Genomic DNA, 144,179 nt, shown 5'->3' with positions numbered 1-144,179 from the left:
TATGAAGGACCTTAATCACAAACATGAACCTCGGCAGCTGAAGGAAAGATCCTCCACGGCAATGATTTGTTATGTGCTTTCTATACAATTCAGCCAAGGGCTGACCGACATCACGCCTTAATTGAAGGTACCCCTCAATGGGGGGGAGAATGTCTGTACCCAAGGGTACTCAACATGACCAGCACCCAACAAATCAAGCAGTAGCCAAGTTGGGAACAGTACTAGGTGCTCAGTAGCACCCACTGCAGATGAGAATTGCTGAACAGCATATTATATGTCTCACTAACTCACCGTCTCACCGACTCAACGGTACACTGACCCGCCAATGCAGTCAGCACATTTTGCAGTGTCAGCCGAGCGAATTACGCAATCTGCTGCCATAATCAAAACTCCCTGAGCCACCTACCTACCTACCTACTTTAGAATATATCTTATTTCACTAACCATTACACTAAACTTTCGTGTTCCGCGTAACTCCGCGGTCCTACTTTCCAAATCCGGGAATAGGGCTCGTACGAGACTATCTTAACTAGCAGCCAACCTACGCTAGCTCAACCTCAGCGCAGTTCTCGCATCGCCTATGGTCCGGCATCGCAGTTATTATAGTTACCATGGCCGCGACGCGAACGTCTTGCGAGTGTCTACTGCGATTAGGCACAAAACACTGGTGACCCCAACGTGATCCTTTACCAACAAAGGATCACACTCCAGCAACCCCCTTCCCACCAACAGCTGAACCTCTGACTGGTGAGAGGACCCGTTAAGTTCACTACATCCATCCGCCATGGAAACCATAGCTCATCCAGCTTCACAGGATACTCAGCTTAATACAGCTTCACAGGACTCACAGCTTCACAGGATACTCAGCTTCATCCAGCTTCATAGGATACTCAGCTTCATCCAGCTTCACGCGATACTCAGCCTCATCCAGCTTCACAGGATACTCAGCTTCATCCAGCTTAACAGGATACGCTTCGTGATCCAGCGTCACAGGATGGTCAGCTTAATCCAGCTTCAAGGGATTCACAGCTTTATCCAGCTTCACACGACACACAGCTTTATCCGGTTTCACAGGATTCTTCCTTTCCATAGAGGAAACAAGTCATACAAGAATCGATTTACGCAACCAAAATGAGCTGCAAGTACAGTTCCAACAGCTCATAATGAATTATGGCAAGGATTCGGTCGAACGACGCCACCGAGACGTATTATTCCGGTAAGCTAAATCAGTTAAACGATCTCTGGCAGCAGTTTTGCGACCTAGATGAAGAAGTCCAACAAGCGGCATTACCCAGTGGAAGTGAATACGCTTCACGACTAGTAGCACTTAATGAGCTGGTCGGAAAATATCAAAGAACATTTCTGGACAACATGCCGACTGGAAGCGGGCTTCCGAAACCCTCAGGCGAACTTCGGCCAACATCAAGGATAGCACACCTGGGGCCGCAGCTCTGGCAAAAGCAGAGCTAGCCCAATTCCATACATTTGACAAGGAATACAAAATGAACCTGCTTCGACAAAACGACGCGCCATTGAGCCTACACTTGGCTTTTTCGCCAATTAGCATTCCGGAGTTCAATGGCGAGTATCTAGACTGGCCGCGGTTCCATGAACTCTTTGTAGATTTAGTACATATACCCGTATTCGGCCAGTCAAAAACTACATATTCTACAGAGCACGCTTCGTGGTGAAGCGAGGAACGTCTTGACAGACACAGCCTTCTCAGAGGGTGGCTAGAAAACTAGACCAGTAGTCTCGATCTGCACTGGAAAATTCAGCGGACGCACTAACGGAAACTCAAACGTTAAGGAGTATGCTGACGTATATTGAGCGGCGCGCTTGCATGCTGGAGACGATAGCCCTCAACCTAAAGCAACACTCAGCCCCCATTCAGTTTACAACGAAGAGAGCTATATGATTTGTCACCTAGGACCACACCATCTTTGAGCATGAAGCCGTTTCCAGGAAATGAACCCCAAATCCATGGAGCATGAACAAATTGTTTGTCTACAGCTCATAAGGTTGAAAACTGTGGAACACCGGCCACTTGTCGAGTCTGCCTGCATCATTCACTGTTACACCACGGACCGACTAGCAATCCAGTGGCCGGCTCAGCAACCATTCCAGGCTACGACAACTCTAAAGGATATGCACTACAAACATGTCGCGCTGTAACAGATGCTGGATCACAGGTGAATCTTATCTAAAGGAGGATGGCGGATCTGCTGTCTCTTAAGGATATGTCGTCACCGATCGAAATATCTGGAATCGGAGGAAAACCGCAACAGCAATTAGATCAATACTGAAGCTCTCATTATGTACATCAGGGCTTGAAACATCCTGACTTTCAGCAACCTGGACCCATTGACCTAACTTTAGGGGTTGATGAATATTCTCGTGTAATAACCGGTGAACTTCTTAGACTACGACCTAATAAACACACAAGGGACAGGGCTTAGTTATATAGTCACAGGTTTTCTCAATAAAGAAACCGCATCTGATACGGAAATCAACCCTATTTTTGTAGAAGACGCAGATGATCTTGCAGGACCGAACGCTGCTTATGAGCCAACGAAAGATAATAATTCGGTGAATGATAATCAATTTGATATAGAAGATAGCAAACGGCAGAATGAGATTTCTCTCGATGGGCATATTAGTGCCCGAGTCCTGACAGGGACTTGGGCCGAGGGAGAGGCGTCCGATGTTCAGGTTCGTATTCGGGTCGTGGGATCTTGGAAAGCGTCTCTGCTCTCCAACATAACGAGAATAAATATTTAATGTGCCTGGAAAGCAATATTAGTCCATAAAGTTCATCAGTCGTCAGTTCACACTGCCCCACAAGCTTAGCTGTCGCTTGATCGCAATACGATCGGTCTGTGTTTTGGCCATATTGCCTCCCCTTCACACATTCGTGTTCCAATGGATCGTCGCGGGCCGCGCAACACGATCACCTATTGTCAAGATTGTCCGTCGAATGTTATGTCATTGATCTTGACCTACTTCACTTCTCGCGTCAGCACACCCCCTTAGTAAAGCTCTACCACTTCATGTTTTTGATATTCTTTTACATTATAAATTTATTGGGTAATATTTATATCGGCGTGCGCCGTGGAGTAACAAAATGTTGGCTAATTCCTATGGAAATTAAATTAATTGACAATTATTTTTTTTAGCGGAGAGTATCGAATTTACCATCTGTGAAGGTGCAAATTAATTATTTCTCTTGTGAATATTTAAAAAAAATTTGTTTATATTTTTTATTCACTAAGTTACAACTTTATAACTTTTCCTTAATACCGACTTATATTTTACTGTTCACAATTATTATACCCGTTACTCGTAGAGTAAAAGGGTATACTAGATTCGTCGGAAAGTATGTAACAGGCAGAAGGAAGCGTTTCCGACCCCACAAAGTATATATATTCTTGATCAGGATCACTAGCCGAGTCGATCTAGCCATGTCCGTCTGTCCGTCTGTCCGGATGAACGCTGAAATCTCGGAAACTATGGGAGCTAGGCTATTGAGATTTGGCGTGCAGATTCCTGAGCTTCCTACGCAGCGCAAGTTTGTTTCAGTAGACTGCCACGCCCACTCTAACGCCCACAAACCGCCCAAAACTGTGGCTCCTACAGTTTTGATGCTAGATAAAAAATTTTAACTGAAATGTAATGTTCTCATCAATACCTATCGATTGACCCAAAAAAAAGTTTGCCACGCCCACTTTAACGCCCACAAACCGCAAAACCCTGTGACGCCCACAATTTTCATGCTATATAAAAAATTTTAACTGAAATGTATTGGTCTCGTCGATACCTATCGATTGATTAAAAAAAAAATTTGCCACGCCCACTCTAACGCCCATAACGCTTAAATCTGTATACCGCCGGTAGGTGGCGCATTTTAATCTCGCTTTGCTGCTTGCATATCTCCATTTAGCTGAGTAACGGGTATCTGATAGTCGAGGTACTCGACTATAGCGTTCTTCCTTGTTTTTCTATTGAACCGATCTTCTCGGATGCAAAAACGGACTGCCTGGTCAAGGGCCGATTATCTGATAAACAAACCTCGGTTTAAGAGAATTGGGGAACTCATTAAGAGTTGGACAAGGGTTGGACTCAAGAGAGTCGGGAAATCGGATGATCAAATTCTCTGCTCGATTGCTAAACGAATTACGCTGCAGTTTTGGGGCTCGCCGGGTGTTGACCGGATGCTTGTACTTACATTAGCTGGACCCAGCTTAGTTTATGTTAGGAGGACTGCGGCGCAGTTGAATCTTAATAATGAACTTCGATTGAAGAGGGGTAGCTAATTGGGATTCTGTGGGAAAGCTGAGTAAGGGGATCCCAGCTAAGAATTGTTTATAAGAAATTGTTTACACTTGAGTAAGGCGGCTGTGCGCTCGAGCTGGAAAGCTGGATAACTTGCACAAATCAGCAAAATGCTGACTATTCACGTCTACAAACGTAGCTCTAAGGGATCTTGCAATTTTACATACAACAACAAGGCTGATACTCGCCACTGAAAAGATGAACCTTTAATTATTATATATAAAAATGTAAAAAGTGTATAAAAAATTAATGTATATCTATATGATTACATTTATGAAATAGTTATTTCTAAAAGATTAGTTCCTGATCTTAAATAGGAAGTTATTAACATTGCCCAGAAATACATTTTTATCTAAACGAGAGAGAACAATGACCGTTGGAACGGTAGAGATAATAATTGCCTTTTCGGTCTTGTTACAGTGTACAAGAGGTGAGAAATCTAGACGGAAGGGTCAATATATAAGTTCTCTAATTAATCTATAGTTATTGGTTGGATTGCTTTTAATAACAAATTTAAAAATTATTACGTTAAATTGTGGATCATTGTCTATCGACTTTGCTAATGCGTGTGTAGTGATGGTGCACGGATATATATAGTGACAAATCCATAGTACCACATATTCCTATATACATGTCCACACACCTACACATACATGCTCACATAAAGCTGTCACCCTCGAGACGCCCTCTAAGAAATAAGAACCCAAATTTAATTGTCAACAAGCCAATGGAAAATTACCGAACTATAAGAAAGCCAGAGGAAAATTACCATGAAACAAAAAACCACAGTTTATAGACTAAGCAATTAGAACGAGCCGCTGTTCAGAATATCGGCACTTTCCCACAATTCAGGATACTCAGATTTCGGGACTCAGATTTCTGGAGTCCAAAGTCCAAATTCAGAAAGTCACTCAATAGCAATAATAGCACTCACAAAAAGCTCTAAAGCTCAAAACCGAGGTATGATCGTAAATGAAGTAGGAGTTAAACAGAGAGTTCAGTTTGAGATTTGTCAACAGCAAGTCGGTGTTCTTCCAACCCAAAATATTGTAACCAGTGTAAGAGTAAATTAAATAAAGTTTTTTTTTTATAATACACGTATGGTACAGACATTTAATTATATATATGTATTCAAAAAATATTTGGGAGACGTTACAATTGGTTTACATATATATATATACGTGCAATATTGGATGGCGGTTCACAAAAACATAACACAAAAATTACGTTACACAAAAAAAAAACACTGTTGCTGTAAAGATATGTATGTGTGTATGTATCGTATTCCACTGCGGCACACGTCATTTCCAATGCTCGGGCTGGGGCTGGTCGGTGCAGCTCTAATTTCTTGTTCAACATTTGTAGTTGTGGCTTCTGTTACACTTCCATTCAGAAATGCATGCACTCGCAAATTGTTTGTAATTGTTTTAGTCGATTCACTTTTGTCTGTAATTTTAAATGCAATTTATTCGCTTTCTATTGTTTTTATGGTCTTTTCTTGTTTCACTTTTTTGGAACTGCTTTGCTTATGCTCCGATGTGGGTCACGACTTTGTGCAGGGTCGCGGCGTCTTTGAACGGAGGGCTTGTAGATTTTAACAACTTAAATGATCTCCAGAACCAGGAGTAGTCCAACGATGAGCTTCATGGTCTTGTTAAGATCTTGAATATCATCCTTGAGGTCAACGATCTCCACGGTGTTAATAACAGTGGCGGTGCTGCCGGCCACTTTGGACGTTTTGCTGCCCATCTTGGGGTTCCGACCCCATAAAGTATATATATTCTTGATCAGGATCACTAGCCTAGTCGATCTAGGCAGAATCCCATCCGTTTATATACATAGCCTTCCGAAGGTCTGGACCTTCACCTAATTTTTGGTCCTAACTTTTGATCGGTTTGGAAAAAAACTCCCCCCACTCCAGTGGTGGAGGCATCACATTGGATGGCAAATGGTTTTTTTAAATCTGGGTGACGAGCACAGATGCTGTTGCCATGCTGGTTTTTATAAGTTCAAGCGCCTTGATTGCCTCTTCTGACAATTCAAATTTCTTTATGCGGTCTTTCCTTAAACAATCGTGAAGCGGTGCCGTTGTCTGGGCGTAGTTTTGGATGAATCTCCTGTACCAGCCAGCCATCCCCAGAAACCTCTGGATCTGTTTGGCGGAACTAGGCTGGGGAAAATCCTGGATCGATTGTATTTTTGCATCGTCCGTTCGGATGCATCCTCCCCCAACTACGTATCCTAAATATCTTGCCTGGCTGTAGCAAAACTTGCTTTGTCTACATTTATTGTTAGCTCTGACCGCTGTAAGCAGGCACTGACCTGGCTCAATATATCAATGTGAGCTTCAAATATAGGTAAACAGACCAGTAATTCATCCAGATACACAAATACATTTTCGCGTAGCGCCGCTGGTATAGCTTTATCCATTAGTCGGCACATTCTTTGCGCGGCATTGCACAAGCCGAACGGCATGACTGTAAGCTGATACAGCGGCCTGCCAGGCACTGTAAACGTGGTTTTCTCTCTGCTTTTGGACTCGTGAGGTATTTGCCAGAAGGCGTCTTTTAAGTCAATTGCGGAAATGTAATACGTTTCCTGTAGTCGACTCAACAGACCCTCGATATGTGGTAGTGGATACGCATCTTTGATCGTCCGGGAATTGACTTTACGTGTATCGAGGCGAAGACGATTTTTCGGCCCTTTTTGCTCCAGAGTTACCGGTGAACTCCAGCTACTATTGCTCTCTTCGATCACGCCTAGGTCTAACATGCAATCTAGCTCAGCATACACCAGTTTCTGTTTAACTGGGGATATCAGGTAATGTCGCTGTTTGATTGGTAGGTCCTCGTTGGTCACTTCAATTATATGTTGCTCTAAGCTGGTCTTTCCTAATCCTTTTCACTTGCGGCAGCCTAGAATATTGTTCTAGAGTAAGCTGATGTGGGGTTTATGCGGTCTCAGCCTTGAGCGTATTGTTCATGTCTAGGTCTCCGGTCATAAGGTCGACCTCCGGTGTTGTTTCAACGGGGGCAACCTCGCGTCCACCTTTGCCGAAAAAAGTGAGGCCGAACGTATCCCAGAAATGAATTCCAAAATAAAATCGTTGTGTCAGACCTGGCACTATCAAAAACTCTAGGTCCTTGGTTTCTTCTTCCCTTTTTTTCAGGTAACGATATGGCTCCAGTTACTTGGGTCTCACTGCCGTTGACTGTGCGTACACATTCTTCACTTAGCTACCTTATCGGCCGCGTCCGGCTTTTAAGGAAAGCATTCGCTCTTCTGCCAATAAAGTTCGCACTAGAGCCTGTAAGAGCCTGTAATGCGAGTATTTCTTCTCCATCGACCTTCGTTTTGGCAAACAAACGGTTGTCGGTTTGCACGCTCACCCCCGTGTCCACCACCTTTTGCGTGAGCCGGGGATAGTCTGCTCGGGCATCATATAATTTTAGTATCTTCCGTGTTGTTCGTGTCTCGCTATCTGCATCTTTCGAGCCGGCGAAGATACGTTCGCGAGCGAGTTCGTACTCCCTTTTCGTTGTTCTAGGCGCTTATAAGGGGAGATTTGTTTGGGCTTTGGTGTTTTTACCGAAAAGGGTTGGTCCTGGTCAGCCCAGCTATCCCGGTCTTGCCTAACGGACTTCGCGCAAAAGCCGCCGGGTTAGCATCTGCATCCGTCCCGACTTTCTCGCAGAACCTGCAAGTGGTATCGTGGAATTTGATCGGGCAGGATTCTTCCTTCGAAGGATGCTTCCTGTAGAATTCTGCTCCTTTGCCACACTTATAACACACCAGCGCGTGTAGTAGGCCTCGGCATTCTTGTCCATCCTCATAACGCCCTCCTGTATCTTTCCGCTGCCGGTTTAATTCTTCCACCGTGACCGCGTCCGGCAAATCCTACAGGGTCTGGAATTCCTCTATTTCGTTGACTGCCGCTCGGCTGCGCATGTTTCTTCCAGTGTTTCTCAACCAGCTATCAACTCGGAGACCCTCTCTTTTGAGCTCCGCTAGTGAGGTTATTGGGGATGTTAATAGCAATCTCCCCATCTGGGAGTTCATATTGTCCTTCAAGAGCTCGACGAATTGATCTTCAACGATTTTGTGCTTGAGCTTGAAATGCAAGTTTTGCATATCCGAGACATAATTGCTAAAGGTTTCGTGCGGCCCTTGCTTGCGTTCCATTAATTCCTTGACTTTCATAAGATCACTCCCGGTAGTGGAAAATGCTCGTCTCATTTCTTGGGTTAATGAGTATTAGTCAAAATCGTAGTCTTCTGCCTTGTCCTCCATTAACTGCCAATACCATTTAGTGGCCGCACCTGCTAACAAAAGATGGAATTCACGAAAGACTTGTTCGCAGCTGAAGTCATACAATTCTTGCAAACGGTCCACGTGCAACAGGAAACTTTAAACTGTCATGCCGCGACCGCTTCCATCGATCTTTAGGTTCCATCTGTCTAATCTGACGTCTTTTGATCTCGGTCCCTGAAACGATGAGTTCCGATCGATCTCTGGATGCAGTTGGTGACTCGTCTCCCTTTCGTTTGTTCTGTATTGCCTGTGGGACGGAGTACCCATCCGCCTACATGTTCTTAGCCGATACATCTGGCTATTGAGCATGTCCTGCGTTACCTGTTTTCTTGGTATCTCTAGAAGCTGTCAGTTGGACTCGGAACAGTTCGGGGCGGCGAAGGCAGTCCCTTCTGTTCGGGTCTCCTGGATGTCGGAGACTGCAACTCTGCCACTTGTGCCTTCAGAGATGCTATCTGGGCGCTCATACCACGCTGCATTTCGTTGCTCTGCCTCAAGAGCTCCATCAATCTTTGTTCACGCCTCTGGCCAGCCTCTAAGTTATCCTCCTCGTGCCTTTGAAATCGGGGAAGCATGCTTGATTTTCCTTTCGGCGGTTCTAGAGTAGATTCTCCCCAACGACGGCTCCTTCCATTTCAGCGGATTGGTCCAGATTGTTTTCTTCGGACAAGATATCTACCTGTCCTGGCTGATTCTGTGCGAGCTCCCACGGCTCTCTTTCAGATTAATCTCCTAGCCTTGGCGCGCTTGCACTGCGGGGTTGGTGATTTTCATCGCGCGTTATTGCTCGGGTCACTCTTTCGGTGATGGGTTGGAAAAAGACCGTCTTCTTGGCCCCCCTCGTTTATATGATTGGGCCTTGTTTTAAGGCCTCCGTTTCTTTAATAAGTTGTCACTTTGTGCTGATTAATACATGCACTAAAATTTTCGTTTAATGTAAAAGGTTCACGTTAAGGTTCAAAACACCAGGTCAGCGACGTAATCGCTGAATAAGTCTACAATAAAAATGTTTATAAACTGAGGGTGCTTTTCTCTGCTTCTCAAGTTTCTCTTCGGTCAAGAACCGTCCGATATTTAAGCCCCAAAAACAAAACAAAACAAATATCTCTAACTAGGGGTGTTAGCGGCTTCTACACAACGGGGTTCCGCTAAGCTTACATGCCCTTACTTCCCCTTTTTCTAGTCAGCTCAAATGTTCCAAACGGAAACTGGCTGTGTTTAGATAAGGGATCTGTCTAAAAACCCCCTCCCGCCAGTCGTCGGAAAATAAGTTGTTTGACCGATCATTCTCGGGCTCCACAACCGTCTCCAATTTCTCTGGACTCGAACCAAGCAAACGACCTGACCAACTAGCCTAATACGTTGTGGGGCGTCGGCCAGAGAAACTAAAAATCGTCCACCGCCCAAATATGTCAAGGGAAACCGCAAAGACTCGAACCAAGCAAACGACCGGACCAACTAGCCTAATACGTTGTGGGGCGTCGGCTTTGCGTTTCCTGTCAGTTCCCCCACCCCCATTCTGTCCTGGATCGACAAACGAACAGTAGATCCGCACCGCAACTGCTAAATGCGTTACCGTAATGCTTGCGCTCCTGCTCTTTCTGGACTCGAACCAATCAAACGACCGGTCAAATGCCTAGTACGTCGTGGGGCGTCGTCCAGAAAGCACCTATAAATTGTATTTACGTTAATTTCAACAAATAGTCGTTCAGCACGTAGTTTCATAATATTATAAAAAGGAAAACTCATAGTTCTTGATTTAAGGGAATTCTGGTAAATTTACCCATGAACAAAACAGGGAATTTCTATGAAATTTTAAAGTCAAGCCACTATTCTGAAACAAAGTTCTGATTGAGCGGACGCTTAACACCGACAGTCACAGAAAATGGGGACTTTAAAGTTACTAGCTCGACAAATAAGTAAGTACGCGTACATTGAAAACTTAAGCTCCCTGTTCCAAAAACCGGCCAAATTACCTATGGCCATCCCTAGGTATATCCACTCCGATACCGCAGGTACCGAGATTTTAAACCCTGGTAAAATTCCTTAAGGGGCATGAAAAGTCCTATCGTTGGCCGCCAATTCTGTTACGTGGACATATTTGTGCCCGAGTCCTGACAGGGACTTGGGCCGAGGGACAGACGCCCGATGTTCAGGCACCATTTGCCGGCATAAGCTACGTCGTATTCGGGTCGTGGGATCTTGGTAAGCCTCTCTCCTCTCCAACATACCGAGAATAAATACTTAAAGTGCCTGGGAAACAATATTAGTCCATAAAGTTCGTCAGTCGTCAGTCCACAGTGCCCCACAAGCTTAGCTGTCGCTTGATCGCAATACGATCGGGCTGTGTTTTAGCCATATTCCCTCCCCTTTACACATTCGTATGCCAATGGATCGTCGCGGGCCGCGCAATACGATCCCCTATTGTCAAGGTTGTCCGTCAAAAGGTCTGTCATTGCTCTTGACCTTAGTAAAGCTCTACCACTTCATGTTTTTGATATTCTTTTACATTATAAATTTATCGGGTAATATTTAAATCGGCGTGCACCGTGGATGAGTAAAATAATGTTGGCTAATTCATATGGAAATTAAATTATTTGACAATTATTTTTGTCAGCGGAGAGTATCGAATTTACCACCTCTGAAGGTGCAAGTTATCCAGCTCATGATCCCAGCCTCCTTACCCAATTTATAAACAAACTCTTCATATACAATTCTTAGCTGAGAACGCTTTCCAGCTCGAGCGCCCAGCTGCCTTACCCAATTCGTAAACAATTTCTTATAAACAATTCTTAGCTGGGATCCCCTTACTCAACGTTCATTATTAAGATTTAATTGCGCCGCAGTCCTCCTAACATAAACTAAGCTGGGTCCAGCTAAGGTAAACACAAGCAGCCGGTCAACACCCGGCGAGCCCCAAAACTGCAGCGTACTCCGTTTAGCAATCGAGCAGAGAATTTGATCATCCGATTTCCCGACTCTCTTGAGTCCAACCCTTGTCCAACTCTTAATGAGTTCCCCAATTCTCTTAAACCGAGGTTTGTTTATCAGATAATCGGCCCTTGGCCAGGCAGTCCGTTTTTGCATCCGAGAAGATCGGTTGAACAGAAAAATATTCTGAACAGTAGAATAAAAGACGGTATTAAGGAAAGGTTGTAAAGTTGTAACAGTGAATAAAAAATAAAAATACATTTTTTTTAAATTATTCGCAAATGAGCCCCAACGTGGGGCCCCGCTTAAATTGTTCTAATTAAAAGCTTTAAAATAAATAACTAACGGTCTTAAAGTAAAAAGGAACCTGCGTGGTCAAATAAAAACCTAACCAACCGACGAAAAGTTCGTGTTAAAAACAAAGGAGGAAATTAATAAATGAAATAATCCCCTTTGCTTACAACAATCCGCTAATTAATAATCGGCATAATAAACCTGCTGTCCAACAAAAAAAACTAAACGGTCTCAAAAAAAATAATTCACAAAACTGAACAAAAATTGTAAAACTGTGAAAGTGAAAGGTGATGCAAAAAATATCAAAAAATTAACAACCACAAAAATAAATTGAAGGAAGAGCTGAGGGCCATCCCTCGCTAAGATTAACCAAGAAGGACGACCCCAGCAGGATCATCAAGGAAAACAGAAGACCTCATATTAAACCCAGGAAGAAAAGAAGACAATTAGTGAGCGTATATTGTTTATTTTTTTAAAAAATTTTATTTAAGTACTATAAGAAAAAATGTTAAATAAAAACCAAACAAGGTGGAAGACCTAATTAACGATTTTGAAAGAATTCTCACCATGCCTCTACCCCAACCTGCAATGGCTTCTAGCAGCCAAGCTAATAACCCAGTGAGCCAATTAATTAAAAGTTAAAATTAAAAAATAATTAAAAGCACAACTAAATCAAAATATAAAAAAGGTTGAAGATTTTCAAGTAGAAGTCATTGACCCAAATATAAAATGTGAAACTTCATTCGAAATTAACAAATCAGTCAGGGAATTTAAGGGTGAAGAAGACAAATATGTTAGTTAAGGGAATCAGCAGAAATAGCCATGGGGCAATATGCTAGAGGTAGCGAAAGATTCTTTTCTGCATTGTCAATCTTGAGAAACAAAATATCTGGCACAGCAAACGATGCCCTAACACACAATGGAACGGTATTAAATTTTGACATAATGGCAAGGTTGGACTTTGATTTTAGCGACAAACGTCCAATCCACATAATTGAGCAAGACTTAGGAGTACTAAGTCAAGGGAAACTGTCCATAATGGAATATTATGGGTTATTTATAAAAAACTAACGCTTCTAATAAATAAAACCATTATGACTTACGGCAGAAATAAGCCTTTAACTGCTGAAATGAACGAAAAACACAAAAAGACAGCTCTAAGAGTATTCATAACTGGCCTCAACGGCCATATCTCAGACGTCATATTTTCTATGAATCCGCCAGACTTACCGAACGCCCATTGAGGGCCCAATACGCTAACAATTTCACATCATCACAGCGCAGGAGTTATGAGTCAAATTTATTCGGGTACCAAAACTCAAATAATAGACCCAAGCAAAGTAACCATAATAACCATAATACTAATCAAAGGAATACTAACAACTTGAGGTTTAATCAACCCGATAGCCAGAAAAGAAACAATAATAATCAGAATAAAAATCATAATTGGAATCGGGGCAGACAGTATAATCCTCAATATAAAACCAATAGGCACACCAACCAACAAAACTATGCGATTAAATAATATCGAAGAGGACCATTTTTTAGGCCAGAATCCGGAGTAGGATTACCCTACTTAATACGATACGACAGCAAGATAAATAAAAATCTTAAAATTTTAATTGACACAGCAGCAACCTGCTGCTATATCAGAACAGGGATATATGAAAACAAAAACGAGCTTCCTATATATAAAAGAGTATCTACGGTCAATGGTTATTTTATAATTAAATGTTATCACATGGTAACGATCTTTGAATCGCGTTACACATTGTATGAAATAGATTATTTAAAATCAGACTTTCTAATAGGTAACAACCTATTGAAAAAATAGGAAATAGGAGTCTGAAGAAAAAACCATTCTTCCATTAAAGGAATTTATTATACGAAAATACTCTGATGAAAAGGCCAAAATCAGAACGGAGTCTGAAGAGGCAAATCAAAGCAAAACAAGGGAGAACGCTATAGTCGAGTACCTCGACTATCAGATACCCGTTACTCAGCTAAATGGAGATATGCAAGCAGCAAAGCGAGATTAAAATGCGCCACCTACCGGCGGTATACAGATTTAAGCGTTATGGGCGTTAGAGTGGGCGTGGCAAATTTTTGTTTGGATCAATCGATAGGTATTGACGAGACCAATACATTTCAGTTAAAATTTTTTATCTAGCATGAAAATTGTGGGCGTCACAGGGTTTTGCGGTTTGTGGGCGTTAAAGTGGGCGTGGCAAACTTTTTTTTGGGTCAATCGATAGGTATTGATGAGAACATTACATTTCAGTTAAAATTTTCTATCTAGCATCAAAACTGTAGGAGCCACAGTTTTGGGCGGTTTGTGGGCGTTAGAGTGGGCGTGGCAGTCTACTGAAACAAACTTGCGCTGCGTAGGAAGCTCAGGAATCTGCACGCCAAATCTCAATAGCCTAGCTCCCATAGTTTCCGAGATCTCAGCGTTCATCCGGACAGACGGACAGACGGACATGGCTAGATCGACTCGGCTAGTGATCCTGATCAAGAATATATATACTTTATGGGGTCGGAAACGCTTCCTTCTGCCTGTTACATACTTTCCGACGAATCTAGTATACCCTTTTACTCTACGAGTAACGGGTATAACTAGTTTTGGATTAAAATATGCTGAGCACGCCGTCGTTGAAGTATCCGACAAAACTAAAAAATGGGGATTCAAAAATCCTGAGCGCGCCGTCGTTAAAGTATCCGACAAAATTTTAAGTTTTTGATTAAAAAATCCTGAACAACCCGTCGTTGAATTATCCAACACCAATCAAATAAACAATATGAGTGAATCAATTCCAAACCAAAGAACGGATTTGGAAAATGAGATAATAAATAGTATCCATAAAGAGCACTCGAAGATAAATATGCAAGTCCCTTTCAGGACTGATATTCGCGGTGAAATAAACACCGAAAACGACAGAGCTATTTATTGCAAACAGTATCCCTATGCTCTATCGGCTTCAGATTTCGTAAACTCTGAAGTTAATCGCATGTTGAAAGAAGGAATTATAAGACCAAGCAAAAGCCCTTATAATTCTCCAGTTTTAGTGGTACCAAAAAAGGGTTTTAATGAAGATGGTACTGCAAAGCTCGGATTAGTTATAGACTATAAAAAACTAAATGAAAACACCATTCCGGACAGATATCCAATGCAAGATCCTTCGGTGATTTTGTCAAACCTTGGAAAAGCAAAATACTTTTTCACGATCGACTTGGAGTCTGGGTTTCACCAGATTCTCATGAAAGAGACAGACATTAAAAAAACTTCGTTTTCTATAAATAACAGAAAATATGAGAATGTCTTGAATTCTTGAGAATGTCATTTGGTTTAACGAACGCTCCCAGAATATTCCAAAGTGCAATGGATGACATTTTAAGAGAACAAAACATGTCATGTTTATATGGATGACATTATTATATTTTCTAAAACAATAGAACAACACTACAAGGACTTAATCGTCATAATTAATATATTGCTGAACGCAAATATGAAAATTTCAATTGAAAAATCAAAGTTCTTCAAATTAGAAACCACATTTCTGGGTTACATTGTTTCTCACAATGTAATCAAAACAGACCCCAAAAAAATATCTACATTTTTAAAATATCCAATTCCAAAAAACATTCGAAAGCTTAGAAGCTTCCTAGGCCTTACCGGCTATTACAGAAAATTTGTGCAAAACTACGCAAAAATTCCAAAACCTCTGACAAAGTATTTGGAAGGTCAAAATGGTAAAGTATCAAAAAAATGTCCAGTAAAACTTCCATACAGTTAGATGATTCAGCTGTAAGAGCTTTTAACGAGCTTAAAGATAATTTAATTGCACAAATCGAACTGGTACAACCTGATTATAATATAAAATTCACTTTAACGACCGACGCGTCCGATCTAGCTATTGGTGCTGTTCGTTCTCAAGAAGGAAAACCAATAACCTTTATTTCAAGAACTCTAACTAAAGCCGAACAAATATATGCAACCAATAAGAAAGAACTTTTAGCAATAGTTTGGGCATTTAAAAATTTTGCGAAACTATTTATACGGCGTAAACAACATAGAAATCTATACAGATCATCAACCACTGTCTTTCTCGATCTCTCAAAAAAAATCCTAACATCGAGATAAAAAGATGGTACTCATTCATTGAAAGTTACTCTCCCAAAATAATGTATAAGCCAGGATCTACCAATGTATTCGCTGACGCCTTATCAAGAATTCAAATTAACAACCTAACGGACAGTAACGAGTCGGTCTCAGATCAAAACACTCAGCATTCTGCAGAGAGTAATTTTGAGAATGTTATACAAGAAACCCGCAAACCCTTAAACCAGTTTAAGCAACAATTGCTAATAGCAACGGGGAGGTATACAATACATGAGATGGTCAATATATTCGGAAATACCAGACATATAATAGAATTTGATACCCCTGAAAATTTGGTATCAATCTTAAGGGAATATATCCCTCCTAACATAACAATAGGTATTCACTGTACTTTAGAAGACTTATACAAAATTCAAAATGCACTTAAAGAAAATTTCACGAATAAATTCCTATATACAAAAATATTCGTCCAAGATGTAGAAAACCCTGAAGACAGAGCATTAATAATAGAAGAAACTCATTGTAGAGCACACAGGGGACTGGACGAAAATTACAAGCAAATTAACAGACTATACTGTTGGCCAAATTTGAACAAAAAACTCCAGGAGTACATAAAGAACTGTACAATTTGTAATAGCAACAAATATAATAGACACCCTGTACTTATTCCTATTGGACAAGCACCCATCCCAAATAAAGAAGGAGAAAATTTGCATATCGACATTTTTTACGCTCAGAATTTAATGTTCATTGCTTGTATTGATTCATATTCAAAATACTTAGTTGTAAAGGAGATCCAAAATAAACTCAACATAGAAACCAAAATTGCAGAAATATTGCAACATTTTCCACTTGCCAAAACTTTAATGATGGATAACGAGCCTAGTTTTTCTTCAACACAATTTAAATCCTTCGCACAAAGATGCATTAATAATTTATATTTCGCGGATCCTCGCCATAGTACGTCCAATGGACAAATTGATAGGGCTCATTCTACTCTTACAGAAATTGCTCGTTGCATCAAAGATGAACTTAATTTAGTTGTTTAGTTTAGTAGTTTAGTTATAATTAAAGCAGCTCAGGAATACAACATGACTATACATTCCATTACCAACCAACGACCATACGATATATTGTACAATAAAATCGAACATGATACTATTCCACAGTAATTAAAACAGGCACAAGAGAAAATGTTAAATTCTCACAACAAAGGCAGAAAGGAAAAAACACGGAGAAAGAAATAAGCTTAACTCTAGATATAAAAAACAAGCCGTTAAGGAGAATTTACATAATAAGGTTATCATAAACAAAAGAAATCGTACGATTCATAAAGATAACATCAAATCTTAAACACAGTTTGTCTTAAATTACAGAACATGAATTCAATAATATTTGTATTATTGATAGTAGCAGCCACCAATTCCGAAATAATGGTGTTTGTGCCGCGGGACAAGGGGGTAATGAGCACTTGTCGCTGGCACGGGGACGCTTTAATAGCAGGACGATTGCGTCGCGGCAATGGTAACGATGTTTACTGCGATGCCGGACCACAGGCGATGCTAGAGCTGCGCTGAGGGTGAGCTAACGTGGTTAGCTGCTAGTTGAGATAGTGTATTACGAGCCCAATTCCCAGATGTAGGAAGTAGAACCGCGGAGTTAAGAGGTGTGGATAACTGATTTATTCCTCATTTGATACCTGCTTATATACTACTTGGAACACGGAAGCTTAGTGCAATGATTAGTGAAATAAGCTATATTCTAAAGTAGGTCAGGTAATTATGATTATGGTGCAGTTGGCTCAGCTAAATCTGCAACATGTGCTGACTGCATTGGCGGGTCAGAGGGCCGTTGAGTCGGTGAGTTAGTGAGACATATAATATGCTGATCAGCAATTCTCATTTGCAGTTGGTGCTACTGAACGCCTGGTACTGACACTGCACCATGTGCTGACTGCATTGGCGGGTCAGTGAGCCGTTGAGTCGGTGAGACGGTGAATTAGTCTGCAGTGAGTGCTACTGAGCGTCTGATACTGTTCCCAACTTGGCTACTGATGATTTGTTGGGTGTGGTCATGTTGAGTATCTTTGGGTACGAACAAATGGATTACACGAACCATGATTTTTTCCTCTACAAGGATACAAAAGACATTCTTATTTATGATTCATACGCTGACCTATTTCATATAACTAATTTAAGTTTATATAAAGACATAATGCAAGCCGAATCAGCACACATAAACAAAAGTAATCATTTACAGTGGGAAAATTCCTATGATTTAAATATTATTAAAATGCTTCTCTCACAAATTTTACCAAATAGGGCAAAAAGAGGAATCAATGAAATAGGCACCCTTTGGAAATGGATAGCAGGGACTCCCGATCACGATGATTTAATAACGGCCCAAAATAAAATTGATGATTCAATCCAAAATAATAACAATCAATTTGTTCATCTTCAAACAGTTCTTTCAAACCAAGAATTTCCATTCAGAAAACACCGTCTTCGCTTACTCACTTACGATCTGATGAATTTAATGGATACAATTACATTAGCAAAAATAGATGTTTTCAACACTAAAATTAGATGTATCAAAATTTAAAATCGCCATACACCAAGAATTAATTGTAATATATATAAAATACTCCATCATAACAAACCGTTGCGAAGTGTATAACGCAAGATCCATCTCACACAATGATGGAAAACTGTTAGTTGATAATCATGTCGCTGAATGTAACAATAGATATTATGTAATTTCTAATTTTAAGACAGAAATATTAAATAATTATGGCACTTTAAGCCCAGAAAAAAATGGAGAAAAGTCCCTTTGTAATAAAATCAGGGAATATAATAAAAAAAGTTGATGTAATCCAAGAAGGAGCCATTTTTATAAATGGTTATAATACTGTTAATGATACTCATTTAAATGGGTCATTTTTAATTACTTTTAATAGTACTACTACAATAAATAATATACCCTACTCTAGTCTTGACCATAAGATAATAGATTATATCACTGCTAAACAGTATAACGATTTTTTAGTATCCGAATATCTTATGTCAAATGATTTGGAACTTTCATTCGATAACATTAACATATTAAAACCATTTATTCAAATTAAACAAACACAATTTCCAATAACGTTAATACTGATCATATTAACTATAATATTTGTAATTATCACGCTTGTATTTTAATTCAAAAAACATCTAATATTCAAACCACGGCAAATTCATATTGAAATAACCCCCGAAAATAATATGTCCGAAAATGAAAATACCACTGAGGATGAAATTATAGTCAAATTGACAAATCATCTAACTTCAGTTTATCCGACACTTCCAATTAATCGGGACGATTCTATTTAAAAGGGGGAGAGTTATACAGCTCATAATCCCAGCCTCCTTACCCAATTTATAAACAAACTCTTCATATACAATTCTTAGCTGAGAACGCTTTCCAGCTCGAGCGCCCCAGCCGCCTTACCCAAGTCGTAAACAATTTCTTTTAAACAATTCATAGCTGGGATCCCCTTACTCAGCGTTCTCACAGAATCCTAATTAGCTCCCCCACTTCCATCGAAGTTCATTATTAAGATTCAATTGCGCCGCAGTCCTCCTAACATAAACTAAGCTGGGTCCAGCTAATGTAAACACAAGCATCCGGTCAACACCCGGCGAGCCCCAAAACTGCAGCGTACTCCGTTTAGCAATCGAGCATCCGATATCCCGACTCTCTTGAGTCCAACCCTTGTCCAACACTTAATGAGTTCCCCAATTCTCTTAAACCGAGGTTTGTTTATCAGATAATCGGCCCTTGGCCAGGCAGTCCATTTTTGCATCCGAGAAGATCGGTTGAACAGAAAAATATTGTGAACAGTAGAATAAAAGTCGGTATTAAGGAAAAGTTGTAAAGTTGTAAATTAGTTAATAAAAAATAAAAATAAATTTTTTTAAATTATTCGCAAGTGAAATAATTCATTTGCACACATCAGCAAAATGCTGACTATTCACGGCTACAAACGTCGTTCAGAGGGCTCTTGCAATTGTACATACGACAACAAAGCTGATACTCGCCGCTGAAAAGATGAACATTTAATTATTATGATGATGATAAATGATTATATATATGAAATAGTTATTTTTAAAAGATTATTTCCTGATCTTAACTCGGAAAATATTAACATTGCCCAAAAATACATTTTAATATAAACGAGAGAGAAAAATGACCCTTGGAACGGTAGAGATAATAATTGCCTTTTCGGACTTGTTACAGTGTACAAGGGGTGAGATATCAAGACGGAGGGTGTGTAGTGATCATGGTGCACGGATGTATATATATGTATTCATAAAAGAAAACTGGGAACCTCGTTCCAACAAACTTACCCTCATTTTAATCCTGGGCGATCAGATCTCGACGCTCCGGATCCTGGGCTTTGGAAGATGTTACAATCGGTTTATATATATATATATATACGTGCAATATTGGATGGCGGTGCCCAAAAACATAACACAAAAATTACGTTGAACAAAAAAATATCACTATTGCTGTATAGATATGTATGTATGTATGCATCGTATGGGAGTTCCACTGCGACACACGTCAGTTCCTATGCTCGGGCCTCGGGTGGTTGGTGCAGCTCCAATTTCTTGTTCAACGTATGTATTTACGGGTTCTGTTACACATGCATTCAGAATTGTTTGTAGCTGTGTTTGGCGATTCACTTTTATGTTTGTAATTTTGAAGGCAATTTGTTCGCCTGCTATTGTTTTTATTGTCTTTTCTTGATTCCCTTTGATGCAACTGCTCTGCTTATGCTCCGATGTGGGTCACGACTTTCTCCAGGGCGTGATGTTGGTCGCGGCGTCTCTGAACAGAGCAACAACCTTAAGGATCACCAGAACCAGGAGTAGTCCAACGATGAGCTTCATGGTCTTGTTGGTCAGTGGCGGTGCTGCCGGTCACTTTGGACGTTTTGCTGCCCATCTTGGGGTCCTGAGGCCATATACTTGCTTCACCAATACTCTTCGTCCTGCAGGATGTGTAGGTAGACTTCCTTCAGGATGTGTAAAAAGTATTTTCTCCCAGATAAGGTTGGCTTCCAAAGAAGGATGGGGACGTCCTTCGGGACACTAGTCTTCTTCCAGTCGTGATCCTTACTTCAGAGGAGTTGCACTCCTAAACCAGTGCCAGGGAGATCAGAACAAATTCTGTCTGTCTTCTCTAGTTGGCTGCGGTCTTTTATACCGGACTAGAGCTTTCGCTAGCCCCCCATATTGGATGAATTGACTAGGTGTTCCCACCTAGGGTTTCTGTTTCTCCATTTCCCCTATCTTAAAAGTCAACGGCCGGCTGGTGCACTTTGCCACCTACTGGAGTACGGTTACGATCGTGGTCGTTGTCCTGGCCACGCGACACCCGTGAGTCGTCAAATTGTATTGTTGGTTTGCCCTTATCAATCTGAGAGTGGTTATTCATTAGCGGCCCCTACCCTCAACTTAAGACAGTTGTTTCGCCGGGTTCAATCTTTGTATGGGGAGGGCGTACGTAACAAAGGGATTCATTTAACGAACTTAGTATTGATGGATCATAAAATAAAAGATCCTAAAGATATATGTAGGCAATCAAGAACTAGCGATCGAGAATTAACCGCTATACACAATGGTTCATTGCAGTTGACGTAACTTTATACTCAAGAGAAAAACCAATTATTACATAACCGACTTCTCATCAACTTAAAACCTACAAGAATCCTGACTTTTTTCCACATTTTTAAATTTAACAAAGAAATATGTAAGTTTTGTTGCAGAACGTCCACATACCACAGACGTGCCAAATTAACAAGTTCTACGGGGGTAAAATATCAGTCCCCACGGTAATGTCAATTCTATCGCAAAGGGGAGTGTTAAGCAGCATCAAGAAGATATGAAGGACTTTAATCACAAACATGAACCTCCGCAGCTGAAGGAAAGACCCCCACGGTCAATGATTTGTTAAGTGCTTTCTATACAATTCGGCCAAGGGCTGACCGACATCACGCCTTAATTAAGGGTACCCCTCAATGGGGGGGACCCAACAAATCAAGCAGTATCCAAGTTGGGAACAGCACTATGCGCTCAGTAGCACACACTGCAGAAGAGAATTGCTGATCAGCATATTATATGTCTCACTAACTCACCGTCTCACCGACTCAAAGGCACACTGACCCGCCAATGCATTCAGCACATTTTGCATTTATTCATTACACTAAACTTCCGTGTTCCAGTAGTATATAAACATGTATCAATTTAAGAATAAATCAGTTATCAACGCAACTTATAACTCCGCGATTCTACTATCCTACACTATCTCAACTAGCACGTTAGCTCAACCTCAGCGCAGTTCCCGCATCGCCTGTGGTCCGGCATCGCACTAACCATCGTTACCATTGCCGTGACGCGATCGTGTACGGCCAAATGCAATTAAAGTTTGTTGTACATTAATATGCACATAAAAGGAAGTCGGAAAAATGGGCAATATGGTAGCATGTAGTTAAGGAAAAACGAAGAAAAAATGGCTAAGTATTTTATTTATTGCCGTTGTCGGATTTAATCGGACTTGGATTTTGGACAAATCGTGCAGAAGGTCAAAGGAATTAAACTTTCGAGTGGCTGACTGCAGACAGGCAATTAATAAGGTGAAAAGCTTTACTTCTCTTGGTGCAAAGATCCGGCTAGAAGGACCAAAATGTATGCAGGGGGGCTGCGGGTGGTTGCTGGCGATCGGTGGTGACGCTGGAGTACGGAGGCGTTAAGTTGCGCAGCGGCGGGGCGCTGCGGCTGGCTTCTTGGCGGGTGCGGCGGACTGCTGCTGGGCTGTGCGGGAGAAATCACTCAGAATGTAAAGTTCCCCGGGAAATGAAAGAAACTACACACACGCAAACTGGGTTTAGTAAAAATGAGTCTTGGGAGCGACCTCGATTTATTCCTTAGTGAAAATTTCGTACTGACCTAAGTAAGTTATGCGCTCCGGTACGCAGTGGAGACTTCCTGGTGGGGAGATGGGAACAGCGCGGGAGAGCGAGAAAGTGGGAGAGCTGGAGAGCGGTGTGATGGGATAGCAGTGTCAGGCACCGCTCTCCAGATTCGCCAGACAATAGGCCTGAACACAGTCTTTACAAAGCCAGGACGCCGTCTGTATTACTTTGCCTTTTCGTCTCACCAATGCCGCTAAGCGCCTTTGTAAGCTGACAAGGTTATAACACAAAAGCTCAGAGAGAAGGTGTACCTATATTTGGATTCGAACTTTTGAGGAGCTCTTGTACACTCTGAGGGAAGTCTCTCAATGCCTGTAGGAAGCTGGTTTGACCATCGGACTCAAGGAGCTACGGTATTCGGGGTTTGTTATTGGCGGAAGAGTTCTAAAAACTGATCCTGGCAAGGTGGAGGCCATCAAAAGTATTCCAAAAAGAGCCAAGGAAGTGAGGCGATTCATAGGAACAGCCGGATGGTATCGGAGGTTTGTACAAAACTTTGCAGAAATGACAGCCCCACTGACAGACACGCGTAGGTTAGGTTAGTTGGTTGGAGATTAGACAGCTAATTCCCCCACTTAGGCCACACTGGGCCCCTTATGATACCATGTAATCTCTGTGCAGATCCTTTTCACTAGCTCATGGATTATTGGGTTTCTCGAACCAGTTAATTCTTTTTAGGAAACATACAACATGCTTGCGACCTGTATGGCCGCAAGGTTCGGAAGTGTGTAGCTCCCTAGGGTTTGAAGACGTTTGAGGTTATTCGCTGGGCAGAAGCATAGAAGGTGTTCTTCGTCTATCTGCTTACAGCTGCGGCAGTTGTCGTGATTGCTAAATCCCAGCCTACGCGCGTGAGTCCCTAAAAAACGAGCCTGGAATTGTGGCATGTTGAGGTTGTGTACCATCGGTTGTTGGAGAGGTTGTCTGCCTGGGGTGGAGCTCACAGGTAGCCATGGGCATACCCACCGTGTCCTTATCGCGAAGGAGATCGGCGGTTGTCCCTTGTCTTGCTAGCTCGTCTGCTATGCAGATTCCCTCAATATTACGGCGTCCAGGCACCCAAATGAGGTAGATTCTCAGACGAGTGGCCATTTCGTTCAGAGACTTGCGGCATTCAGAGATAGTTGCTGAGTTAGTTGTATAGAAGTCGAGGGCGCCGAGGGCTGCTTGACTGTCCGAAAAGATGTAAATGTCTGTGTCGTGGTGTTCTGATGTATCCAGGTGGGTCATGGCTTCCTGGATTGCCATGACTTCCGTATGGAAACCACTACAGTGATCTGGTAGGCGAAATGAGACTTTTATGTCTAGTTCGGGGGAGAAGACTCCCCCACCTGTTTGGGAGTTAGGCTTGGAGCCGTCTGTGTATATGTTGACAGCGTTTTCGTATTGGTGTGGGAGGCTGTCCAAGTTTTTTTCAAAGTTGACTATTTGCGGAACGCAGACTGATATGTGTGGTATGGATTTCTGATTTGTTAGTATACTAGAGCCTGTAGCGTAGCGCCCCACTGCTGCACAGCTCTGCGTTTCCTTGAATCTTGTGAAGGATTTTAAGGTTGCAATTCTTTTCTAGGGAAAGCCACCAGACGATGTTTCCGTAGAGAAGAATGGCAGTTTATAACCAGTGAACTATTACGGGGGAGAAGCCCCACTTCCTCCCTATTGCTTTTTTACAAGCGAAAAGTGCTATGGCCGATTTATGAGTGCGGTCTATGATGTTATCCGTCCAGTAGAGTTTTTTATCAAGGATGACACCTAAGTTTTTTGGCTGGTTGCTAAGGGTTAGGCGCGTTTGGTGTAGTTTTGGGAGAGTTAGACTTGGTATCTTATACTTCCTTGTGATTAGAACTAGTTCGGTCTTTTCTGGGTTAACTCTCAGTCCACATTCCGCTGTCCACCTAGAGAGGGTGGATTGGGCTGTCTCCATCAGATTGCAGAGAGCTTGAGGAAATTCAATTTGTTCAACATTTCTCAATTTAACCAAGATATATCTAAGTTGTATTGCTGAAGGTCCACATACCACAGACGTGCCAAATGATCAAGTTCTACGAGGCCACGATTTCATTCCCCACGGTAACGTCAATTTTATCGCAAAGGGAGTGTTACGCAGCATCAAAAAGATATGAAGGACCTTAAAAGCAAACATGAACCTCCGCAGCTGAAGGAAAGATCCTCTACGGCTAATCATTTGTTAGGTGCTTTCGATGCAATTCGGCCAAGGGCTGACCGACATCACGCCTTAATTGAGGGTATCCCTCAATGGGGGGGAAAATGTTTGTACCCAAGGGTGCTCAACATGACCAGCACCCAACAATTCAAGCAGAAGCCAAGTTGGAAACAGTACCAGGCGCTCAGTAGCACTCACTGCAGATGAAAATTGCTGATCAGCATATTATATGTCTCACTAACTCACCGTCTTACCGACTACACGGTACACTGACCCACCAATGCAGTCAGCACACTTTGCAGTGTCAGCCGAGCCAACTCCGCAACTGCTACCATAATCAAAACTCCCTGACCTACTTTAGAATATAGCTTACTTCACTAATCATTACACTAAACTTCGTGTTCCAAGTAGTATATAATCATGTATCAAATGAAGAATAAATCAGTTATCAACGCACCGCATAACTCCGAGATTCTACTTCCTACCTCTGGGAATAGAGCTCGTACGACACTATCTCAACTAGCAGCCAACGTACGCTAGCTCAACCTCAGCGCAGTTCCCGCATCGCCTGTGGTCCGGCATCGCAGTAACCATAGTTACCATTCCCGCGATGCAAACGTCTTGCTAGCGTCTACATCGGTTAGGCACAAACACTGGTGACCCCGACGTGATCCTTTACCAACAAAGGATCACACTCCAGCAAGCCCCTTCCCACCAATAGCTGAACCTCTGACTGGTGCCGTTAAGTTCACTACATCCACCCGCTCTGGAAACCATAGCTCATTTAGCTTCAAAGGATACTCAGCTTAATACAGCTTCACAGGACTCACAGCTTCACAGGATACTCAGCTTCATCCAGGATACTCAGCTTCATCCAGCTTCACACGGAACTCAGCTTCATCCAGCTTCACAGGATACTCAGCTTCATCCAGCTTGATAGGATACTCAGCTTCATCCAGCTTCACAGGATACGCTTCTTGATCCAGCGTCACAGGATCGTCAGCTTAATCCAGCTTCATAGGATTCACAACTTCACCCAGCTTCACAGGACACACAGCTTTATCCGGCTTCACAGGATTCTTCGTTTCCAAGACACACAATATGTATACTTCATACATAGAGGAAACAAGTCACACAAGAATCGATTTACGCAACCAAAATGAGCTTCAAGTACAGATCCAACAGCTCATAAAGAATTATGGCAAGGATTCGGTCGAACTACGCCACCGAGACGTATTATTCCGGTAAGCTAAATCAGTTAAATGATCTCTGGCAGCAGTTTTGCGACCTAGATGAAGAAGTCCAACAAGCGGCATTACCCACTGGAAGTGAATACGCTTCACGACTAGTAGCACTTAAGGAGCTGGTCGAAAAATATCAAAGAATATTTCTGAACAACACGCCGACTGGAAGCGGGCTTCCGAAGCCCCAGGCGACCTTCGGCCAACATCAAGATTACAAGAGGAGACAAAATCAAGAGAGACTCCGCGATTGACACGGTTACCCGACAGTTGCAGAGAAGATGCAACGAATTGGAATCATCATTAACATTAGGCTCGAACGCCCCAACCGTCACATCAGCCCTACAAAGGCAACTGGATCTCAATCCAGGCAAGCCCACGACGAATTGGATAGCACACCTGGGGCCGCAGCTGTGGCAAAAGCAGAGTTAGCCCAATTCCACACATTATACGAGGAATACGAAATGAACCTGCTTCGACAAAACGACGCGCCATTGAGCCTACACTTGGCTTTTTCGCCAATTAACATTCCGGAGTTCAATGGCGAGTATCTAGACCGGCCGCGGTTCCATGATCTCCTAATACCCATATTCGGCCAGTCAAACAATACATATTCTACATAGCTCGCTTCGTGGTGAAGCGAGGGACGTCTTGACAGACACAGCCTTCTCACAGGCAATAATGTTTGACTATAAGCCTATAGACGGCTCCTCGCGCCAACTAAGAACCTTAAATGACCCTATCAAAAGCTCAACGAGTACTCTTAAATACCTCGATGGCACCACAAAATCCTGGGATCCAATCCTGTGTTTTTTTATCAGAAGAAAACTTAACCAGCAGTCTCTAGCTGCTCTGGAAAATTCAGCGGAAGCACCAACGGAAATTCCAACGTTAAGGAGTGTTCTGACGTTTATTGAGCGGCGCGCTTGCATGCTGGAGACGATAAGTGCTCAACATACAGCAACACTCCGCCAACAGTCAGTTCACAACGAAGAGAGCTGTAAGATTTGTCACCTAGGAACACATCACTTTAGAGCATGTAGCCGTTTCCAGGAAATGGACCCCAGAACGCGGCGTTAAGCCATTATTTAAGTAGGAGCATGCAAAAATTGTTTATCTACAGCTCATAAGGTTGTCGAGTCTGCCAGCGACGGCATCATTCACTGATACACCAAGGACCGACTAGCAATCCAGTGGCCGGCGCAGCAACCATTGCAGGCTACGACGATGTAGGAGGATATACTCTGCTCGCGACCGCCGAGCTATCATTACAAGGGCCAACCGGTTAACTACAAACATGTCGAGTTGTAATAGATGGTGGATCACAGGTGAATCTTATCTCAAGGGTGATGGCAGATCTGCTAACTCTTAGGGAAATGTCGTCGCCGATTAAAATATCTCGAATCGGAGGAAAAAAAAGAACAGCAATCGGATCAAGACTAAGGCTCTCATCATGTACATCAGGATTTGAAACACTACTAAAAGTATTTATTATTCCCGTTATCATTACAGACCAACCGTCAGTACCGATTGCAACCAATCTTAATATTCCCGAGGGACTGCCGTTAGCAGATCCTGACTTTCGGCAACCTGGACCCATTGACATAACCTTAGGGGTTGAGGTATATTCTCGTGTAATACCCAGTGAGCTTCTTGAACTAGGACCTAATAAACCTTTGGCCCAAGGCACAAGGCTTGGTTCTGTAATCACAGGTTTTCTTAATAAAGAAACCTCATCTGATACGGAAATCAACCGTATTTTGGTAGATAACGCAGATGATCTTGCAGGACCGAACGCTGCTTATGAGCCAACGAAAGATAAAAATCTGGTGAATGATAATAAATTTTGATATAGAAGAAAGCAAACGGCAAAACTAGATTTTACTCGATGAAGAAAGGGTTCATTTTTCGAACTTAGCATTGATGGATTGTAAAATAAAGGAGCATGAAGATATATGTAGCCAATCAAGAACTAGCGACACTGACTCGTCCAATCGAGAATCAACCGCTATACATAATAGTTCATTGCAGCTAACTGAACTTTATACAAAGGAAGACCCAATTAATACAGAACCGACTTCCCATCAACTTAAAGCCTATAAGAAGCCTGACTTTTTTTCAACATTTCTAAATTTATCCAAGAAGTACCAAAGTCTTGTTCGTACGCAAGGGTGCTCAACATGACCAGCACCCAACAAATCAAGCAGTAGCCGCGTCGGGGTCACCAATGTTTGTGCCTAGCCGAACTAGACACTCGCAAGCCGATCGCGTCGCGGCAATGATACCGATGGTTACTGCGATGTCGGAACACAGGCGATGCTGAGCTGCGCTGAGGTTGAGCTAACATGTTGAGCTGCTAGTTGAGATAGTGTATTACGAGCCCTATTCCCAGAGGTAGGAAGTAGAACCACGGAGTTTATAACTGATGCGTTTATAACTGATTTATTCTTTATTTGATACATGTTTATATACTACTTGGAACACGGAAGTTTAGTGTAATGATTAGTAAAGTAAGCTTTGTTCTAAAGTAGGTCAGGGAATTTTGATTATGGTAGCAGTTGCGTAGTTGGCTCGGCTGACACTGCAAAATATGCTGACTGCATTGGTGGGTCAGTATACCGTTGAGACGGTAAGACGGTGAGTTAGTGAGACAGTTCTCATCTGATCAGCAGTTCTCATCTGCAGTGGGTGCTATTAAGCGCCTGGTACTGTTTCCAACTTAACTTCTGCTTGATTTGTTGGGTGCTGGTCATGTTGAACACGCTTGGGTACGAACAGTAGGTTTGGGTTGGTAATTATCGGACGGAAGTCCCTTGGGGTGATGTGGGAGGGTTTGCCGGCCTCGGTATAAATATTACTTTAACGTCCAGCCACCTGGATGGAATGTGGTTCAGTGCTAGGCAGCCGTGGAAGATGGCAGTCACCCAGTGGAAAGATGTGTTTAGTGTCCGTTGTAATTGGACCGGGAAGAACCCGTCAGGGCCGGGGGATTTGAAGGGTTGAAAAGAGTTAATAGCCCACTTTATGCTGTCAGGGCTTGAGATATTGGCTATGCTCTGATCGTCGAGGTTCTCCTCTATGTTGGGAAATGGGTGGCTAGCAGGAGTTCAAGGGTTTCTTGACTATTTCCTTCCAGGTGTCAGCATTGATTTTTAGGTAGCCAATGGCTGCTGGAGATTTTGCTAAGATTCTCTTAGTCTGCATGCTTCCGCAGTAGATTCGCTCTATTGAATTCAGTTCTGCACTCGCTTTTAAGATTCGCCGGGGTTGTGTTCCACCAGGGCTGTTTGTGTTTTGTTTTAACTGTTTTGCTCGGGCAAGCCTCTTCACTGCAGATGTCAGTGAAAGAATTGACTAGGTTATCTAGTCCTTGACCGATGAGTACGTGCGTGGTTGGAGCATATAAGATTCTATTGAGGAGTTTTTTGTAGTGACCCCAGTTGGTTAGTCTTAGATTTGTAATGTTCTTGGCGGGAGGACAGTTTAGAGTTACTGAAAATTCCATGTATCGGTGGTCTGAGAATGAGTGTTCGACCCCACCTTCTAAGCTTTAAGCTGGTTAAGCAGGGGATCAGATATTAGTAAAATGCAAGACTTCCCTCCTATTTCTAGTGATCAAAGTTGGGTCATTACATTTGTTGCAAATAAATAGGTTTGATTGAAGGAGATAGTCATAGAGTAACTCACCCCTTTCTTTTGTGTTTCTACTTCCCCATTGTGTGTGGTGTGAGTTAGCGTCCTTACCAGGATGAGTTCCTTAGATGAGTGCGTATGAGTTGTTGTGTTATGGTGTTTGGTACCGACCCGTCATGGTCGTGAACCAGATAGAATGATGCTATGGTGTGATGTGTGTGTGCTTTTAGCTCCAGTCTGACTGTGGTAAATAAGATAAACTGTAAAATAAGATAAACTTTAATGTGTGTCCATTTTATCTGTTGCCAGGTGGATGAGGAGGGCAGCAGATACTGCCTTGCTGCAGAAACTGCACCATCTGTAGGACTGAACTCGGGCTGGGTACACTCCGCTTCCTGCACTATGTACTGGAGTACAGTGCGATCAATCGGGCCGTGCCCTGTGTGCACAGCTGCTTCAGGCTTTCTCGTACCCTGTATGGTTGGTTCGTATGACACGCGGGCAGCCAGGTTGTCTGTTGAACCCTGTCAGGAGGCTTAGAATAGGCCCTGGCCCAGACGGTTCAGACGGCAGCCACACCCTCGCTCTCGGTCGAGACGGGATGTCAGCGGCCTCGCAAACTGTCAACTTGGACCCGGGGTAGACCTCGCCGACCTTGTTAATGGCAGCCTTATAAAGTGCTGCCGATCTCTTGTCTTCACAGGCGATCAACTTAACATTGCCCTGGTACCACCCCGCATCTATGCAATCGGGTGGCGGACCTGGGTTTTCGTCCAGCACTTTCAAGGCCACTGACGCAAGGGCCCGTCTAACCAGACACCATTGGTTACTTGGGATTCTTCCGCCTTCATTGCTCTGGTCGATGAGTCCCATGATCTTCCGATCCTTTACTACTTCAGCAAAGGATCTCGGCCATGTGCCGCGGTTGGTTACTCTGGCCTTCTTGCTCGCTGGTTGAGCTGTCTCCATCGACCTCTCTCGTTTGTTGCTGTTGCTGGTGGTCATAGTTATGTCGAAGTCTGGGATTACCGCCTTTGCCCAGGTCATGTCCTCTTGGATTTGTAGGTAATCCAATTTTGACGTTTGATCCTCACGTATCGGGTTGGTGGCCAGCCGCTTGAGGATCCGGAAAGCTTTCTTACGTGGTATCCTCTTGAACTCCTTTGCCCTGATACTCACCACGAGACTGGCTTTGTTGATCCCCTCAGGTTGGAGTAGCTGGTTAGCCACACCTACGCTGGTGGAAGGCTTGGGCTTGTCGTTGTGGTGAGTTGGGCTTAGCCGGCTGCGTTGTTCGCTGTCCTTGGCAGGGGTAGACGTCACAGGAACTAGGGTAATCGGAGCCGTGATCTTGTTCTTCTTGTCGTCGTTGGTTACGACTTTCGACTTTTTGAGAGTGTCGGGCTCTTTTTTGGTATTGTTATCTTTTTTGTTGTTTTTATTAATTGAGTTCTCCATGTTAATTCCCACGAGCTGCGGAGGAGGGACAGGTTCACCCGGGCAGAGATCCGCTGCACCCGGGTAAGGCTGACTTAGAACAGGCGGTCGCCACTTGCCTGAGCTCACCGTTTGAGACTGAGTTTTTTCATAGCTCGGGCTCCCAGCCAGATTGACTCTCTTCACGGTACGAGTGACACCTTAGTCCAGCCCGGGGTGAGATGAGTTGTGTGGGAAGGGAAGAGGTAGGTGGTGGGAAGGGGGTATGTGTGAGCTATTTGTCGGAGGCGGCAGCACAAGCGACGTCGGTACTGCTACGGTGCAGATACCCGCTGACTGTCAGGGGCTACTTATTTACGCTTTGTGTTGGGGGCTTAGCGGTTGCCGGGCCGTACCAACTTCCCCGTTTATTCATAGCTACCCTGGAGAACCAGGGCGCTCGCTAACCGCAACCTGCGAACCGTTCGGGAGCCTTCAGCTCGGCGCCCTCCAAGCCATCTCACTAGTTTTTTGACCCAACACAGGCACACTTAAAAAGAGAAAAACGTTTGAGTTGACCAAGGAGGTCAAGGAAGCAATGAGTCAGCTGCAGGAAGCGCTCATGACTTCGCCTGTTTTGCTAAGTCCGGACTTTAAGAAGAGATTTTTCGTCCAATGCGGTGCTTCGGATTATGGATTATGATAAAGGTGGACGCCCGATAGCTTTATTTTCCCAGAAGCTAAATTCTTGCCAGCGGAACTACAGCGTGACGGAGAAGGAGTGCTACGCAGCTTTGTTAGCAATAAATCGTCTTATACCGGTCACGGTGATTACCGACCACTCAAGTCTGAAATGGCTGATGTCACTTAAGGACCTTAGTTGCAGACTGTCAACATGGTCACTGAAGTTGCAAGCTTTCGATTTTAAAATTGTACATCGGAAAGGCTCGAACAATATGGTAGCGGATACGCTATCGCGAATGGTTGAAGAGATAGGCAGGAATACGATTGGCCACTGGGTTTTGAGACTACTAAGTTCGAGCCGGATGACTACGTGGATTTGCGAAAAATCATTGAGGCCAACAAGGAGGATTTAAAAGTACTGGACTATTTCATGTTTAAACGGGATCAGGCTTATGCCAAGCTCATTGGCTCCTTGTTGATCGAGCAAGCACATTCGTCCCGTACAATGGATGGCGAAAACTTGAGGCAGCGATTTTATTGTCCCGGAATGGTAATTCAAGTCCGTAGGTTTGTGAGGGATTGCAAGGTGTGCGCGGAGACAAAACCCACTAATAAGGACCACGAACCGGTATTGGGGAAGAAACGGTTATGTACCACCCGATCCAACTTTCGTTTTTAAAGGTTTTCTGGAAAAATACCCCAGGTCAACGGGTGGGCCCGCCTATACCTTTGCAGTGGTGGATATTTCTCAAAATGTTTGTTTTTGAAGGTATTGAAGGACACGACTGCTGCCGTAATCAAATTCCTGACTAAGGATGTATTTTAACGCCTTTGGAGTCTCCGACATAATCCATTCGGACAATGGCAAGCATTTCGCGGCGAAGATGTTTGTGGAAATGACCCAGAGCTATCAACTTAGACACATGAGAACGGCAATCTTTTCGCCTTCGTCGAATGCAGCGGAAAGAGTGAATCAGTCCGTCCTCAACGCGATTAGAGAATACTTGTAGGAGGATCAACGCGACTGGTATTTGTTTTTGAGCGATTGTAGCAAGAACTTTAACGCTAAATTTGCTCGGAAGTTTTTAAAGTGTAGGATCCGAAGACCGATCGGAAACAATATGTATGAAGTCGAGGACATGAACGGGATGTGTGGAAATGCGAAGGACCTAAAGCAGTGACAAGGAACCCGAGGATAAGGACAAAATTCAATAGGCAAGAAAGATAAGATTAGCCATCGACGTAAATCTGGAAGAGAAAAGCATTGCATTGCATTGTGCTACAGCTCACGAAGAATTCTTGAGGGACGCAAGCAAGTACACATCTTCCTTCCAAGTCAGGTTTGTGGGCGGTTTCCCTCGTTGGGAGCTTGCTAAGGCATCTGGTAAGGCCCTGTGTGCATATCCATCAGCATCTGATTGGTCTCTAAGTTGGTCTCCAGTTTTTCCCTGCCAATACAATGTTTACGGGCTTACTTCTTGTCAGTGTGGTTGTTGTGGCCACTTTTAGGTATTCAATAGTGTTATCAACAGTCGGCCAGGTCCTACCCACTTTATTTTGTTAACAGACCTGCAAGCAGCGCCGGAAGACCTTCCAACTCTGGGGTAAGGTAAGGTCACCCTGGAGTCTTCCTGGTTAACGACTCGGAATTTGTTGAATCTGGAACAACGGAGTTCTGACTTTATGGCTTTAAGAAGAGATAGTGGCAGAAGAGGAGTGACCCTAACTAGGCAGCCACAGTTTTTGCGAGACGGTTGCATAATCCTGCCTTGATTTTTGTCGTAAAGGACCAACACGCCTACCAAGTGGCCACATCGGGAGTCAGTAAGTTTTTTGTTTTAATGTTAATGCTTTTTATAATTTTGTTTCAATTTCTTTATTTGTTCATTTATTTATTAATTCTATATTTTTGTGTCTCTTATTTATTTATCTGTTAATAAAAACATTTTATGACAATATTTATATTTTTCTTAAATATCTTCTGAAAACTAATTTGCAATGGTATGGCTTGTATGGTTAGTTTCATACTTACATTTTAGTTAAAATCTGCGGAATGCTAGAGTCTCCCGCACCCCCTTTTTAGAGCTCTTACGGGTAGGTGAGGTTGCAAACAAAGAAAAAATAAAAGGTTATAAGCAAGAAGGGAACGATAGTTAATTACGCTGTGAAGTTAAATTCCAGTTTTAACATGCAAAATTGTGTTACATATACACAGGAACTAATGCGCAATAGAGCAATAGACATGAATATGGAGTATAAGTTTGTTATATGGGGGAGAGGAGAACTGGGTAATCTTTAAGTGAAAGTGTGTGCGTGAATCAATTGGGGGCGGCTGCTAAGCAAAAAAATGAAGGTAATGCCAGCAGGCTGCAAGGTCGGGAGGGAAATATGTAGTCTCCAGTACACAAGGGAGACCCAAAACAATGGAAGTCAAATAGTGAGTTGCGATCGGTTTTGTTTTTAAATTTTAATTTGAAAGGGCAATAATGTGTTTTACATAAAACCGGGAGCTTTGAAATTCAATTACAAAAGAAATGTGTTGTTCTCATCAATACCTATCGATTGACCCAAAAAAAGTTTGCCACGCCCACTTTAACGCCCACAAACTTCAAAAAACCGTAAATATGAACGCGGATATCTCGGAAACTATCAAAGAGAGAAATGGGATTCCGTAGCCTTGTACGCCCACTCTAACGCCCACAAACCGCCCAAACCTGTGGCGCCCACAATTTATATGCTAGATAAAACATTTTAAATGAAATTTATTAGTCTTGTCAATATGTATCGATTGATCCAAAAAAAAGTTTGCAACGGCCACTCGAACGCCCACAAACCGCCCAAACCTGTGGCGCCTAAAATTTTCACTCTAACGCCCATAACGCTTAAATCTGTCTACCGCCCACATAACCATATATTGAGATCAGGGGTAGGTGGCGCATTTCAGTCTCGCTTTACTGCTTGCATGTCTCCATTTCCCTTTGGTCGCATTAGCTAAGTCACGGGTATCTGATAGTCGAGGTACTCGACTATAGCGTTCTTCCTTGTTATACCCGTTACTCGTAGAGTGAAAGGGTATACTAGATTCGTCGGAAAGAATGTAACAGGCAGAAGGAAACGTTTCCGACCCCATAAAGTATATATAGTATTGATCAGGATCACTAGCCGAGTCGATCTAGACATGTCCGTCTGTCCGGATGAACGCTGAGAACTCGGAAACTATTCCTGAGCTTCTTACGCAGCGCAAGTTTGTTTCAGCAATGAGCCACGCCCACAAACCGCCCAAAACTGTGGCTCCTACAGTTTTGATGCTAGAATTAAAATTTTAACTGAAATGTGTTGTTCTCATCAATACCTATCGATTGACCTAAAAAATGTTTGCCACGCCCACACTAACGCCCATAACGCTTAAATCTGTCTACCGCCGGTAGGCGGCGTATTTTAACCTCGCTTTGCTGCTAGCATATCTCCATTTCCCTTTGGTCCCTTTAGCTGAGTAACGGGTATCTGATAGTCGAGGTACTCGACTATAGCGTTCTTACTTGTTTTTTACTATGTTCCAGCTGCGGGTTTATTTTTACATAAATATTCTAAGACAGTCTACTTTAACTACTATTTCTTATACAGTCCACTCCAACAACTTTTCTCTACCTACAATTACTGCTAAATTATTTCTTAAATAAAAAACAAAGTTCATATGTCCACAAATGTACTTCAGCAAGACATCTGCAATTAAATTGATCAGGTGACAAACAAACGCACCAACAAACAAACATAAGCGAATTTTTCAAAATTCCCGCAACGCTATTGCGCTATTCGCAACCCATACATGTACACTGTAAACAGTGGGTCAAGGGCTCTCAATAAATGTTCCTTTCAAGCAAATAAAATTGAAGTCCGTAATTCTTTACAAAAATCCGAACATCCGATATAATAAATTTGACTATCCGACAATGACCGTATATTTATACGTACTTCGATTGATTCCTAAATTCCAATTAGTTTCTAGCTCGATTCCGTTTCCTTACTTCTGAATTAAAATTCAAACATCAGCAGACTCCGCTTTAGCCCAATTTTTTGCCACAGCTGACTGGCTGATCCAATTTGAGGCCACTTTGAACGCTCCAGGTGCTACCCCAACGTTGTCCGCCTGTAAAATCCGACGCGATCACTTCAATTCCTTGTGGCAAACGGTAAAGGCAGCATACGACATATGCTCCGACAGCATTATAGCTGCAGGCGAGAGCGTCGCAGACACGAAACCCATACTAAATCCAAACGTACTCCACTTATGAAATGTTTGCCGCGCAGCTGATGGAACAAATCCAAAAAGGTTCCTCCCAAATAGCACAAGCTCCAGTAACTCCGTCCCAAAATTCCACGTCTTATGGCAGTCGGCTCCCTCCTATCGACCGACTTTCCGGGACCTTTTCACGGCAATATACATAGACAATACGAGTCTAACGCCCGTTGAAAAATTATTACACTTAAATTCAAAAAGAAGTGCCGAAGCCCATTCCATAGTTTCAAGATCCCCACTCACCAATGATGGCTTTCGCTCAGCCTGGAAAAACCTAACTGAGCGTGTAGAAAATAAGCGATGCAGTCACCTGAAAACACTTTTCAATGTGCAATCCATAACACAGGAGTCGGGAGCAGCCTTATAGGAACTTCAACGCACCTTTTAAGGATGCTTAACTTTCTTAAAATTTTTCGGTGTTAATATTGAGAATTGGGACCCTGTCCTAGTTTATATGTGCTCGACAAAACTACCAAAGCCACGGTCTTATTATGGGAGCAATCCATCCAAAATAAAGTCGAAATTCCTACGTGGCTTGAGCTTGATTCCTTTTTGGCGGATCGCCATCGAACTCTTGAGACCGACGATAGCTTCCCATCTCCCAATTTCCTCCACGTCGAGTCCAAAGACACAAATCGAGGCGACCGTGTTCAAAGAAGAACCACCCCGTGCGTATATGTCCACGCTTCCTACAAATGACTGTAGACGGTCACCTAGCCTATATCCAAAGGAAAAAGTTGTGCTCCAATTGCAATGCAAGAAACCATCAATTCCGTGATTGCACAAGCGCTCACAACTGCTTCTGTTGCCAGGATCGGCATCACACGTTGTTTCAGCGGTCCTACTATTACGACGATTCTATCCGAGGCTCACACAATTTCATTATATTCAGCGTACATTTTTTTTTTTTTCACCAAAATTAAATAAATTAAGTGACCGAGAACAACAATTTGCAATTTTCTTATCGTTTTTTAAAATTTTGTTTTTGTTTTTTACTTTTGGTAACTCGTTTTATTCTTGTCCTGTTCTATTTTTAAAACAAATTTCTTTTTTAATACTCGCTTAGGCCTTCGGAGCCTCCGTAAAAGGCGCTGCAGAAGGCGATGCGGTGCGTAACCTGAGCTGCTCAAAAATGAACAAAACGCAGACTCCAGATGCTGGCGAGGAGGTGCCAACGACACCGATAGCACCGAAAACCCCCCAGCCTAAAATAAAACTAAAATTACATTTGCTGTGATGTTTCTGCTGCTCAAAATGCGCTCAAAAGGGTGCTCGTTGTTGAGCACTAATGAGCGCTCATTAAGCGCTCAGTGATGAACTTTTTGTTTGTCAGTGATTGAGTGCTTAATAAGCGCTGAATGGTACTGCAGGGTCCTTACATTTCCCCTGCAGTTCCACAATTGAGTTAAGCGCCCAATCATCACGAAGCCGACTGCGACGTCGGCAGAGAAGCCAGCGACGCCGGCAGAGCTGAGCGCAACGGCGGCAAAGCGACGCACTCTAAGTCAGGTCCGCAAAGAGAACGCACAAAAAGTAATTTTGGGCTCTTCCTCTCTCGCCATGTCTCAGACGGAAAAGTGCGTGTGAAGGGAAGGAGGCCCAGCAACTAAAATATATAGACTTTTGTGCACCCTTGCCTTTTGAATAATGCGACATTTGTTCGTAAATGATAAAACAACCATTTAAAATAATAGGTTTCTGTTTTAAAATATTTGTATTTCTTAAAAAAAATGTATAGGCTTATTAATATTATTTAATAATATGTGAAGTTTTAAGAATATATTTTTATAAACCAATTTGCATAGTCGGATATGTCTATAAATACCCTGCTTTTATGTGCAAGATGCATAGACCAAACGGGACATGCCAAAAAAACAGAACAAGAACGGATTAGCGGAACCGTTGTTGTTGTTGCTTGTTGTTTTTCTGGAAGGCACGCGTCTTTTTTCGTCTTTTTCACTTGCGTTTACTTACGAGGAATGTATGTGAAGGAGTTAGAATTGCACGCAATTACGTAGTTAAATAAAATAAACCAGTGGTTTAAAAGTAATACCTATACGATTCCCAGGTAAGTCTGTCGCAGACCATTATTTATTTAATCAGTGAGAGTAAAAACAAGTTAATGTATATTAAAAAAATGGAAAATACAAGATTCCCAAAAAAACACGTGGCGGAAAAAAAATAGCTGTGAAAAATTTTTATTTTTGACGTGAAAAACAACAAATGATGCATATAAATAAACAAATGAATGAATCTGTGAAAAAATTGGAAAATCTTATTGAGTGCTAAGTTCCTTGGGACCAAAAATAAGATATGTTTGTTTTTATAACTTATGATTTTTTGTATTAATAACATTAAAGCACAATTTTTATTTTTGTGTAAGTAAACAAACATGGCTAATTAAATAAAAATTTCAACCATCTCTAATTTTCCGTTCCTGGAAAAGTGGTATTTTTTCCGCATCTGCAAAATAAATAAATGATTTAATAAATAATAAAAAAAATACATAAATAATTTTTTACAACAAAATAAAATAAATCAAGTGACCGAAAACAAAAGTTTGCAAATTTCTTCTCGATATTTTTTTCATTTTCTTATATTTTTAGACAAGGCTAAAGGTAAATCTATAAAAAAAATGGAAGGCTAAATCGTTCCATCTTAAGCATATTATCCGAGGAACTTGTTCTGTCCCACAACTTACTTATTAAGTAAGTTTTTATTGAGGCTGAAAGTAACTATTGTTTGTAAGTTTAATTTTTAAAAGACTTCTGGGATTTTTACATTGAATGCCAAAGATAACATTTCTTTTATTATAAATAAATCTTACAAATAACGATTACTTTCGGTCACTCGTTTTTATTCTCGTCTTGTTTTATTTTTAAAACTAATTTTTTTCTAATACTAGATGCAATCGCCCTGGTGGATCCCTCGGAGCCTCCCGAAAAGGCGCTGCAGAAGGCAATGCGGTGCGTTAAAGACTTGAGTTGTACCAAAAAAAAGGCAACGCCGGCACCAGATACTGAGGAGGTGCCAGCGACCCCGATAACACCGGAAACCCCCGAGCTCAAATTTTAAAATAAACAAATAAAAATAAAAATTACAACTGAAATTTTTTTTGCTGCTAAGCGCTCAACGTGCGTTGAAAGTGCGCTTTTTCGCTGCTTGAATGAGCGCTCAACGTGTGCTGAATGTGTGCTTTTACCGGTGCTTAATCGAGCGCTCAACATGTGCTGAATGTGTGCTTTTTCCGCTGCTCAATCGAGCGCTCAACATGTGCTGAACGTGTGCTTTTTCTGCTGCTCAAAAAAGCGCTCAAAACGGTGCTCAAAAAAGCGCTCAATGCGTGCTATTTTGTGAGCACTGATGAACCCTAGGACATGCCTATGTTAATTTAAGCACTTAGTTCCATACAAATTGTGGGCTCATTGAGCACTTAGTGATGAGCTTTTTGCAGTGATTGAGTGCTCAATAAGCGCTGAATGGTACTGCAGGGTACCCACATTTCGTCCGCGCCTTATTAAGTAAGTTTTTATTGAGGCTGAAAGTAACAATTGTTTGTAAGTTTAATTTTTAAAAGACTTCTGGGATTTTTACATTGAATGCCAAAGATAACATTTCTTTTATTATAAATAAATCTTACAAATTACTTTCGGTCACTCGTTTTTATTCTCGTCTCGTTTTATTTTTAAAACTAATTTTTTTCTAATACTAGATGCAATCGCTCTGGTGGAGCCCTCGGAGCCTCCCGAAAAGGCGCTGCAGAAGGCAATGCGGTGCGTTAAAAACTTGAGTTGTACCAAAAAAAAAGGCAACGCCGGCACCAGATGCTGAGGAGGTGGTGCCAACGACCCCGATAGCACCGGAATCCCCCGAGCTCAAATTTTAAAATAAACAAAAAAAAAGAAAAAATTACAACTGAAATTTTATTTGCTGCTACGCACTCAACGTGTGCTGAATGTGCGCTTTTTCGGTGCTTGAATGAGCGCTCAACGTGTGCTGAATGTGTGCTTTTTTCCGCTGCTTAATCGAGAGCTCAACGTGTGCTGAATGTGTGCTTTTTCCGCTGCTTAATCGAGCGCTCAACATGTGCTGAACGTGTGCTTTTTTTGCTGCTCAAAAAAGAGCTCAAAAAAGCGCTCAATGCGTGCTAGTTTTTGTGCACTGATGAACCCTAGGACATGCCTATGTTAATTTAAGCACTCAATTCCATACAAATTGTGCGCTCATTGAGCGCTCAGTGATGAACATTTTGCAGTAATTGAGTGCTCAATAAGCGCTGAATGATACTGCAGGGTCATTACTCCACAAAACCAAATACAAAATTCAAGGTCGCAACTGCTGTGCAAAAGCAAATCGTAAAACGGCCTCCTTGATTTTTATATTAAAACACTTAAAATCGTTTAAAAGCTTATTCGTTTTTATAGAAAAACAGGAAACATTGCAATTTAATTACAAGAGAGCTAACCATTTCAGCGGACCTGAGTTCTTAAGGGGGGCACTCTATGAAATGGGTTCAAAAATTCGATTTTTTTTTATTGCTTTAATCGATAGATATATTATCTGAGAACATAATTGCAAAGTTTCAAAGTCGAATTCCTATTACTTTCGGAGATATAATTTCTAGAATTTGCTCGTGCATAGTCATGCCAGGTGTCCTTGAACTATCTTTTTTTCTGAACCTAAACTTTGAAGCGCGTTTTCTCAAAACCACGTTTTTAGAGTCCGTCTTCACGATAAAAAAAAAACCATTGAACCGATTTTCAAAAATGAACACTCATTTTGTAGGATATTGAACAGAGAAGTGCATGAACCACATAAATGCATGAAAAAAAAATTTTTTTCAATGTTTTTTCAATAAAAACAACAGAGCAAAAATTCACTTTTTTGTTTTTATATGGTTTTGTTGCTAATTTTAAAAAATTTCAATAGTTTTTGAGGTTCATGCACTTGAGACAAGCCTGCTGATTAATTTAATATATAATTTGTATGTTTCAGACTTCAACTTGAGACGATATCGTGAGGACGGGGAGACAACTTTTTTAAAACCAGCCGTGGGCGATGTTCAATATGTCCGCCATTTTTAATTTTTTTTACAAACGAAACCTTGTTTTCTTAACTTCAGACTTATGTCTAAAGATATTGTAAACGGGAATATCCTGTGTTTTTTTGGTTGATTTACAATAAAAAGAAGAAAACCGACAATCTTTTCTGCCGTTTCATAGAGTGCCCCCCTTAAGAAATCGCGGTCAATAGAGGGTAACTTTGTTTCGCGATTTAGATATGTACATATACATATATGTATTACTTTAAATAAATTACATATTTACTTTAAATTTTAATCCCAATTGGTGGCGGATTTTAAAAACTTTTTATAGCCTTGCAGAGGGTATATTGATTTCAGTCAGAAGTTTGCAACGCAGTGAAGGAGACGTTTCCGACCCCATAAAGTATATATATTCTTGATCAGCATGACAAGACGAGTCGATCTAGACATGTCCGTCTGTCCGTCCGTTTCTACGCAAACTAGTCTCTCAGTTTTAAAGCAATCGGGCTGAATCTTTCCCAAAAGTCTTATATCTGTTGCAGGTAGTATATAAGTCGGAACCAGCCGGATCGGACAACTATATCTTATAGCTTCCATAGGAATAATCGGAAAACAATTTTTAAAAAATTATATCTTTGGTGTTTTGAACATATAACCTCCTAAGCTTGGAAATAACATTTAACAATTAGTTTTGAATTTCGAATTAAATTTTATCAAAATCGGACGACTATATCATATAGGAACGATCGGAAAATTGGTGGGAAAATAATATGAAACAAATTATAGCTTCGGTGTTTTTTAACATAACATTCTACGCTTGGAAATAACATTTTTAACTAGTTCTGAAATTCGAATTTAATTTTATCAAAATCGGACGACTATATCATATAGCTGCTATAGGAATGATCGGAAAATTGGTGGGAAGATAATATGAAACAAATTATAGCTTCGGTGTTTTCTGACATATATACTATTGGGAATACCATTTTTTGTACTTTTAAATTTAATAGATATGACTGCAAGGGTATACAAGCTTCGGCTTGCCGAAGTAAACATCCTTTCTTGTTAAATTTAATAAATATATTTGCAAGGGTATACAAGCTTCGGCTTGCCGAAGTCAACTTCCTTTCTTGTTAAATTTAATAAATATAACTGCAAGGGTATACAAGCTTCGGCTTGCCGAAGTCAACTTCCATTCTTGTTTAACATATAACCTCCTACTCTTGGAAATAACATTTTTTAATTGGTTCTGAATTTCGAATTTAATTTTATCATAATCGGACGACTATATCATGTAGCTGCCACAGGAACGATCCGAAAATTGGTGGGAAAATAATATGAAACAATTCAAAGCTTCGGTGTTTTTTGACATATTATCCTATACTATTGGGAATATCATTGCTTATATTTTTAAGAATTTCGATTTAAATATAATAATTATAACTGCAAGGGTATACAAACTTCGGCTTGCCGAAGTTAACTTAATTTCTTGTTTCGGTTTATAAATCGTCTTTTTCATTAACCAAGTTTTTATTTTAAAAAACCTTGTGGTTTGAGCCATGTAAAAGTTATTTTGTGCCCCACTGGGGGACATATCGTATCTTCATGCGCACCAACTTATGTACATATGTATGTATGTCGGTGTCTATGGCCTGTAGCGCTGTGCGCTGATACTCTTAAATTATAATGTTGTATTTTGTAGATTTTGGCATTGTATGCACCAACATTACTTATCACCAAAGGCTTTGAACCTTTGCAAGAATAGAAAACAAGCAGGATACATTTTCCGCAATAAAAATAACAATCGAAAATTGCAGCGTTGAATAGAAAATCATTTAATTTACTGCTGAACAAACAAATTCCAAGGCCACAAACAAAATTCGATTAGGCAATGAATTCGTATGGAATTGGAGCCAGAGCGATAGGTTCCTCCAACTTCTTAACGAAGTGCGCCTTCTTTGGATGTTCGGGCTGGCGCTTCAGGCTGACCCATTGTCCCTTTCCCTTGGCCTCTTTTAGTAAGCGCTCGTTTTCCTTAACGCGACGCAGGAAATCCTCCCGGCACTTGGAGTGGTGGATGTGTTCGATGCGTACATTAACACGCTTGGCAAGTATCTTACCGCGTACACGCTTATTTACAATAACACCAACAGCGTGCTGAGTTACATTAAAAATGCGCCCAGTTTTGCCGTGGTATGCCTTGTAGGGCAAACCCTTCTGTACGGCGCCATGTCCCTTAATGTCCACGATGTCTCCAATCTTAAATACTCGCATGTAAGTAGACAGTGGTATGACACCATGCTTTCGGAAGGGACGAGAGAACATATCACGTGTGCCACGGCGGTAGCCCTTTGAGTTCGTCATTTTGTTTGATGTTCCCTACAAAAATAATTACTTAAGTAGATATAAGACTTAATCCCATGCAAGTTTTCCAGCATCAGATATAATAAACCCACTAACCTTTATGAATCGACGTCCACGCTGCGTGAAGTTGGTAAAAGAAAGAAAGATGGCTACATCTGTAGAGTTGCCACAGAGCTCAGTATTTTTCACATTTATTTAAAGATGCAGGTTATAAGGTCTTCTCACTAGCCACAATCTGAACTTTGGATTGTCCATACATTTTTGCCGCTTCGAAAATGTAACGTAGACAGTAAGACAATGGTACATGCATTGCGCGTGAACTTTGAAGGCATCGATCACATTACAATGATTAATATTTTTCGACTAGTGAAACTCTTAGCCTATCTGAGTACTAGGCTTAACGCTTTTTGTTGGGTCTGTTTGTCAGTGCGGTACTCAAATTAGCAAAATCATATTCTTTGTTGTGTGACCGAAGTTTTGAAAGTTCAGCCGCAAAGCTTGTAAAATGGTCTTTCTGTCAAGCAGCTGGGTTTGTTGCCAATCTTCGCCATCTTTCCCGCGCCACCGCAGTCCAGCTCCGAGTCACATTGGGCATATTGGGCCTTGAGGAAGTGGAAGCCGGATTTGGAACGGGGTTGATCCGCTGATGCTGCAGAAAGTCGCCCAGCATCCTGGCAATGTCTGGTTATGTCTTCTCCAACTGTTCCTTAGCGGGCGCCCTATTTTCCTCATCCCTATAGAAGCCAGCGCGTCCTCCATCTCCGCTTTAGCTGTCAAGTAGCTGGTGGAGGTGGAGTCCTCAATGCAGAGCTCTTCGGAGATCGAGCAATGTCCCATGTTCCTTCCCACTGGGATTCTCTAGTGGATCTCCTCCAGCTCTTCAACTATTCTGCGAATTTGCCCCGTTGTGGTATTGCTTCGTGTCGGTCAAGTCCCACAATAATGGGCAACAGCTTGAATTAGGCGTCCTTTTTCATCTGCACTGACCTCCTTTAGCCGTTTTTAGTGTTTTTCTTCCCTTTTTAATTTTTAAATTCCTCACCGCCTCTGCACGAACGCCGCCAAAGATTTTATTTCTTATTCTTTGGGCCGCGGCTAACGGCGTTCATAGAAAATTTACTCGCGAAATGTGGTATTTTTTCTGTTATTTCCTTAGCTCATCTGAGTACCGCGGTGAAGAACGGACCCGACGAAAAGCTTTAGCCGCCTGTTTGCTTCTCGATCACTCCTATGGTTAGCTCGCGGCTTTCGTCGATGTGAGTACTAGGCTTTATGCTTAGATAATAGTTGCAAGCTGGCTTGGAAGTCCCTGCGGGACACCCTAAGGAACCACAACAAGGAGATCCACTGGAGAAGCCGAGTGGGCATGCCAAGTGGGCATGCCGAGTGCGAATTTGATCCGTGCATGGACTTCTTGCCGGACGTGTCCTCGCAAAGAAGGTAGGTTCTGGCCAAAAAAATTTGGTTACGTTGCACTAATAATTTCAATTATTGCAAAACCACCAGTAGTGGATTGAAGAGTCACTAGACTCCAACACCATCAGCTTCTTTGCAGATGGACGACTTCCTGCAGCATCAGCGTGACAGCCCCGTTTCCACTCTATCAGGGCCCATATTGGCTATTTGGGAAGGGCAGCTAAACACCATGCATCCGGAATATGTTACCAAGTTGGAGGAGAAGATAACGAAGCTTCTGCGGGACGAGAAAGAATCCCTAAACTACTTATATAGATAAATAAAAACTTCCGTTGAACATTCAAATTATTTTTATTTTTATTTCTTAATACACAAGCAAAGACGTCTTGCCACCGTACTTCAGAATATCCAGCACTACTTTTCAGATATTCCAAAAAATTACGCAGAGTACAAAAGGCTGCAACAACTTTTAGAGACTTGTTCTTATTGCTCAGCAAAGTACTTTGTACAGCCATCAACCTTGCACTGACAATTCCAAATGCGTCCTCAATGCAACGAAGAGCACGACTCAGCGTATAATTAAGGGAACGTTCTCTTTGTTTTGGTCGAAATGAAGGCAAAGTTCGTCAATTTTTTGTGGGATAATGAAAAGGCGTACGAACTTCGGGTTTTGCTTTTTGAATTCGTTTATTATTCAAGATTTTTTTAAAATTTATTTGATGGTGAAATTCAAAATGGCGGCTGCAAAATGGCGGCTTTCGTCTGCCTCCGCGCGGCAAACATCGTCCAAAAATTCCGAGCCTGCAGCCTCTTGTAGTCAACTCAAATAGAAAATTGTTATCATTAGTTAAAGTTAATATACTTTTGTAAGGCACTAACCTAATGGCATCAAATTGCGGCCATAAATTGACCGCGTAATGAATGTTCGAATTTTAAAGTTCGATTTTCGTACATTTTTTTTCAGTTAAACCACGTTGAAAAATTATAAATAAATTATTGTTTATTTCCGGAGTAGCTTAGTGCCCAATAAAAAAGCATATACTTTCATAAAAATTTTACATGAAGCAAATCGGTTCACAGGATGAAGCTGTGGACGCGGAATTTTTTTGGAAAACATGGTTTCGAGAAAAACGCGTTTAAAGTTTTTTAAAAGTACGCAGCGCGCGTGACGCAGGTGTATTCGAGACGCTCTCATTCACAAACTATTCATCGTATCGAAAAATCCTTTCACACACATACTCTACGGATATGTGGCTTTTTTTGATCCAAAACAAAGAGAACGTTCCCTTAAAGATGCGCTCATTCCGATGCAAGTCCTTGCTTTATAGCACGATTATGATCGAGAATTGCATCATCGCCGATAATATATGTAGAAGAGATTTCGATTATGACATTGTAATCCGTTTTCCAAGCGTATTGTGGGACAAATCGAATTAAGTCCCTACATTACAACAGGTTTACTTATTTAATTATCTTCGAAATTTAAAAGTACATAAGGGATAAGATACTGCTCTGATTATGATCGAGAATTGCATCATCGCCGATAATATATGTAGAAGAGATTTCGATTATGACATTGTAATCCGTTTTCCAAGCGTATTGTGGGACAAATCGAATTAAGTCCCTACATTACAACAGGTTTACTTATTTAATTATCTTCGAAATTTAAAAGTACATACCTAACAGTTGTAAAAAAGGATTCCGCTACTAGCAGCAATAAATCTAACAAGGAATATTAAATCACATTATTTAAATACTATTATGGTATTTGAGAATTGACATATGTGTATATATATTTTAATTATTGAGCGGTATGGCATCTGGCCGAGTGTCCGTTTCGGGATAAGATACTGCTCTACCAATCCAAAGAGCGCGTTGAAACCGCTCTCCGGCATAACAAGTTTTCAAAGAACATTGATGGCGTGTTGACCAAGACCTAAAACTTTAAGATAGAAGAAAATGCTCATAAGTGCAGGGGTACTAATATATTTTTCAACAATATAACTTACGTCTTATCTAGCGGCCTTTAAGACACCGTTCCTTGAAATAGGAACCTACCCAATATTTCCGCCTTTGTTTCATTTTTTCGGCCTCCTTTTGCTCTTTTGCGGCAATGTACATCGCCATGCCAACTGCAATATAAAGCGTCCTTGGTGTTCAACATTTTGTGCCTTTTAAATTTGACATTTTCCCATTTGTGTTTTTTTTGGTTAGGCCTAGTACTCAGATCGGCTAAGAGTTTCACAAGTCGAAAAATCGTATTCTTTGTAGTGTGACCGAAGTTTTCAAAGTCAAGCAGCTGGGGTTGTTGCCAAACGGAAAGCAAATCAAATGGAGAAATTAAAAAAGGAGGAGTCTGCTGGTACACAAAGAAATTTAATTAAAAACAAGGAAGAACGCTATAGTCGAGTACCTCGACTATCAGATACCCGTTACTCAGCTAAAGGGACCAAAGGGAAATGGAGATATGCAAGCAGCAAACCGAGATTTAAATACGCCACCTACCGGCGGTAGACAGATTTAAGCGTTATGGGCGTTAGAGTGGGCGTGGCAAAATTTTTTTTGGATTAATCGATAGGTATTGACGAGACCAATACATTTCAGTTAAAATTTTTTATCTAGCATGAAAACTGTGGCCGTCACAGGTTTGGGCGGTTTGTGGGCGTTAGAGTGGGCGTAGAATTTTTTTTTCGGGTCACTCGATAGGTATTGATGAGAAGAATACACTTATGTTAAAATTTTTATTCTAGCATCAAAACTGTAGGAGCCACAGTTTTGGGCGGTTTGTGGGCGTAAGAGTGGGCGTGGCACATTGCTGAAACAAACTTGCGCTGCGTAAGAAGCTCAGGAATCTGCACGCCAAATCTCAACAGCCTAGCTCCCATAGTTTCCGAGATCTCAGCGTTCATCCGGACGGACAGACAGACGGACAGACGGACATGGCTAGATCGACTCGGCTAGTGATCCTGATCAAGAATATATATACTTTATGGGGTCGGAAACGCTTCCTTCTGCCTGTTACATACTTTCCGACGAATCTAGTATACCCTTTTACTCTACGAGTAACGGGTATAATAAATGGAATGCTCAACGAATGTTTTCATTTGTGTAAATTAGTAGATTAAAGCTTCCTTCTCGTCCCACGGATGCTTTGCCATCTTTCCCGCTCCACCGCAGTACAGTTCCGAGTCCCAATAGGCATATTGGACCTTGAGGAAGTGGGAGAACGGGGTTGATCCGCTGATTCTGCAAGAAGCCGCCCAGCATACTGGCAGAGGCTGGCTATGGCTTCTCCAACTGTTCCTTAGCGGGCGCCCTATTTTCCTCTTCCCTATAGAAGCCAGCGGGTCCTCCAGCTGCGCCTTAGCTGCCAAGTAGCTGGTGGTCTTGGTGTCCGGAGTCCTAATGAAGAGGTCGTCGGAGATCGTATTACTGGTGGTTCTGCTAAATAGATACTTCTATTAGTACAACGCAATTCTTTTGGCCAGATCTTACTTTCTTTGCGAGGGCGCGACCGGCAGGATGTCCATGTAGAGATCGAAGTCCCACTCGGCATGTTCCTTCCCACTGGGATTCTCTAGTGGATCTCCTCCAGCCCTTCAAGTATTCTGCGAATTTGCCCCTTCTGTGGAATTGCTTCCTGTCGGAGAAATCCCACAATAAAGGGCATAAGCTTGGATTTGGTGTCCTATTTCATCTACTCTAACACCCTGTATCCGACTTTAGGGTTTTCCTTCCATTTTTTATTTGTAGTTTCCACATCGCCTTTGCACAAACACCACCAAAGATTAAATTTCTTATTCTTTGGGCCGCGACTAACGGCGTTCATCGAAAATTCACTCGCGAAATCTGGTATTTTTTCTGGTATTTCCTTAGCTCATCTGAGTACCGCGCTGAAAAACAGACCCGACAAAAAACGTTAGCCGGGTATTTGCCTCTCTCTCACTCCTATGGTTAGCTCGCGGTTTTCGTCGATCTGAGTACTAGGCTTTATCAACAAAAACGTTATTGACAGTAAGACCATGCTCACCTCTGTCACACTCCAAATAATACGATTTTTCGACTTCTGAAACTCTTAGCCGATCTGAGTGCTAGGCTTAAGATAAGCACGTGTACGAAATAGACGCAAAAAAGTGGTTATCACTCGCTGCAGAAAATGGGACCGCACAAGCACATCGATTCAGTAATCCAGTGTTTTATTCAGTACTTTTTTACGAGTTTAAGTAATTTTTGTACATGGCGTTTTGGGTTTTTAGTGATGGAAATGCTTTTAAACTGCAGTGGCGGAGAATGGAAATTGTTGTTGGTGCATACCCAAGGATCTCTCAAACGCCTTTGAGCTCAGCAATTGGTCTCATGAAAATAAATATTGTGTTGCAATTGGAGTCCATAATGGGAGGGACTCTATTGATAGGTTAGGTCGATAGAGCGATAGTTGCAGCAGCGGGATGAATCTGCCGGGCGATTTGGCCATTTGAGGATTAATCCCGATTCGATCTGAGATTACCTTAAATGGCGTTCATGTACCCAATGACCTTATTTTTGGGAGAGGCTATGTAATATGGCGGAGAGGAACGATGATGATCAGCAGATATCAGTATAGTCGCATCCATATTGTCTAACAGGGCAGATGCAGCTGGAAGTTCTAAGATAAAATTTTCGTGCTTAAGCCTAGTACTCACATCGACGAAAACCGCGAGCTAGCCATAGGAGTGAGCGAGAGGCAAACAGGCTGCTAAAGGTTTTCGTCGGGTCTGTTTTTCAGCGTGGTACTCAGATGAGCTAAGGAAATACCAGACAAAATACCAGATTTCGCGAGTGAATTTTCGATGAACGCCGTTAGCCGCGGCCCAAAGAATAAGAAATTTAATTTTTGGCGGTGTTCGTGCAAAGGCGATGTGTAAACTAAATATTAAAAATGAAAGGAAAACCCCAAATTAGGATGCAGGAGGTCAGTGCTGATGAAATAGAACGCCTAATCCAAGCTGTTGCACTTTATTGCGGGATTTCACCGACAGGAAGCAAAACAACAGTGGCAAATCCGCAGAATAGTTTAAGTGCTGGAGGAGATCCACTAGAGAATCCCATTGGGAAGGAATATGCCGAGTGGGACTTGGCTCTCTACATGGACATCCTGCCGGGCGTCTCCTCGCAAAGAAAGTGATCTCCGACGACCTCTCCATTAGTACTCCGTACACCACCACCACTAGCTACTTGGCAGCTTAAGCGAAGCTGAAAGACCCGCTGGCTTCTATAGGGAGGAGGAAAGTGGAGCGCCCGCTAAGGAACAGTTCGAGAAGCCTTAGCCAGCCACTGCCAGGATGCTGGGCGACTTCCTGCAGCATCAGCGGATCAACCCCGTTCCCAATCCGGCTCCCACTTCCTCGAGGTCCAATATGCCTATTGGGACTCGGAGCTGGACTGCGGTGGAGCGGGAAAGATGGCGCAGCATCCGTGGGACGAGAAGGAACCTTTAAACTACTAATTTAGATAAATAAAAAATTCGTTGAACATTCCATTTATTTTTATTTTAATTTAATTGTGTACCAGCAGACTCCTTTTTAAATTTCAATTTTAAACCCAACTGCTTGACAGTAAGACCATGCTACATGCATTGCGGGTGAACTTTGAAAACTTCGGTCACACTACAAAGAATAAGATATTTCGACTAGTGAAACTCTTAGCCGATCTGAGTACTAGGCTTTAATACTAAACAAAAGTGAGTGATGGGAAAGTTAACATGTTAGTATGTTATTTATTAATAATCAAATTTAGGGCAATCATAACATAACATAACATAAAGGGTCCTTGGGTATTTACTTGGGATTTTGTGAATTTATCCGGATTAAGACCCGAGAGCCTTATTTGTCCTCGTCGTTTACCTAGAATCAAAAAGGTCGCGAGCATTAGTTCAATGGTATTGTTTACAGTGCAGCTACGTACCTTTTGGCCTGTCCCTTCTTTTCCCCAGGAGCTCCTCAGGATTAGGTGAGCATATCTTTTCGCGGCGCCTGTACCTTTTTCCAGCAAAACAAATCATCTGCTTTGACCGCGTAAATATTTAAGACGGCGGCCAAGTATTCGGTCTTAAAGGCTGTGAAAGGATAGATCGGTTAGGAGGAGCAAGAATATAAATGATTGTACTTACCATATTCACTTAACATTTTTAAAACCCACAATGTGCCCAGTGGAGGAGATGGAACCGTCGTAGTCGCGAGGAGGGAGCTCCTGCCGACCGAGAATGGGCGGTGCCCTGCAGCATCTTAAGGGCATCCATGGTGGGTGGCAGCGCGTGGCTAGGTCATCGATAGCCACTAAATTTAATCCATTTATTTACCTTTGCTTACGTTTTTTTGTTCTTGGTAAGCTAAGCACATTTTTGATTAATTAAGTAAAATAAACTAAAATATACTTTCAAACTGGTATAGATTTCGACAAATATTTGTGTTGGCGGCGCTTCGATATGGAGAAGACTTTGAAAGAGCAGAACTGCAATGGTAATTAGAGTAATTAGAACATGAATGTATATGATTTGTAATGTTTTTTTGTCCAATATAGTTGCCTGTCAAGAGGAAGAAGGTACGGTCCCAAATAAGCGGAAGAAATATGGGCAATCTGCTGTATGAAACTATTTTGACAAAAATGTGGTAAAACCTACCAAACAAGTGGCAATATGACAAACTTGTCTTTTCTTTTAGTTCTGTTATTTTTTTCTTATCTTATTGAGTGGAACTTTATACTGTTTTTTATTGTATTTTAAATTGAATTGTGATTAAATTTTAATTTTTGTGTGGAACGAGTAGCTTAAGTTTCACTTTGAACGTGCAGGAATCAAAAACAGAAAACAATGGATATCAAATAAAGCATAATTATTTATAATGAACGTACAGATCTTACACATTGGGTTTATTTGTGGTATTGTTTATAATATTATATGGAGTAAAAGTGTTTTTCAAAATTACACACAAAAAAAAATTCGATGTATCGATGTTATTCAGAAAAGACATCGAAAAATCGATGTAGGTATACATCAATGATTTTCCAGCTCTACCTCCCAAAACGGTTTTCTTTAAAGCCTAGTACTCAGATAGACGAAAACCGCGAGCTAAGTGAGCTAGCGGCAAATACGCGGCTAACGCTTTTCGTCGGGTCTGTTTTTCGGCGCGGTACTCAGATAAGCTAAGGAAATACCAGAAAAAAAAACACATTTCGCGAGTGAATTTTCGATGAACGCCGTTAGCTGCGGTCCAAAGAATAAGAAATTTAATTTTTAACGGTGTTCGTGCAAAGCCGATGTAGAAACTAAAAATTGAAAATGGAAGGAAAACCGGAAAATCGGACGCAGAAGGTCAGTGCAGATGAAATAGGACGCCAAACCCAAGCTTGTGCCCTTTATTGTGGGATTTCACCGACAGGAAGCCATTCCACAAAAGGGGCAAATTCCTAGAATAGTTGAAGTGCTGGAGGAGATCCACTAGAGAATCCCAGTGGGAAGGAACATGCCGAGAATAGAAATATCTTTTTAGCAGAACCAGTAGGATCTCCGACGACCTCTCCTTTAGGACTACGGACACCACCACCACCAGCTACTTGGCAGCTTAAGCGGAGCTGGAGGACCCGCTGGCTTTTATTTGGAGGAGGAAAATAGAGCGCCCGCTAAGGAACAGTTGGAGAAGAAACAGCCAGCCACTGCCAGGATGCTGGGCGACTTCCTGCAGCATCAGCGGATCAACCCCGTTCTCCCACTTCCTCAAGGTCCAATATGCCTATTGGGACTCGGAGCGGGAAAGATGGCGAAGCATCCGTGGGACGAGAAGGAAGCTTTAAGCTACTAATTTAAATAAATGAAAACATTCGTTGAACATTTCATTTATTTTTATTAAAATTTATTTGTGTACCAGCAGATTCCATTTTAAGCGGTTGTGTGCAGAGGGTATTATACATAATTCTAAATTCTATATATATTCGGGGCGCAAAACTAAAACACGACCGTTTACTGTAAGAGCGAAGAACACATTTTATACTGCCGTATTTCTTGTTTGCTTTAGACCTTTTTTATTTTGAATGTGTAAATACATATTTAAAACAAGGAAGAACGCTATAGTCGAGTGCCTCGACTATAAGATACCCGTTACTCAGCTAATGTGATCAAAGGGAAATGGAGATATGCAAGCTGCAAAGCGAGATTAAAATACGCCACCTACCGGCGGTAGACAGATTTAAGCGTTATGGGCGTTAGAGTGGGCGTGGCAAATTTTTTATTGGATCAATCGATAGGCGTTGACGAGACCAATACATTTCAGTTAAAATTTTTTATCTAGCATGAAAACTGTGGCCGTCACAGGTTTGGGCGGTTTGTGGGCGTTAGAGTGGGCGTGGCAATTTTTTTTTCGGGTCACTCGATAGGTATTGATGAGAAGAATACACTTATGTTAAAATTTTTATTCTAGCATCAAAACTGTAGGAGCCACAGTTTTGGGCGGTTTGTGGGCGTTAGAGTGGGCGTGACACATTGCTGAAACAAACTTGCGCTGTGTAAGAAGCTCAGGAATCTTCACGCCAAATCTCAATAGCCTAACTCTTACAGTTTCCGAGATCTCAGCGTTCATCCGGACAGACGGACAGACGGACATGGCTAGAACGACTCGGCTAGTGATCCTGATCAAGAATATATATACTTTATGGGGTCGGAAATGCTTCCTTCTGCCTGCTAAATACTTTCCGACGAATCTAGTATACCCTTTTACTCTACGAGTAACGGGTATAAAAACAATATTGGGCGGTCGATATTCTTTCAAATGGTTTCTTATTTTAATAAATAATGTACGTTGTAGTGCAAAAGGTGTCAGGTCTTGACAAGAAGAACATAAACCTGAAGCTGGTCATTCCCTTAAAAAAAGCATAGAAAATTTATTTACAAGATGAGATCCATTGCTGATTTCCGAGCAGCTGGAAGGCTCATTGGGCCTACAGCAACAACAATTCCCTTATAACGGCGTCACTACAGTTCAAATGCATTTCCTTCTCAAAAAAATCACGAAACGCAAGGTACAAAAATCACCCAAACTCGTAAAACATACAGTATAAATCACTGGAATACTGAATCGACTACATGTGTGGTCCCATTTTCTGCTGCAGCGAGATGTTATTAGTCTGCCATCCAAAAATGGCCGACTTATCTATATTCTGTTTATACAGAGGCTTGTCTGCATCAGAAACAAATTCCGCTTTAGCGAATTTTCCTTCCATTAAATTTACTAGCGGTAGAAAGAGTCGGGTAGGAGTTGACACCACTTCGCTTCAGCGGAAAGTAACATTAACATTATACAGTATTTTTTAAGGTAATTGCTGACTTTTGTTTATCGCGTTGTGGGATTTTTTTGGGAAAGAGATGTATTTTAGCTTCATATTGTTAAAGGAATTTTAAGTACAAATGCCAATTCTCTTAAGAAAAAAATTATTTATGATGGACGAGAATCCCGAAGCTATATCAGACCGTAAACGACGAAAACCTAATGGCTATCTTATTTTTTAAGAAATTGTGAAATCCTTTTGGGCTTCGGTTCGTTGAGACCCATTAGCTCTATGCAATAGCAGTTTTCTGTAGGAACAGCTTTACGCTTAGAATAAATTACTATGTTTATGCTAAGGGTTTCATGATTTCTTGAAAGCGTGAAATAAAATTTGCTCTTGCTTATGCGACGCGGCCGAATTCATGCATTTTATCAATCTCAGCTGACAGAGATGCCGGACCGGTGGAAAAAGGTCTGAGCGATATTTAAACCGAAAATATTTTTCGATTCGTATGAAATAATGTTGCTAATATTAAAGATAAAGTGTGTGCAAGTCAGTATAACATTATTTCTACCATCAAAATAAAAGATAAAAACTCGTTTCCATAGGCACTGAATTAAAAAATAATTTGTCAAAAGTAAGGTGTATTTATGTATTTATATCGATCTGGCAGCTTCGATAATTATATAGAGTTACCGGAGTTTATTTGTGACCATTTCACGCTTTCAGGTTGAATTCATAGTCAACTTTTGTGTGTTCCCGAATTCACGAAATGGCGTTTATGCACACACGAATCGGCTGAAATCGCGAAATGAAAGCGTGAATTCGGCATCGCATAAACACAGTAACTGTTGCAATGTGTATAATACAATGGTAAGGAGATGGTTTTTTGGGGAAACCGCCTCTGCACATAACCGCTTAAAATTGCAACAGCTATTCTTTTTCAAAATGGCTGAAGCAAACAGCTTATCAGCATAAGCATCCGCAGCTTTTAAAAATATGCAAAACAACATAGAACACAATACTATTTCAACGATACCTTGTGGAATGTTTTTGGCTCCAAATACATATTTCATTGTTATTAGCACATTGATCAAGGACAAGAGTTCCATTCAGGCTAGTCAATTGTTGGGTTTCCACAAGTCAGAACCGTTAAGACCCTTTTAAGTATCTATACCACCTTTTGTAAACAACAATTTTTAGACAATTATTGAATATAATATTAATTTGAATTAAGCACATACTTCATGAGGCAGATGCCCATTGACATATGTTAGTTAGCCAGAATGCAGATGTACTGGTGATCATCCAGATGCTTACGAATATGAGCGATGTTGTCCACATGAGCGTTGTATAGCTTGAAGATATCATCAAAAATATCGTTTTCAGGGATCCAGAGAGTGATACGTACATTTGATCCGGAAGAGAATCATCGTTTGCTGGACTTACAGATGTACAACGCAATCTACGCCGTACAGCAAATAGGACGTCTCCACCTCTAGCGCAATGTGTTTTTATAGTATCCCAATCCTTGCGGAAAACTTGATAAAACTTCATTGTCATAAAAATCTACGTTGAGCCAAGTTTAAACTAGGATAATTGCATCGCAGTCACATTTTGAAGTTACCAAGCAGGGAGACTGCGATTTGGTGCGCATACCAGCAATGTTATGGAAATATTACTTAAAGATTAATTGCTTATACATGCCTTATCAATATGGACTGTCCATGATGTTATCCGTTGCAGGGCCCAAGTCCGCTAAAGAGCTATCCAGCTAAGTCACACAACTTCCTTGGGGCTTACACAGAATCTTAGGTAACCTTGAAGTGCGGATAAAAATAGGAAGCTGATCATTAAAGCATGGGTTGGAAACGCAATCCATAGACTCGTAACCGAAAGATTGCGATAAAGCTGAAGAGCGCCAAGTACTATAGAGCATTGGCCGAACTCAAAAATCCTGAGAGAGCGCCTTTTTGAAGTGAAGTAAGTCCAGTCCAGTGAATCGCTTGTCTAAGATGCTATATAGTTTAGCAGCTCCATCTGTGGGTCGGATTAAACCCAGCGGTGGCGCCACCTGTGTCAGGCCTAGAAAGGGTTTTCTAGGATAGTAACAGCGGCAAATGTCCAGCGGCCCTAGAAATTCACCTTGCCCCACGACCGAGGTTACCGGTGGGTCGGCAGCGGCGGATGCTGTCTTTTCTTTTTCGGCAACGGCAGAGTACAGACGTAGTCAACCTCAAGTCAGTTCGCGAGTGACATATATTTTTGCTAAGGAAAATTTTCCATTTGTTTAACTTGCGGTTGGATCGTGCCTAGACTGGTGAGTCTTTGATAGAAAAGGGAATGTTTAGGCAGTTGATTATTGTAGGCGGTCGGGTCTAAGCGATTCGGAAAGTTCCCGAGAAGGCGCTGGGGAAGGAAAGAACAAGCGGATGTGGATTTTGGTGATAAACGCAAGCTGGTAAATCGGCGGCCAAGCAGAAAAGTCGGCGTCCAAGCTGAAAAGTCGGCGGCAGCAGCGTTGGAAAACACACATTACTTAATATATGAAATTTCAACCTAACCTGACCAAATTCTAACCAGTTGCTTGTGACCCCATAGCCCGCGGCGGTACAGGCCATGCATTTAAGAAAAAAAAGGAGAGGAGAGTCCCAGTGCTAGCATAGTTTTTTTTTTGTTGTTTGTGTCGGTGTCGGTGTCCTTTTCCCCTTTTTTGTTTTTGCGAGTTTTCCCCTTCACAGCTCTCATCATCCCGAGGAAAGCACTTTCGTCGACGGATTTGAAACAGTGGTGAGTCAAAATTTTCATTTATTTATTACAAAAAAAGGGAGTAGGAAAGAAATGGAATAAATCGAAGGGTGAGATTTAAGAAGGAAAGATCAGAAGGGACCGAGAGAGCATGAAATTTAAAATTTATGATAACGTCTGAGCGAACCGGGAGAGCATGAGCTAAAAAGCCCGATCGCGTGGATCCTAAGCTCTTTGTTCGCTTCGAGTTTAGTTTTCTTTGCCAGGCGACGAAATTGTCTGAAAATTTTTCCTTAAAATTTGAATTTAAAATAGCAAGCCCTTTTACATCCATTGTGATGCCAGTAACAGCGGAGTAGGTGGTGTTTTAGTTCAAAGGTCTGAGAGTGGCGAAGAGTGTCCAATTGCCTTTTTATCAAAGAAGCTCAATAAGGCTCAGAAAAACTATTCGGTCATGGAACAAGAGTTTTTAGCAGCCATTATTAGCATCAAGAGGTTTCGTGCCTATGTTGAGGGTCACGAATTCACGGTGTTTACTGATCACGCGTCGCTTAAATGGTTGATGACACAGACGGATTTGCATTCTAGACTCGCAATGTGGGCATTAAAACTTCAAAGTTTCAATTTTAAAATCGAGCCTTGCAGTGGCAAGCTCAATCTTGTTCCTGATGCCTTATCGAGGGTAAACGAAGAAGAAGTAGCTGCATTAGAGGCCAGCCACGGGTTGCTTGTAGATTTATAATCTTCCCAGTTCAAAGATCCGGACTATATAGATCTGATCGAAAAGGTTAAAGGTGATGCCAGCAGTCTCCCGGATTTAAAATCAGCCGATGGTTTTGTGTTCCGGAGAAGTGAACACACATCTGGGGCGTCGATCCATGATAATTTTTGTTGGAAGTAATGGGTTCCCTCGGGGTTGGTGCCTGTAGCACTTAAGAATGTGCATGATGACCCGTTATTATTATATTATTATTGACCAGGCTGGGTAAAAGGTGTAAAATAACATATAAGGTCATTTGATACATGCAAAATGAATAAAGCCCCAAACCAAGAGTTGCGACCTCCAATGGGAAAGGCTTCGGAGTCAGCGAGGGCCTTTCAGAAACTTTACATAGATTTCTTAGGACCTTAACCAAGACCCAGAAGTGGTAATATTTTGATCTTTATTGAGCTGGATCACTACAGAAAATTCGTTTTCTTGAAGGCAGTAAAGAAACTGTCGGCAGAGGTAGTTGTGAAGTACATGCAGCAGGAACTTGTTCATGTTTTTGGCGTTCCCGAGACGATTATGTCAGATAATGGATCGCAGTTTAAGTCTGAATCATTTCAAAAATTCCTAAGAGAGTACAAGGTATCTCACACTTTGACGACGGCTTACTCTCCTCAGTCAAATGCCTCGGAGCGGGTAAACCGCTCCGTGATAGCCGCCATTCGATCCTACGTGCGGAGTGATCAGAAGGATTAGGATGAGCAGCTAGTAGTATTTGCTGCGCCCTTACTCGAGCTGCTTACTCGAGCTTAGGGACGTCCCCATACTATATGGTGTTTGGACAGCATTTCACATTGTCTGGGGCCACATACAAGTTGTTAAGAGCCCTCAAATTGCTGGAAGATAAAACGTTGGCGACTCTCTTGAGCTGGTCCGCAGCAAAGCTCTAGAGATAATGAAAAACCAGTTCGAGAAAAATGAGCGAAAATACAATTTAAGGTCAAGGGAGGTATTTTTCAACGAAGGTCAAGAAGTTTATCGTACAAATTTCAAGCAGTGTAATTTCGCAGCTGGCTATAACGCAAAGTTGGGACCAGCCTTCGTAAAGTCACGGGTGAGGAAGAAGGTTGGTCAAGCTTGTTATGACCTCGAGGATCTGCAGGGACGGTATGTAGGGCGCTTTCATGCTAAGGACATAAACCAGTAGAGTCAGGATGACAAGCGTTCTTGGTATCATCCTTGGAGCGTCGACCACCAAGTCTGATCGTGAGGGGGGGTACTTTTTAAAACGCTTGTCTAAGATGCTAGATAGTTTAGCAGCTCCATCTGTGGGTCGGATTAAACCTAGGCCTAGAAAGGGGTTCTAGGAGAGTAACAACGGCAAATGTCCAGCGGCCCTTGAAATTCACCTTGCCCCACGACCGAGGTTACCGGTGGGTCGGCAGCGCCGGATGCTGTCTTTTCTTTTTCGGCAACGGCAGAGTACAGACGTAGTCAACCTCAAGTCAGTGCGCGAGTGACATATATTTTTGCTAATGAAAATTTTATATTTGTTTAATTTGCCGTTGGATCGTGCCTAGACTGGTGAGTCTTTGATAGAAAAGGGAATGTTTAGGCAGTTGAGTTTAGCCGGAAAATTATTGTAGGCGGTCGGGTCTAAGCGATTCGGAAAGTTCCTGAGAAGGCGCTGGGGAAGGAAAGAATAAGCGGATGTGGATTTTGGTGATAAACGCTAGCTGGTAAATCGGCGGCCAAGCTGAAAAGTCGGCGGCCAAGCTGAAAAGTCAACGGCAGCAGCGTTGGAAAACATACATAAACTTTATATATGAAATTTCAACCTAACCTGACCAAATTCTAACCAGTTGCTTGTGACCCCATAGCCCGCGGCGGTACAGGCCATGCATTTAAGAAAAAAAGGAGAGGAGAGTCCCAGTGCTAGCATAGTTTTTTTTTGTTGTTTGTGTGGGTGTCGTTTTGAGTGTCTCCTTTTCCCCTCTTCTTTTTTTTGCGATTTTTCCCCCTTCACAGCTCTCATCATCCCAAGGAAAGCGCTTTCGTCGACGGATTTGAAACAGTGTTGAGTCAAAATTTTCATTTATTTATTACAAAAAAAAGGGAGTAGGAAAGAAATGGAATAAATCGAAGGGTGAGATTTTAGAAGGAAAGATCATAAGGGACGGCCGAGAGAGCAAGAAATAGAAAATTTACGATAACGTCTGAGCGAACCGGGAGAGCATGAGCTAAAAAGATCGATCGCGTGAATCCTAAGCTCTTTGTTCGCTTCGAGTTTAGTTTTATTTGCCAGGCGACAAAATTGTCTGACAATTTTTCCTTAAAATTTCTATTTAAAATGCCCATAAAAAAATCAAAATTTTCGCAAGCACGGCAAAGTCGTACCATTAATAATTTAGGCAATGTCCACCAAGGGGATTTGCGATATCGATCACTAGTTTTGTTGTCCAAATATCTTTAATCTTGTAATTTTAAATTGTCGTCTATTCGTATGGAATTTTATATCGTTTACCGTAGGATAAGTTATGTTTGTATTTTACAATTATTGAAAGGTTTATAATGTGTTTAAAGTAATTTGTGTTGGCCGCGGCTGGCGTTGACTTGCAATGCGACCAATGGTAGGGTGGTGTGAGGAGTTGAATAACTCCCCACAAATAGAAGCAGCAGCAGATGGCCGGCCGCTTACCAGATACGCGGCGAATTCGCGTAGTAACGGCGCGGCGAGGAGATCGAGAGAGTTTGGAGACCAACGAAGGAGAGCGAGAGAGTTTGGAGACCAATGAAGGAGACCGAGAGAGTTTGGAGACCAACGAAGGAGAGCGAGAGAGTTTGGAGACCAATGAAAGAGAGCGAGAGAGATTGGAGACCAAGGATGGAGATCGAGAGAGAATGGAGACTTCGCGGGCAGAGCAAGAGTGCCGTATGCAAAAGGGGATAACGGAACTCCACGGGACTTTGGACTCTCCCGTGAACTTTGGACCGGGAGAGGAAGTGCCACATCTCGGCAGTTGAGCGGCACACAGGCGTGCCACAAGCGGCCCGCGAATCAGCGGGACTGCAGCAGTGGGCGGAGCATCGAGTGAAAGCGGTACGTGAAGGAGAAGTGGGTCATCCAGGAGGCACGGACTTTGGACCCAGAGTGGAGAGATCCAGCGGGCCGTGCGCAAAAGGGAAATAACGGTGCTTGGAGGCCCTATATAAGGGCGCAGAGCGCTGGCAGCTGGATCAGTCGATCACGAGGAGTCAAGCCGTCAAGATCAGTCAAAGTACCAAGTGAGCAATCAGTCAAGCAAGTAATCTACGAGGGAGCTACAACCAAGCGAGTCGTCGGAAGCAGCGCCGTGGGAAGCATACAAGGAGCAAGATCGCCACGTCGAGACGTTCGGGATTAGGACATCAGGAATCTCCGAATTGAGACACAGGTGGCTGAGTTCTGAAAGGCATCACGCGGCTAAGTCAAGGCGTTTGTTTTCTAACTTTGTCACGACCACACCCTGGCGAGTCGCCCGGCGGGTCTGTCAGAGACAAGCAAAAGAGTCCTACGACGAAGAGCCGTCAGCTTGGGGAGGAAAGTTGTCTGCGACCCAGCGTGCCTTGCCCGACCAAGCAGGACCTGGCGTGACGGACGAGCGGTAGATCGATTTGCGGTTTCAAGAGGCGGCAGCCTGGAGAGCCCTGCGATTACCGGCGAAGTTCCCGAGCAGCGACCGCCCAGCTCCCCGAGCGCCAGAACAACGAGATACTGGTCAGAAGACAGCGCAGAGGACATCGACAGCGACGCCAGCAGACATTTCCGGCAGCCACGTTACCATCGCCGCGCGGAGCTCATTGGGGAGCGCAGGAGCGTCGCGGACGTCACGCATTAGGGTGAAGCCGGGTGGAACGTTCGTCTGCGCTAGGCGTAAAGCGAAGTGAACCGCTAGACAGCCTCCGGGCGGCAGCCTTGACTGTCAGCGCGAACTGAGCAAGAACCTAGCGGGACCGTCCGGGACAGAGCAAGGGACAGGTATTGCCTCGAAAGGCGTCAGCCTGGAGAGCAAGGCTTGTTCACCCTAGTCTGAGAACGGTGACGCTTCCCTAAGCCCACAAGGCCGAACTCTCTGCGAGTCTAAGGCGCAACAAGCGACCCCGAGGCAGCGCGTCGGCGAGTGAACAGAGGCGGCCACTACGAGCGTCCCGAGACCCAGGAGCCAAGTGGAAGCCGAGTCAACGCGTCGACAAGCCAGAATGAGGAGCACCAGCAGCCGGCGGAACCAGAACAAGGAGATACAGAAGCCAGCATAGCCACACACCCGCTGTACCAATACCACGAGAATAAATCCCACTGTTGCCATTTGAACCCATTGTTTTCTCACTGATCTACGGGCAATCACGTCATATAAATTTGGTGGGACGAACGCACAATCTTCTGAGCTAGCCGCACGAATCTCGTAGCGAGCAGACATACAAAATCAGTTCGTTACATCTGGCGCCCAACGTGATTGTCCCAACAGTGAGAACAGCACAGTAAAAATGGGAAAGAAGTGGATTTACCGCCTCAAGAAGGAAGACTTCGCCCATGTCGCACAGAGGCTCAACGTCGCCCTGGAGGGCAGGCTAGACGACATGAGGAAGGCACTATCGGAATACTACTCCGAAACAGAGAACGATCCACAACTCGTCGACATCTGGGCCGAGCTAGAGGCGACATACTACGACAGAGCCGGCCCAAGCATTACGTTAACGAACGCTGAAGGGGACAACCTGGTGGCAAGCCTGAGCGTTGACAACATACAGAAAGAGGCCCACAGGAGAGAATCAAGCCAAGAAAAGAAAGCAGCAGCGCTGATCCCGAGACCAAGCCAGTCGGACTATGCAAAGGTCGCTAAGCAGGTCCGCGAATGGTCGTTCAGGTTCGACGGGGCGGAAAAACCATTCGAGTTCCTGGAGCAGGTAGAATGGTCCGCCAACACGTACGGTTTGGAGCTTGATATGATCCCTCGAGCGATGCCGGAGTTGCTAAAAGGAAGGGCCTTGAAATGGTTCATCGCCAACAATAAGCAATGGAGAACATGGGCAGAATTCATTGAAAGCTTCCACACATATTTCCTGCCAAGAGACTTCTTCACCAGGCTGGCGGACCAGGTTCGGCAAAGGAAGCAAGGCTTCAGCGAGTCGTTCAAGGACTACATGATCGACATGCAGACGATGGTGAGGCCACTTAACTATTCTACGAAAGAGACGTTAAGGGTCATTAAAGAGAACTGCACCCCGAGCTTACGAATGTTCTTAAGAGCATACAAAGTGTCGGACCTGGACACGCTAATGATCCTAGCCGATGAGTACGAAGAACTTGAAAAGGAACGGGAAGTCTTCGCACAGGAGAACAAGTTCTCAAAGACAAAGTCGGCGTCACCAACACAGGTGACATGCAGGAGATGTGAGGAGGAAGATAACCAGGACACACGAGGAAACGACCAATGGTCACCACCACACCAAGCCAGACGACAGCAGGCAACAGACGCACCACGCGGAGGCCATTGGGCACCACCCCCACAGCAACAGAGACAACCAAACAATACCTTGTGGAGGCCACCAAGCAACACACAGAGGCCACAAGATGCCACCCATATCACAGACCCGCAGGAGGCCTGTCGGAAATGCGGTGGGAACGGACACTGGGCTAGAGGATGTCGTAACCAGCGGCTGCTGTTTTGCTGGATATGCGGCAAGGTGGGTGATAGGAGCGTCGATTGCTGCCAACGATCGGGAAATGGCCAGCGATCTCAGCCGCAGAGAGGCGAGCGGGGATCGCACAATGCCACCTCTCCAAACTAACGGGCGAGCTAATCGAGGAGGAGCAGCAGTTGTCCGCAGCTGTGATGATTGGTGGGAAAAGCTACAAAGCCACAATCGACACCGGAGCAACGGCAAGCTTCGTTAGCGAAGAATTGGCGGACAATATTGCTGCTCTAGGAAAGATTACCAGGACGAGACGGCAAGTTAGGTTGGCAGATGGAAGGTGCGGCGGAATTAATGCGCAGCTCGAGGTGGAGGTCAAATTCGGCAACAAACAAGTGACCATGAGCCTGTTGATTTTACCCGGGGTAGTGGATCCATTAGTGTTGGGATGGAACTTCCTGAAACAAGTCGGAACCGAGATAAGGTGTGCTGGACACGAAATAATAATACCAGCCAGGAACCGACACAATGGATGGCTCGAGGAGAAGCTATCAGTAGCAGTCGTTCAACAAGTAAACGAGTTGGACGATACTACAGCGTTCCTTGAAACAGAGCTGGCAGACTTCAGCACAATGTCGGGAACATCGAATATGGCAGAACACCAGATCAAAATGAAGGACGACAAGCCAATCAAGCAGAGATACTACCCAAAGAACCCAAAAATTCAAGGGGAAATCAACGCAAAGGTGGACGAGCTTCTCCAAATGGGGTTCATAGAGCATTCAAAGAGCCCATACAGCTCCCCCATCGTGATGGTGAAAAAGAAGACAGGCAAGTGGAGACTGTGTGTCGACTTCAGGCAGATCAAAGCGAAGTCAGTGAAGGATGCCTACCCAATGCCCCGCATAAACTACATCCTAGATCAACTAAGAGAAGCGCGGTACATCAGCAGTTTGGACCTGAAGGATGGATACTGGCAGATCCCACTAGAAGAAAGTAGCAGGCAATATACAGCATTTACGGTACCAGGCAAAGGTCTGTTTCAGTGGAGGGTAATGCCGTTCGGACTTCACTCGGCGTCGGCAACGTTTCAGCGAGTCTTGGACCAAGTAATCGGCCCCGAGATGTCACCTCACGCATTCGCTTACCAGGATGACATAATAGTGATCGGTCGCACGCTGGAAGAACACAAAAGAAACCTGAAGGAAGTGTTCCGGCGTCTAAAGGAGGCAAATCTGAGGCTGAATCCAGAAAAATGCCAATTCTTCAAAAAGGAGCTGCTGTACCTGGGTCATCGAGTGACTAGCGAGGGAATAGGAACAGATCCAGAAAAAGTAGCCGCCATCGCCGGACTAGAACCGCCATCGACTGTCAAAGAGCTCCGGCAATACCTAGGAGTAGCGTCGTGGTACCGCCGGTTTGTACCAGATTTTTCCAGAATCGTCAAACCCCTGAACGACCTGCTGCGCAAAGGCAGTAAGTGGGAGTGGACACCAGAGCACCAGATGGCGTTTGAGGAGGTTAAGGCAAGACTCGTGGCAGAGCCAGTGCTAGCATGCCCGGACTTCAGTAGAACTTTCATCCTGCAAACAGACGCCAGCGACTACGGCATCGGAGCGATACTGACCCAGGACACCGAAAAGGGCGAAAGAGTAATCTCCTACTCGAGCCGAACACTGAACGGCGCGGAAAAGAACTACTCGACAACGGAGAAGGAATGCTTGGCGATCGTCTGGGCGATCCGGAAGCTCAGGCCATATCTGGAAGGTTACCACTTTAAGGTAGTAACCGACCACATGGCCCTGAAGTGGCTCAACAGCATCGAAAGCCCTTCAGGAAGGATCGCCAAATGGGCCCTGGAGCTACAACAGTACGACTTTGAGATAGCGTACAGAAAGGGTCAGCTAAACGTGGTGGCCGACGCATTATCAAGACAACCACTACCGGAAACACTACGAGGTTTAAAGGAGGCATCGGCAACTACAGCTTCAGGAGGGTGCAGCTGGATCAAGGACATGGGCGAAAAGATAAGGACCCAACCGCAGAAGTACCCGGACTATGTTATGGATGGTGAGACACTGTACAGAAACATACCTCACCGAGCAGGCAGTGAAGACGTCGCGTCATGGAAGATGTGCGTCCCGAAGTCGCTACGAGAAACAGTGTTGAGGGAAAACCACGACGCACCGTCCGCGGGACACGTAGGAAGCCGAAGGACAATTGCACGGTTGGCAGCCCGATACTACTGGCCAGGCATGCATAGAGACGCCCGAGCCCACGTACGAAAATGCGAGATTTGCATGCGGTTTAAGCCCAATCAGATGCAGGCGGCTGGGAAGATGTTGACCCAAGTGCCGGAGGAACCATGGGCCACGGTATGTGCAGACTTTGTTGGACCCCTACCAAGATCTAAGCACGGGAACCAAATGCTGCTGGTCATGATAGACAGGTTTTCGAAATGGACGGAACTGGTGCCCCTACGCAGTGCGACGGCAGAGTCGCTCAAGAAGGCATTTAGGGAGCGCATAATCGCAAGGTACGGGGTCCCGAAGGTGGTCATAACGGACAATGGAGTACAGTTTGCAAGCCGCATATTTAAAAATTTCCTGGCTAAGATGGGTATCAGTCAACAATTCACCGCGCCATACACACCACAAGAGAATCCAACCGAACGAGCAAACAGAACGGTCAAGACCATGATTGCCCAGTTCGCAGGGAAGGACCAGAGAAACTGGGACGAGAAGTGGCCGGAGATTATGCTAGCAGTGAACACAAGCACATCGGAATCCACCGGCCATACACCGGCGTTTCTTACCCAGGGAAGGGAACCACGTCTACCCAGCAGCCTATACGATAAGGAAACCCTAGGAACCGGACGAGCTACGGAGACCCCTGAGGAAAATGCCAACAAACTAAGAGAGGTATTCGAGATCGTGCGGCGAAATATGGAAAAGCCAGACACTACAATCTGAGAAGGAGACAGTGGTCACCAGCGGTGGGCGATATAGTGTGGGAACATCACCTGTCCAAAGCGGCAGAAGGATTCGCTGCAAAACTGGCCCCGAGGTACGATGGCCCTTACCAGGTGGTAGATTTCGTCTCTCCAGTGATCTGCAAAATTCGCCACACACAGTCGAAGAAAGAAAGGACAGTTCACGTTGGCGAGCTCAAGCAACAACAAAACGAGCAGACAGCAGAAACGTCAGGTGCAAGGCATCAGGATTCAGCGTCAGGCCTAAGCGAGAGTCATCCACACGCCACGCAGAAAGGACAATTACAAGGATAGGTCACAAGGACGTGGATAAGGATGGATGGGGATCCAACCGCAAGGCATCAGGATTCAGCGTCAGGCCTAAGCGAGAGTCATCCACACGCCACGCAGAAAGGATAATTACAAGGATAGGTCACAAGGACGTGGATAAGGATGGATGGGGATCCAACCGCAAGGCATCAGGATTCAGCGTCGGGCAGTGGCCAGAGTCATCCGCGATAACGCCAGGCGGAAGGGACACTTACAAAACGGCACAAGGATACGGGTAACGTAGAAGAGAGTATGCGCGGAAAAGACAAGCAACACAAGACGCGCAGTCCAGACATACACCGCAGCATCCGGAGATTCTATACGGAATGCGCCGGACGAGCTCGTCTAGTTGTTACTCGAGGAAAAGGGGAGGACGGTGCAGAATCAGATCTACACCGTAGCCAGCTGGTCACAAAAAAAAAAAAAAAACAGAAACACGCACCACACCAACAGTTGACTAAAAACAAGAAATGGAACGGGGCATGCATGGGCCGCACCAGCAACCTGAAATTTAAAGGGGGCTTAATGCAGGAAGCAGAAAGACATCATAAATACTTACCGGCTGTCCTGGTTGCGAAGCGAATGCGAAGTCCTCTCCGCAACCGCTCTCAAAAGCTGCCAATGTGGAGTCAGATGCTGCCAACAGAGGACGAGTGAAGGGCGAGAGAGGACGAAAGGATGAGATGAAAAGGAGTGAAGGAAATGCAAAAGAAACTTACCTATGAAATTCATAGTATGAAAGTTGCAAAATCACCACGAGCCAGGGAAGGGGGCGCCTCGATAGGCGATCGATTGGCACTGGACGATAGTGCGATCGATGGGCACACGACAATGGAAATATCGGCCAAGGTGGAAATATCGCAAACGAGCAGGTGGCAACGCCGCACCGTCGGTATTGATATGCGAATAAATATCGATCACGCACGAATGGTGTGACCAGGCGGAGGAATACCTTTAAAGTAATATATTTAAATGCAGATAACAACATTATTATTCCACAAGACCATAAAGGTATGCCATAGCAAAATCCGAGTTCATTTGACTAAGTTATGGGCTTTTAAGGGTGGAAAGAAGGCCCATATCAGTAAACCTTCGCAAATTTAAAATCAATGACATAAAACGGTCGTATTTTCTAATACCTTAAAAGTTATATATTTTAATGCGGATAACAACATAATCATTCCACAAGCCCATAAAGGTATGCCATATCGAAATCCGATTCCTTTTGACCAAGTTATGGGCTTTTAAAGATCTACAGAAGGCCCATTTCTGTAAACCTTCGTTTTTTTTTTTTTTTTTTTTAAATGCTTTGCTATTTATTTATTGAATCTTCTCCCTTTGGATACTAACAATAAGTGTATCAAATCTTAGACTAATTAATCTAACTCACAGTCATATGACTGATGTTGTGCTAAAGGGGCCCGAAAGTTATAGCTGGCTTGGCAGGTCGTTGCGTTGTAGACGGGATCGGCTGGAAACCCAAGTCAAGCCTCTTGCGAGGCGATTGTCTATTTCATCTTTAACGGTAAGAATGCTTAGGTCCCTGTGGATGTTTTGGTTGCGAATATACCATGGTGCCCCAGTGATAGTTCGCAGGATTTTCGATTGAGCGCGCTGTATAATGTCTATGTTGCTTCTGCTGGCGTTCCCCCATAGCTGGGAGCCATATGTCCAGATGGGCTTGAGAGTGGAGTTGTAGAGCAAAACCTTGTAGTCCAGACGCAGGGGCGAACGAGCGTTAAGAATCCAGTGGAAGCTGCTGGCCTTTAGTTTTAGATGTACTTTCTTGCGTTCGATGTGTCTTCTCCAGGTTAGTCGTCTGTCAAGGTGGACGCCGAGATACGTTACATCGTTGACTTGGGGAATCTGCGTATTTTTCAATAATAGTGGAGGGCATGTTTGCCTGTTGAGAGTAAACGTTATGTGTTTACATTTTTGTTCATTTATTTTAATCCGCCAATCAGATAGCCACGTCTCTACTACGAGGAGGTGGTTTGCTAGCTGTGTTGTGGCTCGGCCTGGGCACCTCGAGCGACTTAAAATTGCGGTGTCGTCAGCGAACGTAGATGTTGTTAGCTGCTCGTTCGTGGGAATATCCGCTGTGTATAGGAGGAACAGAGTAGGCCCTAGCGCGCTTCCTTGCGGGACTCCAGCTTTGATAATGTAGTCGTCGGATGTTGTTGTATTGCACCTTACTGCGAAGGACCTATTGTATAGATACGACTCAAGAAGCTTGTGAGTGTAATCAGGTAAGTGTGTTTTGATTTTGTGCATGAGGCCATCTAGCCATACTCGATCGAAGGCTTGAGATACATCGAGGAATATTGCGCTGCAGTATTCCCGATGCTCAAAGGCTGTGCGTATTTCTGATGTTATTCTGTTAACTTGTTCGATTGTTCCATGGTTTTGACGAAATCCAAATTGATGAGCAGGGATAACATTGTGTGCTCCTAGATATGGTGTTATGCGAGTTAGAAGGCATTTTTCGAACAGCTTAGACAGACACGATAATAAACTAATTGGTCTGTAGGATGACGGAATTGTGTGGTCTTTTCCGGGCTTCGGTATCATAATGATAATAGATTTTTTACATTGAAGAAGAGTTATTAGCACTGGCGAATGGTCTGACGACAGGTCCGAAAGCGCTTTGGCGCTTATTATATTGCGGGGAATGTTTTTTGTCATCGAGCATCGAGGGAGCAACGAGGGAGCGCCGCGGGAATCACAAGGACTCAAAGGCTAGGATAAGCAAGGAAACGCCGGAGAGTAGGAACCAGTCTTAAATGTTTCCCGAAGTAAGGGGGGAATGTGAGGAGTTGAATAACTCCCCACAAATAGAAGCAGCAGCAGATGGCCGGCCGCTTACCAGATACGCGGCGAATTCGCGTAGTAACGGCGCGGCGAGGAGATCGAGAGAGTTTGGAGACCAACGAAGGAGAGCGAGAGAGTTTGGAGACCAATGAAGGAGACCGAGAGAGTTTGGAGACCAACGAAGGAGAGCGAGAGAGTTTGGAGACCAATGAAAGAGAGCGAGAGAGATTGGAGACCAAGGATGGAGATCGAGAGAGAATGGAGACTTCGCGGGCAGAGCAAGAGTGCCGTATGCAAAAGGGGATAACGGAACTCCACGGGACTTTGGACTCTCCCGTGAACTTTGGACCGGGAGAGGAAGTGCCACATCTCGGCAGTGGAGCGGCACACAGGCGTGCCACAAGCGGCCCGGGAATCAGCGGGACTGCAGCAGTGGGCGGAGCATCGAGTGAAAGCGGTACGTGAAGGAGAAGTGGGTCATCCAGGAGGCACGGACTTTGGACCCACAGTGGAGAGATGCAGCGGGCCGTGCGCCAAAGGGAAATAACGGTGCTTGGAGGCCCTATATAAGGCCGCAGAGCGCTGGCAGCTGGATCAGTCGATCACGAGGAGTCAAGCCGTCAAGATCAGTCAAAGTACCAAGTGAGCAATCAGTCAAGCAAGTAATCTACGAGGGAGCTACAACCAAGCGAGTCGTCGGAAGCAGCGCCGTGGGAAGCATACAAGGAGCAAGATCGCCACGTCGAGACGTTCGGGATTAGGACATCAGGAATCTCCGAATTGAGACACAGGTGGCTGAGTTCTGAAAGGCATCACGCGGCTAAGTCAAGGCGTTTGTTTTCTAACTTTGTCACGACCACACCCTGGCGAGTCGCCCGGCGGGTCTGTCAGAGACAAGCAAAAGAGTCCTACGACGAAGAGCCGTCAGCTTGGGGAGGAAAGTTGTCTGCGACCCAGCGTGCCTTGCCCGACCAAGCAGGACCTGGCGTGACGGACGAGCGGTAGATCGATTTGCGGTTTCAAGAGGCGGCAGCCTGGAGAGCCCTGCGATTACCGGCGAAGTTCCCGAGCAGCGACCGCCCAGCTCCCCGAGCGCCAGAACAACGAGATACTGGTCAGAAGACAGCGCAGAGGACATCGACAGCGACGCCAGCAGACATTTCCGGCAGCCACGTTACCATCGCCGCGCGGAGCTCATTGGGGAGCGCAGGAGCGTCGCGGACGTCACGCATTAGGGTGAAGCCGGGTGGAACGTTCGTCTGCGCTAGGCGTAAAGCGAAGTGAACCGCTAGACAGCCTCCGGGCGGCAGCCTTGACTGTCAGCGCGAACTGAGCAAGAACCTAGCGGGACCGTCCGGGACAGAGCAAGGGACAGGTATTGCCTCGAAAGGCGTCAGCCTGGAGAGCAAAGCTTGTTCACCCTAGTCTGAGAACGGTGACGCTTCCCTAAGCGTCATCGAAGGAGGCGAGAAGGGCGGATCAGTCGGAATGGAAATAGATAGGAAAGGTTCAGCATTATGATGTGTGGTATTCTTTATACCGGTTAGTTTGGTGAGGCACGCGAGTATCCGAGTTTTATTAGGATTAGGCATTCCGAGATGTCGGCAAGACCATCACACCCATAGCCGAAGAGCCAGAGCCGGAGAATATCTTATCGCGTGCGCTGGCATCTCGAGGTGACATCTGGCCTAGAGTTTTTATAAGTGTAGCGGTTCGTTACAGTTATAATTAATAAAAGAATAATTAATAAAACTATGATTGGCGCCCAACGTGGGGCCACATTTTTAATGTGACTTACACACACACCTACAATCGTTTTGCTGCGATTACTAATGACCAAGGGGTGGGCTGGCATATTGTTGTGTTTACATATATGTACTTAGCTAAGGTTGCTCCAGTCGTTAGGATATCAGTTTATTCCTTAAAGGTGTTCGGAAGCTTGGGAAAAAGGAAGATCATCATCAAGCCGACCACAGCCGACAGTTTTTTTAGCCGAAGCAAACCTATTTGTGTATACTCTACACATCGCAGCTCGAGGCGGTGCAATTCAGACGCATAGGACATGCAAGTGGACTTGCTTACGAAGAGCGGGACACTTGACCACGGATGACAGGCATCACCAAAGGCTCGAGAAGAAAAATTCCACAAGTTGCACATAAACATTTGTCAAATATTCGCATAGGAATTACTGAGTCAAAATGTTTTTATATAAACCCTCAGGCCACGGATAGAGACAAGAGGCATATGCCCGACATTTATCTCAGAGTGCAATAGTCTGTCGCTTGGATAACAGAGAGCGAAAAGCTTCGCGTTAAGGGGTATTAAAATTAGATCTAAAAAGAAACTGTGGAAAAAATACCATCTTCGTATTTTTTAATACGCAAAAGACTGTTCAACACCGAAGGGCTGGTCACACTGAAAGTGGCTTGATCTCTCTCTCTTTGACTTTGGCTTTAGAACGGACAAGTTGTGTTATAAAAGAAGCGTCTATTAAACAGAAATACTTTGAACTAAAAACTAGAATCGTGTACTAAATCAATTAAGGAATCGGGAGAAGGCCTTTATTTCCAACAGGATATGGGCCCAGTGTTTCGCTAAACTCAAATTAAAATAACAATTAAATATATTGCAAATTTCTGAGAATTTCTGAATTTCTGAGAGCCCGTGTGTGTGTGAGCACATTGAAAGCAGGAGGAAGCACGTTTCAACAAACGAAACATCCAGAACGGTAACAAAGTTTTAAAAACACAAACGGAAAAAAGTATTGTAATAAAATAAAAGTTTGTATAAAATATTTTGTTCCTTTTTCTTGCGAAAAATTTTTTTACATCCAACCAAGTTCATGCATGTTGCAGTTGCAAGTGTGAGTGAATGCATGTACTTATGTATGTGTATGTGAGGCCGCGTGGTTTTTACCTATTTCACCATATTGGCTAAGTGGATCTCACGTTTACTTATATGTGTGTGTGTACATGTAGGCACTTGGTACAGTATTTGCTTAACATTGATTCCTTTTTTCTTCTCTCTTTCCTTCTTCTCGAATATACGATAGTTACATTGAAATTAGAGCAAGAATAAATATGAATAAGGAGAATAAGCTCAAGAATATTTCACCTTCTCGTGGTGAAAAATATTCAGTGTGGATATTTTGTGTGAAGTCTTTTTTAGCTGAAAATGATGTTTTATTTGTAATCGAAGAAAAACCCCAAGAAATAGATGATAAATGGGCAAAGGCAGAAAGATCAGCAAAAATCATTATAATAGAATTTCTAACCGACTCCTTTCTTTCCTTTGCCGATAATAATTCGACTGCAAAAGAGATTTTTGAAAAATTAGATTCGATCTATGAGCGAAAAAGTTTGGCAACGCAACTTTCTGTCCGTAAGCAATTATTGACATTCAAATTAAATGGCGACACACCTCTCATTATTCATTTCAATAAATTTGATGAATTAATCTGCGAATTAATGGCAAGTAGCTCACCTTCTTCTGTCACTACCTTCGGTTTATGATGGGGTTGTGACCGCCATAGAAACTTTATCTACCGAACATGTTACCCTTTATTTCGTAAAAAACCGTTTACTTGACCACGAAATTAAGATAAAGAATTTAGGTAAGGACACGTCTAATAAAGTTCTTCAAGCTACATCTCTAAGTAACAACAAACAAAAGGCATTGCATCTAAAAACCAAGTTTAAGGCAAAACCCTCTAAGAACTTTAAGTCCAATTTGAAATGTCATCATTGTGGAAAGAAGGGTCACTTTAAGAAAGATTGCTTTATTTTCAAAAGGGGCTTAGAAAGAAGAAAAAGAAAAATAAAGAATAAATTAGATCTAAAGAAAAAAATTAAATTTAATAATTAATTATGCGAAGCTTGCATAAATGGTAAGCAAGCTAGACTTCCATTTGAGAAAATTAAGAGTAAAGAATATATTAAGAGGCCTTTATTTATAATTCATTCAGATGTTTGTGGTCCGATAACTCCTTCTAGTATTGATGGAAGAAACTATTATGCAATCTTTGTCGATCAGTATACACACTGTGTAACTTATTTGATGTCCTATAAATTTGAGGTATTTAATTTCGTTAAGGACTTCATCGCAAAGAGTGAAGCTCATTTCAATTTAAAGGTTGTGAATCTATACATCGATAATGGCAGAGAATAATTGTCAAATGAGATGAAGACTTATTGTAGTGAAAAAGGCATAAGTTACCATTTGACGGTTCCACATACACCGCAATTAAATGGAGTATCTGAACGTATGATCAGATCCATAACTGAAAAGGCTAGAGCAATGATTAGTGGATCTAAATTAAATAAAAGTTTTTGGAGCGAAGCCGTTTTAACGGCGACTTATTTAGTTAATAGAACTCCAAGTAGAGCGTTTCAGAATAAGAAAACTCCATTTGAAATGTGGCACAACAGAAAGCCTAAATTGAAATATTTAAAGATATTTGGTTCAACCGTATATGTGCAAATTAAGATGGTAATATGTTAAAAAAATATATTTTACTTTTTATTTAAACTTGGTGTTAAACTCTTTAATTATTATCACTAATACAAGACACTAATTTACAACTGTCGAACCGATCGCGGCCTCGGACAAAATAGGACTGCCGCTTAATTCTACAAAATTATCCAACGAACCTCGGCCTCTTTCTTAAGCTTTCAGAACTAATTTTTGTTTAAAATAAATGCTTATGCTGAAACTTTCGCATCTCGTTGTGAAATGAAATTATGCTGACCGATGCAATTTGATTCAAAATCGGAACGCAATATGATCTGAACTTAGAACGCAATACTGTGGGCTTCGAGCGGAAACTGAAGTTTACTTTAAGTTGGGTTTGTTTATCTTGGCTGGACCACCAAGAGCGGACGGCAAAGCCAAAGGCGAGGGCAAAGACAAAAGCAAATGCAAAGCCTTTGCCAAAGGCATAGGCAAAGATCGCTTAGATTGAATTTTGAAAATTGTTTATTAATTCCATATTAGGCCCGGTTTCACGGGTTGGATAACTTGCATGATAAAATGCGGAAAAGAAAATTTAATGACAAATCATTCAAATGTATATTGGTTGGTTATGAACAAAATGGCTATAAGTTGTGGGACATAAATTCAAAGAAGTTTTTGGTAGCTAGAGACGTAGTTGTTGATGAAATTAATTTGGAGAATACTAGGACTGTGGCAAATGACTCAGAGTTTCAGAATAAAAGTATGGAACTGGTAGAAAGTATTCAGAATGATAGTATGAATAATCTAAAATTGTCGACTGAAATGAATTCAGGAGCAGAGGAGTCGAATATCCCGAATGAGAGTACGGATGGAAAATCTGATCTTTTTTAATCAGATAAACAGCCTAGTGAGACAACAACTTGCGAAAATGCCGATCCAATCATTGGTGAAGAATTGCCTAGTATGCAACTAAAAGTAGATGAAATTGAAGTCAGAAGAAGTGAAAGATTAAAAGACAGGCCAAAACCGTCTTATCGGTTCTTAAACAATTCCTTAATGAATGCTCACGCCTTTTGTGATGATATCCCAAATAACTACAATGATCTTAAAAATAGAACAGACAGAACTAAGTGGGAAGAAGCCGTAAAAGAAGAATTAGATTCGCATTTTTATAATAAAACTTGCATTTTAGTTGACCAGCCTCTACATAATAATATTGTTGATTGCATGTTGGTGTTTTCTATAAAAACTAATGAGCATGGCAAGCAAATCAAATATAAGGCCAGATTAGTAGCTCGGGGATTCACTCAAGAGTATCTTTTAGATTATGATGAGTCTTTTGCTCCAGTTGCAAGAATATCTAGTTTTCGATTCATTTTATCCGTGGCAAACCAATTCAATTTAAAAGTTCACCATATGGATGTTAAGACGGCATTCCTAAATGGTATTTTGGAAGAGGAAATCTTTATGAAGATTCCGGAGGGCTTGCCATATGAGGATGGTAAAGTCTGTAAATTGAACAAGTCTATTTATGGGTTAAAACAAGCGGCGCGATGTTGGTTCGAGACATTTGAAAATGTTTTAACTCTTCATTGGAATAAAAGTAGAAAGAAAAGATGGTTATTTATATCTTAGTCAATCAGCCTACATTAACAATATTTTAAAAAAGTTTAATATGGACGAATGGACTTCCAACTAAGCTAAATTAAGAAGCTTTAGACTCAGATGAAGAATGTAATGCGCCGTGCCGAAATCTGATTGGGTGTTTGATGTATCTAATGTTATGTACGCGTCCTGATCTAAGTACAGCAATAAGCATATTTAGTAGATATACAAACAAAAACAATTCAGAATTATGGCAAAGTTTAAAAAGAATTTTGAGATATTTAAAGGGTACTGTGGATCTGAAATTAACTTTTATCAAAAATGAAAATTTTAATGACACAATTATTGGGTATGTTGACTCTGACTGGGCAGAAAGTGAATCTAATAGAAAGAGTACAACAGGTTTTAAATTCAAAATGTTTGACTCATATGTGATCTGCTGGAATACGAGGAAGCAAAATTCAGTGGCTGCTTCTTCGACTGAAGCGGAATATATGGCTTTATTTGAAGCAGTAAGGGAAGCTTTATGGTTAAAATCGTTAGTCTCTAGTATAAAATTTAAATTAAATAAACCAATCATAATATTAGAAGATAAGCAAGGTTACATAAGCATAGCTAATAATCCTACATGCCACAAACGATCCAAACACATTGATATAAAGTACCATTTCTCAAGAGAGCAAATTGAAAATAAATTAATTATCTTAGAATATATTCCCACAGAACACCAGGTTGCTGATGTCCTCACGAAGCCGTTGCCCTCTGCAAGATTCTTGACACTAAAAAACGAGATGGGTCTTAAGAACTAAAACTATAAACTATTTACTATAAACCAAAAGAAAAAAAAGGAAACTGTTGAAACTGATATTTAATTTAGAACTTAGTTTAAAGAAAAAGATGAACTGATAATTTAATTTAACTAAAATTATGAATTTTAGTGTATTTATTAGCTAGAAGCTAAGAAACATTTAATTTGTCAAATGAAACCAATGATTCGATTAAGGTTTTACTGGGTTTCCCTTAGTGCTAGAACTAGTTTGATTTGATATTAACAAGACTATTTCTAGATGAACATGGATCATTATTATTGTTCCCAGAATAAACAACTGTCCAAATAAGAATATTATTGTAATACTAATTTAATTTTAAATTGTTCAACATATCTTTTGAGGAGGTGTGTGGAAAAAATACCATCTTCGTATTTTTCTATACGCAAAAGATTGTTCAACACCGAAGGGCTGGTCACACTGAAAGTGGCTTGATCTCTCTCTCTTTGACTTTGGCTTTAGAACGGACAAGTTGTGTTATAAAAGAAGGGTCTATTAAACAGAAAAACTTTAAACTAAAAATTAAAATCGTGTACTAAATCAATTAAGGAATCGGGAGAAGACCTTTATTTCCAACACAAACCTTCTCGAAATGCAAAAAGGATCGAAGGGTATTGGCAGTCAGCTAAGGACATATATGCAATTTGCTAAAAGATCTTGGACAGACGGCCCTATGCAGAGGTTCGTTTGCTTGACAGGGTTGTAATAGGACTGTTAGATACGGGGGCATCCATAAGCGCTATAGGCGGAAAGTTGGCCGAGCAAATAATTAAAGGTCGAGTTCCGTTCAAGAGGGGTGCAAGTACAGTAAACACAGCTAATGGGCAAAGGCAAAATGTGATAGGACGTTTAAAGACATCAGCACAGTACGAAGGAAAGACATAGGATTTCGAGATGTATATCATTCCCTCGCTCAATCAAGACCTCTATTTGGACATTGATTTTTGGTCCTCTTTTGAGCTATTGCCACCGGCTATGCCGGTTGAGGAATTGACTTGTGATTCTTACATTCTAACTGATGGTCAATGAATCCAATTGCAAGCCGTAAACCGTTATATCAGTATAAAGTGATGCCATCTGGGCTCACGAATTCTTCGCAAACGATGACTAGGCTGATGGATAAGGTAATACATGCTTAAAAACGAGGTCTTTGTTTATTTGGACGATTTGATTATCGTCTCAGATAGTTTCGACAGTCACTTGAAGGTTTTGAGTTCGGTGGCAAGTTGCATTCGAGCAGCAGGTTTGACATTCAACGTAGAAAAGAGCCATTTTTGCATAATAAGTGTCAAATATTTAGGCCATATAGTAGGGGAAGGCGTAGTGCGTACAGACCCTCATAAAATTTCGGCCATGACCAATTTTCCAGTGCCAAAGACTTTGAAAGCTTTGAGGAGATTCCTTGGCATGGTCGGTTGGTACCGAAAATTTATAAGTAACTTCGCTGCAGTGTCAGCTCCCTTAGCCGGTCTTCTAAAACCTAGACAAAAGTTCGTGATGAGCGTGGAAGGTGAGCGAGCATTTAATAAGTTAAAAGAAATGCTTTGCTCTGCGCCCGTTCTGCGTAGCCCAGATTTTAGCAAGCCCTTTTACATCCATTGTGATGCCAGTAACACCGGAGTAGGGGGTGTTTTAGTTCAAAGGTCTGAGAGTGGCGAAGAGTATCCAATTGCCTTTGTATCAAAGAAGCTCAATAAGGCTCAGAAAAACTATTCGGTCACGGAACAAGAGTGTTTAGCAGCCATTATTTGCATCAAGAGGTTTCGTGCCTATGTTAAGGGCCACGAATTCACGATGTTTACCGATCACGCGTCGCTTAAGAAGACTCTCTTGAGCTGGTCCGCAATAAAGCACTAGAGATAATGAAAAATCAGTTCGAGAAAATGAGCGAAAGTACAATTTAAGATCAAGAGAGGTATTTTTCAACGAATATCAAGAAGTTTATCGTACAAATTTCAAGCAAAGTAATTTCGCAGCTGGCTATAACGCAAAGTTGGGACCAGCCTTCGTAAAGTCACGGGTGAGGAAAAAGGACGGTCAAGCTTGTTATGACCTCGAGGATCTGCAGGGGCGCTTTCATGCTAAGGACATAAGCAGTAGAGTCAGGATGACAAGCGTTCTTGGTATCATCCTTGGAGCGTCGACCACCAAGTATGATCATGAGGGGGGTAATTTTTGAAACGCTTGTCTAAGATGCTAGATAGTTTAGCAGCTCCATCTGTGGGACGGATTGAACCCAGCGGTGGCGCCACCTGTGTCAGGCCTAGAAAGGGGTTCTAGGAGAGTAACAACGGTAAATGTCCAGCGGCCCTAGAAATTCACCTTGCCCCACGACCGAGGTTACCAGTGGGTCGGCAGCGGCGGATGCTGTCTTTTCTTTTGCGGCAACGGCAGAGTACAGACGTAGTCAACCTCAAGTCAGTTCGCGAGTGATTTTTGCTAAGGAAAATTTTATATTTGTTTAATTTGCGGTTGGATCGTGCCTAGACTGGTGAGTCTTTGATAGAAAAGGGAATGTTTAGGCAGTTGAGTTTAGCCGGAAAATTAATGTAGGCAGTCGGGTCTAAACGATTCGGAAAGTTCCTGAGAAGGCGCTGGGGAAGGAAAGAATAAGCGGATGTGGATTTTGGTGATAAACGCAAGCTGGTAAATCGGCGGCCAAGATGAAAAGTCGGCGGCCAAGCTAAAAAGTCGGCGGCAGCAGCGTTGGAAAACATACATTAACTTTATATATGAAATTTAAACCTAACCTGACCAAATTCTAACCAGTTGCTTGTGACCTCATAGTCCGCGGCGGTACAGGCCATGCATTTAAGAAAAAAAAGGAGAGGAGAGTTCCAGTGCTAGCGTAGTTTTTTTTGTTGTTTGTGTCGGTGTCGGTTTGAGTGTCTCCTTTAACCCTCTTCTTTTTTTTGCGATTTTTCCCCCTTCACAGCTCTCATCATCCCAAGGAAAGCGCTTTCGTCGACGGATTTGAAATAGTGGTGAGTCAAAATTTTCATTTATTTATTACAAAAAAAAGGGAGTAGGAAAGAAATGGAATAAATCGAAGGGTAAGATTTAAGAAGGAAAGATCAGAAGGGACGGCCGAGAGAGCAAGAAATAGAAAATTTACGATAACGTCTGAGCGAACCGGGAGAGCATGAGCTAAAAAGATCGATCGCGTGAATCCTAAGCTCTTTGTTCGCTTCGAGTTTAGTTTTATTTGCCAGGCAACGAAATTGTCTGACAATTTTTCCTTAAAATTCAAATTTAAAATGCCCATGAAAAAATCAAAATTTTTGCAAGCACAACAAAGTCGTACCATTACTAATTTAGGCAAAGTCCACCAAGGGGATTTGCGATATCGATCACTAGTTTTGTTGTCCAAATATCTTTAATCTTGTAATTTTAAATTGTCGTCTATTCGTATGGAATTTTATATCGCTTACCGCAGGATAATTTATGTTTGTATTTTACAATGATTGAAAGGTTTATAATGTGCTAAAAGTAATTTGTGTTGGCCGCGGCTGGCGTTGACTTGCAATGCGACCAATGGTAGGGTGGGCATGACCAGGACCTCCGGAACATCGAAGGAGTCGAGAAGGGCGGATCAGTCGGAATGGAAATAGATAGGAAAGGTCCAGCATTATGATGTGTGGTATTCTTTATACCGGTTAGTTTGGTGAGGCACGCGAGTATCCGAGTTTTATTAGGATTAGGCATTCCGAGATGTCGGCAAGGCCATCACACCCATAGCCGACGAGCCAGGTGACATCTGGTCGAGAGTTTTTATAAGTGTAGCGGTTCGTTACACCAGATGGTGCTAAGCCAGAATCTCCTAAAACTTCCATATGATGATGTCGGAAGGAGTTTCCAAACGAGGCGCCGAGAAAGAGCGCCGCAACAAGAATTTGACTGGTTCCGCAGACAAGGAGCTTCCGAAAACATAAGTTTTCACCTCCGAAAACGAGCTACACATAAGCACTTCGCCCGAGATCAAGTAATTGTTTTTTTTTTGCAGCAACTCTTGAAGCAGCTGTTGAAAACTTACACCGATGCTATGTACGGTGCATCGGGAGCGTGGCGATAAATGAAGTGCGTGCAAATATGAAGACAGAGTGTCTCGTGCGAGTATCGCACAAAGCAAATGACGAAAGCTCGGGCTGCATTTCTTGTAAAAAAGTTGAGAACGTGGCGGAAGAAGAGAGCGCCACTCCGAGATTCGCACAGTGCGGAGTATAGGCGACAGCAACCAGCAGCTGAGAAAACCTTCGGCTGCTAATGTTGCGAGAACGAATCAAAATGGAGAGTGTTCGTACTCAACGGTGCTCAACATGACCAGCACCCAACAATTCAAGCAGTAGCCAAGTACCAGGTAACAAGAACAGTACCAGACGCTCAGAAGCACCCACTGCAGATTAGAATTGCTGATCAGCATATTATATGTCTCACTAACTCACCGACTCAACGGTACACTGACCCCAATGCAGTCAGCACATTTTGCATTGTCAACCGAGGCAACAACGCATACTGGTACCATAATCAAAATTCCCTGAGCTACTTTAGAACATATTTCACTATCATTACACCAAGTAGTATATATATAGTATAGATAACTTCGCGGTTCTACTTCATATCTCTGGGTATAGGCATCGTAATACACTCACTCAACTAGCAGCTAACCTACGTTAGCTTAACCTCACCGCAGTTCCCGCATCGCCTGTGGTCCGCCATCGCAGTAACCATCGTTACCATTGCCGCGAAGCGATCGTCTTGCGAGTGTCTACTTCGGCTTAGCCTAGTACTCACATCGACGAAAACCGCGAGCTAGCCATAGGGGTGAGCGAGAGGCAAACAGGCGGCTACAGATTTTCGTCGGGTCTGTTTATCAGCGCGGTACTCAGATGAGCTCAAGAAATACCAGAAAAAATACCAGATTTCGCGAGTGAATTTTTGATGAACGCCGTTAGCCGCGGCCCAAAGAATAAGAAATTTAGTCTTTGGCGGTGTTCGTGCAGAAGCGGTGGGGAATTTAAAAATAAAAAATATAACACTAAAAACGGCTAAGGGAGGTCAGTGCAGATGAAAAAGGACGCCTAATCCAGGCTTTTGCCCATTGTTCAGGGACTTGACCGACAGGAAGCAATACCACAACAGGCCAAATCCGCAGAATAGTTGAAGCGCTGGAGGAGATCCACTAAAGAATCCCAGTGGGAAGGAATATGGGACATCGTTCGATCTCCGACGAGCTCTGCATTGAGGACTCCACCTCCACCACCTACTTGACAGCTAAAGCGGAGATGCAGGACGCGCCGGCTTCTGTAGGAGAAAATATGGTCGCCCGCTAAGGGACAGCTGGAGGAGCCATCACCAGCCATTATTGGCCAGCCTATTGGGACTCGGAGCTGAACTGCATATGGCGCGGGAATGATAGCGAAGCATCCGTGGGACGAGAAGGATGCCTTAAACTTCTAGTTTACATAAATAAAAACATTCGTTGAACATTTCATATGTTTTTATTTTTAATTCTTTGTGCCCCAGCAGACTCTTTTTTTTTAAATTGCTCCAATTGATTTGATTTCCGTTTGGCAACAAGCCCAGTTGCTTAACAATAAGACATGCACATGCTTCGCTGGTAAACTTTGAAAACTTCGGTCACACTACATAGAATAAGATTTTCGACTAGTGAAACTCTTAGCCGATCTAGACTTTAGGCACAAACCGAGAGTATTGACAACAATCGGCCTATCTGACTTTGATTAAATTGAGTTCGTGGTTATACATGATCTGAAAGTGTTGCTCGGGTATTCCCAGCTAAAGATTCACGAATTGCAATATAGAGATATGTACACCATTTTTTTTACTAATGGCTTGAAAATTATGATAGCTGTATCTGACCTAGCATGTTTGCAAATTCACACACCGAATGTGATTTGACGTGTGTTCTGAATCTGCCAATATGCAAGTATTTATTGCTCGGCACAACTTCGAGTTGATCACTGGTACTCAGATCAGCTAATAGTTAGTCGTAAAAATGTGTTTTTTGTAGTGTGACTGAAGTTTTCAAAGTTCACACGCAGTGAATGTAGCATGGTCTTATTGTCAAGCAGCTGTGTTTGTTTTGTTAACGATTTGAAAAAGGCGAATCTGCTGGTAAACATCGAAAAAAAAATTAATGGAATTTTCAAGGACCGTTTAAATTTAAGTAAATTTATAGCTTAACGCTTCATTTTTGTCCTGGATAGTTCGCCATCTTCAGTTCATCTCCGATTCCCAATACACCAAAAGTGGGAGTGGGAGTCGGTTTGGGATCGAGGTTGTTCCGCTGGTGCTGTAGGAAGTTGCCCAACATATTGGCAATGGCTGGTAATGGCTCCTTCAGCTTTTCCTTCAATTTGTAATTTTAGTTTCCACACCGCCTCTGCACGAACACACCTAAAGTTTAAATTTTTATTCTTAGCGCCGTGGCTAACGGCGTTCATCGGAATTCACTGACGAATCCGGTATTTTTTTCGGTATTTCCTTAGCTCATTTGAGTACCGCGCAGAAAAACGGACCCGACGAAAAGCGTTAGCCGCCTGCCATTACTCTCGCTCACACTCCTATCTTTAGCTCGTGGTTTTCGTCGATGTCAGTACTAGGCTTAGGCAAAGCCTACAGGCTGTGTGAAATGTACGGTAACAAAGCGAGGAACAGCGAACCGCCTCAAAACCGCGGAGCTGCGCAGCTGCGACATCAGCTTTACACTCGGAACACGGAATGAAATCCATCGCAAGAAAGAGAGAGAGAAAGACTGATTACTTAAAGTCTGTTATTGCGAAAAAGCAATTCCAATCAGGGTCATCTTTGTGGAGTAAAATTTGTTCTGTTTTGCAATAAAAACATTCATTTTTGAAAAAAAATGCAAAAATTGCATATTCTATTATGCACTTTATTTGTACTTGCACAAAATGGCACAAATTAATTAATTAGCACACTTTTTTGAGGGTAGGCCATATAAATGAATCCCGGTTTGCTGTTGGGTATTGTTTTCATTGGTTTCCGTGACTAGAAATGCAGGAACATCGATGTTTTTCGATGTCCATAATTATTTTATTTTATAAAATATAATTTTAAAATCTTAATGATAATTTTATTAAAAATAAAGAAACCAAAACATTTATTGATATAAGAAAATAAAAATAAAAATATAGTCAAATGAGATCATCTTACAGTCTAATGGGACTACCTTTTAAAGCTTTTGTAATTCTTATTTATAAACATTAGCTGATCTACGATCCCCGACTTCAAGCGGGTGCCCGCCTTGGTAAAAGATCGTTCAGGACGTGGCAGGAACTCACAAAATTTTCCATTGTTGCCGCCACACGTGCGACGTACACAATCAACTACATTGCTTGCAGTTGGCCATGTACTGCGCAGTTTTGAACTACGTACGGATTAAGAATATATTCTTCGTTAGGAAACTTAAGAGATGCAGGCCGAACAGCTCCAATACCATTTTCTATAGTTGCAAGCAAGTATTTAAACATTATAGTTAGCATAACAGGAAAAATGTAACAAATTACAAACCTTTAGAGTGCTTTCGGTCTTCTTCTTTGAACAGTGATGGCCCTAGAAACATCGGTAGTCCAAAAACACCGGACGAGATTTTCCAGTCATTAGATTACATTTTGGGGATCAGAGACGAACCCATTAAAATCACGCGTGTGCCGAAAAATATAAGTTATGCAGTTCAGTTTGCGACTCTGAAAGATATAAAGCAAATTGAATATTATATATTTATATAGATTATATTATATATTTATTTAATATATAAATATACAATATATTTATTTTGGACCATAACTCTGTTGTATGTACAATTTACATACAAATAATTATTATTTTATTTAATTAATTTGTTTTTAGTTTGAATGTTCAATGTACATATGTACAATTGTACACAAGTATTATGTTATTTTATTGTGCTCATATTGAATTAAATTATCTACACTTTACTTATCTGCGAAAATATTGATGTTAAATTGGTGCCAGAAAGCAACAAACATTTTCAAAACACGTGGCACGAACTTCACTCTTCGGATTACATTTTTGTTTTTTTACATTCCCAGCCAACACAACACATCTACACATTTGCCTTGGTAAATTTGCAAGCAAATTAATAACTTCACTTGTGAATTATTTAAAAAATTTATTTTTATTTTTTATTCACTAAGTTTAAACTTCACAACATTTCCTTAGTATCGACTTTTATTCTTGGCGGTTCACAATTATTTATTTCATTTCGCCAACGGAGTTCCTTTACTGGCTACTTGAACATTTCAACAACTCATCTTACGTACTAAAATTTACAAAATAATTGACTAACCTCATTGGAGAATTGGGGAACTCATTAAGAGTTAGACAAGGGTTGGACTCAAGAGAGTCGGGAAATCGGATGATCTAATTCTCTGCTCAATTGCCAAACGGATTACGCTGCAGTTTTGGGGCTGGCCGGGTGTTGACCGGATGCTTGTGTTTACATTAGCTGGACCCAGCTTAGTTTATGTTAGGAGGACTGCGGCGCAATTGAATCTTAATAATGAACTTTGATTGAAGTGGGGGAGCTAATTGAGATTCTGTGGGAACGCTGAGTAAGGGGATCCCAGCTAAGAATTGTTTATAGGAAATTGTTTACGACTTGGGTAAGGCGTCTGGGCGCTCGAGCTGGAAAGCGTTCTCAGCTAAGAATTGTATGTGAAGAGTTTGTTTATAAATTGGGTAAAGAGGCTGGGATCATGAGCTGGATATCTCTCCCCCTTCTAAATTGAATCGTCCCGATTGATTTGTCAATTCGACTATAATTTGATCCACAGTGGTATTTTCATTTTCGGACATATTATTTTCGGGGGCTATTTCAATATGAATTTGCCGTGGTTTGAATATTAGATATTTTTTGACTTTAAATACAAGCGTGATAATTACATATATTAAAATTAACATGATCAGTATAAATGTTATTGGGATTTGAGTTTGTTTAATTTGAATAAATGGGTTTAATATGTTAATGTTATCGAATGAAAGTTCCGAATCATTTGACATAAGATATTCGGATACTAAAAAATCATTATACTGTTTAGCAGTGATATTATCTATTATCTTATGGTCGAGATTAGAGTAGGATATATTATTTATTCTAGTAGTACTATTAAAAGTAATTAAAAATGACCCATTTAAATGAGTATCATTAACAGTATTATAACCATTTATAAAAATGGCTCCTTCTTGGATTACATCAATTTTTATATTATATTCCCTGATTTTATTACAAAGGGATTTTTCTCCATTTAGTAGCCTAGTGAAACAAGTACTTTCTGGTCTTAAAGTGCCATAATTATTAAATATTTCTGTCTTAAAATTAGAAATTACATAGTACCTATTGTTACATTTGGCGACATGATTATCAATTAATAGTTTTCCATCATTGTGTGAGATGGATCTTGCGTTATACACTTCGCAACGGTTTGTTATGATGGGGTATTTTATATATATTACAATTAATTCTTGGTGTATGGCGATTTTAAATTTTGATATATCTAATATGTCAGTAATTACTACAGGTTTCTGTTCGTGTTTATATATATCTTGGGTTTCTTCAGCGTTAAAAATTTTAGTGTTGAAAACATCTATTTTTGCTAATGTAATTGTATCCATTAAATTCATCAGATCGTAAGTGAGCAAGCGAAGACGGTGTTTTCTGAATGGAAATTCTTGATTTGAAATAACTGTTAGAAGATTCTCAGATAGGGTTTTTATTTCTTTGAATAATTTAGAGTTAATAACAAATTGATTGTTATTGTTTTGGATTAAATCATCAATTTTATTTTGCACCGTTATCAAATCATCATGATCGGGAGTCCCTGCTATCCATTTCCAAAGGGTGCCTAATTCATTAATTCCTCTTTTTGCCCTACTTGGTAAAATTTGTGAGAGGATCATTTTAATAATATCTAAGTCATAGGAAATTTCCCACTGTAAATTATTATTTTTGTTTATGTGTGTTGATTCGAGTTTGATTATGTCTTTATATAAACTTAAATTAGTTATATGAAATAGGTCAGCGTATGAATCATAAATAAGAATGTCTTTTGTATCCTTGTAGAGGAAAAAATCATGGTTCGTGTAATCCATCATTTCGGAATTGGTGGCCGCTACTATCAATAATACAAATATTATTGATTTCATTTTCTGTAATTTAAGACAAACTGTGTTTAAGATTTGATGTTATCTTTATGAATCGTACGATTTCTATTGTTTATGATAACCTTATTATGTAAATTCTCCTTAACTACTTGTTTTTTATATCTAGAGTTAAGCTTATTCCTTTCTCCGTGTTTTTTCTCATAAATGACTTCCCCTACGAGATAGTCCTTTTCCTTTCTACCTTTGTTGTGATAATTTAACATTTTCTCTTGTGCCTGTTTTAATAACTGTGGAATACTATCGTGTTCGATTTTATTGTATAATATATCGTACGGTCGTTGGTTGGTAATGGAATGTATTGTCATATTATATTTCTGAGCTGCTCTAATTATAACTTCAGAATAATCAACTAAGTTAAGTTCATCTTTGATGCAACGAGCAATTTCAGTAAGGGTTGAATGAGCCCTTTCTATTTGTCCATTGGACGTACTATGGCGAGGATCTGCGAAATATAAATTAATACCGCATCTTTGTGCGAAGGTGTTACGTGGGCATGTTAGTGCCCGAGTCCTGACAAGGACTTGGGCCGAGGGAGAGGCGTCCGATGTTCAGGCACCATTTGCCGGCATAAGCTACGTCGTATTCGGGTCGTGGGATCTTGGTAAGCCTCTCTCCTCTCCAACATAACGAGAATAAATATTAAAAGTGCCTGGAAAACAATATTAGTCAACAAGTTCGTCAGTCATCAGTACACACTGCCCAACAAGCTTAGCTGTCGCTTGATCGCAATACGATCGGGCTGTGTTTTGGCCATATTCCCTCCCCTTCACACATTCGTGTGCCAATGGATCGTCGCGGGCCGCGCAATACGATCCCCTATTGTCAAGGTTGTCCGTCGAAAGTTATGTCATTGTTCTTGACCTACCATGGTTTTGAATTCCTTTTCACATTATAAGTTTATTAAATAATATTTATGTCGGCGTGTGCCGGTGTTGAATAACATAATATTGGTTACAATTGTTGACAATTATTGTATTAGCGGAAAGTATCGATTTTACCACCTGTGAAGGTGCACACATCAGCAAAATGCTGACTATTCACGACTACAAACGTCGCTCAGAGGGCTCTTGCAATTGTCATACAATTACAAGGCTGATACTCGCCGCTGAAAAGTTAACATTTGATTATTATGTATAAAAAAAGGTATAAAAAGAAAAGTATATCTAAATGATTATATATATTAAACAATTATTATATGTGGATATCATATATTATTACATGCATTCCTAACAGATTAAATCTTTGTCTTAACTAGGAAAGTATTAACGTTGCCCAAAAACAAATTCTTATCCAGACGGGAGAGAACAATGACCGTTGGAACGGTAGAGATAATGATAGCTTTTTCGGTCTTATTACAGTGGGCAAGTGGAGAAAAATCTAGACGGAAGGTCTCAATATATAAGTATTCCAATTCATTCACTGTTATTGGTAGGGTCGCTTTTGATAACAAGTATAAAATTCTTACGTTAAATTGTGGATCAGTGTCTATTGTTTTTGCTAAAGCATCTGATGTAAGCATGGCGCACGGATATATATGTATATATATATGTATAAGAAAAGGAACCGTGTTCCGACAAACTTACCCTCTTTTTTTTTAATCCTGGGCGATGAGATCTCGACGCTCCGGATCCTGGGCTTTGGGAGATTTCATAATTGGTTTATATACATATATACGTGCAAGACTTGAAGGCGGTTTACAAAAACAAAACACAAAAATTATGTTACACAAAAAAAATAACACTATCGCTGTATAGATATGTATGTATGCATGCATCGTATGCGAGTTCCACTGCGGCGCACGTCGGTTCCAATGCTCGAGCTGGGGCTGGTCGGTGCAGCTCCAATTCCTTGTTCAGCGTATGTATTTGGGGGTTCTGTTTACACTTGCATTCAGAAATGCATGTACTCGCAAATTGTTTGTGATTGTTTCTGGGCGATTCACTTTTTGTTCATAATATTGGAGTGCAATTTACTTATTATTGTTTTATTGTTTCTATTGTCTTCTTGCTGCTTCACTTCACTGTATCTGCTTGGCTTATGCTCCAATGTGAGTCACCACTTTCTCCAGGGCATGATGTTGGTCGCGGCGTCTCTGAACAGAGCGCTTGTAGATCTTTACAACCTTAAGGAGCACTATAACCAGGAGTAGTCCAACGATGAGCTTCATGGTCTTGTTGACATCCTGAATATCATCTTTGTGGTCAACGATCTCTACTCTGTTAATCACATTGGCGGTGCTGCCGGCCACTTTAGACGTTTTGCTACCCATCTTGGGGTCCTTAGGCCATTCACTTGGTTCACTAGTTCTTTTCGTCCTTCGGGTTTTTGCAGGTTGACTTCCTCTAGATTGTGGTCGATCGCAGGACCGGTTATCGGGACTTTCTCCTGGGTGAATTTGATTCTAGGGAAACGTCAAGACATCCTTCTGGACACCAGCCTTCTTCCAGTCGTGGACTGTGTTGATGGGAGTTGTACTTCTAGACCACTGTCAGGGAGAGATCAGAACCATTTTTCTGTCCCTTCTCTATTTGGCTGGGGTCTTTTATACCGGACTAGAGCTTTCGCTAGCTCCCCATATTGGATGAGTTAGCTAACTGTTCCCACCTAGGGATACTGTTTCTCTATTTCCCCTATTTATGGAGTCAACGGCCGGTTAGTGCACTTTGCTACCTTACTGGAGTACGGTTACGAGCAGGTCGATCGTGGTCGTTGTTCTGGCCACGCGACACCCATGACCTGCCGAATTGTTTTTGCTGATTTACCCTTATCAATTGGAGTGTGGTTAGTCATTACGGCCTCTACCCTCAACTTATGGCATTTGTTTTGCCGGGGTTAATCTTGTATGGGGGAAGGGCGTACGTAACAGGCTCGAAGTGATCGATGCGGCTACGCATGGAATGACTTCTTCGTACGACCATCTCTTTAGATCTCCTTCTTCTCCTTTATTCTTTTTTTTAGGCGCCCATTTACGTGTGGCTTCGACCCACTACATTAACCCAGTCTCAGATGAGCTAGTCGGGCTTATTATTTTATTATTTAATTATTGTACTTTTTTATTATGTTATTATTATATATATGCTGAAAAAGAAAAGCTTTCCGGGCTCGCACGGAAACATACATACATACATATTTATACCTGTAAATAAAAATATGGCTCATGAAAAATTTATAATATATCTTTAATGAAAAATAATATATAAATATACAAAAAAAATCAGAAGTGAGTAAAAGTTAAAAAGTTGAGAATAAAATTGCTGAGTGTGCCGTAACCACGGTTTTTAACCGGGGGCTACACAGCTGAAAGGTAAAAAGTTTTCCCATTTCCCGAAGAAAAGTATATTAAAGAGTTTCTTTTTTTTTATTTTTATTATTATTTCTTTTTTTTTTTGTTTTACTCATTTACTATATATTTATCTTAGTACTAGACATCGTTCTTAAGTTAAGGTTTTCTTATTATGGCGCGGGCTCCTTCTTGCCAATCTTCTGGCGAGGCGGTTCATGCGCCGCCCCACCCTCTGTTGGCTCTCCTGTATCTTGACTATTTGTTTTTGTGTCCGTACAAGTTGCTCCTGTACTTGGAGCAACTGTCTCGTTTTCCTGGTTTCGGGTCCTCTGCCCGATCTCCTGTTCTATCGTCTCCCGGTTTTGAGTCGCCCAAAGGAGTTTTAACCAGCGCTGCTGGATGCACTCCTCATCGATGTTTATACTGTGGCAGAGCCCGTTCATCCATTCCGTAAGGAATGTTAGATACGAGGCCCTGCCCTCGTACTCCTTTTTAAGCTTGTTAAGCTGGTGAGCAGCTTGGATGGCGTGTTCGTATACGCTGAAAGTGTTCATCATGTCTGGATAATTTTCTGTCCCCGGCTGTGGCTTTTATAGCGGAATCAGGGTAGTTCTGATTACGTGTTCACCTCATCAGGTGATCGGGACCTTCTATCAACTCTTGCTATCCCACAGTTCTAAGTTTGTCGCCTTCTGGAGTCGTCGTATTACGTTCAGAGGTTTAGGCGACATAAAGGTCTTTAGCGTGGAATACCCCGACACTTTTCCCCACTGCATTGCCCAGCTCTTATAGCGCTTTGCCCTTATGCTGGAGTACAACACAGCGAATTCGATTCGGGCCAAGCTTGGCATTATATCCGTCAGCTTTGTTACTCTGCTTGTAGTTTTTTCTATAGACAACTTGTCCTACGGAAAACTCTACGAGCTTGCTACGGGTGTTATATGCCTTTTCTGCGCGTTCATGAGTTCGGTTTAATCCTTGGGTCACTTTTTGTCGTATAAGTTCCATCTTGTCTGGGAGACTTATCTGTGGATCTCCTAGCCTTGGCGCGCTTGCACTGCGGGGTTGCTGATTTTCACCGCGCGTTGTTGCCCGGGTCACTCTTCCGGTGCTGGGTTGGAATAAGACCTTCTTCTTGGCCCCCTTCATTTATACGATTGGGCGTTCTTTAAAGGCCTCCGCTTTCTTTTACAGATTGTCACTTGGTGCTGATTAATACATGTACAATTTGTCTTCCCTCTATTTCGATTGGTATAAAAGCTTTACGTGATTCTTTTCAAAATACCCGGTCAGCGACGTACACGCTGAATAAGTCGACAATAAGAATGTTTATCAACTGGGGGTGCTTCTCTCTGCTTCTCAAGTTTCTCTTCGGTCAAGAACCGTCCGATATTTAAGCCCTAAACAAAAATAAAATAAATTTACTTAACTAGGGGTGTTAGCCGCTTCTACACAACGCGGTTTCATGCCCTTACTTTCCCTTTTTATTCAGCTCAAATGTTCCAAACGGAATGGCTGTGTTTAGGTAAGGAATCTGTCCAAAAACCCCCTCCCGCCAGTCGTCGGAAAACAAGTTATTTGACCGATCATTCTCGGGGTCCACAACCGTCTCCTATTTTTCTGGACTCGAACCAAGCAAACGACCTGACCAACTAGCCTAATACGTTGTGGGGCGTCGGCTTTGCGTTTCCTGTCAGTTCCCCCACCCCCATTCTGTCCTGGATCGACAAACGAACAGTAGATCCGCACCGCAACTGCTAAATGCGTTACCGTAATGCTTTCGCTCCTGCTCTTTCTGGACTCGAACCAATCAAACGACCGGACAAATGCCTAGTACGTCGTGGGGCGTCGGCCACAAAGCACCTATAAATTGTATTTACGTTAATCTCAACAAATAGTCGGTCGGCACTTAGTTGTAGGTATAGTATTATAGAAAGGATAACTCATAGTTCTTGTTTTAAGGAAATTCTGGTAAATTGGTCCATTAACAAAACAGGGAATTTCTAAGGTTACAACTTTTTAAAGTCAAGCCACTATTCTGGGACGAAGTTCTGATTGAGAGGCCTCTCAACACGGACAGTCACAGAAGTTGGGGACTTTAAAGTTACTAATTTAAAGACAAAATAAGTATGCGCATATTTAAAATTATTTAAGGTCCCTGTTCTAGGTTACGTTAGGTTAGAGCGGCTGCCAAATCATTGACACACTTAGTCCTTAAAGGTCCATTGTGGTACCGCGTGGATCTGTATCCCCTTTCTTAATAATCTGCTGCCATTATTGCAGCTGGCTTAGCATAATTCCCATCCGGTTGCTTTAATAAATTTTATTATTCGTTTTAGGCTTATGTTCGCCAGTTCAGATAGACTGCTCATGAAGGGATTCCCTAAGTGGTTCCCTGTTCTATCAAACAGTCAAATTACTCATGGCAAATAAAGATGAAAGCTATGCCATCCCTAGGTATATCCACTCTGATACCGCAGGCATCGAGATTGTGGACCCTGGTAAAATTCCTTAAGGAATATGAAATGTCCTTCGTTGGGCGCCAATGCTGTTACGTGGGCATATTTGTGCCCGACTTGGGCCGAGGGAGAGGCGTCCGATGCTCAGGCAGTATTTGCCGGCATAAGCTACGTCGTATTCGGGTCGTGGGATCTTGGTAAGCCTCTCTCCTCTCCAACATAACGAGAATAAATATTAAAAGTGCCTGGAAAACAATATTAGTCAACAAGTTCGTCAGTCATCTGTACACACTGCCCAACAAGCTTAGCTGTCGCTTGATCGCAATACGATCGGGCTGTGTTTTGGCCATATTCCCTCCCCTTCACACATTCGTGTGCCAATGGATCGTCGCGGGCCGCGCAATACGATCCCCTATTGTCAAGGTTGTCCGTCGAAAGTTATGTCATTGTTCTTGACCTACTTCACTCCTCGCGTCAGCACACCTCCGTTGTTAGAGTTCCAGCACACCATGGTTTTGAATTCTTTTTCACATTATAAATTTATTAAATAATATTTATGTCGGCGTGTGCCGGTGTTGAATAACATAATATTGGTTAATTCATATAGGGATTAAATTAATTGACAATTATTGTATTAGCGGAAAGTATCGATTTTACCACCTGTGAAGGTGCACACATCAGCAAAATGCTGACTATTCACGACTACAAACGTCGCTCAGAGGGCTCTTGCAATTGTCATACAATTACAAGGCTGATACTCGCCGCTGAAAAATTAACATTTGATTATTATGCATAAAAAAAGGTATAAAAAGAAAAGTATATCTAAATGATTATATATATGAAACAATTATTATATGTGGATATCATATATTAATACATGTATTCCTAACAGATTAATTCTTTGTCTTAACTAGGAAAGTATTAGCATTGCCCAAAAACAAATTCTTATCCAGACGGGAGAGAACAATGACCGTTGGAACGGTAGAGATAATGATAGCTTTTTCGGTCTTATTACAGTGGGCAAGTGGAGAAAAATCTAGACGGAAGGTCTCAATATATAAGTATTCCAATTCATTCACTGTTATTGGTAGGGTCGCTTTTGATAACAAGTATAAAATTCTTACGTTAAATTGTGGATCAGTGTCTATTGTTTTTGCTAAAGCTTCTGATGTAAGCATGGCGCACGGATATATCGCTGTATAGATATGTATGTATGCATGCATCGTATGCGAGTTCCACTGCGGCGCACGTCGTTTCCAATGCTCGAGCTGGGGCTGGTCGGTGCAGCTCCAATTCCTTGTTCAGCGTATGTATTTGGGGGTTCTGTTTACACTTGCATTCAGAAATGCATGTACTCGCAAATTGTTTGTGATTGTTTCTGGGCGATTCACTTTTTGTTCATAATATTGGAGTGCAATTTACTTATTATTGTTGTTGGACTATGACATTACTTCATATATAAGCAAAAGTATTCTGCTCACTACTGGTAACACTAATATCGTTTTGGATCCGATGAGCTGGTTCAGCTCTCACTTATTCCGCATAATTTTGAAGTGACAAGACGTGATCCAAGGAACTTAAAATATATATCTAAAACTATACATAAAGTGTATTTAACTTGGTTTGTGAGTTGGTGGGAAGTGTAGTATTGCGCCGAGCACATTATACATGCTGTGGGAGGACCACAGGACGAATACAAGAGAGAACACGTGAAATCTGGATTCTGACGAAATAGTGAGACGCTTCCAGGAAATCACACACACACATAAATAAATTGTGTGTATTTTTATAGGTTATGGGCCCAGACCACGCCATAACTGCAGCTAAGTAAAAGTATCATTTTATTATATATATTAAACAAAAAAATGGAGAAAACCAATAAACGAAATATAAGGCCATTTGATGGAGAAAAATATTCCACCTGGAAATTTCGTATAAGGGCATTGTTAAACGAAATAGATGTGTTGAAGGTTATAGACCAAGAAGAAGAAGAAGAAGAAGATTTGGTTGAATGGCAGAAAAAGGAGAAATGCGCAAAAAGCGTGATCATTGAGTACTTAAGTGACTCGTTTTTAGGTTTTGCTAAAAGTGAAGATACTGCAAAGCAGGTTTTCCAAAATTTAGATTCAATCTATGAGAGGAAGAGTTTGGCCTCACAGTTGTCTACACGCAAGCAACTGCTATCTTTAAAACTTAAGAGCGATTCTCAGTTATTAAGCCATTTTAATTTGTTTGACGAACTCATTGCCGAATTGCTAGCATCAGGTGCTAAAGATGAAGAAATGGACAAGGTTTCGCATTTACTAATAACACTGCCATCTTCGTATGACGGCGTTATAACGGCAATAGAAACTTTAGCAGAAAACAATTTAACCTTGGCCTTTGTAAAAAATCGTCTGTTGGATTATTAGCTATGCGAACTTTCAGTGAACGGTCGTGTTTTTGTCTTGCGCTCCGAATTTTTGTCCATAAACCATCGGGGTTTAATTCATATTTTCATGCGTCTATATAACTTTTTATGTCCCTAACAACATCCGTTCGCTTCGCGAGTGCATAGTGATTGTTTTGTGTTTAAATTAACAAAATTAGTTTGCACGTCTAATCTCTGTGCAGTGTTTGTTGTTATAGTTTTTTTCTAATTGCCTTCTTCTTTTCTTCCAAACGCTGTTTGGAGCGGTAAGTGTTTAAACGGTAGTTACCCGCTCTCCCGAACTCCCGCTTATAACTTTGTTTTTGGAACATCTAAAACTTACGCTCCCCCAGCTTACTTACTCCCGCTCATTCTCTCCCGCTCTCTAACTCTCTCTTTTACTTGCGTAGCTTTATTCTCTTGGCACTGCGGAATATCGCGATAATGGCTGTCTGCAATTTAAAGAAATGCAAGTCGTTAATTTCGGCTGGACAACAGAGCATTCCGTGCCATTCGTGTGAGAATATTTTTCATGCAAAATGCCTTGGCTATTCGGGCCTGGTACGCGATGCAATCGACATGAGAAGTGGCTTGCGCTACTATTGTGATGAATGCATTGCTTATGAAACCCAAGCACTCTCTATAAGGTGGCTTACAAAAAGCAATGTTACGGAATTAATCCGGAACAGCCGTAAAAATACGGATCTGCTTGTGGCGCTTGAATCGCAGCTCACTAGCCGTATGCTATCTGAGCCCGATTCTCCTAAGCGTAAAAAGATCGCGGTCGATAGACAACCCACGGTAGCCGCTAGTGTAACTCTCTCTGGCGATCCGGGGTCTGCAGCACAGCAGTCGATCTCAGCCGCCGCACAAATGGTACTGAGATCGAAAGCTAAAAAAGATTCGGTTTCCGAATGCAAAGGACGCGAGATTTTGCCGCATGAGACGCCCGAAAAATCTGCTATAAACAATACTTTAATAATTCCAACGCCGCATGTTGACTTAACGTCCGGAGTACCGAATGAAACTGGTAGTGCAGCCGTAAATGCCGTAGTACCTAAACCTGTCACATGCGTGGTACCTAAAACAGTCACCTGTGTACCGCAGCGGAAACAAATTTTTGTTTCTCGGCTAAATCCTGACCTTTCATCGCTGGACATTAAGGCCTATATCCGTAACAAAGTTCAGATTGATGATCTAAAGGTTGAACGATTTAATTTTCCATATGCTAGGGAAGTATCATCTTTTAAGATCGGTGTTCCCTGTGCTCATTTTGCAACTATGTGCTCAGCCAATTTTTGGCCTGTTGGCATTTTTGTTAAAGAGTACGAAGCTAAAAAAAAGAAAATTCGTTCAAAGGAAGTTGGAAGTCCCTTTAAAGAGCCATCCACATCTACATCCTCATCTATCTCAAAAAACTAGATTCTTTTCTTCAGCTTTATTATCAGAATATAAGAGGCTTACAAAGTAAGTTGACCAAATTGTATACTGATAGTTTTTCCTTGTCTTCCCATGTTATTGTTTTTACTGAAACCTGGTTAAAACCGGAAGTTCTAAGTTCCGAAGTTTTTCCAAGTAAGTACACAACTTACAGGCTTGATCGTCCGTCCCGACGTGGAGGTGGAGTTTCTGTGTATAAAACTATCCCTTCCGGGTATTTCTATATACATAACATGTTCATATATTCCGCCATCATCGGAATTCCCGACATATGCGAATCATCTGTCCGCTATCCAGTTTATTTCAAGTAAACTATCAGATAGGGATCAGTTAATAGTTTTAGGTGACTTTAATATACATGGTCCACCGTCGAAACCTCAAATATATTGTTACCTTCAACGCAGCATGATTTTCTTGACGGTTTGCTTGATATTTCATTGTCTCAAGTAAATCATGTATTAAATTTCTTAGGACGATTACTGGATCTATGCTTTGTTTCCAGTCCAGATTGTGTCTGCATAGCTAGAACCTCTGCAATTACTTTACCAGAAGACCCTTATCACCCAACGCTAGAGCTGACTATTGACACGGGTACAAAAGTGTATGAAGTATCTGAAAAAATAGCTAAACGCATCCCCTGCTTTCGTAAAGCGAACTTTGCACTCATTAATAGCCTTATAGCTTGCTCGGATTGGTCCAATCTGTACTTAAGTACTAATATAAATGAAGCGGTTAATATATTTTATAACATATTAAACGAAGTTTTTGATACATGCGTTCCTACGTATTATCCTAAAATTTCAAACCAACCTCCGTGGTTTAACAAAGAGCTGGCACGACTTAAAAATGTAAAGTCTAGACTCTACAAAAAGTTTAGAGCTTCAGGTTCACAAGCTGCCTTTTCCCGATACTTAAGTGCTCGGTCTGATTTCACCGTGCTTAACGCCCAGTGTTATAAAAACTATTTAGCTCGTTGCAAGACCCAGTTTACTGTGGATCCAAAACAGTTTTATAATTTTGTTAACACAAAGCGTAAATCTTCTAGTTACCCATCATCACTTAAATTTGAAAATTCGGCTGCTAGCACTGATCAAGCCATAGCCGATCTTTTTGCACAGTTTTTTCAAACCACCTATTCAACATCAAGTCCTCCAGATTAGTCTTACCCATATGTCATTCCTAAATCAAACTTTATTTGTTGTCCTGTTATAAGTAAAAGCTCACTTCTTTTAGAATTGCAAAGGGTCAAACCAGTCTACTCTCCGGGTCCTAACGGAGTCCCTGGATGTGTGCTTAGGTATTGCGCTGAGACTTTGTGTAGACCATTGCACAAACTGTTTACTTTGTCTTTAGAAACATCCGATTTCCCACACAGATGGAAGGAATCGTTTGTTATCCCGCTTCATAAAAAAAGGGTGTAAATTGAACGCATGTAATTACAGAGGTATTTCAAAGCTATCAGCTATACCGAAGCTCTTTGAGAACATTATTACGCCTCATTTACAACACAGTTGTAGGTCCCTTATTTCCTCATGTCAACACGGATTTATAAAACGTAGGTCAACGACAACCAACCTTTTGGAGTTTACTTCATTTGTTATAGGAGGTTTTAGAAAGAATCGTCAGACTGATGTGGTCTACACTGATTTTAGTAAGGCGTTTGATTCTGTAAGTCACCCGATTTTAGTCCGGAAATTGGACCTTTTAGGGTTTTCAGGTGATCTTCTTAGGTGGACTTTAAGTGGTTGTGCGTTAGATAGGATAACGCATGCTGACGACCTTGGAGTCTACATGGATCCTAGACTTACATTTTCCGATCACATTACTACTATGGTAAATAAAGCCAGGGGCGTGCTTGCATTTATCAAAAGGTGGTCGAAGGAATTCGATGATCCCTATGTCACAAAGACCTTGTTTATTTCATTAGTCCGACCAATTCTTGAGTACTGCGCTCCTGTTTGGAGTCCCCAATATGGGGTGCATATAGACCGGATTGAGTCTGTGCAAAAAAACTTCTTAATACTTGCCTTACGGAGACTTAACTGGGATACAAGCCTAATACTACCATCCTACTCTAGTAGACTACTTCTAATTAACTTACCATCGTTAGCTAACCGTAGAACTATGCTTGGTATTACGTTTATTAGAAATCTTATTCATGGTGATGTAGAGAGTCCCGAGTTACTGGGTCGCCTGCATTTTAATGTGCCAAATAGATTCACTAGAAACTATATTCCTTTAGTATTAAATCACTGTATCTCTAATTACGCAATTCATGAACCTTTTAGAGTACTTTGCAATGATTATAATAGACTATATCACCTAATATCTACTACTGACTCACTTCCTATCTTTAAATCAATAATACTATCCTCCCTAGTAACTAATTAGTTTTACTTGATGTATTTTGTCTATTCGTATATTGACCTGTATTTTTAATTGTCTATTGTTACATTGTCTTTTTCTTTGTCCGCGATTATGTTTACTCGCCCAAAACGGTGATGGGCTCCGCGCGTAGCAAGCTTTTCTTGGTGTCGTAGGGCCACTTGTTTGTACTGACCATAGTGCATCAACGTCCAAATAAAAAGCTTTGGATCACGAGATCAAGCTAAAAAATATTAGCAAAGATACCAGTCTAAAGGTTATGCAGGCTGTAAAAAAGGACAGTAAGCCTCAATTTTCTTATAAGAAAAGTAGCAAATTTGCAACAAATAGAGTTTCAAAGTTCCAGAAAAAATGTTTGCATTGCGGCAAGAGTGGTCACATTAAAAAAGATTGCTTTGCTCTAAAAAGGGAAAAGGAGAAACATGTAAATGGCAAACAGCCGCAGATGACATCCACACAAAGCCAAGGAAATCATAATGGGATCGCATTTATGATGAGACGCGCAAATAGCCAACCAAACATTGGGTTCTTATTGGATTCTGGCGCATCAGACCATTTGGCCAACAATGAGAGTTTGTTTACAACTATCACTGAACTAGATGAACCTATTAAAATTTCTGTTGCCAAGAACGATGTATTCATTTATGCAGTTAAGAAAGGAACAGTGAAGCTGTACACAGATTTAAATGAGAAAATTGAGCTTAAAGATGTCTTATACTGTCCTGATATCCCTGAAAACTTGATCTCAGTTAAAAAAAATGCAGGAGGCAGGCCTTACCATTGTATTTCACCCAGGAGGTGTAACTGTTAGAAAAGGTAAAATAATTGTAATGAATGGAAGTATATTTGGAAATGTTCCATTGGTTAATTTCTTTTCTAATAAACTAGCGTGTACTGCAAATGCAGCTAAAAATAATAATTATAGTTTGTGGCATGAGAGGCTAGGTCATTTGAGTAAGGGAAAGTTTTTAGAAACTAAAACCAAAAATATGTTTGACGATACAGATTTGCTGAATAACATAAAACCAGATAATGAATTATGTGAAGCTTGTGTCAAGGGAAAGCAGGCGAGATTAAGTTTTAATAAATTTAAAAATAAGGACCACATAAATCGACCATTATTCGTGGTACATTCTGATGTGTGTGGTCCAATAACCCCATCTACTGTTGATCATAAGAATTATTATGTAGTTTTTATTGATGAGTATACGCATTGTTGTGTAACTTACCTGTTGAGTTATAAGTCAGAAGTTTTTAGTGTATTTCAAGACTATGTAGCTAAAACGCATGCTTTGTTTAATTTAAATATAGTTAACCTTTATATTGATAATGGTAGGGAGTATTTATCGAATGAAATGAAAGAGTTCTGTGTTCAAAAAGGCATTAGTTACCACTTGACGGTTCCACATACTCCACAACAAAATGGTGTATCCGAAAGGATGATTAGATCTATAACGGAAAAAGCTCGAGCTTTAGTTATAGGGGGCAAGATTCAGAAAACTTTCTGGGGTGAAGCAGTGCTAACAGCCACCTACCTTATTAATAGAAGCCCAACTAGTGCATTACATGAATGCAGAAAGACACCTTTTGAAATGTGGCACAGCAAAAAGCCGTGCCTGAAGTACTTAAGAGTTTTTGGTTCGACAGTATACGTTCTCAATAAAACGAGAAAAAGAAAATTTGATGACAAATCATGGAAACGTATACTTGTCGGGTATGAACCAAATGGATATAAAGTATGGGATGTGGAGAATAACAAATTTGTTATTGCAAGAGATGTAGTGTTTGATGAATCAAGCAGGATAATGTCTAGAGCTGTGGATGTTGATAACAACATGGATTTTCCCATTCTTGAAGAAAATATTGAACCTGCTTTTCAAGACTCTGGTCTTATTGAGAGTGAAACGGTTCAGAAAAACACTGATATGGTAGTATCAGATGTGCAGCCTAGTGAAATTGAAAATGAAGTGGAGAATGAAGTGGAAAATGCCGATCCAGAGATATCTGGTGTTTTATCTGAAGGTGAACCAAGTGACTCTAATACTCAAATTCGAAAAAGCAATAGACTAAAAGAAAAGCCCAAATTTTCATATAGAGATATGATTAAAATTTGTGTTATGAATGCGCAAACTTTAACAGGTAGTGCTCCAATATCTTTTGATGAAATTAATAATAGGAGTGATAAAGAACAGTGGAGAGCAGCTATTGAAGGTGAGCTTAATTCTCATGAAATTAACAAAACATGGTCACTGGTAGAAAGACCTGAAAACAAAAACATAGTCGATTGTAAATGGATATTTACAATAAAACAGAACGAGTTTGGTAGACCGGTAAAATATAAAGCCAGACTTGTAGCACGAGGATTTACACAGGAATATTTAATCGATTACGACGAAACATTGCCCCTGTGGCTAGAATTGCAAGTTTCAGACTTATAATGTCTTTTTCAAACCAGTATAGCCTTAAAGTACATCATATGGATGTAAAAACTGCTTTTTTAAATGGAGATTTAAAAGAGGAAATATACATGAGAGTTCCTCAAGGACTGTCTTGTAATAGCAGTCATGTTTGTAAATTGAATAAAGCAATTTATGGTCTTAAGCAGGCGGCTAGATGTTGGTTTAAAGTGTTTGAAAAGGCTTTAAAAGATATTGGTTTTAAAAATTCACCTGTAGATAGATGTATATATATTTTGGATAAAGGGACTATTTTAAAAAATATATATGTTTTGTTATACGTAGATGACTTGGTTATTTGTACAGAAAACATTTTAACAATGAATAAATTTAAGTCATATTTAATGAGCAAGTTTCAAATGACAGATTTAATGGAAATTAAGTATTTTATTGGTATTAAAATAGACACAAAAGAAAGTAAAGTGGAATTAAGCCAATCAGCTTATATTAAAAATATTTTATTAAAATTTAAAATGGAGCAATGTAATTCTGTAAATTCACCACTTCCAAGTAAACTGAACTTTGATTTATTAGACTCTGATGAAAGAGACGATTCTCCTTGTCAAAGTTTGATTGGATGCCTTATGTATGTAATGCTATGTACAAGGCCAGATCTCAGTATATCTGTAAATCTTTTGAGTCGGTATAGGCAGAAAAATAATAAAGATCTTTGGCTATGCTTAAAAAGGGTATTAAGATATCTGAAAGGTACTATTGATTTTAAGCTAACATTCACTAAAACTGAGAGGAATGACGACTTCTTTGTTGGATATGTAGATTCAGATTGGGGTGGATGTCAATTGGATAGGAGAAGTACAACAGGATATCTTTTCAAGATGTTTAAAACAAACCTGATTTGTTGGAGTACTAGAAAACAGAATTCAGTGGCAGCATCATCAACCGAAGCCGAATATATGGCATTGTTTGAGGCTGTAAGGGAAGCCCTATGGTTAAAATCTTTACCAGAAAGTTTGAACATAAATCTAAAGCAACCTATTACAATTTTTGAAGATAATCAGGGCTGTATTAGCATCGCCAACAACCCCTCTTGCCACAAACGTTCAAAACATATAGACATCAAATATCATTTTTCACGTGAACAAGTTGAAAATAAACTAATAAAACTTGAGTATATTTCTACAGATCATCAACTGGCGGATATATTAACAAAACCACTCCCAGCTCCACGCTTCGCACAACTAAGACAGCGTCTTGGCTTAACCGATTGATGGATGCAGACGACAATTTTTTTTTATACTTACATAAAAGTTGAAGATATAATTTAATTTATCATTTAGAAGAATAATTTTTTGAAACTATGTTATTGAATTTAAAATCTGTTATATTTTCTAGTTATTAAGTTTGGAAACAGAAGATATTCCTAATTACTTTATAATTTTCAAATTTATAAGATTACTTCCGGAAATTGCCTTTAATTGTTTTGTATGTTAATTTTGCATCGCATCATTTTGTCATTTGGAATATTCATTTTTCTTTGTATTAATTTTAATATTGACCTAATTGGGTTTTACTGGGTTTCCTCAATTCAAGCAACAAATGTTGGGTCAATGTGCACTCCCAGAAATATCTTGTCTTGCCAATTCAAATTTCAAATTTTTTATTAAACTTAAAATTTATAAATCATGAGCATCAGACTTTTAAGGAGGTGTGTTGGAATATGACATTACTTCATATCGATAAGAATATCGTATAAGCAAAAGTATTCTGCTCACTACTGGTAACACTAATATCGTTTTGGTTCCGATGAGCTGGTTCAGCTCTCACTTATTCCGCATAATTTTGAAGTGACAAGACGTGATCCAAGGAACTTAAAATATATATCTAAAACTATACATAAAGTGTATTTAACTTGGTTTGTGAGTTGGTGGGAAGTGTAGTATTGCGCCGAGCACATTATACATGCTGTGGGAGGACCACAGGACGAATACAAGAGACAACACGTGAAATTTGGATTCTGACGAAATAGTGTGCGCTTCCAGGAAATCACACACACACATAAATAAATTGTGTGTATTCTTATAATTGTTTTATTGTTTCTATTGTCTTTATGCTGCTTCACTTCACTGTATCTGCTTGGCTTATGCTCCAATGTGAGTCACCACTTTCTCCAGGGCATGATGTTGGTCGCGGCGTCTCTGAACAGAGCGCTTGTAGATCTTTACAACCTTAAGGAGCACTATAACCAGGAGTAGTCCAACGATGAGCTTCATGGTCTTGTTGACATCCTGAATATCATCTTTGTGGTCAACGATCTCTACTCTGTTAATCACATTGGCGGTGCTGCCGGCCACTTTAGACGTTTTGCTACCCATCTTGGGGTCCTTAGGCCATTCACTTGGTTCACTAGTTCTTTTCGTCCTTCGGGTTTTTGCAGGTTGACTTCCTCTAGATTGTGGTCGATCGCAGGACCGGTTATCGGCACTTCCTCCTGGGTGAATTTGATTCTAGGGAAACGTCAAGACATCCTTCTGGACACCAGCCTTCTTCCAGTCGTGGACTGTGTTGATGGGAGTTGAACTTCTAGACCACTCTCAGGGAGAGATCAGAACCATTTTTCTGTCCCTTCTCTATTTGGCTGGGGTCTTTTATACCGGACTAGAGCTTTCGCTAGATCCCCATATTGGATGAGTTAGCTAAGTGTTCCCATCTAGGGATACTGTTTCTCTATTTCCCCTATTTATGGAGTCAACGGCCGGTTAGTGCACTTTGCTACCTTACTGGAGTACGGTTACGAGCAGGTCGATCGTGGTCGTTGTTCTGGCCACGCGACACCCATGAGCTGCCGAATTGTTTTTGCTGATTTACCCTTATCAATTGGAGTGTGGTTAGTCATTACGGCCCCTACCCTCAACTTATGGCATTTGTTTTGCCGGGGTTAATCTTGTATGGGGGAAGGGCGTACGTAACAAAGGATTTAAATTGTGTTAATGAAAAACTAGGCTCGTTATCCATCATTAAAGTTTTAGCAAGTGGAAAATGTTGCAATATTTCTGAAATTTTGGTTTCTATGTTGAGTTTATTTTGAATATCCTTTACAACTAAGTATTTTGAATATGAATCAATACAAGTAATGAAAATTAAATTCTGAGCGTAAAAAATGTCGATATGCAAATTTTCTCCTTCTTTATTTGGGATGGGTGCTTGTCCAATATGAATTAGTACAGGGTGTCTATTATACTTGTTACTATTACAAATTGTACAGTTCTTTATGTACTCCTGGAGTTTTTTCTTCAAGATTGGCCAATAGTATAGTCTGTTAATTTGCTTGTAATTTTCGTCCAATCCCCTGTGTGCTCTACAATTAGATTCTTCTATTATTAATGCTCTGTCTTCAGGGTTTTCTACATCTTGGACGAATATTTTTGTATATAGGAATTTATTCGTGAAATTTTCTTTAAGTGCATTTTGAATTTTGTATAAGTCTTCTAAAGTACAGTGAATACCTATTGTTATGTTAGGAGGAATATATTCCCTTAAGATTGATACCAAATTTTCAGGGGTATCAAATTCTATTATATGTCTGGTATTTCCGAATATATTGACCATCTCATGTATTGTATACTTCCCCGTTGCTATTAGCAATTGTTGCTTAAACTGGTTTAAGGGTTTGCGGGTTTCTTGTATAACATTCTCAAAATTACTCTCTGCAGAATGCTGAGTGTTTTGATCTGAGACCGACTCGTTACTGTCCGTTAGGTTGTTAATTTGAATTCTTGATAAGGCGTCAGCGAATACATTGGTAGATCCTGGCTTATACATTATTTTGGGAGAGTAACTTTCAATGAATGAGTACCATCTTTTTATCTCGATGGATTTTTTTGAGGATTTGAGGATTTTTTTTGAGAGATCGAGAAAGACAGTGGTTGATGATCTGTATAGATTTCTATGTTGTTTACGCCGTATAAATAGTTTCGCAAAATTTTTAAATGCCCAAACTATTGCTAAAAGTTCTTTTTTATTGCTTGCATATACTTGTTCGGCTTTAGTTAGAGTTTTTGAAATGAAGGTTATTGGTTTTCCTTCCTGAGAAAGAACAGCACCAATAGCTAGATCGGACGCATCGGTTGTTAAAGTGAATTTTTTATTTTAATCAGGTTGTACCAATTCGATTTGTGCAATTAAATTATCTTTGAGCTCGTTAAAAGCTCTTACAGCTGAATCGTCCAACTGTATGGAAGTTTTACTGGACGCTTTTTTAGATACTTTGCCGTTTTGGCCTTCTAAATATTTTGTTAAAGGTTTAGCTATCTTTAATATCCTGTAAGGCCTAGGAAGCTTCTAAGCTCTCGAATATTTTTAGGGATCGGATATTTTACAATTGTAGAAATTTTTTCGGGATCGGTTTTGATCACATTGAGAGAAACAACGTAACCGAGAAAGTTTGTTTCTAGTTTAAAGAACTTTGATTTTTCAATCGAAATTTTCATGTTTGCGTTCAGCAAAATTTTAATAATGACAATTAAGTCTTTGTAATGTTGCTCCATTGTTTTTGAAAATATAATTATGTCATCCATATAAACATGACATGTTTTACCCACTTGTTCTCTCAAAATATCGTCCATCGCTCGTTGGAATATTCTAGGAGCGTTTGTCAAACCGAAAGGCATTCTTCTTTTCATTCTGCTTTTTTTTTTTTTTAATTGCTCTTCATTTACAATATTTAATATTTCATTCTCCAGATCTTTTCTTTGATCTGCAGATGATATTTTTATGTTGTTTATTTTTTGATTGTCGGATAGTTCAACGACGGCGTGTTCAGAATTTTTCAATTCCAAACTTTTATTTTTGTCGGATATTTCAACGACGGCGTGTTCAGAATTTTTAAACTCCAAACTTTTATTTTTGTCGGATATTTCAACGACGGCGTGATAGGATTTGTATATCCCAAACTAAATTCGCTTTGATTACCCATTTCAGATTCGGATCTGATTTGAGCCTTTTCATCAAAGTATTCTTTTAATATAAATTCTTTTAATGGAAGAATGGTGTTTTCTTCTGTTAAAGAATGTTGGTTTAAATTGTTTCCGTTGTCATAATTTAATTTTTCTTCTATTCCGTTATATTTAATAGCTCCCTTAGCTGTATCAATCACAGCTCCTATTTTTTTCAATAGGTTATAGCCGATCAGTAGATCTGAGTCTAGCCCTTCTATTTCATAAAAAGTATATCGCGTATCAAAAATAGTTATCATATGATAATATTTAATTATTGAATATCCATTCACTGTGGATACTCTTTTGTATATTGGAAGCTCATTCTTATTTTTATAAACTCCTGCTCTAATATAACACGAGGTTGCCCCAGTGTCAATTAATATTTTTAATTTTTTATTTAATTTTGCGTCATTTCTAAATAAGTAGGGTAAGCCTACTCCTGACTTTTGTCTAAAAAATGGTTCTCCTCAATATTATTTAATCGCATAGTTTTGTTTGCCGGTTGGTTAACCGTACCTGTTGGTTCTCTTTTGTTCTGAGGATTATTTTGCTGAGTTGTTAGTGTCTCTGGCTTTTTATTTTGATTCCATTTATTCTGATTATAGATGTTTCTATTCTGGCTATCGGGTTGATTAAACCTCAAGTTGTTAGTATTCCTTTGATTACTATTATGATTATTATGGTTACTTTGCTTGGGTCTATTATTTGAGTTTTGGTAACCGAATAAATTTGACTCATAACTCCTGCGCTGTGATGATGTGAAATTGTTAGCGAATTGGGCCCTCAAATTATTGCTTTCTAGTTCTTGTACTATTACCATAGTGTTCGGAAAGTCTGGCGGATTCATAGAAAATATGACGTCTGAGATATGGCCGTTGAGGCCAGTTATGAATACTCTTAGAGCTGTCTTTTTGTGTTTTTCGTTCATTTCAGCAGTTAAAGGCTTATTTCTGCCGTAAGTCATAATGGTTTTATTTATTAGAAGAGCTAGTTTTTTATTAACTAACCCATAATATTCCATTATGGACAGCTTCCCTTGACTTAGTACTCCTAAGTCTTGCTCAATTATATGGATTGGACGTTTGCTAAAAACAGAGTCCAACCTAGCCATTATGGCGTCAAAATTTAGTACCGTTCCATTGTGTGTTAGGGCATCGTTTGCTGTGCCAGTTATTTTGTTCCTCAAGATTGATAATGCAGAAAAGAACCTTTCGCTACCTCTAGCATATTTTCCCATGGCTATTTCTGCTGATTCCCTCCAACTCACATATTTGTCTTCTTCTCCTTTAAATTCCCTGACTGATTTGATAATTTCAAAGGAAGTTTCACATTTAATATTTGGGTCAATGACTTCTACTTGAAAATCTTCAACCTTTTTTATATTTTGATTCAGTTGTGCTTTTAAACTCACGATCTCATTCCTTAAGGGATTCAATTCATTATTTACAATATGTGCAATTAATTCGCTCACTTGGTTATTAGCTTGGCTGCTAGAAGCCATTGCAGGTTGTGGTGGGGGCATGGTGAGAATTCTTTCAAAAAGGTCTTCCACCTTGTTTGATTTTATTTAAATTTTTCTGCTTATAGTACTTAAATAGAATATAAAAAATAAACAGTATACGCTCACTAATTGTTTTCTTTTCTTCTGGATTTAGTGTGATATCGTCTGTTTTCCTTTGATGATCCTGTTGGGGTCGTCCTTCTTGGTTGATTTTAGCGAGGGATGGCCCTCAGCTCTTCCTTCAATTTATTTTTGTGGTCGTAAATTTTTAGCGAGGGATGGCCCTCAGCTCTTCCTTCAATTTGATTTCTGGTCGTTGCTGTATAGCGAGGGATTGCCCTCAGCTCTTCCTTCTTGTCGGATTTGGTATTTGAATTTATAATTGTTTTTGAATTTTGTTTCTCAGTTGTTTTTTTGTATCAGCTTTCACTTTCACAGTTTTTAAATTTTTTGTATCTGCTTTCACTTTCACAGTTTTTAAAATTTTTTGTTTATCTTTTTATATTGTTTGGTTTTATTTTTTGAGACCGTTTAGTTTTTTTGTTAAACCGAAGTCTTATTATGTCGATTACTAATTAGCAGATTGTTGTAAGTAAAAGGGGATTATTTCATTTATTAATTTCCTCCTTTTATTTTTAACACAAACTTTTTTGTCGGTTGGGTTTTTATTAGACCACGCAAGTTCCTTTTCACTTTAAAACCGTTGGTTATTTATTTTAAAGCTTTATTTAGAACAAATTATGCGTGGCCCACGTTGGGCGCCAATTAAGAACTACACTTGTGAATTATTTAAAAAAATTTATTTTTATTCTTTATTCACTAAGTTTAAACTTCACAACATTTCCTTAGTATCGACTTTTATTCTTGGCGGTTCACAATTAACTTCTTATACAACCGATCTTCTCGGATGCAAAAACGGACTGCCTGGCCAAGGGCCGCTTATCTGATAATAAAACCTCGGTTTAAGAGAATTGGGGAACTTATTAAGAGTTGGACAAGGGTTGGACTCAAGAGAGTCGGGAAATCGGATGATCTAATCCTCTGCTCAATTGCCAAACGGATTACGCTGCAGTTTGGGGCTCGCCGGGTGTTGACCGGATGCTTGTGCTTACATTAGCTGGACCCAGCTTAGTTTATGTTAGGAGGACTGCGGCGCAATTGAATCTTAATAATGAACTTCGATTGAATTGGGGGAGCTAATTGAGATTCTGTGGGAACGCTGAGGAAGGGGATCCCAGCTAAGAATTGTTTATAGGAAATTGTTTACGACTTGGGTAAGGCGGCTGGGCGCTCGAGCTGGAAAGCGTTCTCAGCTAAGAATTGTATATAAAGAGTTTGTTTATAAATTGGGTAAAGAGGCTGGGATCATGAGCTGGATAACTTGCACGTTGTTTTGCGTAAAAGAGATGCGACCGAGAACATTTTCTTTTTTTAATACGTTCCCGAACTAACGACTGGGTGGTCGGCACACACTTACCATCGCAAGTTTGCCTTGTACTAGTGCGAGTGTAAAAAACACGGAGTTGGCGCGCAGCGCGCTGAAGCCTGACGTTTCTCTGCTTTGCACTGAGAAGAAGAAGACCCATGCTTAAGTCACACGAACATCTACGTTATACGCGAGCGAGCAGCGGATGGCAGAATAATTCCCAATGCCTACTAAATAGGCCGCTTCCGACCGCTGCTTTAGGCCAACCGGATCTTCTTGGAACGCCTTCTACATAACCTTGCAATGGCAGACGCGTGTGGGTGTAGTCCAGCAACCTTGCCTCCTACTACCCAAGGTTCCTGTACTAGGAACAAAGGAATACAAGCTTATGCTTAACACCAAAGAAGGCAAAACTCGAACCTGCTTATTAGCCAAAAGTCATCTTAGTATATTTCTGCTTCGCAATTACAGCAACGGAGACAACACCGCAGTAAGCCTGGAGCTGCAAAGTGGATCTATATGGGTCCTATCGGCCTACTTGGCATTGGAAAAGGAAAACCCCCCAGATGCGCTGGTCAGAGGACTGGCAGAGGAATGCGAAAAGCTCAGGAAAGGTTTGGTAATAGGCTGTGACGCCAACGCCTATCACACCCAGTGGGGTTGCCCAAACAACAACGACAGAGTTGAGTCTCTTTTAGATTTTATTCTAAATTCGAACCAATTCTAATGCAAAAGGGGCAATATCGCTACATTTATAACTAAAACTTGCCAAAAGATCATAGATCTAAGTTTGGTATCAGACTCACTAGAAGGCGCAGTCAAAAACTGGGCAGTCTCTGACGAGCACTCCTTTTATTTATTTATTTATTTCGCCAACAGTTGGTACCTTAACTGGCTACTTGTCTATTACTAAACTAAATACTAAGGGACGAAAGGTAATTATAAAGGGTTTTCTTAATTAATTCCCTAGGGGAGCATGGGTCCAGCCGCATGTGAGATGGAAGTTTGTTCCAGTAAAACAAGGCTCTACACAGAGGCTCATTAAAAGCATAGTTAGCTCTATATGCCGGAATAAAAAAAGGTTCAAATGACCTTAAAGACCTACCAGGTACGGAAAAGCCTATGCTACTCAGCAATGCAGGGCAGTCTATTTTGGAGGACAGCAGGTCACAAATAAAAACTAGTGCTCTAGTTGTTCTACGATCTTGTAGGGAAGAAAGGTGCACAAGACGACATTTCGCAGAGTAAGAGGGAACCGGATCATTAAAGTTTAGAGAAAGAAGGGCAAAAGATAGGAATTTTTTTTGAACACGCTCAATACGATTGATGTGTGTAGTTCCAGTCGGACTCCAGACAAACGAAGCATATTCCAATCTGGACCTAATGAACGAAGAAAATAGGCTTAGTTTCGTGTACGGATCTTTAAATTGCGTGGAATTTCGTTTTACAAAACCATACATAGCGTATGCCTTTGGAATTAAGTAGTTTATGTGATCCATGAAAGTAAATTTGGTATCAAACATAACTCCTAGGTCCAGTGATTCATTTCTTAAGGAAAGAACATGGGAACTAATGGAATAAGAGCTAAGGACATTAATTATTCGTTTGCTGTACCTAACGTAGAAACATTTTGACACGTTCAGAGGCAACTTATTACGAGAACACCAATTTCCCACTTTTACTAGGTCATTTTGAAGAAGTTCACTATCGGAGATTGAATTCACAGACCTAAATATTTTAAGATCGTCCGCAAACAACAGGAATTCTGAATTTGTTATGCAATAGCTTAAATCATTAATGAAGATGATGAATAGAAACGGACCCAATGCACTTCCCTGAGGAAGGCCAGAAGTAGCCACATACGGGTTTGAGAAAACACCATTGCACTCTACTCTATAAATGCGCCCATCTAAATAAGATTTAAACCAATTTAATATTGATGAATGAAATCCCAATTTCTGCAATTTTGCCAATAGAGCATTATGGGAGACTTTGTCAAATACTTTGGCGAAGTCGGTGTAGACTACATCAACTTGATGATGACTGATGAACGAGTGGATGCAAAAAAGATTAAACGTAGCTAAGTTAGTGGTAGTTGACCTTCCAGGCATAAAACCATGTTGGTTAGGACTGATGATCCGACCAGCAAGAAAAGTTAGCTGCTTAGCTACAATTCGTTCAAACATTTTTAAGACATTACTTAGCTTTGCAATTGGCCTATAGTTTGAAACAATATTTTTGTAACCAGACTTGAATATAGGAGAAACTGTGGCAAGTTTCCATCTATGCGCAAATACGCCAGTGGAAAGAGACTTGTTAAATATCATTTTTAGGGGCTCATAAAGAACATTTATACAGTCTAATTTTCCTGAGTCGTTAAAACTCTCAGCCGCCATATGACAGTCCAAATCAGTAACATCTAAGCACCCAATATTTAGCATCGTGGCAATGGCACCGAGTGAATCATCGTCATTCCACAGCGAGCTCGGTTCAAAGTTAGATACAAAGTACTTAGCAAATAGATTAGCGACCCCAATATCAGAAGAAGCTGAAAGACTTTCATATGACATATGGGAAGGAAAGTAGGAGGTTGTACGTTTAGAATTGACAAAGTGCCAGAATGACTTAGGATTGGTAATTAGTTTACACTCTATATCAGCAATATATTGGCTGTACAAGAATTTATTGAGGAACTCAAACTCACGCTTATGTTGTTTGTACCGATCAAAGTCGGCAGCTTCACCGCTTTCTATGTAGCGCTTATAAAATTTATTTTTGAAAATTTGGTATTTTTTTAGTCCTTGTGTGTACCATGGTAGTCTATAAGAACTTTGAACTCTAGTTTTAGCATATCTGCCTATAATAGTAGAGAGAAAAGATATAAAAACTTCATAGGTTGTATTCACATCCGCATGCGAGAGGACTTCCGCCCATCTGATATTAGAAATATCACTACGGATAGAATCTAAACTGCTAGATTTAATATAGGTAAGAGGCAAGCGAGAATTATTTGGTGAGAAAATATAACAAGTAATTAAGATTAATAGGGGCTTGTGATGAGCATCACACGCGGCTAGAGGATTATCGCTGCAGCATAGAGTAAGGCATAAATCAGGGTGTACAAAAATTAGATCTATAAGCTTATTTAAGTTATTAAAAACATGGTTAATCTGGACTAATCCCATACTAAGAAGCTCATCGATGACTAAGATTTCGTGGGGAAGATGCAGATTACTGGGAACCATTGCTGAAGACTCAAGATCATGAGCCCACACGAGCGAAGATAGGTTGAAGTCGCCCAAAACACATATATATTGGCCATCTTCCAGCTCCTGGTATAGGTGGGCAATGTTGTCAACATGCGCTTTATATAAATCAAAACTGCTGCTTGGGGGTATGTATGATACTGTCAGGAAAATTGTTTCCGTAGGACCAGCGAGAGATACACAGAGTTGGTCGAGCAGAGAATCCTTGTTCTGGAGACAAATAGCAATGCAACGCAGCTCACGCCGCACAGCAATTAAAACTCCGCCACCTCTGGAGCATCGTGTTTTAACGGAATCTCGATCCTTACGGAACACATGATAAAGATTTGTATCGAAGAATTCATTATCGAAGAAATCCATGTTGAGCCAGGTTTCAACAAAAATGATGACGTCATGATCACCATGAGACGTTGCCTGGAAAAGAGATTCAGCTTTCGTACGCATACCACCGATATTTTGAAAATAAATATTGAAATTTGTATTGTTAGCGCATATCCGGTCATCCATGGTCATGCTATCAATAACTGGTCCGGCATCGTGGCCCGAATCCGTAAGAGGCCTCGCTGGGATTTTATCATAATTAATAAAATTATTTGTAAGAACCGTCAATAAAGTAGTGGTACGGATACGAATAGGCTGGTGATCGGCGCTCCAGATATTAGGTGGGCAGTCAATATTAGCATTCAAGATATAACTGCACGCAGGTGAATCCACCCCTGGTAATAATGAGCGAGAACGTACTACAGCAGCCGCAGTCCATTGTTGTTGTTGATGGCGAAAGCATCTCCAAAGAGCACCTTCAGAGAGAGCACTCTGAGAGGCTCGCCATCCAGCCAAATGTGTCGATAAAAGTTGTTGTAGAAAGTCGAACGTCAGAAAGGTAGAGACGGAGAGCGCATAACTATTAGGCGATGAAGAGTAAGAATCCACCCGATTTTCTAGGTACTTCCGGAGAGAGACGCAAGATGATGAGAGCGCAATTCTGAGGAGCGCGCCGATATTAGAGCCAGGCGGACGGCGAATGTCGCGCACAGCGGACAACAAAAGCTCCAGCTGATGTTGTTGACGGTGCAACGGGAGAGAGGCGCAAGATGATGAGAGCGCAACTCCGAGGAGCGCGCCGATATTAGAGCCAGGCGGACGGCGAACGTCTCGCAAAGCAAACAACAAAAGCTCCGGCTGATGTTGTTGATGAAACATCAGGAGAGCCACGGAAAATTATGTGAGCGCAACTCCGAGGAGCGTGCCGATATTAAAGCCAGGCGGACGGCGAATGTCGCACAAAGTGGACAACAAAAGCTCCGGCTGATGTTGTCGATGGTGCATTAGGAGAGAGTCAGAAGATGAAGAGAGCGCAGTGAGAAACGCAAGCAGCTGCCGATGTTGTTGCGAAAACGACTCCGACAAATGAGGAAAGGCTTGCAGACGATGTCCTGCAAAAGTATCGACGCCAGTGGCGTCGAACACTAGGGGTTTTTTGACGGCTGACTTGATGATGAAGTTTGTCCAGTCTCCGGCAAATTAGATAAAATTCCATCCCCTACCACAGTGGCCCGCTCTCTATGAATAAATCTTTTGACCTTAACTGAGTTCGGCCAGAAATCGTTTTTGAAGACTATATCGTAAAGCTGATCAGGGATACCAAGCTTGAAATTTACAAACTTTAAAGTTGTAACGTCGACATCTTTTTTTACAAGCTTTGCACAAGTGAGAGAACTAGCATCCACCATAAGCTTGGTGGACACATATTTTAAAACAGCATTCGGCTCTGTATCAGTTGCAAACTTTCCGACAAGCAAAAATTTCTTGGTCGGCAAAACATGAAGGTCTTCGGCATTAGGAGCCACTCCAACAACATGTTTATTGGGCTTGTTGTTGTTCCTTCTCCTCTTATTTCGAACTTGTATGAAATTTCCTCTCTCCATATCCAGAGCATGATTAGAAGGGTCAACGACCGCGGAAGCCGTAGCAGCAGCAGCCGCATATGACAGGGGAGCTGCAGCTACGTTGGTAGGCCTCGGTAGACGAGGTTTGGGATTTACATTCTGATTCAATGCATCATCTTTAGGGGGGAACGCCTCCATGAATTTATTTTGAAGGCCCTGATATAAGCGCTCTAGGGCTTTCAATTTTTCATCGAATTCATCTATTTTAGAATGCGAATCATTCGCAACCACACAGCTATCACATTGCCATAGTATGTTTGGATTTAATAAGAGTTTGAGCACATCATCCGGTAGGGCTACGCAAGAAGTACGATAGGCGCGACGGCACAAAGAAGAGCAGCGAACAGCATCCGAAGCGCGAAGCTGGGCCAATGTAACATCGGTTTTGCACTCGGGACAGCGGGGAAGTAACATAGCGAGAATTTAAGCACGTCTGGACGCAAAGAAAGCTAGATGACGACTGATTTAGAATCAGGACTCCACCAAATTCTTACAAAAAGGCCATTAGAAGAGCAAAACGAACGGCATGGCAGACCTTCTGCTCTGACATAGAAAAAACAACTGATGCCGCAAGGCTCAGGAAAATACTCTCTAAGACAGCCGCGCCTTTGGGCTATCTTCAAAAAGCAGATGGATCATGGTCAGACTCCAGTAAAGAGTCCTTGGACCTGCTCCTAGACGCTCACTTCCCGGGGAGCCAACAAACAGGTCATTCTCCTGAAAGAGGAGCAGGAGAGGGAAGCGAATTAGATCCACTCCTATCAGACCGCAACATGAAATGGTCCATTCATAGTTTCAAACCATACAAATCGCCGGGACCGGACGGGATAACACCGGCTCACATCCAGCAAGCAGGACAAATAGCCATAAGCTGGTTGAAAAAAATCTTCCAATCCATCCTGGCGGTAGGAGAACTACCAACAGCATGGCAAGAAACAAAGGTGGTTTTCATTCCCAAGGCAGGGAAGGCCACTCACACCACAGCAAAGGATTTTGGGCCAATAAGCCTAACATCATTCCTGCTTAAGAGCTTTGAAAGAATGATAAGCCTACACATAAGGGCCACCGTAGACCCGACACAAATACACCAAAGGTAAGTCAACCGAATCGGCGCTACACTTGGTGGTAAACAGCATAGAGAAATCACTCAACATCAAGGAATACATACTGATCGCCTTCCTGGATATAGAGGGAGCCTTCAATAACGTGCTTCCCACTGCTATAACAGAATCTCTCACAGAAGGGTTGAGCCGCCATTGGTCAGGCTAATCCATAAATTGCTGATAAGCAGAATGGTCACAGCCACACTAGGGACCTCAACCCAGACTAGACTAGTGAACAGAGGCACCCCGCAAGGAGGTGTACTATCACCCCTCTTGTGGAATACCGCAGTAAATAAACTACTGCTCATTCTGGAGGAAGGAGGTTGTAAGGTCGTGGCATACGCAGACGACGTCGCCATCATCTTTAATTGAAAATATCCACAAACACTTTGCGATCTTATGACCGCTAAACTTAAAATGCTATCGGAATGGACGATAGCGAACGGACTCGGGGTAAATCCCTCGAAAACAGAACTTGTTTTATTTACAAATAGGTACAAAATTCCACAACTTAATCCACCCATTTTAAACAATTCTAATCTCTCCTTTAGCGATCACGCCAGGTACTTGGGGTTAGTACTAGATAAACGCCTCAAATGGGGCTTAAACAACCAAGACAACCAAGCGACCATTGCACTTTACTCCTGTAAAAAAGCAATCGGGCTATGATGGGGCATGTCCCTAAGAAAAGTTAACTAGATAAACACAGCGGTAGTCAAGCCAATCCTACTGTACGGAGTGGCTCTGTGGTGGACCACCTTGCACAAACAGTGCATACTGACTACTCTAAACAAAGTACAGCGAATGGCGGCTTTGTGTATTAGTGGAGCCCTTCGAACCACCCCGAATGAAGCGCTGAACGCGATCTTGAACATCCCTAGCCTGGACTTAGCAGGCATGGAAAGGGCCAAATCGACAGCTATTTGACTGAGGGACACCGGGCAGTGGAAAGCCCAATTTTATGGCCATGGTTAAATTCTCCAGCATAATAAATCGATTCCGAAGATAACGGATCTATGCAAATTTATTGAATATAGTCACACACCCTTTGAGGCCCTGATTCCAGATAGAGGAATGTCGGTATGCCCATGGCAACTTGCAAGCTATATATAAAAAGCTATTTTAACAAACTAGACAACACCCATTGGCAAAACGCACCACAGTGTCGGATGTCTCACCAGACATGGCCTGTGATAAACAATAAAAAACCTTGGAACTACTCAAACTCAGCCGCACAGAGTGTGGCATGCTGATTCGAGCTCTTACAGGCCACTGGCTCGTTGGCACACATGCCGGCAGGCTAAAAGCCCCAAAAAATGACTTCTGTAGAAGCTGCCGGGATGAAGAAGAAGAAACGGTAAAACACCTTCGCTGCTTCTGTCCAGCCCTATGCAGACTAAGAATGAAACACCTAGGAAACCCCTTCATCGACGATCTTACCGAAATACCGGGGATTAATTTGAAAAAAGGTTAGTGCTTTTCTTAAATCTTCCGGGTGCAAGACATGCTGATCAGCTAAACACAGGTTGAAACATATAAGTTATGGGACCCTAGAGAAGGAAAAGAACGAGATCATGCGGTATCACAATGGACCCATAGAGGTCTAAGTGTTTCGGACTACAGTCCGACAGCCGCCCTAACCTAACCTAACCTACTTGCGAAATTTGACATACATCATCGGTGACGGGGCCTTGCGGACAGATCCGAAAAAAGTTGAAACCATTATGAAGATAGAAGTGCCCAAGTATACGCGACAACTACGCAGCTTTGGGAAATACTTCTGGATACACGCCAGCCATGTAGGAATTGGGGCAGCGTTGTACCAGCAAGACGTAGAAGGATCGGACCGACCAATAGCATTATTTTCGGCGAAGCTGAGAGGAGCACAACTCAATTACAGCGTAAGGGAAAAAGAGTGCCACGCAGCAGTAAAGGCCGTGGAAAGATTCCGTCCTTATGTGGAGTTGATGCCGTTTTTGTGAGCTCTTGACCCACTGTGCACTGGCGAAAATATCGATATACGTATGTATGTACACTGTACATATGTACATATGTGAGGTGCGAAGAGCGGAATAACGTTGCGGGTATTGTAAAAATTTCGCTTATGTTTGTATGTCGGTGCGTTTGTTTGTCACCTGCACAACTAAATTGCAAACGATTTGCTGGAGTAAATTTGTGGATGTTGTAACATTCTTTTTAATTTTAGAAATAATTTAGCCGTATTTGTATGTCGAGAAAAGTAGTTTGAGTTGACTGTATTAGAAGGAGTAGTTAGAGTGGACTGTATTAGAATATTTATGTAAATATACACACGCAGATGAAACACAGTAAAAATAAAGAGTGCAAATCTTAAGGAAAAGTTTTATGACCGGGAATTTTTTACTGTGGCTGAGTTATATGTTACACACAATTAAAATTGAAAATGTATTTGAGAACTGTTTTAGTTGAATAGTAGCACTGAAATATATACTGGAATTGTTTCAAGTGTACAATTGTGGGCAAAGGAAACTGAAATATAGTCGGGTACAAATAACGGAATGGTAATACATATATTCAATGCCGTTGTGTCGGATTAATCACTTTTGGATCGCTGAAAATAGATGAAGCCCCAAGATCGAATGGTACGCAAAAAAAACGGGAGTTCTTTGGTTTTTTACGCGACGTGCGTAGATGTTTATTGGATCACTGGGAAAAGAGCACTACTTAAGCTTAACTTAACTTAAGCGCTCCAGAGCAGAGCGGAGACTTAGGGGAGAGATGGAGAGGGAGAGCGGCAGTGCGAGCGCGCGAGATGTAGACATCTGGATAAAACTGCCGCTCGACACTGCCTCCTGAAATTAAACGCCCTTTTGACGTAAGCACAATGAAATGGGAAAACCACAAGAAATCAAAGCAGACAAATATTCAGCATTTATGTTAAATACAATTGTTAAATTCGGAAGGAGTACAAATTCAAGTAACAACAAGTAAAAACGGTATTTCGGACATAGAAAGATTTGATAGAACAGTAAATGAAAAATTAAGAATTATAGGAAGCGAATCAGACATTGAAAACAGATATACTAAGTTCGAACTAATTCTTTACATTTACAATCTCAAAACAAAACATAATGCTACAAATCAAATACCAGCTGACGTATTTATGTATGCAGGAACTCCTGATTATGACACACAAGAAATGAAAATAAATAGAATTGAAAAATTAAACGAGAAACGTCAGGACTACGAAATAGATCCAAAATACAAACAAGCCCTTCTAATGAAATCCAAGACTACAAATCCATTTAAAAAGACAGAAACCTTAAAGAAAGTAGATGAAAAACATTTTGAAGAAACGAATATAGGAAGAAAAATTGTTCATTATAAATCAAAGTTCAAAAAGAAGAAGAAAATTAGTAAAAGTAAATATGATGATAATTCCAGGCAAGCAGAAGGAAATGAACGGACTCAGGAACCACTCAGTGAAAACAATAATTTTCTCTATAATATTAGCAACTGTAATTCAACTGACAATTGGACAAAGTATTGAAATAAATCCCATAAAGGCACAAAATAGATATCTTGTATTTCAAACAGGATCAATCGAAATCCCAACTAATTATGAATACCATTACTTAAGCGTAAATATAACAAAAACCGAGCAAACATTTGGAAAAAAGTCGATGAATTTAATGATGTTATCCAAATCAGATATTTAGTAGAAAAAATTAAAAGAGAAATCAATGGAGAAATAGGGACAATAGCAAAACGTAGTAAGAGAGGTCTATTCAATATCGTAGGGACAGCTTACAAATATCTATTCGGAACTTTAGATCAAGATGACAAAGATGAGATGGAACAGAAAATCAATAATTTGGAAGATACTAGCTTTCAAAACACTGATTTAATTATGATTATCGACGTCATAAATAACGGAATCGAAATAATTAACAAATTAAAAGAAAAAGGAGAAAGAGATCAACAAGTTAACGTTTAAATACTTAACTTACAACACTTTACGGAATATGTAGAAGATATCGGACTAGGAATGCAAGTGACAAGATTGGGACTATTTAATCCAAAACTATTAAGACACGATTATTTAAAAAATATGAACCCTGAGAAATTGTTGAAAATCAAAACTTCCAGTTGGCTTAAAGCAGACACAAATGAAATTTTGATTATTTCCCACATTTCTTCAGAGATAGTCAAAACTCCCGTTTTTGAAATTATTCCTTATCCCGATGAAGATAACAACATTCTAACAGAAAATATACTTGATAAATATTTCCTCTATGAAGATAAAATATTTAATAAAGAAACTGGGAAAATTCTAATTGATGATTGTATAAATGGAATAATAAAATAAAATGGAAGGCAGGAAAATACTGAATGCAAATATACTAAAACTTATAAAAATTTCCAAATTAATTATGTTGAACCCAATATTTAATTGACATGGAATATCCTTAAAACATTGCTGAATCAAAATTGCGTTAATAAAGAAATTTCTATAGTCGAAAGAACCCTCGTTAAAATCCTTAATTGTTCAATACAATTAGATGAATTTACTCTTTCAAATTCAATGTTAGATTACACACAGAGTGTTTACATAAATAATAATATAACAAAATTAGAGCCATTGTCTCGTGGCATACGCAGACGACGTCGCCATCATCTTTAATGGAAAATATCCACAAACACTTTGCTATCTTATGACCGCTAAACTTAAAATATTATCGGAATGGACGATAGCGAACGGACTCGGGGTAAATCCCTCGCAAACAGAACTTGTTCTATTTACAAATAGGTACAAAATTCCACAACTTACTTCCACCCATTTTAAACAATTGTAATCTCTCCTTTAGCGATCACGCCAGGTACTTGGGGTTAGTACTAGATAAACGCCTCGAATGGGGCTTAAACAACCAAGAGAGAGAACCAAAAAAGCGACCATTGCACTTTACTCCTGTAAAAAAGCAATCGGGCTAAGATGGGGCATGTCCCCAAGAATAGTTAACTGGATATACACAGCGGTAGTCAAGCCAATCCTACTGTACGGAGTGGCTCTGTGGTGGACCGCCTTGCACAAACAATGCATACTGACTCCTCTAAACAAAGTACAGCGAATGGCGGCTTTGTGTATTAGTGGAGCCCAAGAGACAGAACCAAAAAAGCGACCATTGCACTTTACTCCTGTAAAAAAGCAATCGGGCTAAGATGGGACATGTCCCCAAGAATAGTTAACTGGATATACACAGCGGTAGTCAAGCCAATCCTACTGTACGGAGCGGCTCTGTGGTGGACCGCCTTGCACAAACAATGCATACTGACTCCTCTAAACAAAGTACAGCGAATGGCGGCTTTGTGTATTAGTGGAGCCCTTCGAACCACCCCGAATGAAGCGCAGAATGCGATCTGGTATGCCCATGGCTACTTGCAAGCTAAACATAAAAAACTACTTCAACACACTAGCCAACACCCATTGGCAAAACGCACCACAGTGTCGCATCTCTCACCAGACATGGCCTGTGATAAACAACAAAAAAACCTCGGAGTTACTCAAACTCAGCCGCACAGAGTGTGGCATGTTGATCCGGTAGGATGAAAGCCCCGCAAAATGATTTCTGCAGAAGCTATAGGGATGAGGAAGAAGTGGAAACGGTAGAACACCTTCTCTGCTTTTGCCCAGCCCTATGCAGACTCAGACTGAAACACTTAGGAAGCCCCTTCATCGACGATCTTACCGAAATATCGGAGATTAATCTCAAAAGCATAAGTGCCTTTATTAAATCTTCCGGGTGGAAGACATGCTGATCAGCTTAACACAGGCTGAAACTACTAGAAACGGGACCCTAGAGAAAAAAAAACGAGATCATGCGGTACCACAACGGACCCATTGAGGTCTAAGTGTGTCGGACTATAGTCCGACAGCCGCCCTAACTTAACCTAACCTAGAGCCATTGTCTTATATTCAAACAAAAGAAATATTAGAATCACATACAAAATCTTATAATGTATTTCAAATAATTACTTTAACAACCTTTGCTCAGGAAGCAGGAGTAAATATGCAACTTCGCGAATCCACTGGTTTTATTTAAAACATTGCTTAGCCGTCATCTATGTAAATTGTGCGTTTATTTCAAGAGCTTTTTCTATTCAACAATGTTACCAACTCGCTTGTTTCAGATCTTCCCTATTACATTGGTATCTAGAGTTAGTATTTTATGGTAATCTAGTAGTTTTTTAATCTGGTATTTTGTTGTATGATCGTTGCTTGCCGACTTGTAGGGGGTAATTTATTAGCGATTATCAGCTGTGCTACGCCCCTGCTCGCAGCTTTCGACAGTCGGCATCGCAACGACCATAGAAAACAAAACAAACAGTGAGATGACCAAACATCGCCCGCGTTGAAGCGCTGTAGGCCTTCAATTAATGGGAAGAGGTGCCAGATGATGTACTGAGCGTTTGTATACGCCTTGCTTGGTTTTTACTAGAGCAACGCGCACCTTGCCATCCGATCCGTGCGTTACTTCGGTGACTCTGCCGAGCAGCCACTTCTGGGGCGGTAAATTGTCCTCTTTGATGACGACGATGGTTCCTGGTAGAAGGTTGGCCGATTCCTTTGTCCACTTAACTCTTTGCTGCAGCCCAGCTATGTAGTCACGGGACCAGTCTCGCCAAAACCGTCGCTTGATGGCTGATATAAGCTGCCAGCGTTGTAGATGAGTTAGGTCGTCGTCCGGATGAGGAGGTGCCGATCCTGGGGGTAGAGCAGCGAGCGTGGTGCCTACCAGAATGTGGGCTGGAGTAATAGCCTCTCCGTCGTTAGGGTTGCTGCTGTCAGCTACTAGCGGACGCGAGTTAAGCACTGCTTCCACTTCAACCAGGATCGTCTGGACTTCGTCCTCCTTCAGCAAGGCGTGTCCGACGGCCCTCAAAAAGAGGTGTTTGGCGGACTTGACGGCGGCCTCCCATAGGCCCCCGAAATGAGGCGACCGGGGCGAAATGAAGACGAACTCAACCTGGTGATGGACGCCGTACGTTCCCAGTGTGCTGCGGACATCGGAGGCCATCTCCTGAAGCAGCCGTGAGGAACCAACAAAATTGGTTGCATTGTCGCAGTACAGTCGATCGAGCGGGCCGCGCCGCCCAACAAATCTGCTGAGACAGAGGATAAATGAGTTAGAAGTGAGATCCTTCAATAGTTCTAGGTGAACCGCTTTCGTTGAAAAACATATGAATACTGCGACATACATTTTTAACGCTGCCTTGCCCCGCACTCCTAGCGACACTCGGATTGGACCGAAGAGATCGACTCCGCTTATTCTAAAGGGTCGACTGATTCTGACACGGTCAAGAGGCAGGTTTCCCATTATTTGCGACATTAACCGTGGCTTATACCGGAAACAGTGCGTGCATCGGCGCACAACAGCACTGCACTCGCGTCGTGCATTGATCAACCAAATTGTCTGCCGAAGCAGGCCGACTAGGGCTCGTGGTCCTGCATGGCAATTAGCATAGTGCAGGTGCTCGATGTACAATTTGACAAAACGATTCCCTTTAGGCATTAATATTGGGAATTTGGCACTGGGTTCTAGATCCGCGTGCGCTAGTCGACCGCCCACCCGCACCAATGTTAAAGTACGGGTTCCGAAAGTTTCGTTGCTGATAAATGGGCTAAGTTTTTGGTAAGAACTGGGTAATGGCAAATTTTTCTTTAATTTATTGAATTCGTCTGCAAACGATTCACGCTGAACAGCCTGCGCGATATAAGAGAACGAAAAACTAAGCTCGGTGGCTGATAGGACGTGGTCGTTCCACAATTTCCAGGCCCTGCCGTAAACAAAACGAAAGATAAATGTTGTAATTCTCACAACCTTCACATAGGAAGAAGAATTTTCAACTAATTGTAGCAGCGGATGATTTGAGACGACAGCAACCGTATGGGCGATTACTGGCGGTTTCATTTCGAGTTGGCTTTCGAGGGGCGTGTCAGCCAAGTGCTGATTAACTGGCCAATGAGTCGAGTCCATGGACAAAAACGAAGGGCCTTCAAACCATAGCGTCGTATCGAGATCCTTGACCGTAGTCCCTCGAGAGGGTAGGTCCGCTGGATTGAAGTTAGTCGGGACGTGTCGCCAGACTGCAGTTGGAGCCAGTTCGTGAATAGCCGAAACCCTATTTGCGACGAATGTTTTAAGTTTTGACAGATGAGTGCGCAACCAGAAGAGAACAACTTCAGAATCCGACCACATAGTAACCTGCTCGACGCGGTAAAGATTAAGAGTTTGCACATCACTCCATAACTTCGCTAAGAGGTGAGCCGCACAGAGTTCTAGTCGTGGAATACTAAGTCTATTGATCGGTGCTACCCTGGATTTGGCTGTTAGCAACCTAACTTTTATTCCCTCTGAGGTCACTGACCTTACGTACAGACAACAACCGTAAGCATCTGTTGACGCGTCCGCAAATCCGTGGATTTGATAAGTGCCGCCAAACTGAGTTCCGACATGCCGAGGGATGTTTAACGTTTCTAAATCTGTAAAGCAAGATGACACCGTCTTCCAATGATGCAGTACGTCGGCGGGTATTTCGTCGTCCCATCCAATTTGTAGCGACCAGAGTTTTTGAATAAATATCTTTGCAAGGGTAACGATAGGGCAAATGAGTCCTAACGGATCGAACAGCCGTGCTGCAAATGAAAGCATGGATCGCTTTGTGGGTGGGTCTTCAAGCTGTAGATTCTGGGCGTTGAATTTGAACGTATCCTGTTTTGGACTCCAAGTGAGACCCAAAGTTTTCGTATCGGCGTCTTCTCCAATAAGGACTTCTGGCTCGGCGACCTGTCGTTCGTTGGGGGTACAATTCGACGCCCACTTAGCCAAGACGAACCCTGCGGAATCTAAAATCTCTGTGATTTCCCCTCGCAATTTCCTTAACTCACGAATGGAATCGGCCCCTGTTAACAAGTCATCGACGTAAAAATCATTGGCTAGAGCCTGTGAAGCTAAGGGAAGAGATTCGGAGTAGATCTCGCTAAGCTGCTTCAAACACCGTATTGCAAGGAAAGGAGCACTTGCCGTACCATACGTAACGGTGTTAAGCCGATAAATTTGTAGAGGGTCTTGCGGGTTCTCACGCCATACAATTAACTGAAACTTTCTATGGGTCTCATCTAATACCACTTGTCTGTACATTTTAGTAATGTCTGCCGACATAGCAAATTTATGGAATCGGAATTTAAGCAGCGTGGCATACAGGCAAGGCTGAATTGTTGGCCCTACCAAGAGAATTTCATTCAATGAAATTTGGGAAGTGGTTTTGCATGACGCGTCGAATACGACTCTTAATTTAGTTGAAGAGCTTTCAGGTCGGAGAACGCACTGATGCGGTATAAAATAATGAGGCTCGTTGGGTATCCTATTATCTGTAGCCTCCATGTGACCGAGAGCTAAGTATTCCTTCATAAACTAGATATACAACGAATGATTTGTTGGGTTCCCTTTCATACGCCGTTCTAAGGACAAAAACCGACGTCGTGCAGTTTCATACGAGGAACCGAGACACGAAGGACTCGATTTGAAAGGCAGGCTAACTACAAATTTTCCTGTAGAGTCACGCGAGACGGTGCTAGCAAACGATTTTTCACTCAACACTTGATCAGGGGTATAGAGCTGCGATTTTGTTAAATCGGGTATTCTTTCAATTTCCCAGAACTTCCTTAGCGTGTGATCCAAATTGTTGTCCTCAGTAGCTACTAGAGTGGAGTATGAGATACATCGTGCGGGCGGATTTTCTTTGTAGGGCCCTGACGCTACCCAGCCAAAGACAGTATTTTGTAGAGTTGGACCTGAGTGCTTGTACCGTATTTGTCCTTCCCTAAGCAGGTCGAAAAACAACTCAGCGCCGATCAGCATGTCGACGCGTTTGGGCTTGTAAAAGTAAGGGTCTGCTAAGGAGATATCATTACGAATCCAATCGGAAGATATTGCGGTTGCTTCTGGACGATACCCTGAGATTGACGGTAAAATTATGCATTCAACTGCCGCTTCGAAGGAGTTTAATCGCGACCCAATTGTCGTCTGGACTGCGAAGCTAGCTGAACACGCGGAATTCCCAATGCCTGAGAATTTAGCCTCATGCCGGTATCGTTTTAGTTGCAGATTATTTACTAATTCCTCCGTTATAAAATTAACCTGTGACCCTGAGTCTAGCAAAATCCTAGCGCACAGCTTGGCTCCTGACTGACTTTGAACCTCGACAAGGGCCGTTGCAAGTAAGACGTGATCTACCTTTTGCGGCATAGGCTGACTAATCGAGGCACTTAGTGACTGTTGGGCTACCTGATTGTCAATAGGCGATGACAATTGATTGCTCGACGGTACTTGGGAGGTTGAGGTATACCGATGCAGAAGTGTGTGATGAGCCTTCGTACAAATTCGACAACGAGATGACTGGCATGTTGCGACACTATGTCCTCTGCGTAGACAATTGATGCAAAGTGGTGCATTCTTTGCGAACTTGAACCGAGCTTCTACCGAGATATTAGCGTAAGATGTACAACTCTGAATGAAATGGCTGTCTGACTTGCAGAAGCAACATTTAGACTTAAGTTCTTCGACATGTCGGGAAACTGCTAATGCCGCTTTGCTATATCTGGGCTTGTTCCCTAGCTGTCCCTGTTTGGGAGCTTTTCTGCCTGTCGTGGATTCCTCAGCCGCTAAGTGTTGGTATCGTTTATTAAGCGCCTCTGAGCAATCTTTCCATAACGGAATAGAATCGTAACTAAGGTGCTCTTCCCATCGCGACCGCGTTTTGGGATCTACTCTAGACATGACGATGTGAATTATCATTGCGTTGGCGAGAGTTTTCTCGTTGCCGAGCGAGAGAAGAGATTCATATATAGCAGTTACAGTGTCGATAAGGGATCGCAACGCCGAGGCGGATGGCGCTTGCATTGTTGGGATTTCAAACAATCGAGAAATACTTTTAAAGTATATTAGGCACGGATTTTCATAAACCCTGACCAAGGCCGCATGGGCCTTTGCGTAATTTGCTTCTGTGATCTGGTAAGCCTTTACTGTTCCTAAGGCTTCCTTCTCTAAACAGGATAACAGATGATTAAACTTTTCAACATTTGATAGAGATTCGTCATCGTGAACTAAGCTGTTAAATAAACCTATAAAATTTTTGAACTCGGCATAGTTGCCGTCGAATTTTGGGAGTTTCATTTGTGGTAGTATTCTGCTGTGACTTGCTGAAGAGTTTAAACTACTGTTATTTGCGAAGGTAGAATGATTTCTTTCTCCTTCGGGCCGGTTACAATTTGACATTAATAATGCCTTTGCGGATACACATAATTCTTCTAACTCCTCTCTACATGCTAATTCGTTATTAATTGCTTCTAATTGTTGTTGCAACTCGAACGCCTTTTCGATGTATCCATTTAAAATACCTAAACCACATTCCATTTCGCACGCATTAGGGGGAGTTACTTGACCACGAACTGTGGCCTCAATTCTAATTATATGATTCTTATTCCGCTCAAGCTGTTCCAGCAATTCGTTTGTGTCGTCCTCCGCTGAGGGAGTTCTGCCAAAACGTTTCCGACTTCCACCCATTGTGACTAGCAACTTCCCGTTTTTAGATTGTTTCTAACAAGCAAATGCCAATGCAATGCTGCTGGTAGCGATCGAATGTCTGCACTGTCCCACCGTACTAAATCCTCAGCCAGGCTATGCGCGATTGGAGCAAGGAAGGCGAAAAGACCGACACAACCAAAGAGCGCGCGAAGATTGGGGCCAGGCAGATTAAGCAAGACCGAATGTGTGTGTGTGTATATGTTGGGTGGGCCTTTGTGTGTGTATGTGACTGAAAGCCAAGTGAATTATGATATGTGTTTGTGCAAGTGATGGAAATAAAGTTTGCATATATTTACGTAGGCCACTTTACCATATACAATACGGATCGCTGTACTTCTCGGTGTTTCCGACGAGGTTAGGTTGAAGCCCGCTGATGCTCTCCTGTGACGAAATGGAGGTTAGGGACGCAGCCGATGTGCGCTCCCTCTACGATGATGTATGGGGCTCACCCCTCTCCGGGTGCTCCAGCGACGAAAGACGACGTTCTATTGCACCTCTCTATGGGTGCCGACGAGAATGCGGCCAAGAACCAGTGAGTCCACCCGGGGGCGCCAATGTTTGCTCAGGAAGCAGGAGTAAATATGCAACTTCGCGAATCCACTGGTTTTATTTAAAACATTGCTTAGCCGTCATCTATGTAAATTGTGCGTTTATTTCAAGAGCTTTTTCTATTCAACAATGTTACCAACTCGCTTGTTTCAGATCTTCCCTATTACATTGGTATCTAGAGTTAGTATTTTATGGTAATCTAGTAGTTTTTTAATCTGGTATTTTGTTGTATGATCGTTGCTTGCCGACTTGTAGGGGGTAATTTATTAGCGATTATCAGCTGTGCTACGCCCCTGCTCGCAGCTTTCGACAGTCGGCATCGCAACGACCATAGAAAACAAAACAAACAGTGAGATGACCAAACAATTATTGTAAGCATTCTATTGTATTTATGGTATAAGTTCAAGAGCATCCCAAGAAAACTTATTATAAAATATGTAAAATCAAAGGAAGAAACACCAAAGGGCACAGAAATTTTAAACGATCTACCCAATCAGATTAACATAGAAGAAAATGTAACGTTATACCCAAGACTATCCGTTGAGGATAGGCCAAATTCAAGGGATGGGGGAGTGACATACCCATAGTACCACATACTCCTGTGTACATGTCCACACACCTACACATGCATGCTCACTTTACGCTGTCACCCTCGAGACACCCTCTAAGAAATAAGAACCCAAATTTAATTGTCAACAAGCCAATGGAAAACAAGGAAGAACGATATAGTCGAGTACCTCGACTATCAGATACCCGTTACTCAGCTAAAGGGACCAAAGGGAAATGGAGATATGCAAGCAGCAAAGCGAGCGCCATCTACCGGCGGTAGACAGATTTAAGCGTTATGGGCGTTAGAGTGGGCGTGGCAAAGTTTTTTTAGATCAATCGATAGGTATTGACGAGACCAATACATTTCAGTTAAAATTGTTTATCTAGCATGAAATTTCTGGGCGTCACAGGTTTGGGCGGTTTTTGGGCATTAAAGTAGGCGTGGGATACTTTTTTTGGGTCAATCGATAGGTATGGATGAGAACAATACATTTCAGTTAAAATTTTTATTCTAGCACCAAAACTGTAGGAGCCACAGTCTTGGGCGGCTTGTGGGCGTTAGAGTGGGCGTGGCACTCTACTGAAACAAACTTGCGCTGCGTAAGAAGCTCAGGAATCTGCACGCCAAATTTCAATAGCCTAGCTCTTATAGTTTCCGAGATCTCAGCGTTCATCCGGACGGACAGACAGATGGACAGACGGTCAGACGGACAGACGGACATGGCTAGATCGACTCGGCTAGTGATCCTGATCAAGAATATATATACTTTATGGGGTCGGAAACGCTTCCTTCTGCCTGTTACATACTTTCCGACGAATCTAGTATACCCTTTTACTCTACGAGTAACGGGTATAATTACCGAACTATAAGCAAGCCAGAGGAAAATTACCATGAAAGAAAAAAGCACAGTTTATAGACTAAACAATTAGAACGAGCCGCTGTTCAGAATATCGGCACATTCCCACAATTCAGGATACTCAGATTTCGGGACTCAGATTTCTGGAGTCCAAAGTCCAAATTCAGAAAGTCACTCAATAGCAATAAGTTCCACTCACAAAAAGCTCTAAAGCTCAAAACCGAGGTATGATCGTAAATGAAGTAGGAGTTAGACAGAGAGTTCAGTTTGAGATTTGTCAACAGCAAGTCGGTGTTCTTCCAACCCAAAATATTGTAACCAGTGTAAGAGTAAATTAAATAAAGTTTTTTTTTATAATACACGTATGGTACAGACATTTAATTATATATATGTATTCAAAAAATATTTGGGAGATGTTACAATTGGTTTATATATATATATATACGTGCAATATTGGATGGCGGTTCACAAAAACATAACACAAAAATTACGTTACACAAAAAAAAAAACACTGTTGCTGTATAGATATGTATGTGTGTATGCATCGTATTCCATTGCAGGCTTGCGTGATCGGTAACTCACGCAAGCCTGCAATGGCTTATGACGCTCAAGGATTTGAACGGGAGACTGGCGCGGGGGTCGTCAGCATTACACTTCAACATAGAGCATCGGAAAGGGAAAGACAACATTGTGGCCGACATGCTATCCTGGCCGAATGAAGCCGCCGAAGTAAAGCTCTTCAATTTTGAGACAACGGAGTTTGAGAATGAATACCTGGAAAGACTACAATTGATTGAAGAGCATGGAACAGATAGGTTTCCGGACTTACGTGTGGAAGAAGGACTTCTATTAAAGAAGACACATTTTAATAGCAGTGCACGTGGGTATGGCAAAGACCTTAGCAAGACTCCAGCATATGTATTACCAGTCCAAAATGGTAGTTCAAGTCCGAGACACACAACGCAGCTAAAGCGAGCAGTGATGGGGAACCTCCTTTTGGGCAGATCGACCCATTCAAAAGTTGTACCTGGATTTCCTAGGAAAGTATCCGCGGTCTCGTCGAGGAAATACAATGTTATTCATCGCGTTGGAGCACCTAACCAAGTTTGTGTGGCTTCACTCAATTTGGAGTTCCGGAAACAATCCATACGGACACCACAATATAATGCATCGGAGAGAGTAAACCAATCCGTGTTAGCAGCAATTCGAGTGAACATCCAGGACGACCACACGCGATGGGATGAACATTTAGCGGACAAACAAGCGTCGCAGAGGTCATTCATCCATAACAGCACCGGAACTTCGCCGAACTTTGTTATGTTCCGACAACATATGTTTACGAATGGCGTAGATTACTCGCTGGCATGCAAGTGGAATGCTCTGAATGAAGCTGAGATTGCCCAATTGCCCAGATCTTTTCTACAACAGTTATACAGAGAGAAAATAAAAGAAAGGATACATCAGGCCTACGAGAAAGCAGCGAAGCGTTACAACTTAAAGGCCCGAGAGGTTCGATACTCACCGGGAATTCGATACACAAGGGAAACTTTGTCCTAAGCGGCTTCAGCTAGAATAGGAATTGCAAGTTTTGCAGAAAGTACACTAAATGTCGAGTCACAAAAGCGTTGGGAAATTCTTTATACGCTTCGGAAAACTTGCATGCAAAGGACCTTAAACAATAGTGCTACAATAGGCTAGCGAACCACACTCACCAGGCATTAAATTCACGGTTTTGGGCGGTTGCCTACATTGAGCAGTACGACCAGCAACACACGCACATCCTCCATTCCTGTTCCGAGACGAGCATCGAAACCGTAGTGTGCTTGTTATGTGCTAAACTACAAATGAATACACAAATTACAAATTCGAAAAAGTTTTTTATGTTAGGCCAGATAACGATAGGCATAAATTCGATAAGCGACTATCGACGACTCGTGAGTCCAGGGAGTCGGGCAGCTGACTCAAATTATGGAACTGGTTCCTTAAACCGGATAACTCCCAAATGAACCGAGATTTAAATCCAAAAATTGGAGTGGTTTTTGGCGAAGAGAGGCTTAGAAAATCTGAACAAGAAACGGTAATTAAAGGGCGAAAATCAGTGGTCGCAGACGGATCTGTTGGCTAAAAATTAATATTAAATAAGTCAAGTTCCTACTCAGTGAATGTTAAAAAAATAATTGTTGATGTTAGTGTAGTTAAAATTTAAATACTTGTAGAATATTCCGAAGAGAATAAGTCTGGATCAGGAATACATTATTTGTATAAGGGCATTCGAATTCGGTCTCTGTTGATCACGTACGCGTTTTATATTTGCTCCTACATTTATTCGCCTAGTGTCTAAATTACCGATCTGATATATTCCCAAAGTTAACATTTTCAACTCGGTTGAGGCCGCCGTTTGCATGCAAATTAGTTATTTGTGTTAAAACCATTATCTTTATTATTATATTGGATAATAGTTAATGACGCGGGTGCTTTGTGCATTGTTGTTGTTTCTTATTTACATTGTTGTTTTGGCGCTCTCTCGCACCGTTCGCTCTGCTACATTCTCCCAACGTCAGTCACTGGCTCTCATTTTCGAGTTAACGGGTCTTTGCTGAATTGGTCTTATCGCTCTCTTTTCTTATTTTTCCTCTGCGTTTTGCAAAGCCACACAGCTGTTTGTTGGCACTCATCTAAAGCTTCCTACTTTTTCTACTTTTTCTACATTCTACATTTAACTGACCTCAACTTGTAAACAATGTCTGCCTGCTGTGTTGTTGGTTGCCAATTTGTTGGTAAAATCACTTCTCGGCAGCCAATTGTTAGTTGCTGGTTATGTGAGAACATTGCGCACGCAAAATGTGCAGACTTTGGGCATAGTGCTGCCCAAATTGCTGATCGCACTAGATCTAATGCTAACCTGGACTGGACGTGCCCTACATGCCTACATATCAAAATCGATATAAGAGCATTTATGAGGCAAACGGAGTTGGAGTTCCAGGCATTACGTGCTGGATTTACGGACTTATTAAGTCGATTTAATGTTTGCGACTCCAACTTTAAAGGTCGGATTCTTCTAAGTCAATCTTCATTAATTATAAATCGTAGTCCTACACTGCCTAATGTCTCTTTACACGTTCCAGATCTCTCGACCAACCTCTCTCTTCCCAGCCCCACTGCAGGCTATGTGTCGCGCGACGAGGATGATCCCAATGGGATCGAGTCATCAACGAATGACCCCACGGGGCAATCGTTGCCAGATTCGGGGACTGTAGTTTCGCCTGAGTCATTAAGGCCTACTAACCGTTCACCGGCTGTTGCCACTTCCGGGGCTCTGCCGCACCTTGTACTGCCTATAGGTAATACCCTTGCACCTCCTCCTGTCCCACTTACTAGCATGATCCCTAGGAAAAACACGCATAGCCCTGCTCTCTCTTCTCCGATACCACTCACTGTCATGATACCTAGGAAATCTATTTTTGTGTCTAGGTTGAATGAAGCAATAACAGTAAATGACGTTATGCATCATATTGTCACAAACCTCTCCCTTCCCAATCAAAATGGTATTGACATCACCAAATTTAATTTTAAACAGATAAGAGATTACTCTTCATTTAAAATACTTGTTCCGGATGGGCTGTTCTCTAAACTTCTTTGCCCCAATTTTTGGCCTGCTGATATAATTGTCCACGAGTATATAAAAAAAAATAGCTCCCTTTCCATGACTTCTTTGTCGGCGCCCAGCTCTGATATAAATTCAAAAAACTAAATTTCCTAATTCACTATCAGAATGTTCGGGGGCTTCTTAGTAAACTCTCTACGCTTTATATAAAAAGTTCAATTTTTGAGGCCAATGTTATTGTACTCACTGAGACCTGGCTTAACCCACCCGTACACGATAGTGAGATTTTGTCTAATAACTTTTTTGTTTATCGGAAGGATCGTCAGACCCGTCGAGGAGGAGGCGTTCTTATTGGAGTCAAATCCAATTTAACTTCTGAGTTTGTTGATATTTCTGAATCATCAGGTATTGAATTTATTTCCGTAAAATTCTCTTTCCCAAAAAGAAACATTTTTTTAACCTGCTCGTATATATCTCCTGGCTCTGAATTTAACGTTTATCTATTGCACCTGTCCGCCATACATTCTATCTCCTTGTTGCTTACTGAAACTGACCAACTTATTGTGCTTGGTGACTTTAATCTTCCCAATATCTCTTGGTTGGAGAGTAAGGACTCATTGGCAATGATTCCTAGGATGCAAAATGATTTTATTGATGGTCTTGTTGAACTATCTTTGCAGCAAGTTAACAGGATTCCCAATCATATTGGTCGTCTTCTTGACTTAATCTTTGTTTTTGATAGTAGCGATGCTGAAGTCAGTCGTATTTCGCCACTATCTTTACCTGAAGATTGTTATCATCCTACCCTTCAGCTCTGTATTAATGGATTTTTTAATAATCCTAGGACTGCAAAAAATGTACAGCCTAGTTTGAGTTTTAAGAGGACTGATTACGGCAGACTAGTGAAATCTTTATCGACAGTAAGCTGGTTGACCTTCCTGTTGATGATGCAGTTAGGTACTTTTATGAGATCCTTTCCCGTCTATTTGATGAATATGTCCCTCTTTCCTCCATGAAGAATTCTTACAGCTCTCCATGGTTTACCCGTCAACTATCTTATCTGAAGAATAAAAAAACCAGACTATTTAAACGGTTCAAAATATCCGGCTTACAGACAGACTTCACCAAATATAGTTCAGCTAAGGTGGAATTTGTCCAGTACAATTCTGATTGTTACAAAAATTACCTGACTCGTTGTAAGCGTGATTTCAAAAGTAATCCTAAGCTTTTCTTTTCTTTCGTCAATTCTAAACGAAAATCTAGCTGCTTCTCTCCCTCTCTCTTTCTCAATAATAATGTAGCATCTGATGATAATGATATTTGCAACTTATTCGCAGACTTTTTTCAATCCACTTATACGAAATGCAATAATGTCATTAACAAAGATTATCCATACCCACTACCTCATTTGAACTCTTTGACTCTTCAGAGTCTTAATACTCTCAGGCTCTCATTTTCACCGGGTCCTGATAGAATACCAAGTTGTATACTTAGGAATTGTTCATCTTATCTTGCTCTTCCCTTAACATTGATATTTAATCTGTCCCTAAGTCAATGTAGATTTCCATCCATATGTAAGGAATCCTTTATTATCCCATTGTTTAAAAAAGGGAACAAGTCCGATATCTCAAACTATCGCGGTATTGCTAAACTCAGTTCTGTTCCTAAACTTTTTGAAAAAATTATTACCTGTCAGTTGCAGCATCATTGCACGTCCATTATTTCACCTTGTCAGCATGGCTTCACTAGATGTCGCTCTACTTCTACAAACCTACTTAAATTTACGTCTTTACTTACTAGAGGTTTTCTGACACATCATCAAACTGATGTGATTTATACCGATTTCTCTAAAGCCTTTCATTTAGTGAACCATAGGATTCTTATTTATAAATTGTCTTTTTTAGGTTTTCCACCCAACCTACTAGAGTGGATACTTTCCTACCTTTCTAATAGAACTCAAATGGTCTGTTTTAATAATAAAATTTCCAAAATAATTAATGTTACTTCTGGAGTGCCACAGGGTAGCCACCTGGGACCTTTACTTGTTGGCTTAATGATTAATGATCTACCTTATGTCATAAAATCGTCAACTGTTTTAATGTATGCAGATGATGTCAAGCTATGTTTGTCCATGTGTTTACCTAATTCATATAATGACCTTCAATTAGATCTTGATTGTTTGTATACGTGGTGCATGATTAACATGTTGAATTTGAACTATTCTAAATGTAACTTTATGAACTTTTTATCGTTGTACTCCATCTCTGTATTCTTATTCTGTCGGAAATAACGCCCTTGAACGTATTTTTTCTGTTCAGGATCTTGGCGTTCAATTTGATCATAAACTTAGCTTTAAAGACCATATATCTACTATAACTAACAAAGCCAGAAGTCTCCTGGCGTTTATGAAGCGCTGGTCAAGGGAGTTTGATGATCCATACACAACAAAGCTTTTGTATGTTTCTCTTGTTCGTCCGTCAATATTGCTCGTGTATATGGTCACCTCAAATTAGCTGTTACCAAAATATGTTAGAGTCCGTTCAAAACCAATTCCTTTTATTTGCTTTGAGAGGTCTAAACTGGGACACAGGAAGTCGATTGCCCTCTTATCATGCGAGTTTGCGCCTGCCGGACTTACCAACCCTGAACCATCGTAGAAAGTGTCATGGATCTATGTTTTTGCATAAATTAATTAATGTTGATGTCGACTCTCCCTTCCTTCTTAGTTCTCTCAACTGGAATGTACCCTGTAGAACAGTTCGTCGTTTTCGTCCGTTGTCCCTGCCAATTTGTAGATCCAATTATGCCCTTCATGACCCTTTTCGGGTTCTTTGTGAAGACTATAATGCACTGTGTCACGTCTTACTGTTTGATAGCCCTAATGCAACTAATTATGATAAACTTATGTATTTTCTATCTTCCAATAATTTGTAAATTTCTATGTTACTAGCCATTCTGTGTGAGCATGTATTTTAAACTGTCTATTGTTATGTCGTCTTTTTCCATGTCCGCGATTTCGTTTACTTGCCCAAATCGGTTTAGGGCTCCGCGCGTAACAAGCATTGCTTGGTGTCGTAAGGGCCACTTGTTTGTACTGACCATAGTGCATCAACGTCCAAGATATATATAAGACCAGCCACAAGGAGAATAACGAGTTTTCAGCAAGAATATTGGCCACCATCCCCGGCTGGCCACTGGTTTTTTATTCGACGCTTAATATATATTTGCCAACAAAAAATTAAAAAGAAAGAACAACTACCCGTACCGAAAACTGCGAGCGGCAAAATATTAGCAAGCTAAAAGTTTAAAAAAAGAGACATCAAATTTTTAATTATGTAACCCGCTTGATTAATTTTTTCCAATTTATATCTATTTAAATCATTATTTATTTAACTTATTTATTTACGCAAACAAAAAATTACAGAAATATTATTTATTATTATTCAGTCTGACTGTTTCTACGCAATCAAGGTTCTCAGTTTTGAAGCAATCGGGGTGAAACCTTTCCATAAGTCGTATTTCTATTGCTTAGATAGGAATAATAAAAAAAACTATTTTTTAATAAATGTAAAATAGTTATAACGTTGGTGTTTTTTCTACTCTTGGAAATATAATTTTTTAATGTATTACAATTTTAAATATAAGTTTTCTTACATATTGACTTCTACACTTGCGAATTCCATTCTTTTGATATTTAAGAATTTCGACTAAAATTAAAAAAAAATCGGACGAAAATATCATATAGCTGCCATAGGAACGATCGGATAATTAATGTCAAAGTAATACAAAGACCATTATATTTCGTTTTCGGCAAACATATACGGCTGTAAATTGAAAAGGGACGTTATTTTAAAATTTCTGTAATTTGTTCTTAGTTTTCTAAAAATCGGAAAGCTATTGACCTTCAAAGCTCCCACGGGATCGACATGACAGGTTAAAGAAACTTCGGCTTGCTGAAATTTGTCTCCTTGTTTTAAAAATCATCTTTAAAATGGGAGTTCCATTCACTTTTTTGTATTACTCATATATGGTAATAGAATTACATCAAATTTTTCGTGCTTTTAATAAATTATTTATTACAAAAAGTTTTAGTCGATGACAAACTTCTTTTAATTAAAAAAAATGTCTTATAAGAAATTATTCTCATCAAATTACTGTTGCATAGTTGTGGGTATTCAAGTAAGCAATGAAATGCTGAACTGAAAAAAGTGGCGTTTTGTATCGCTCAATATCTTCTAAACCGTAATTTTGCTGACAAAAAGTCTTATATATTAAAAGTTGAGCTATAAGATTTAAAATTTAAAATGACATCATTCGAAACAATTTTGAGAAAATAGTCATAAAGTGGTTTAAATAAAAACTTTTCCAATCCGATTTTTTTTTTTGGATTTCCCGCTAAACTATCGGCGTTTTCCAAAAGTTGTAGTCGAGCTACTTTATACACCATTAAGGTTCGCAAACCCTAAAATCGAAAAGGGATTCATACAAGCCCACAAGCAAAGGGACAAACATTTTCATTTCGGTAGAAAAATCTTGGTTTTGAAATAACTTTTAAATGGGATATAAGATTTCAACAAATGAGGTGTCATCCGACGCTTATTCTCAGTAAGAATAAAACTAAGTTAAAAGCCGGTGTCATTTATCCCCAGCTCCAATTTTCTAAATTTTCAATTTTACACTTTCACCGCTTTTTCTCCCACACAAAGTTAAATTTCTAAGGTCTTAGTATGACATTTTGTTAGTTTTTGCTATTCCTTTCAAATGGGCCTGTCACTCGTTACTAAATCTAGTAGTTTTCTTCGTACTCTCTCTGGTGCGCTTCGCCACTAGGTGTACTGCCGTCCTAGGTGATGTGTGGGGTCGGCCTGTATTGTGTTTCTTCACCCATAGGCGTAGTACTCACGTCGACAAAGGCTGCTAGTTAACCAAAGAAGAACGCGAGAGACAAATAGGCGGCTAACGCTTTTGGTCAAGTCTGTTTTTCTCCGCAGTACTTAAATGAGCTAAGGAAATACATACCAGAAACAATTCCAGCTTTCGTGAGTGAATTCCGATGAACTCCGTTAGCCGCCCTGAGTGAATTCCGATGAGCTCCGTTAGCCAAGTATAAAAAATGTATACATTCGGTGTGTTCCTGCAGAAGAGGTGTGGAAACGAAAAATAAAAAATGATGAGAAAACAAAAAAAACGCTTGCAGGAGATCGATGCAAATGAAAAAGGACGCATAATCTAAGCTGTTGCCCACTATTGTGCGACTTGACCCACAGGAAGCAATACCACAGCAGGGCAAAGCCTCTGAAGAATGGAAGTGCTGGAGGTGATCCACTATGGAATCGCTGGACTCCACCACTACTTGACGCGGTACCCGACAAAATATATACCTACAAAACTTTCCCCAATAATTTAAGATTTTATAATTTTAATATCAATGTATGTTTGCTTCTATATGGAAAAGGTAAAAAGGAAAAAAGGACGCCCGCTAAGGGGAAGCAGGATCACCAGCCATTACCATGATGTTAAACGACTTCTTGCAGTACCAGCAGAAAAACCTCGCTCCCAATTCGGCTCCCACTCCCTCAAGGCGCATGGCTTTAGGCTGAGCAGCATGTTTTGGAAAGATGCTGCCAAGGTGGAGAATAAGGCGACGAAGCTTTAATTTATTTACGTAAATAAATACACGTTCAACATTATTGTATCTTAATTTGTTTATACACAAGCAGACACTTTTTTAAATGGCTTCAATTGATATATTGTATGTTTCTCAACCAACCCAACTGCTTGACAGTGAGACCATGCTAGATGCATTGTGGGTGAATGCTGAATCTTCGGTCCGACTACAAAGAATTCGACTAGTGAAACTGTTAGCCGATCTGAGATAGGGTTGAGATAGCGCTGGTCTAGAACAAAAATTGTTAGATATAATATTGCACTTCTAAGTGTTTTTAAACATACTATTGTGGACAGAACAGTAAGGTGAATTTATTTCTGAAATGAAATTTTTAAATTTATTCTTTCAACCAGTTTCATTCTCTTTAAAGTAATCTCCTTCCGATAAAACAATCTTATGTCAACGTTTATTCCAATCCAGACAAATACGGTGGGTGCGGAACGACACGCATCGAATATTTACCGAAATGGTCACTAAGAACGAGTAAATCGTGAACTGGTTCATTATCGTGATGGGAAACCAAATAGTTCTGGTTGCCCATAATTGCGGTCTTTTATATACTATGTTTATGCTAAGGGTTTCATAATTTCGTAAAAGCGTGAAATAAAATTTGCTCCTGTTTATGCAACATGGCCGAATTTATCAATCTCAGCTGACAGAGATACCGGACCGCTGGCAAAAAGGTGAAAGCGATTATTAAACCGATTATTTTTTTCGATTCGCATTTAATAATCTTGCTAGTATTAAAGATAAAGTGTGTGTGTTGCTATTGTACTTTTCGACGCACTGGAAGTAAGGGGAACACATAGATACTGCTTTACAGTAGACTTAATCGCATTTATGTTATAAGGACTCATCTAAAATATAATTTTGTTCGGTCAAATATCATTGAAATAACGTTAAATTGAGCACCTTTCCCTCACATGCGTAGTGTGAAACATACAAACAAAAAAAAAACATAAAATCAACATAGAAAAATTAAAATGTATTGTTTAAAGATAAAATACCGGAAAACTGGATTCGAAGCTTGCATGTATTTCGCTGATTTATTCCTTGGACAAATCAATAGTGACTCCACAGTTAATATAGTAAAAAATCTTTCATTTTCTTCATAAATTTTTTGTTTTGGTTTTTCGGCATTTTTATAGTGACACCATATTTTAAATCGAAACAATCACATATTTTTTGTTATTCTTTTTTTTTCCTTTTTTGGACGGAAAATAGTTACACCACAATTAAAGTCGTACCAAACTAACTTTTTTTATTATGTATTTTGTTGTTTTTAAAATACGATTCTAAATTTAAGGTTACCTATTTTACTGGAATTAGAGTGGTTAGAGTGTTTGTCCTATAATCTCCAGTCCAATCGTGTGTTACAGTCCTATTCATTTTGTTTTAATTTCTTTTTCTATTTTGTTGATGTTCTTCTACAAAAATTATTTTTCGGAATCACAGTGGTCAGCGCGAACAAGGGAGCTGAATTTCCAAGCTTAACTAATTGTGAAAAGTAAGTGTCTATAACTAACTTCCAGGTAATTAAGTCAACTAAGTACCATAAATAAAAATGAGGTAAGAAATTAATTTAAAAAACAATTTATATTGTTCAATAAATTTTGTATGTAAAATTGTAATGTAAACTTTTATTATATGGGTAAACTACGAGGTTTGTTTTAAAAGTTGCCGAAAACTTGGTCCAGGGAATTTTCTGGTGCTGCCACCTCTTTGTGAGAACCCTTGTGTTGGAAAGGTGCATCTTTCGTTGGCATTCCCTCCAGTTTTCGTGACATTTGGAACATTTGGAATGTGACAGTATGTTTGTGTCGTCAATACAAATATGAGTGTTGATAATGATAATGCGATAACGATAATGATAGAATTTTGACCAGATTCACTAGAATCGTTGACCGCTTTAGGCTGCTCTTCGTACTGATCAAAGCAGAAATTTTTTCTAGCGCGTGGCATGGTCTTCACAGTTTCATAGAGTAATAACCTATAGATAGACACCATTAGCTCCGCCCGAACCTCTGCTGAGAGCATAGAGTAAGAATCTATATAGAGACACCATTTGGTCTGCCGCTCTCTTTTAAGACTGCCAATGGTGCGAAAACAGATAGTTTCCCTAGTTTTTAAAATGTTCGATGGGACCTTGTAATTCGTTCCCGCGGTGAGTTTTATGGGAAATATATCTGCACCGCTCTTACTCACTGTTTTCCTTTCGTTATTGATCCTCACCCCTATTGCTGTTGCTTCGCTTGAAATGGTTGGGCAGAGGTTCGGGCAGAGCAAATGGAGTCTCTTTATAGATCAGCGGTCGGCAGCGGCCTATTAAGTGAGCATAGGGAAGTGTTCTGCCCATCCTCTGCTCGCTCGAGTATAACGTAGATGGGTCTTTGGGTCATTTTTTTCTCAGCTTCGGCGCACTTTTTTGTTGATGCGGCAGAGGATCTCATTGCAAAGCAGAGAAACGTCAGCACGCCGCGCGTAAACTTAATGTTCGTTACACAGTGACATGTGAGTGCCCTAATATTTTAGGAGCATTATTGTATATCGAAAGAAAAACTAATATTGTTTTATAAAAATAAATTATTTGATTATAGTAAAATTAAGTAAATTGAATTTACTTATAATGTTATGCCTAGATATTATACATTAATATTACAATATACTTTTTTAGTAAGGTTATAGAAACTTAGTCCGTTAAAAATTTAAAACATTTTAATATCACCATTTTTAAAAAATTCATATTGTATATTTTACTTAAGAAGTAAAAATTATTTAAATTTATTTTTCGCTTTAGAAAGGGCATGGGTGCAGTGGCACGCGCCAACAGCGAAGAGAAAACAAAAGAAATCAAGTAAAGGGTGAGAGGAACACTTGGCTTATTCTGTTTGAGTTATTGAAAAGGAAGCAAATAATCAAATAAAACCCTTTTTTTAAACATATGGCCATAAATTTTTTCAGGAGCGTTGGCCAAGTATTTGGAGGACCCGGACAAAGGTTTAAGGAAGGCGATGCCCAATGTAAAGAGCAAATTAACGTATCATATAACTAGGCTTACCAACAATAATTGTCCTTTAACAGAAAACCTAAATAACACTATTGATTTTAAATGAATTTAAAAGTAAATAAAGATGTATGTATTTTAAATTCTATACTTTCATAAGTGAAAACTCATTGCAAATATTGTGATTTTCACAAGTGATTTCACTTGGGACGTGCCACCGGCACGTAACAGGCCATTCGAAAAATGAGTATAAGGAACAAGTGAAATCCCGTGGGACTTCGAAAAATTTTCATTTGAATTTTCATTTGTGAAAATGCGGACATCCCATACAATTTTTTATTTGGAGTGTCACTTGTTCTTTATTTGTGCAAATACAAAAATTATTATTATATTTGGTGAAGAAATGGTCAGATTCTGTCGGTGTTGCGGAAACACATAAAAATGTGGGTTTTAAACTTTTCATATTAGAATCATTATGTTGAAATTGAAGAAATGTTATTTATGTTTTTCAAATTTGTACCTTCTAGTTTTATAGGGGATCTACATTTTCACCCGAATGCTTTAAATTAAAATATTGTCGAAGGTCAACAATTGCATATGCCCTTTTCGTATAGGGCCATTCATCAATATTTTTTTTAACAAATTGGAATAGAGCTTGGCGGATTTGAAGTGGTGGCTCTACTGCATGGATTAGGGAATCATCTAAGGATTTTTTGAGGACGGTCAACTCATTTTCTAATATTTTTAAGACATGCGCAGCGTTGAAAGGAGAACGAAAGCCTTGCTTTTTGAACCTCTTCATAGTTCAACAGCCTCGTTATTTTGTTTTCCTTTAAAGACATGTAGGCTGCGTGATCCTCACTAGACTTAAGGCTTGAATTTATGGGCTCTAGTGTGTGCAAAAGACCACAAGCTTACCAGATACGCAGCGAATTGAGAATAATTGAGTTTGAAGACCAATGTGGGAGAATAAGAGAGTTTGGAGACCAAGGTTGGAGAATAAGAGAATTTTGAGACCAAAAATGAAGTATTAGAGAATTTGGAGACCAAGGAGCGGAGAATGAGAGAGTGGAGACTTGGCGGGCAGAGCAAGAGTGCCGTGTGCAAAGGGGGATAACGGAACTAAATCGGACTTTAGACTCTGCCGTGCACTTTGGACCGGGAGAAGAAGTGCCACATCTCGACAGCGGAGCGGCACACAGGCGTGAAGAGACAGACAACCAGAAGACATGGGGAAATGACCAATGGTCACCACCAAACCAAGCCAGACGGCAGCAGGCAACAGACGTACCACGCGGAGGCCGATGGACACCACCCCACAGCAATAGAGACAGCCAAACAATACCTAGTGGAGGCCGCCAAGCAACACACAGAGGCCACAAGATGCCACCCATGTCACAGACCCGCAGGAGGCCTGTCGGAAATGTGGTGGGAACGGGCACTGGGCTAGAGGTTGGTGTCAGGAGCGTCGATTGCTGCCAACGATCGGGAAATGGCCAGTAGTCTCAGCCGCAGAGAGGCGAGCGGGGATCGCACAATACTAATCGAGGAGGAGCAGCAGTTGTCCGCAACTGTGATGATTGGTGGGAACAGCTACAAAGCCACAATCGACACCGGAGAAAGGGCAAGCTTCGTTAGCGAAAAAATGGCGGACAATATTGCTACTCTAGGAAGGATTACCAGGACGAGACGGCAAGTTAGGTTGGCAGACGAAAGATGCGGCAGAATTAATGCGCAGCCTGTTGATTTTACCCGGAGTAGTGGATCCGTTGGTGTTGGGATGGAACTTCCTGAAACAAGTAGGAACCGAGATAAGGTGTGCTGAACACGAGATAATAATACCAGCCAGGAGCCGACACAATGGATGGCTCGAGGAAAAGCTATCGGTAGCAGTCGTTCAACAAGTAAACAAGTTGGACGATACTACATCGCTAATAGAAGCAGAGCTGGCCGACTTCAGCACAATGACGGGAACATCGAATATGGCAGAGCACCTATCAAGCAGAGATACTACCCCAAGAACTCAAAAATACAAGGGGAAGTCAACGCAAAGGTGGACGAGCTTCTCAAAATGCGGTTCATAGAGCACTCAAAGAGCCCATACAGCTCCCCCATCGTGATGGTGAAAAAAGAAGACGGGCAAGTGGAGACTGTGTGTCGACTTCAGACAGATCAACGCGAAGTCAGTGAAGGATGCCTACCCAATGCCCCGCATAAGCTACATCCTAGATCAAATAAGGGAAGTGCGGTACATCAGCAGTTTGGACCTGAAGGATGGATACTGGCAGATCCCACTGGAAAAAAATAGTAGGCAATGCACGGCATTCACGGTACCAGGAAAAGGTATATTTTAGTGGAGGGTAATGCCGTTCGGACTCCACTCGGCGTCGGCAACGTTTCAGCGGGTTCTGGACCAAGTAATAGACCCCGAGATGTCACCTCACGCATTCGCTTACCAGGATGACATAATAGTGATCGGTCGCACGCTGGAAGAACACAAGAGAATCCTTAGAGAAGTGTTCCGGCGTCTAAAGGAAGCAAGCCTGAGGCTGACCTGGGACATCGAATGACTAGCAAGGGAAAAGGAACAGATCCAAAAAAGTTACCGCTGAACTGGAACCGCCATCGACCGTCACAGAGCTCCGGCAATACCTAGCAGTAGCGTCGTGGTACCGCCGGCTTGTACCAGATTTTTCCAGAAACCCCTTAATGACCTGCTGCGCAAAGGCAGCAAGTGGGAGTGGACACCAAGCACCAGATGGCGTTTGAGGAAGTAAAGGCAGGA

At 41.3% G+C, this 144,179-nt stretch overlaps 5 protein-coding genes and 2 long non-coding RNA genes across 28 annotated transcripts; 2 read left to right on the top strand and 5 right to left on the bottom strand.

The window, feature by feature from the left end:
• Nucleotides 1-43,296: 43,296 nt before the first annotated feature.
• RpL21 (ribosomal protein L21) lies at nt 43,297-44,099 on the bottom strand. The gene is made up of 2 exons (XM_070998826.1): nt 43,946-44,099; nt 43,297-43,864 (listed from the first exon to the last, which is right to left on the bottom strand). Exon 2 carries the CDS (start codon nt 43,847-43,849, stop codon nt 43,370-43,372), a length of 480 nt encoding a protein of 159 aa, XP_070854927.1. The 5' UTR covers nt 43,850-43,864; nt 43,946-44,099; the 3' UTR covers nt 43,297-43,369.
• Nucleotides 44,100-47,620: 3,521 nt separating this feature from the next.
• On the bottom strand, nt 47,621-49,077 carry LOC139354572 (uncharacterized). 2 transcript variants are annotated; one of them, XM_070998837.1, is made up of 2 exons: nt 48,761-49,077; nt 47,621-48,709 (listed from the first exon to the last, which is right to left on the bottom strand). In XM_070998837.1, exons 1-2 carry the CDS (start codon nt 48,793-48,795, stop codon nt 48,379-48,381), a joined length of 366 nt encoding a protein of 121 aa, XP_070854938.1. In that variant the 5' UTR covers nt 48,796-49,077; the 3' UTR covers nt 47,621-48,378. The 2 variants fall into 2 exon arrangements, with proteins under 2 accessions (XP_070854938.1, XP_070854939.1); XM_070998838.1 differs by having other exon boundaries at nt 47,621-48,706; nt 48,761-49,069.
• Nucleotides 49,078-50,989: 1,912 nt separating this feature from the next.
• Nucleotides 50,990-108,545, bottom strand: LOC139354573 (uncharacterized). 6 transcript variants are annotated; one of them, XR_011605532.1, is made up of 7 exons: nt 81,128-81,290; nt 56,267-56,379; nt 55,971-56,198; nt 55,804-55,916; nt 55,599-55,739; nt 51,414-51,754; nt 50,990-51,359 (listed from the first exon to the last, which is right to left on the bottom strand). It is a non-coding gene; the product is annotated as an uncharacterized lncRNA (long non-coding RNA). The 6 variants fall into 6 exon arrangements; XR_011605533.1 differs by lacking the exons at nt 55,599-55,739; nt 55,804-55,916; nt 55,971-56,198; nt 56,267-56,379; nt 81,128-81,290 and adding exons at nt 83,896-84,168; nt 84,237-84,412; nt 107,925-108,545; XR_011605535.1 differs by lacking the exons at nt 55,599-55,739; nt 55,804-55,916; nt 55,971-56,198; nt 56,267-56,379; nt 81,128-81,290 and adding exons at nt 83,896-84,168; nt 84,237-84,412; nt 100,116-101,495.
• Nucleotides 52,483-53,168, top strand: LOC139354574 (uncharacterized). Its single transcript, XR_011605538.1, has 2 exons — nt 52,483-52,613; nt 52,681-53,168. It is a non-coding gene; the product is annotated as an uncharacterized lncRNA (long non-coding RNA).
• Nucleotides 108,546-121,634: 13,089 nt separating the features above from the next.
• On the bottom strand, nt 121,635-127,692 carry LOC118879675 (uncharacterized). Of its 3 annotated transcripts, none has more exons than XM_036822575.3 (2): nt 127,474-127,692; nt 121,635-122,679 (listed from the first exon to the last, which is right to left on the bottom strand). In XM_036822575.3, exon 2 carries the CDS (start codon nt 122,592-122,594, stop codon nt 121,947-121,949), a length of 648 nt encoding a protein of 215 aa, XP_036678470.3. In that variant the 5' UTR covers nt 122,595-122,679; nt 127,474-127,692; the 3' UTR covers nt 121,635-121,946. The 3 variants fall into 3 exon arrangements, with proteins under 3 accessions (XP_036678470.3, XP_036678471.3, XP_070854926.1); XM_036822576.3 differs by having other exon boundaries at nt 121,635-122,682; nt 127,474-127,678; XM_070998825.1 differs by having other exon boundaries at nt 127,460-127,635.
• Nucleotides 127,693-127,792: 100 nt separating this feature from the next.
• LOC139354571 (uncharacterized) lies at nt 127,793-138,613 on the bottom strand. 10 transcript variants are annotated; one of them, XM_070998830.1, is made up of 6 exons: nt 138,493-138,613; nt 138,232-138,343; nt 137,742-137,856; nt 130,831-130,956; nt 129,948-130,685; nt 127,793-129,892 (listed from the first exon to the last, which is right to left on the bottom strand). In XM_070998830.1, exons 1-4 carry the CDS (start codon nt 138,525-138,527, stop codon nt 130,952-130,954), a joined length of 267 nt encoding a protein of 88 aa, XP_070854931.1. In that variant the 5' UTR covers nt 138,528-138,613; the 3' UTR covers nt 127,793-129,892; nt 129,948-130,685; nt 130,831-130,951. The 10 variants fall into 10 exon arrangements, with proteins under 10 accessions (XP_070854931.1, XP_070854932.1, XP_070854935.1 ...); XM_070998831.1 differs by having other exon boundaries at nt 129,948-130,537; XM_070998834.1 differs by having other exon boundaries at nt 129,948-130,772; nt 138,260-138,343.
• On the top strand, nt 129,719-141,542 carry LOC139354569 (uncharacterized). 5 transcript variants are annotated; one of them, XR_011605528.1, is made up of 4 exons: nt 137,851-138,083; nt 138,178-140,901; nt 141,188-141,251; nt 141,352-141,542. XR_011605528.1 is itself a non-coding variant. In XM_070998824.1 (3 exons), exon 1 carries the CDS (start codon nt 129,719-129,721, stop codon nt 130,673-130,675), a length of 957 nt encoding a protein of 318 aa, XP_070854925.1. In that variant the 3' UTR covers nt 130,676-140,901; nt 141,188-141,251; nt 141,352-141,542. The 5 variants fall into 5 exon arrangements, 1 of the variants encoding a protein (XP_070854925.1); XR_011605531.1 differs by lacking the exon at nt 137,851-138,083 and having other exon boundaries at nt 140,057-140,430; nt 140,660-140,901; XR_011605529.1 differs by lacking the exon at nt 137,851-138,083 and having other exon boundaries at nt 140,064-140,554; nt 140,660-140,901.
• Nucleotides 141,543-144,179: the final 2,637 nt, after the last annotated feature.

This window comes from Drosophila suzukii, unplaced genomic scaffold (genome assembly GCF_043229965.1).
Source record: "Drosophila suzukii unplaced genomic scaffold, CBGP_Dsuzu_IsoJpt1.0 scf_10, whole genome shotgun sequence".
Lineage (NCBI taxonomy): Eukaryota > Metazoa > Arthropoda > Insecta > Diptera > Drosophilidae > Drosophila > Drosophila suzukii.
This window is presented reverse-complemented; position numbering and strand designations above follow the sequence as displayed.

Bases quoted from the DNA above. Each gene is read 5' to 3' on its own strand.
- LOC139354569 (XM_070998824.1), top strand. From the start codon at position 129,719: ATGACGCTCAAGGATTTGAACGGGAGACTGGCGCGGGGGTCGTCAGCA.
- RpL21 (XM_070998826.1), bottom strand. From the start codon at position 43,849: ATGACGAACTCAAAGGGCTACCGCCGTGGCACACGTGATATGTTCTCT.
- LOC139354572 (XM_070998837.1), bottom strand. From the start codon at position 48,795: ATGGACATCCTGCCGGTCGCGCCCTCGCAAAGAAA. The intron at 48,710-48,760 runs GTAAGATCTGGC...GTATCTATTTAG, and splicing joins GTCGCGCCCTCGCAAAGAAA to CAGAACCACCAGTAATACGA.
- LOC139354571 (XM_070998827.1), bottom strand. From the start codon at position 138,527: ATGCATCTAGCATGGTCTCACTGTCAAGCAGTTGG. The intron at 138,344-138,492 runs GTTGGTTGAGAA...CCACCTTGGCAG, and splicing joins TCTCACTGTCAAGCAGTTGG to CATCTTTCCAAAACATGCTG. The intron at 131,182-137,741 runs GTATGTATTTCC...TTTCTTGTTCAG, and splicing joins GAAAGCTGGAATTGTTTCTG to ATTTTCTAAGCCTCTCTTCG.